Source organism: Oryctolagus cuniculus, chromosome 12, assembly GCF_964237555.1.
Source record: "Oryctolagus cuniculus chromosome 12, mOryCun1.1, whole genome shotgun sequence".
NCBI lineage: Eukaryota > Metazoa > Chordata > Mammalia > Lagomorpha > Leporidae > Oryctolagus > Oryctolagus cuniculus.
Genome location: NC_091443.1, coordinates 36,312,810 through 36,456,988, shown reverse-complemented (window position 1 = coordinate 36,456,988; position 144,179 = coordinate 36,312,810). Strand labels below are relative to the sequence as shown.

The window sequence follows — 144,179 nt, the reverse complement described above, 5'->3', positions numbered from 1 at the left end:
TAACACTGGCATGAATAACACCCAGGAAGTGGACAAAATAAACCTTTGCTGTGCCAATCTGTGTTTCCTCGTGCTGTCTTCTATCTGTCCTTGGAAAAACTGAGGCAATCCAGTCTCTTTTTCAACCTGTGTGAAATGTTTCGGAAACTGAAAAGCCCATGGTAAACATTTTCCACTTATCCCAGGTGTACCGTTAAAGCCATATGGAAAGTCACTTAATTCAGCTCTTTGGTATACATTTTACAACTCTTCTTATCCTGAAATGTTTACTAGGAAATTACATTGCTCAACTTAGATGCTCTGTGGGTCTTCAATGCTTGTAAGAACGAATAAATTAATGGTGCTAGGTTAACATAATTTTCAGTTAAAATGTTACTGCCATATTCTGTATCTGTGCTGTTCAATTTGATAACCACTAGCCACAGGCAGCTATAGAGCCTTTCAATTGTGGGTAGTTTGACCAAAGAATAGATTTTAAATTTTATTTAATTTAAAATCGCTTAAGTTTAAACAACTGTAAGGATAACACAAAGTTAATTTAAAAGTTCTATTAGATAGTACTGTTATACACAAAATGATCATTAACATTAGCTGCTATTATCTAGAACTGTGCTGCCCAATATGTAGCCCCTGGTTACTTTGACCATTGTATATTAAAATGTGGATAGTCTGAATAGAAATAGGCTGTCAGTGTAAAATACATATTAGGTTTCAAAGACTTAGCATGAGAGAAAGAAAATACGTAAAATATTATTAATGATTTTTATATTAATTATTATGGTAGGCAAATTAATGGCCCACCAAAGATCTCCAATCCTGAGAGCATGTGAGTATGTTATGTTTCTTCTGTGACAAAGGAATTAAGGCTGCAGATGGAATTAAAGTTGCCTTAAAATAGGGAGAATATCCTGGATTATCCAGGGAGGTGCAGTGTAATCACAAGGATCCTTCAAAGTGGAAAGGGAATCGTGGCTACAGAAAAAAAGATGCAGAGATCCAACCTTATTGGCTTTGAAGCTAGAGGAAGGAGGTCTCTTAGAAGCTGGAAAGACCAGGGAATGCATTCTTCCCTTAAGCCACCACAACAGAATGCAGCCATGCTGATTGTCTGATATTTGCCCAGTGAAACCTGTAGTGGAGTCTGACCTACATAAAAATGAATGAATGAATGAGTAGTTTTGTTTTAAGTCACTGTAATTTTTTAAAATTAATTAATTTGGGGGCTGGTGCTGTGGCACAGTAGGTTAATCCTCCGCCTGCAGCAACGGCATCCCATATGGGCGCCAGGTTCTGTCCCGGTTGCTCCTCTTCCAGTCCAGCTCTCTGCTGTGGCCTGGGAAGGCAGTGGAGGATGGCCCAAGTGCTTGGGCCCTGCACCCCATGGGAGACCAGGAGAAGCACCTGGCTCCTGGCTTCGGATCGGAGCAGCTCCAGCTGTTGTAGCCATTTGGAGAGTGATCCTACGGAAGGAAGACCTTTCTCTCTGTCTGTCTGTCTGTCTGTCTCTCTCTCTCACTGTCTATAACTCTACCTCTCAAATAAATAAATACAAATATTTTAAAAAATAATAAAATTAATTAATTTGAAATATAGAGTTACAGAGAGAGAGAGAGCTTCCAACCTATGGTTCACTCCCCAAATGGCTGCAATGGCCTGGACAGGATCAGGCAGAGCCAAGAATCTGTCTTTTCCTACAATTAAAAAAAAAAAAAAAGAAAGAAAAAGAGAAAGAAAGAAAAAAAATGTGCCCAGAAAGAGAAAATACTTGATGTTAAGCTGGCTAGCTTCTACCACAAAATCTGTGTAGTAAGGTTTTGTACAAATATCTATTGTGAAGCTTACAGAAAGATATGTAACACTCATTTTCTTCTCTAATTTCAGCACTAATAATGACTTCTTTTTTTAAAAAGTTTTTTTTTTTAATTTATTTGAAAGGCAGAGTTACAGAATGGCAGAGGCAGAGACAGAGAGGTCTTCCATCCACTGGTTCACTCCCCAGATGGCAGCAATGGCCAGAGCCAGGAGCCAGGAGCTTCTTCCAGCTCTCTCACGCAGGTGCAGGGGCCCAAGGACTTGGGCTATCTTCTACTGCTTCCCCAGGCCATAGCAGAGAGCTGGATGGGAAGTGCAGCTGCCGGGTCTCAAACCAAGGCCCATATGGGATGCTGACTTTGCAGGTAACAACTTTACCCGCTAGGCCACAGTGCTGCCCTCTCTACCCGCCCCCCCCCTTTTTTAAAGATTGATTTATTAATTTGAGAGGCTGAGTTACAGAGAGGTAGAGACGATATGCTTCCAGGCATGACCATAAAAGTTCATGCATGATTGCATGTTTTCTTTCACTTCTGTGGTGATCCCAGAGGCCACAGAGTCAAGATTCCAAAGGCCCAGGATAGAAGGATCCTAGATCCCTGAAAGAAAGTTGCGTCATCCATTTTGTGAAGGAGAAATAGGTATTATTGTTTGAAGTCAGAGATTTTGTGGTTTTTTGATGCTGCAGCATATCCTGGCTTACCCTATCTGTTACCAGTATGCTTCCATCTAATAATGGCTTTTTAGGAATTGTCAACTTTGAAAATCACATGAGTAAGTTTATTTCCAACTATGAATAATTGTTATAATTGACAACTATGTCCACCTCCAGTAGGAGAAACAGTTCTTTAAATACATCTAATGCAAAAATATGAAAATAGTGCACATACTCTTGAAAGAGCTGATGTGACAATTCATGAATTTGTATCAGAGGGGCATGATCAGTTTTGCTGAAGTTCTTTGAAGTTGTTCAGAAAGCTACTGGAAACTGGATGCTTATAAATTCCAAATGAACAAAAATAAGACACGTGGCTCTTTTGTTTCTACTCAGAATTTCAGGGTATTAGTGTTTTCTCAAATGAAAAATGCTGCTTCAACTAAAATTTGACTGTCTCAAACTGTGATTCCAGTTTCTTCTATGTAGTTAAATCAGAATATTTCTGGCCGGCGCCGTGGCTCAATAGGCTAATCCTCCACCTTGCGGCTCCGGCACACCGGGTTCTAGTCCCGGTTGGGGCGCCGGATTCTGTCCCGGTTGCCTCTCTTCCAGGCCAGCTCTCTGCTATGGCCAGGGAGTGCAGTGGAGGATGGCCCAAATGCTTGGGCCCTGCACCCCATGGGAGACCAGGAAAAGCACCTGGCTCCTGGCTCCTGCCATCGGATCAGCGCGGTGCGCCGGCTGCAGCGGCGGCCATTGGAGGGTGAACCAACGGCAAAGGAAGACCTTTCTCTCTCTGTCTCTCTCTCTCACTGTCCACTCTGCCTGTCAAAAATAAAAATAAAAAAAAATAAAAAAAATAAAAAAATCAGAATATTTCTACATATTTCAGAAATTTGAAGAATAAAGGCAAAGCTCTGCTTTTGTTTACTTGTTTTCATTATTCTACAATTTATTCTGTAATCATTAGGATTTTTAATTACAGATCAAAGCTAACTGTGTTTCTGAAGCTTTTAAAGTCAATATAGTATTTATATTTAGGACAAGCTGATGAGTTCATTTTTTTTAAAGATTTATTTTTATTTATTTGAAAGACAGAGTTACAGAGAGAGGTAGAGACAGAGAGAAAGGTCTTCCATCCGCTGGTTCACTCCCCAAATGGCCGCAACGGCCGGAGCTGCGCTGATCCAAAGCCAGGTGCCAGGAGCTTCTTCCAGGTATTCCACGCGGGTGCAGGGGCCCAAGGACTTGGGCCATCTTCTACTGCTTTCCCAGGTCATAGCAGAGAGCTGGATTGGAAGAGTAGCAGCTGGGACTAGGCTGCTAAAGGCCAGGGCTTTAACCTGCTGCGCCACAGTGATGGTCCCCGATGAGTTTATTCTTTAAAAATTCCTTTATAAATATACAAGTAACACCCATTTATGGGGCTGGCTCTGTGGTATAGTGGGCTAAGCCTCTGCCTGTGCCACTGGCATCCCATATGAGACCTGGTTCAAGTCCCAGCTGCTCCACTTCTGATCCAGCTATCTGTTATGGCCTGAGAAAGCAGAAGATGGCCCAAGTACTTGGCCCCAGAAGAAGCTCCTAGCTCTTCGCTTTGGATCTGCTCAGTTCCAGCCATTGCAGCCATTTGGGGAGTGAACCAGAGGATGGAAGACTTCTCTCTCTCTCTCTGCCTCTGCCTCTCTGTAACTCTGCCTTTCAAAATAAGTAAATAAATAAATAAATAAATATATTAAAAAAACATTTATATATTTTTATCAACCAACTACAGTGAGAAATAACATTTGGCCCAGAATCCTAGATTCATGTCAAGGCTACCAGTACTTCACAAAGTTATACTCTTTTGCAAAGGGGGAGGGATAGGGTACGGGGAGGAATAAAGGTCATGAAGAATGGTAATCAAATAGAACACATCTGTAGAGGAAGTCTTTCCTCTCTCAGACTTCAGAGAGACAGCTCTTATTGAGCTGAGACACAGAACCATAGCTATAAAATATTGGTGGTGATATCCTGATCTTCAGGTGTACTGTGTCTAATAATGCATAGTCCTAAGTGTTAAGCGATCTAATCATAAGATCATTTAATGCTGAAAGATATAAAATTTCTGCTCTATAGCCTTTGGCTCTGAACAGTTTGAGATGACATAGATATGAGATCTTAACATTAGAAGTTATAGTAGATTCAAGCTTGTACTTGATGTTGTAATATGAATTTTTTAAAAAAATATTTATTTATCTGAAAGAGTTACAGAGAGGGGTCTTTCATCTGCTGGTACATTCCCCCAGATGACCACAAGGGCCAACATTGGACCAAGCTGAAGCCAGGAGCCAGGAGCTCTTCCAGGTCTTGCACATCTGTGGTAGGGGCTTTCCCAGGCCATTAGCAGGGAGTTGGACTGTAAGTGGAGCAGCCGGGACATGAACTGGAGCCCATATGGGATGCTGGTGTTGCAAGCAGCAGTTTTACTCACTATGCCACAATGCTGGCCCCTGTAATAAGAATTTTGACTTCTGTGGTTATTTGCAGAAATTGTAAATCCCGGACAATTTCTCCTTGGCCTGAGAATAATTTCAAGTTGCTTCTTCTTCTTTTTTTTTTTTTTGACAGGCAGAGTGGACAGTGAGAGAGAGAGAGACAGAGAGAAAGGTCTTCCTTTGCTGTTGGTTTACCCTCCAATGGCCTCTGAGGCCGAAGGCGGGAGCCAAGTGCTTATCCTGGTCTCCCGTAGGGTGCAGGGCCCAAGCACTTGGGCCATCCTCCACTGCACTCCCTGGCCACAGCAGAGAGCTGGCCTGGAAGAGGGGCAACCGGGACAGAATCCGGCGCCCCGACCGGGACTGGAACCCGGTGTGCCGGCACCACAATAGGCGATTAGCCTATTGACCTGCGGTGCCGGCCATCAAGTTGGTTTTCAAATAAATTTTCAAATAAATAAAAATCCTTTAGATTTAAGCTTAAGCTTAAGAAAATTATTACTAGAAAAATAATGACAACTATTTCCCAGGATCTCATGTTCAAATCCAAATATCAATTACTCAGTCTTACTATTAATGAGGTTAGCTTGGGCCTGGCGCCATGGCTCACTTGGCTAATCCTCCACCTGCGGCGCCGGCATCCCATATGGGCGCCGGTTCTAGTCCCAGTTGCTTCTCTTCCAGTCCAGCTCTCTGCTGTGGCCCAGGAGGGCAGTTAAGGATGGCCCAGGTGCTTGGGCCCTGCACCTGCATGGGAGACCAGGAAGAAGCACCTGGCTCCTGGCTTTGGATTGGTGCGGTGCCGGCCATAGTGGCCATTTGGGGGGTGAACCAACGGAAAAAGGAAGACCTCTCTCTCTCCCTCTCTCTCTCTCTAATCTACCTGTCAAATAAATAATCTTTTAAAAAAAATGAAGTTAACTAAGAGTTAATCCTAGATGTTTCTCCAGTAAGAGAACATTGCTTAGTCCAAAGGGCAAAGTTAGGTAGAGAGCAAAAAGTATTCGGAATAATAAAGTATTGATACAATACTGGACAGTATTGCAGTCATTGAAGTGACTATCAATATTGAGGTGAAAATGACATAATTAACATGCAGGGCCAATGCTGTGGCATAGCAGGTAAAGCCACCACCTCAGTGCCAGTTCCTGTCCTAGCTGCTCCCCTGCTGATCCAGCTCTCTGCTGTGGCTCGGGAAAGCAGTAGAAGATGGCCCAAGTCCTTGGGACCCTGCACCAGCTTGGGAGACCAGGAGGAAGCTCCTGGTTTTGGATTAGCCCAGCTCTGGCCAGCCTTTGCAGTCATTTGGGGACTGGACCAGCTGATGGAAGACCGCTCTGTAACTCTGCCTTTTAAATGAATAAATAAATATTTAAAAAAAATTTTTAATTCAGCGGCCTGCATTTTGGTGTAGAGGTTAAGTTGCCACCTACAATGTCATATGAGTGTCATTTTGAGTTTGGGCTGCTCCATTTCCTATACAGGTTTCTGCTAAAGCACCTGGAAAAGCAGCAGAAGACGGCCCAATTACTTGGGCCTCTGCCACCTACCTGGGAGACCCAGAAGGAATTCCAGGTTCCTGCCCCAGCCGTCGTAGCTGTCAGAGTGAACTAGTAGATGGAAATCTCTTTCTGTCTCTGTCTCTCCCTCTATCTCTATAACTCTGCCTTTCAAACAAATAAAATAAATCTTTAAAAAATAATCAAATCAAATAAACGTGCAGGTTGGGAATTTGTCATTCGTAAACCAGCCTCAATAATCACAACATCAGAGAATTCTAGAAGTTCCCAAAATAGTGTGATTTGAAAAAATGATTTCTCAATATTTTTTTTCATCACACTGTAGGATATAAACAAACAAAATATAACCCCACAGGGTCCTGGAAGAAATCACAAGTTGTGATGAATGTCAGTTTCTCAACTGAATGGCTAGTATGACATTACGTCACTTCCTGATTGGGTCTCAACCAGCAGTCTCGCCCTGTGGAAATTTTTGAAGTCAGTAAAAATTTCCCTGGGTCCTGATGATGTGATATAAACTAAAATATTACTTGGCAGAGGAAACATCCTTAGGAAGGTTATTCAGTGAAATCGTGTAATGAAGATTATACATAATAATGGTGGACAGCATTGGGAGACATTTTGATTCTTTTTAAATTTATTTTTATTTAAAGATTTATTTATTTATTTGAAAGAGTTACACACAGAGAGAAGGAGAGGCAGAGAGAGAGAGGTCTTCCATTCGATGGTTCACTCCCCAATTGGCCGCAACGGCCAGAGCTGTGCTGATCCAAAGCCAGGAGCTTGGAGCTTCTTCCAGATCCCCTAGGTGGGTGCAGTGGCCCAAGGACTTGGGCCATCTTCCACTGCTTTCCCAGGCCACAGCAGAGAGCTGGACAGGAAGTGGAGCAGCCAGGTCTCGAACTGGCGCCCATATGGGATGCTGGCACTTCAGGCCAGGGCGTTAACCCTCTGCGCCACAGTGCTGGCCCTGACATTTTGATTCTTAAGAAAATATGAGATAAATTCCTAAGGTAATACTAATTTTGAAAACATTTGAGGCAATTATTATGTTATTGTCTTATTTGAAGCTACTGTAAGCTCAAATTTTGGTTAGTTCTGAAGCTAAAAAGATGAATGTATGAGTCATTTAGTAGTATTAGTACAGTGAATTCAGTGGAGTAATTCTTGTTGGTGGGCAAAGACTTGAAGAGCACTTTTTTTTTTTAAAAGATTTATTTATTTATTTGAAAGGAAGAGTTACAGAGAGGCAGAGGCAGAGAGAGAGAAGTCTTCCATCTGCTGGTTCACTCCCACAGTGGCTGAAACGGCCAGAGCTAGGCCAATCTGAAGTCAAGAGCTTCCTCCAGTTTGCCCACGTGGGTGCAAGGGCCTAAGTCCTTGGGTCATCTTCCACTGCCTTCCCAGCCCATAGCAGAGAGCTGGATCGGAGGTGGAACAGCCAGGACTTGAACCGGCGCCCATACGGGGATACTGGCGCTGTAGCCAACAGCTTTAGACCACAGAGCTGGCTCTTTGAAAGGCAGTTTCTCAAACGACTGCTTACTGTCTTCATCATCAGTAGTACCTTGCTAATCATTAAGAATTTGATGAGTTAAAATGATAAATGCTGAGGCAGATGTTTGGTTTGATTAGGATGCCCTCATCCCATTTCAGCAGAGTGCCTAGGATCAAATCCCAGCTCAGCTCCCAATTAAAGGTTCATGCACTCTGGGAGGCAGCAGGTATTGGTTCAAGTACTTGAGTCCCTGCCAATCTTAGGGGGAGACCTGAATTGACTTCCTGGCTCATCGTTTTAACCTTGTTCAGCCTGAGTCATTCTGGGCATTTGGAAACTGAATCAGGAGTTGTGAGCTTTCTCCCTAATACACAAATAAATAAATAAATAAATGTTTAAAAAATAGTATACTCTTGAAAAATTATTTATTTATTTGAAAGAGTTACAGAGAGAAAGAGACAGGAAGTGAATTTTTTCTTTTAAAAAAGATTTATTTATTTGTTTGAAAGTCAGAGTTACAGAGAGAGGGAATCTTCCATCTACTGGTTCACTCCCCCATATGACTGCAATGGCCAGGACTGGGCCAGGCTGAAGCCACGAGCCAGGAGCTTCTTCTGGGTCTCCCATCCAAGTACAGGGGCCATCTTCTGCTGCTTTCCCTGGTGCATTAGCAGGGAGCTGGATTGGAAGTAGAGCATCCAGGGCTCGAATTGGCACCCATAGGGGATGCTGGTTTCACAGGCAATGGCTTTACCCGCTAAGCCACAGTGCCAGCCCCAAAAATAGTATACTCTTTTTTTTTTTTTTTTTCAAAATATACTCATTATTTAAGACTAAATAGCAGGCATGTGTGGTACAGGTTTAGGGGAAGAATAGAGGCCGCACTTGCGTAAGGGCACCACCTGCTGGATCCATTCCATCTCCAGTCCTTCTGCTCTATGAGGCAACAGAGACGGGAGGCCAGCATTCATATTCCAGAGCCCCCCTGCTGCACTCCACCTCATTCAGCCCTTGCCTGATGCTACAGAGACTGAGAGTCATTGCTCGGCCCTTTCTAGCCTTCCTGCTTTTCTCTCTTCCCTGTGCACTGCCACTACCTGCCACTACTTCATTAGGAGCCAAGCCTTGTTGGAGAGTTATGTAAAAGCAGAATAAGTACCTGGTGATTTTTGGGGACCAGAAAGGGTCATGGAACTTATTTTTGTAAGGAATAATATTTTAGAAACCAGTTAATATGTTTCCAAATGTACTTTAAGTTTGATAAGTCTAATAAGTGACTTTTATTTTGCATTTCTTTTTGTTTGCTCAATGTCAGATTTGTGTTATTTATCTTATTCCTCAGTAATGACAAAAAAAGCTCAAAAGGTAAGTTTATCTGTTTAAGCATTCTCAACTTTGGACAGATGGAAAGGTTCAAAGGTAACCTTTATTGGAGTTTTTATCTTGCAGAGATTAAAAGACAAAGATACGTTTATTTTGCTTTCAGTGATCTCATATATTAAGCATTTTTCTATTTTATGGAAGGGGTATAAACATGAAAAGAACCAGCAGAGTTAAGAATACTCACATAATTAAAATAAGTTTTCAGCTTAAATGTTAACCTTAAATGAGTTAGTACTGTTCTAAATGGTACAATGATAGTACATGGATGACTATGCATTTGCTAAAAGCTATAGCACTATACCACAAAGAGATAATTTTATTGTATGCAATACAAAAAAATCAACTGGGGGTGCTGGTGCTATGGCTTAGTGGGTAAAGCTGCCGCCTGCTGTGCTGGCAACCCATGTGGGTGCCGTTTCGAGTGCTAGCTTCTCCACTTCTGATCCAGCTCTCTACTATGGCCCAGGAAAGCAGAAGACAGCCCAAGTCCTTGGGCTTCTGCACCCGTGTGGGAGACCCACAAGAAGCTTCTGGCTCCTGGCTTTAGATTGGCACAGCTCTGGCCATTTTGGCCATTTGTGGAATGAACAAGCAGATGGAAGACTTCTCTCTCTCTCTCTGCCTCTGCCTCTCTGTAACTCTGCCTTTCAAATCAATAAATAAATCTTATAAACAATCAACTAGGATGGCATGGGAATCCAAGATGGAATGTAGGCTATGACAAATATATCTAAATATATTATAGATAAAACCACACTGAAAGGAATGGGGAAGAGAGGAGCTGACCCAAATAGCTGTTTTTAAGAAAGTGTTTTTTAAAAAAAACTATTTATTTATTTGAAAGGGAGAGAGAAGTAGAGACAGAGTTCTACTGGCTTACTCCCCAGATGGCCACAATGGCCAGGGCTGGGCCAGGCAGAAGCCAGGAGCCTGGAGCTTCTTCTGGTTCTCCCATGTGGGTGCAGGGGTTGAGGGCCTAGAGCCATCTTCTGCTGTTTTCCCAGGTGCATTAGCAGGGAGCTGGATCAGAAGTGTAATAGCCAGGACTTGAATTGGTGCCCATATGGGATGCTGGCACTGCAGGCTACAACTTAACCCACTGCACCATAGCACCAGCCCCAAAAAGAGTTTTGATGAGCTACTGTAAGGCTAATTTAGACAAGCAAAATTATACACAATCTAACTCCAGTACATTTATTTATCACAGGGTGTTTGTTTTCAATTTTGAAACTACTTTATATGTACATCAGGGTTGAACAGATAAGTGAATATGTTGTAGATAATGGCTAGGTTTCTTACTGTTGGAGAACTTACCTTTGAGTTACTTTGTACTCTTTCCTCTAGGAGGTAGAGCTAAATTTTCCTCTTGAAACTGGGTAGGATTTAGTAACTCCTTTCAAATGAATATGGAAGGAACAACAATTACTTTATATTAGGGACACCTAGAAGAGAGTAACTCAACCAAGTAATCAGGGTTAACAATATTACCACTGAGATTTTGGCACGGTATTCTGTGGTATTCATCTCCAAAAATCTCAACGTATTCATCTCCAAAAATCTCAACGTCGGCCTAATCGTGAGAAAGCATCAAACAGCCTCAAATTGAGGGACATTCAAAAGTTTCAAGGTAATGAAAGACAAACACTAAGAGACTGTCACAGATTATAGAAGATTGAGGAGACGTAACTAGTAACACAATGTGGATCTTGGATTAGATTTTTCAAGAACAATTTATTTACTTGAAAGGCGGAGAGAGAGAGACAGAGACAGAGAGAGATTGATTTTCCACCTGCTGTTTCACACTCCAAATGGCCACAACATTATTTCTGGCCAAAGCCAGAAACCAGGAACTCCATCTGGTTGGCAGGAGCCTGAGGACTTTGGCCAATTTCCTCTGCTTTCCCAGGCACATTAGCAGGGGGATGGATTGGAAGCAGAGTAGCCTGTTCTAGAACGGCTCCCTGATACGCTGGTATCACAAGTAGCAGCTTAACCTGCTGGGCCAGCCCCTTAGATAGATTTTTTAAGAAATGACATTAGTTGGAAAACTAGGATAATTACAATAAAGCCTATAGTTTAGTTATGTATTACACTAACTTCTTATTTTTTATAATTATACAATGGTTATAGTAAATGTTAACATTGGAGGAAGCTAGATGAAAGTTAACAGGAACTCAATATTTGAAGCTTTTTTGACAATACAATTAATTCTAAAATTAAAAATTTTAAATCCTTTCTTTTTTTAAGATTTATTTATTTATTTGAAAGGCAGAGTCACAGAGAGGCAGAGAGAGAGAGAGAAAGAGAAGTCTTCCATCTACTGGTTCACTCCTCAAATGGCTGCAATGGCCGGAGCTGGACCCATCCAAAGCCAGGAGCCAGGAGCTTCTTCCAGGTCTCCATGTGGGTGCAGGGGCCAAAGGACTTGGGCCATCTTCTACTGCTTTCCCAGGCCATAGCAGAGAGCTGGACTGGAAGTGGAGCAGCTGGGACTCAAACTGGAGCCCATATAGGATGCCAGCACTGCAAGTGGTGGCCTTACCTACTATGCCACAGCACTGGTCCCTAAATACTTTCTTAAAAACAGGCTTACAGTAATTTCCCAAAAATCATTACACTTTGATTTTTTTTCTGTAGGTAAATCGCTTTATCTATATTTACTCAGCATGTCTTAAACCAACATGGTCTCTCTCTTCCAAATCCACTCCTCTCTTGTGTTCCTGTCTCAGTAAATGACACTACTGCAGTCACAGTCCAGCTGGAAAGGTGGGTCATCCTCAACTTATCCCTCTCTTGCTTCACAACAAATCACCACTCCTGCATCCTGAATATCTCCTTCATGGTCTTTTACTTAGTCTATTTGTCTTCCTTCATCGATTATAAATTCTCTGGGGACAAGATATTGCCTGCTTTTTTCCTCCTATGTGTTCCATGATTGAGCACAATGCCTGGTGCAGAGTAGGCACTCAAAAGTTATTTGTTAAGTAAGATATCAATCCATATTAATTACATATATGTTACTACTTAATGACACTCTGATATGGGATGCCAGCCTTGCAGGAGGCAGCTTAACCTGCTGCTCCATGCCGGACCCTCTTGGATTTCATTATGAAATAAGAAAGAATAGTTGAGCTCCATAGCTGAATACTGAATTTCATTTAGTCTGAGGCATGATTGCTCTTGAAATCAGTTTACTTTTTCATTTCTGCAGGAAAAATTTATTTTAAAAACGATTTATTTTGTTTATTTGAGAGGCAGAGAGATACAAAGAGAGTGCTCGTCTGCTGGCTCGCTCTCCAAACACCCACAGCAATGGAAGCTGGGCTAGACCAAAGCTGAGAGCCAAGGGAAATCAACAGTTTTCTGATGGCGGCACCACCAGGAGATCAGAAGGTGCAAGCAGAATGAGGTTCTTTCTTCTTTCTTTATTTTTTTATGATTTATTTATTTAAAAGGCAGAGTTACAAAGGAAGAGAGGGAGAGACAGAGAGAGAGGTCTTCCTTCTCTGGTTCACTGCCCAAACGGCCATTAGCAGGAAACTGGAATTGGGAGTAGAGCTGAGACTTGAACACAAGTACCCCAATGTGGGATACGGGCGAATCAAATAGCATCTTCACCAGTAGGCTGAACACCTGCCCCTCAGTAAAAGGTTGAGTGATACATTTATTAGGTGATTCCAACTATGAGACGTGAAGAATAAGCATGAGTTAACAAAGCAAATAGTGAAATTACACAATACACACACACATTAAATCACTCACCTCCTTAAAACTTTCTATGGCTTCCTATTGCACTTAGAATAAAACACACTCCATACTTCCACAGCCCACAGTCTGCGTGACTGGGTTACTGTTTGCTTCCCTGCTGTATCTCCTAGTAAGTCTCCACATGCTTTAGTGTTTCTTGAATATACACAGGCTCTTTAAGGTATTGTTTCTGATATACTGGAGTGTACCCGTAAACCTCCTTTGTTTTGACTTTGAATCTGCTGTAATGAAACTTCAGGTAATGATGGATGGCCTCCTCATTATGTCTTCACCCGGCACAGAATGTTCTGCGTCCCCACTCCTCCACCTGCAGAGGCGCCTTCCATGACAACCTTATTTAAATAGACAGTTTTTTTTTTTTTTTGGCAAACTGAGATAGGGTTTTTTTTTTTTTTTTTAATGGAACTCTGACAACAAAGACTGACAAACCACACAGCATTTAGATGTGAGCAGATGGCAGACATTGTCTCAAAAGTGAATGCGTAGGCCGGCGCTGTGGCGTAGTGGGTAAAGCAGCCGCCTGCAGTGCCAGCATCCCATATGGGCTTTGGTTCGAGTCCCAGCTTCTCCTCTTCTGACCTAGCTCCCTGCTATGGCCTGGGAAAGCAGCAGAAGATGGTCCAAGTGCTTGGGCCCCTGCACCCATGGGGAAGATCTGTTAGAACCTCCTGGCTCCTGGTTTCAAACTGGCACAGCCCCAGCCATTTTGGCCACCTGGGGAGTGAACCAGTAGATGGAAGACCCCCCCCCCCCCACCTCTTTGTAACTGTCTTACAAATAAAATGAATAAATCTTTAAAAAAAGTGAATGGGATGGGGGCTGGCACTGTGGCATAGTAGGTTAAGCCTCCACCTGCAATGCTGGCATCCCAAATGGGCACCAGTTCGAGTTCCGACTACTCTACTTCCAATCCAGCTCCCTGCTGATGGCCTGGGAAAGCAGTGGAGAATGGCCCAAGTGCTTGGACCCCTGCACCCATTTGGGACACCCGTTAGAAGCGCCTGGCTCCTGGCTTTGGATCATCTCAGCTCCAGCCATTGCGGCCATTTGGGGAGTGAACTGGTGGACAGAACTCTCTGACTCTGCCTCTCCAATAAATAAATAGTGTTTTTTTTTTTTAAGTGAATGGTGGATGAACCACTATAATGATGAAAATTGAAGAAGTAGTAAAAGGATGAATTATCTGGAAAAATCCCATGCTGAAGCAGATTTTTGCAAGTCCATTGCCAGTTCCTTTCTTCCTTCCTTCCTTCCTTCCTTCCTTCCTTCCTTCCTTCCTTCCTTCCTTCCTTCCTTCCTCTCTCTCTCTTTCTTTCTTTCTTTCTTTCTTTCTTTCTTTCTTTCTTTCTTTCTTTCTTTCTTTCTTCCATTATTATTATTATTTATTGGAGAGGTAGAGTTACAGACAGTGAGAGGCAGAGAGACCTAAAGGTCTTTCATCTGCTGGTTCACTCCACAAAGGGCCACAATGACCTGAGCTGTGCCTATATGAAGCCAGGAGCCAGTAGCTTCCTCCAGGCCTCCCATGCGGGTGCCATCTTATACTCGGGCCATCTTATACTGTTTTCCTAGGCCATAGAGAGCTGGATCAGAAGAGGAGCAGCCAGGACCAGAACTGGTGCCCATATGGGATGCTGGCACCGCAGGTGGATGATTAACCTACTGTGCCACAGTGTTGGCCCCACCATTGAAAGTTCTATGTCACAAGATCCATGCCAGGACCATGGAACTGACACATTCCCCACAGCCAGAAGAATCAGGCTTTGGAGGAGCTGGCTTCAGACCTGAGCCCTCAAGGGTCACTCCTCTGATCAAGTAGACATTTTTCTCTGTAATAACTTATCACCTCTTGGATTTATATTGTTCATTTATTTGCTTGTTCTTCTCTGTCTCCTTCATTAGCATGCAAGGTCCATGGCAGCAGGAACTTTGTCCTGTGCACTTCTTTTTTTAAAAATTTATTTATTTTAAATATTTATTTATTTATTTGAAAGGCAGTTAGAGAGAGAGACAGACACAGACACAGACACAGACACACACACACACGCACACACACACACAGATCTTCCATCTGCTAGTTCAGTCCCCAAAATGCCACAATGGGTAGGGCTGGGCCAGGCTGAAGTCAGGAGTCAGCAGCTTCTTCTAGGTTTCCCACATGGGTGCAGGGGCCCAACACTTGGGCCGTCTTCTACTGCTTTCCCAGGATCATTAGAGGGAGCTGATCAGAAGTAGATCAGCCAGGACTCAAGCTGACACCCATGAGGAATGCTGGCACCCAGCCGGTTTCTCTACCCTCTATGCCACAGTGCCTGTCGCTGTTCACTTCTGTATCTTCAGTTGCTAAGTGCCTGATGCTTTGTGTTCATTTAGCAAATACTTATCTTGAAATATGAGGCTTGTATTTGAAATAGTTAGCTCATTGGTTCAAAGTTGGTGCTTATAAACTCACTTGACAGGACTCATCAGCTGGTTCCCTGAGTCAGCAGTGTCATATGTATTTTGTCAAATGTAAAGGATGTTGCATACTATTATTTTAAAACACATGGTAAAGGACTAATGGCAGTGTGTGAGATGATTTGTTTTTATGCTTCCCAATCCACTCTTCACTCTTAGCCACTTTGCTCTGTGTCTTGGAACACAGACCTCTGGGACTGCTTCAAAAGTTTTCCTTACTTGTTACCACCTGGCTGGGTGCACTGATGGCAGGCACCATCAGATCAGAAGGTGGGAACAGAGTGAGGCTTTTTGTTTTTTCTTTTTAAAGATTTATTTTATTTATTTGGCAGAGTTATAGAGAGAGAAGAGAGAGAGAGCGAGAGAGAGAGCGAGAGAGAGAGAGAGTTCAGGAATGTCTTCCATACGCTGGTTCACTACCCAAATGGCTGCAACAGTTAGAGTTGCGCCAGGCCAAAGCCAGGAGCTTCAGGTGGGTCCTACCATGTGGATGCAGGGGTCCAAGCACTTGAGCCACCCTCAGCTGCTTTCCCCGGCACAGTAGCAAGGGGCTAGATCAGAAGTGGAGCACCCCGGATTCGAACCAGTGCCAATATGGGATGCTAGCATCACAGGCAGCAGCTTTACCTGCTATGCCACAACCACTGCCCTGTGCTGTTCCCTTGATTGAGATTCTTTATTGAAAGCTTCAAGTTCTGTTAGAGAGCCCTCTGCTGGTGTTCTTTCCATGCAGTGGCCACCATTTCTTCATGTGCCGAGATGTTTTATCCCTAATTCTGCTCACAGTAATGCAAATGGTCCTTTCATTAAATTCTCTCCTCAAGCATTGATGAGTGCTACCCCTCCCCGCCGCCCCAGAACTGAATGTACTGTTTCCTGGTAGAACTGTGACCTAATATAGACAGAGAAAAAGCAAGTAGAATGACAGTGTGGCTTTTACGACAAATTTGAGAAGAGCCACAGAGTGGCTAGCACAAATGATACCAGCACGTGCATGTATTAGAGCTTCCGAAGTTGGCTCTCCTAGGAGTAGATGTTAGGATGGAGTTTGGGGTTCAGGTAATTAACACTCATGAGAGAGAGAGGGAGACAGCAGGGCTGGGTGAGGGGAAGTCCAGCTGCGATGCAGTTGGTGATCTTGTGTAAGGCAGCTCTTTGCAGCTGAGGCAGAACCTAACACGTAGGGGCGGAGCTGTGGTGTAACAACTAAAGCCGCTGCCTGCAGTGCCAGCATCAGCTGGTGCCTGCGGATGCCAGTTCCAGTCCCACTTCCAGTCAAGCTCAGCTAATGTGCCTGGGAAAGCAGCTGAAGACGGCCCAAGTGCCTGGGCCCCTGCACCCGCTTGGGAGATCTGAAAGAAGCTCTGGCTCCTGGCTTCACACAGGCCCAGCTATGGCAGCTGTGGCCATTTAGGGAGTGAACCAACAGACAGAAGATGTCTCTCTCTCTTTCCCTCTTGTCCCTCTCCTCTCCCCCTCTCCCCCTCTCCCCCCTCTCCCACCGTAACTCTGCTTTTCAAGTAAATAAATAAATCAAGAAAGAAAAAAAGGACCTGATACACCTGGGAGAGGCTTTCTGCTACACGGGCTCCCTGTCTGTTGGCAGAAAGCCCTGCCTTGAAGTGGAGATGTGAGGTGTCACCCCCAGGCTCCCACACTGGTTTCATTCTCGGTCTCTTCTGGGCCTTAGCTGTCAGTGCACACCTGTCTACCATGGAGAACTGTTTCCAAAGACTTTGTTCTCATTTCTCCTCCCTGGGAAAATGCCCTAGCTTAATCAATTCTGTTTATCACAAGTAATTTCTTGGTACATTGTTCTGTGCACTTCTTTTTTAAAAAATTTATTTATTTTAAATATTTATTTATTTATTTGAAAGGCAGTTAGAGAGAGAGACAGACAGACAGACACACACACACACACACACACAGATCTTCCACCTGCTGGTTCAGTCCCCAAAATGCCACAATGGCTAGGGCTGGGCCAGGCTGAAGTCATTCTTGGTACATTATCTTATAAATTACCAGAGTATCAGGAAAATGGTTGAAGGAAACATGGTCTTACTTTAGGTAATCTGAGGTACTGAGAAGATATAGCATCAGAAATAACCTTACCAAGCAGAAGTGCGGCGTTCATGTTTATGTCTTCATGTTCTCATAGAAAGACTTGACATGTGATCTTATCTCTGAGATATTGACTACATGCAGCTTTGATGATTCATTCTTCAGCTTTGTGCTGTAAGTACTCTGACCTCTTGTGTGGTTTGTTTCCAGATCAGTATTCAAGGCTGAGTTGTTACCATTTGTTATATTTGAATGTTGGCACATGTAAGTTGAAAAATGTACCAGCAGTTAGATAAGAGCTAAGTTAAGGTGACTGTAAAAATCACCCCTGGTTTCTTTAAACTGAGTGCTCTGTCCCTTTCATGTACTACCTCTTCATCTTAGAGACAGTTAATCCATGTGGTGCTACCACATTTTCAGATACATTGTTAAAATATATAAATAATGAGGGCTGGCTCTGTAGTGTAGTGGGTAAAGCTGCCACCAGAGTGCTGGCATCCCATATGGGTGCCGGTTCGAGTCCCAGCTGCTCCACTTCTAATCAAGCTCTCTGCTATGGCCTGGGAAAGCAGTAGAAGATGGCCCAAGTCCTTGGGCCCCTGCACCTGTGTGGGAGACCTGAAAGAAGCTCCTGGCTCCTGGCTTTGGAGTGGCTCAGCTCTGGCCATTGCAGCCATTTGGGGAGTGAACCAGCGGATGGAAGACCTCTCTCTCTCTCTCTCTCTCTCTCTCTCTGCCTCTCCTTCTCTGTGTAACTCAAGTAAATAAATCTTTTAAAATATATGTATACATAAATAAATAATGATTTTTAGCACAAATGAGATCATCTGAGCACACTAAGTAGCAAGAGTGGGGGAGCATTTTTAGTCAGAGAAAATCTCTCCAGACTGGCATCCTAGGTAAGAATTTTCCTCCAGTTAAATCTCCTTCAGGCTAATCAGGAAACAAATTTAAATTTTGATGGATTCTTACTGCTCTTAACTTACACCATAATTCACATAGTTTTGAATTTAGCCATATATCTTTAATATGGAATACAAAGCAAGAATAAAAAACTTTCATTACTAACTATGCTTGATTTCACATTGGATTTGTAATAGAAATTATGTATCAAAATTTGAAGCTCAAGAACTGATCCTTCTCAAAAGGGCTGGCATTGTGGTGCAGTGAGTTAAGCTCACCCTCTCTCTCTCTCTCTTACCTGGGTTTCCACATGAGTACTTGGGCCACCATCTTACCAGGGAGCTGGATGGGAATTGGAGCAGCCGGGACTTGCAGCACTGCTCTGATATAGCATGTGGGTATTGCAAGCAGCAGCTTAACCAGCTATGCCACAGGCTGGCTCCTAAAATAAATAAATAAATGTTTCAGAGTTATTTTGTAAATATCTAGATATTGAAGGCATTTAAGAAACTCACCTACAATTTTTGTGTATGTGTGTGTATGAATGAGCAGTGCTCTGTAGCAAGCCAAATTGACCCTCAAATGCATGATCTATCAGGTTCTTAAGACAGAAGATGTGAAAACCTTAGCTCTGGGAGAGTAGGCTTCCTACTGGTCATTGTTTTTGAGAAACAAGCAAACAAATCACTTCCCTCCTTAGGGCCTTGAAATCAGGAGTCCTTCACTTTAACTTGTTTGGGTGCTGGGTATTTGTCTTATTTGTGTCAGGCACTAGAGGGGAGTGTGGTGTTGTATAAGAGCCGAGTTCTAACCTGAGGGCATTGCCCCATGCACACAGGCAGTGCAAAGTGAAAACATACAACAAAGAAGAGCTTGGGAAAATATTCCCCCAAGATTGAAATGGGATAGTTGTGGCCCCTAAAAATTTACTAAGATCCAGTTTTATTTATTTATTAAAATTTTTAAAAGGATGTATTTATTTACTTGAGAGGCAGAGTTACAGACAAAGAGAGGGAGAGACAAAGAAGTCTTCTACCTGCTGGTTCACTCCCCAAATGGCTGTAACAGCCAGAGCTGAGCTGATCCGAAGCCAGGAGCCAGGAGCCTCTTCCAGGTCTCCCATGCAGGCGCAGAAGATCAAGTGTTTTACTGAACAATTCCCAATACCAGGTTTTGATTCTTTTAAAGCAACAGTAACATTAAAACAATTTGATTTTCATAGCTTTCTTGGTATTTTAAAATGATACATGTGCACTGATTTTTTTTGTGTGAAGAAAGCCAAACAATATAGAAAAATAAGGAGAAAGTTAATACTTCTTGGAATCATACTATATACTCCCAATGAATGGGGCAACAGTTTTTCAGACACCTCTTCCTCTCTCCATGCATTAACAGATAGAAATATGCATGCAATTTTTTAAAAAGATTTTTTAAAAGATTTATTTATTTGAAAGGCAGAATTACAGAGAGGCAGAGCAGAGGCAGAGCAGAGGCAGAGAGAGAGAGAGAGAGAGAGAGAGGTCTTCCATCTGCTGGTTTACTTCCCAAATGGTCACAATGGCTGGACCTGAGCCAATCCAAAGCCAGGAGCCAGGAGCTTCTTCCAGGTCTCCCAAACTGGTGCAGGGGACCAAGGACTTGGGCCATCTTCTACTGCTTTCCCAGGCCACAGCAGAGAGCTGAATTGGAAGTGGAGCAGCCAAGACTGGAACCAGCGCCCATATGGGATGCTGGCACCACAGGCCAGGAGCCAGGTGCCTCTGCTGGTCTCCTATGCGGGTGCAGGGCCCAAGAACTTGGGCCATCCTCCACTGCACTCCCAGGCCACAGCAGAGAGCTGGCCTGGAAGAGGGGCAACCTGGACAGAATCCGGCGCCCCAACTGGGACTAGAACCTGGTGTGCCGGCGCCACAGGCGGAGGATTAGCCTATTGAGTCGCGGCACCGGCCTTTTGTTTGTTTTAAAGATTCGTTTATTTGAAAGGCAGTTACAGAGAGAGAGGGAGAAAGACATAGAGATCTTCCATCTGCTAGTTCACTCCCCAAATGGCCACAATGGCCATAGCTGGGCTGATCTGAAGCCAGGAGCCAGAAACTTCTTCCGGGTTTTCCACGTGGGTGCAGGGGTCCAAGCACTTGGGCCGTCTTCAGCTACTTTCCCAGATGCATTAGCAGAGAGCTGGATTGTAAGTGGAGCAGCCGGGACTCAAACTGGCATCCCTATGGGATGCAGGCATCGCAGATGGCTGCTTTACCGGCTATGTCACAATGCCAGCTCATTTACTATGTTTTAACTATTATTCTTAACTAATTTTTTTTTTACTTTGACCGATCCTTTATTAGATTTGAAGTGCTAAAGTGATGTTTATGGATAGCAAACATAAAACCCAATTTATGTCCCAATACCAGGTATTTTATGTCCCAAAACCTGGTATTGAGACATAAAACCAGCTGAGTGGGTTAACTAAGAAAACAAAAAACATCTGCTTGTGCTCTGGGTAATTCAGTTTACATAATATTTTTGTGAGACTCCTAAGGATTTGTTTACTGGGTCATAAAATATTCTCACTGTGGTTCTTAACCTGAAATCCACTAGGCTTGTGAGTCAACTTGAACCCCACACTTTTATTTGTGCGTCAACATTTAAATCGAGGACACGTGCACTACATAGGAAATCCTCTGAGAAATGCTCTTAGAGGCTACGCATCTGTTTCCCCCTAGTCTCTCCCAACAGAGTGTATGTATGTATGTATGTCACTACGTCACTTAATTTCAATTTGCCATCTTTTCAGTCCTGCTGTCACATGAGATTATACCCACATGACCTAAACTGGAGTTTTGAATGCATTTAGTTAAGACTCTGATTTCATTAACTGCCAAAAGTTTTCTGGAAAATCTCGGTCATTCAAAGTCCTTGGCTACTTTTGAAGATGAAGCCCACGGAGCTCTTCAAATCATTCTCTTTTTGAGAGCTGGTCAGTTGGCAGAGGCAGGGCTGTGTCGATCCCATGTGACATCACTGGAGATAACCTCAGGCAGAGCAGTTCAGGTACGCCACACACTACAGACACAGGCAGAAGATGTTCTGCTGTGAGTCTGGGCCCCAAGCAGCTGCCAGCAGGTCCCTTGTCAGCCTCAAAAACTGAGACTGAGACTGCAGCTTTTAAAAGAAATGTCGGCCGGCGCCGCGGCTCACTAGGCTAATCCTCCGCCTTGCGGCGCTGGCACACCGGGTTCTAGTCCCGGTCAGGGCGCCGGATTCTGTCCCGGTTGCCCCTCTTCCAGGCCAGCTCTCTGCGGTGGCCAGGGAGTGCAGTGGAGGATGGCCCAAGTCCTTGGGCCCTGCACCCCATGGGAGACCAGGATAAGTACCTGGCTCCTGCCATCGGATCAGCGTGGTGCACCGGCCGCAGCGCGCCGGCCGAGGCGGCCATTGGAGGGTGAACCAACGGCAAAGGAAGACCTTTCTCTCTGTCTCTCTCTCTCACTGTTCACTCTGCCTGTCAAAAAAATGTCATCACAAAGCTCCTTGTACTCAGCATCCCCAGGTGATGTGTTTGTACCAGCTACTCTAATCATCATTAATATTAAAGGCCTGGGGAGGGTCACCTGGTTTGGCACCACTGTGACTTCCAGCCGTGCAGCAGACCTTGAAAAGCTAACTACAGTATGTTTTAAGTTCCTAATGACACTTAGAACTGTGAAAGTGGAATTGTTTTTTCAAGTAGTTTTCTTCTTCTCCCCCCTCTTTTTTTTTTTTTTTTTAAGGATTTATTTATGCATTTGAAAGTAGGAGTTACAGAGAGAGAGAGAGGGAGAGGCAGAAACATAGAGAGATTTTCCATCTGTTTGTTGACTCCCCCAAATGGCAGTAATAGCCAGGGCTGGGCCAGGCCAAAGCAGGGAGCCAGGAGCTTCATCCAGGTCTCCCATGTGAGTGCAAGGGCCCAAGCACTTGGGTCATTCTCTGATGCTATTCCCAGGCCATTAGCAGGGAGTTGGATCAGAAGTGGAGCAGCCAAAACTGGAATCAGTGCCCATATGGGATGCTACTGCTGCAGAGAGCTTAACTAGCTGTGCCACAGTGCTGACCCCTCAAATTATTTCTTTTTTAAGATTTATTTATTTACTTGAAAGGCATATTTACAGAGAGGCAGAGGCAGAGAGAGAGAGAATCGGTCTTCCATCTGCTGTTCTCTCCACAATGGCCGTAATGGCTGGAGCTAGGCAGATTCAAAGCCAGGAGCCAGGAGCTTCCTCCAGGTCTCCCACGTGGGTGCAGGGGTCCAAGGACTTGGGCCATTTTCCACAGCTTTCCCAGGTCATAACAGAGAGCTGGAATCGGAAGTGGAGCAGCTGGGACTCGAACCAATGCTCATATGGGGTGCCTGTATTACAGGCGGTGGCCTTACCCCACTACTATGCCGCAGTGTCGGTCCCCCAATTTTTTTTTTTTTTTTTTTGACAGGTAGAGATAGACAGTGAGAGAGAGAGAAAAAGGTCTTCCTTCCGTTGCTTCACTCCCTAAATGGCCACTACAGCCAGCGCTGCACCGATCTGAAGCCAGGAGCCAGGCACTTCCTCCTGATCTCCCACGTGGGTGCAGGGCCCAAGGACCTGGGCCATCCTTCACTGCTCTCTTGGACCACAGCAGAGAGCTGGACTGGAAGAGGAGCAACCGGGGCTAGAACCCAGTGCCCATATGTAATGCCGGTGCCGCAGGCGGAGGATTAGCCAAGTGAACCACGGCGCTAGCCCCCCCCCCAAATAATTTTTAAAACCGCACTTTTAACATAAATTATTACTATTTTTACAGAGAACTTTTTACTTTCTCCATTGAAGCTGGAATAGGAAACTAGCAAATATTCCATTTGTACTTGTTGACTGACTAAGCTGAAAACTACAATAGAGGTTAACTACCTGTTTTTGGAGGCATGTTTAACAACTGTCCTGTTGAACGCAAGTTGCCTTTAAGTGAGACAGTTGTACGTGAGCTGCCTTTATAAGACATTAGTCCAACTAAAAATCCCTGTTAATTATTAAACTCTTATGTATTATCTCAATACCTGACACTGCAGATTGAGAACAGAGAGTGTTTGTCCCTGCAGTTAAGCCTACACAGCGATGGAACAATGTAGTTATCAAGGGATTAAAATAAATCAAACAACCAAACTCTTTTTCTTATATTTAGTGAAGAGAGTAGGACATTTCCTGTTTGGCTGGCATGTCTACAACTTAAACTATTGATTGAACCTCGCTTGGAATTCCTGGCTGCGTGTTTTAGCATGGCGGAACTTGGAGTTCACAGAATCCTTCTTTTGGTTGTTTCTCTGACAAAGTGTCTGGAGGGCACAAAACTGCTGTCAAACCTTAAAAAATGTGGTGACCTGGAATGTGAAAGTAAGTTTCCTTTTTTTCCCACTTCTCTTAAATTCAGGTTCTGAAATCACATAAAATGTTATTGTAGACAAGTATGAAAAAGATGAGCATTAATATCATTGAGAAATGCTTGAATTATAAAGTATAGCTTGGTATTTAAAAAATTCTGAAAGCTAAGAATTTTGTATTGATATTTAACATAAATACACAAGTGTAGGCAAAATCAGCCTTATATTGAAACATATCAAAAGTTATGATGATGTTAATCCCTATCTCAAAACAAAATCATTAGCTCTTTTACTACTTCTAGAAGGTAACCATAATTGATTCATATAAAAAGATATAAGACCATTTGATAGTTCCTTTTTTATAGTAAAAGTAGCATATATTATTTATTTGAAATTTTTGATTAAATTTAATAGTTCTTTATGAAGCCCTTCTACTTTTAGTTTCTATTTCATGGTCAAAACTTTCTGATTCTCATGAGTTTTCTAAAAAATGTTTTTATTTCAAACCATTACAATTTATTCTGTCTAAATTTACAAACTGTTAATCATTTCTGTGTTCATTTATTATGTAAAAATACTAAAATCACTCAGGGTATAGATATAATTTTATTTTTATCATTGAATATTAAATTTATCTACCAATTATAGAGAGAAACTAATTTCAATTCTTTTTTTAAGAACTTGTTTGATTTTCTATTGTTAGCATTGTGGAACAAAATAAATTATATCACAACATATTGGAGTTACTTTAAATTCTGTCTTTCCATAATAAGAGTTCTTCCTAATCTGCAACATACAAAATAAAACTACAAAATATTGTTAGGATAAGAATGAATAATTTATAAGTAACATTTTAATAAGTAAGCATATTCCTTAAACTGTTGGATATGCAATTTAATGTAGAGAGACGTTTACTGGATGATGTTTTATAATAGTAATCTTTCTTTCCCTCTTAATATTATAGCTTCATTTTAGTATCCTTATGGCTAGGCACAGAATATGAAAAGAATATATTTAAATTGATATGAATTTATAATGTTATTTTAACTTTAATTGGAAGACTTAATCAAAATGTTTCTCTTACAAATGTTACTATGTAAATATAATATGTTTATTACTTTGTGTGCTGAAAGGCTGAATCTAGCATATGTGGTTGTGATTAATTTATAATTATTTTATTTTTTAAAGTTTATTTACTTATTTTTATTTACTTGAAAGAACAACAGAGAGAGAAAGAGAGAGAGAGAGAGAGAGAGAGCACGATATCTTTTATCTGCTGGTCTATTCCCCATGCCCACAACAGCTAGGGCTGGACCAGGAGGAAGCTGGGAACCAGGAACTCTATCCAGATCTCCTGTGTGAGTGGTAGCAGAGATCCAAGTACTTGAGCCATCATCTGCTGCCTCCCAGGGTGTGCATTGGTGGGACTCTAAATCAGAAGTGGAGGTAGGGGGCTGCTATCGTGGTATCACAGGTTAAGATTCCCCCTGAATGGCATCCCATGTGGGCACCAGTTTGAGTACTGGCTGCTCCACTTCTCACCCAACTCACTGCTAATGTGCCCGGGAAAGCAGCAGAAGATGGCCCAAGTCCTTTGGCCACTGCCACCCCTGTGGGAGACCTGGATGGAGTTCTGTGTTCCTTGTTTGGCCTGGAGCAGCCTGGCTGTTGCTGCCATTTGGAGAGTGAACTAGCAGATAGAATGCCTTTCTTTCTGTAACTCTTTCAAATAAATAAATCTTTAACAAAATAAGTGGAGGTGGGACTTGATTTCAGGTACTCCTGTATGGGATGCAAGCACCCTGGTATCCACTGGCTCCAACTCCAGTCCCCATTAATTGTTATTGAGGGGCGGCTCTGAACTGGGTCTGGGGGTGTGCATTTCTGTATCTAAGAGGAATAAAGTGACCTGTAAAATGAGTGTCTTGGCCTCCAGGATTTTTCTTTTTAGTGAGTGGTGACAAGATAGGTCAAAATGAAACTGTAAATAGGGATTCCACAGAGTAAGGGTAATAGACAATGTTGAAATTCAGAGACAAGGAAATAAGAGTAGGCTGGGAAGATTCAAGACACCTCATTGAAGAAGTAAGATATGGGTGAAGCAAGAAGGGAAGGGAAAGGGTTTCTAGGCTGAGAGAAGAACAGAAAGAAAAGTTCAGAACAAGGATGTTTCACTGAAAAGAATTGGCCAATTCTGGCCCCACCAGAGCTGTGTGACGAATTCTCTGATGAGCTAATGGGTCATTTGCTATATTGAGATGAGATTATTTACCTCATAGATCTGTTTTGAGGATTTGATTTTTTTTTTTTTTTTTTTTTGGACAGGCAGAGTTAGACAGTGAGAGAGAGAGAGAGAGAGAGAGAGAGAGAAAGGTCTTCCTTCCGTTGGTTCACCCCCCCAAATGGCCGCTACGGCCGGCACACTGCGCAGATCCAAAGCCAGAAGCCAGGTGCTTCCTCCTGGTTTCCCATGCGGGTGCAGGGCCCAAGGACCTGGGCCGTCCTCCACTGCCCTCCTGGGCCACAGCAGAGAGCTGGACTGGAAGAGGAGCAACCAGGACAGAACTGGTGCCCCAACCGGGACTAGAACCGAGGTGCCAGCACCGCAAGTGGAGGATTAGCCTAGTGAGCCATGGCACCGGCCTTGAGGATTTGATTTTAAAAAAGTAAAAGCCCTTATCAAAATGCCTGAAAGTAGTAGGTGCCACAGAGCACATCAATTATCTTTTTCTTCCCTGCAGACTGGAGAATGATAATGATGCATTCCAACATTCTAACTAACAACACGTAGACAAGCCTGGCAGTAGCCCTGGATCTGGGTAAAGGAATAGAGGAAGGTTCTTTTAAGTAAGGAAGGGGGTCCCAGTTACAATGCCGAGTCATGAAGCCTAGGTTTGATTCTAGATGCAGTGGGAAGTATATGTAGGTTTTTGAGGCCATAAATGATACAAAGGAATTATACTTGGAAATGTATAGGATGGATTAGAGGAAGGTAAAATGGAAGGATGAGAAATGATGTTTTAATTTAAAGTGCTTTTTATATGTTTACATAGCTTTAATAAGCAGAGTCCTTGCCATGAGTGATTACAGAGGACCTGACTGTCTTTACCTGAACTTCACCAAGGGAGAAGAGATATCTGTTTATGTTAAACTCGCAGGAGAAAGAGAAGATTTGTGGGCAGGAAGTGTAAGTATCGACTCCTGAAAACTTGCACAAGGATATCTATTTTTCATCTTTTTTGAAAAGATTATTTTCATTTTAATTTAGTAATTAATTTATTCATTTGAAAGGCAGAGAGGAGAGCTTCATCCAAATCTCCCATGTGAGTGGCAGGGACACAGGTACTTGGGTCACTCCACTGCTTTTCTAGGTGCGTTTCTAGGAGCTGGATTGGAAGCAGAGCAGCTGGGACTCAAACCAGCAGTCATATAGGCTGTTAGTGTTGCAGGCTGCAGCTTAACATGCTGTACTGCATATGCATCGTTTTTAAAGTAAGAGTTTATATTTATTTGAAGAAACCTTAGGGGTGCTGATGGAGATTATGGGATGGCTAGGCAACCCCAGCCAAATCTTGGTGCCACTAATGATTAAATTTTGGAGAGACTGGTAAGTTTTAGTTGACTAGATGAAAAGGCATGTCTGTCTGAGCAAATAAAGGGCTAAGTTGTTATTGAAGAAAGGTTGTTATCTACAGAAGCTAAGTGTGTGAATTTTTCATGGGAAAAAATAACAACTGGAAAGCCCATTATTTGGCCCCAAGTCTGACATTCCTAGAAGCTGGAATCATCTTTCTGAATATGTAACAGAGGAAAATTAGTGAGTGAGATTTTTGGCTGAACAAGCTTGATATCTTTGCTTATACTATTATGCTTTATGAAAGAAAGATGCTATGATATGTGATTTTACTCCCATCCTGAACAAACGCTGATACTTCACTTCCATATTGCATATGCATCAGATTTCTCCCTTGGGTAGCCTCTGCGGTAACAGTCTGAAGGAAAGATTCTGTTTGAAATCATGCTTTTTCCTATAAAGGGCTGCATGATTGAACGTCTGACAGACACTGGTCAGAATTGTTTGCCTGGCTGCTGTAGTTCCCATGATTCCTTGCTGCTTAGGGTATCTTAAAAATGTCAGTGCTTTGGTGCCAGCGCTGTGGTGTAATGGGTTAAGCTACTATGGGCACCAGTTTGAGTCTCAGCTGCTCCACTTTGGATCCAGCTCCCTGCTAATGTGCTTGGGAAAGCAATGGAGGATGGCCCAAGTGCTTGGGTTCCTGCACTCATGTGGGAGACCTACATGAAGCTCCTGGCTCCTGGCTTTGGCCTGGCCAAGTCCTGGCTGTTTTTACTATTTGGGGAATGAGCCAGCAGGTGGAAGACCTCTCTCTCTCTCTCTAACTCTGCCTTTTAAATAAATAAAATATTTTTTTTAAAAAGTGCCTGTCTATGTCTTTAATGCATTGGGTATTCAAAGCAGCTGTAAGGAAAATGACACAGTAGATATTATAAGAGGCTAAGAAAGCATTTTTTTTCCCCAAAGATTGATTTATTTGTTTGAAAGGCGAGTTACAGAGAGAGGGGGAAAGATAGAGAGGTCCTCCATCTGCTGATTCACTACCCAAATGGCCACAATGGCTGGGGCTGGGCTGATCCAGAGCTAGGAGCCAGGAGCTTCTTCTGGGTCTCCCATGTGGGAGCAGGAGCCCAAGCACTTGGGCCATCTTCAGCTGCTTTTCCAGGCCATTAGCAAGGAGCTGAATTGGAAGTGGAACACCTGGGGCTCAAACAGGCACCATATGGGATGACAGCACCACAGGCAGAGCTTAAAATTCTATGCCACAGCACTGGCACCTAAGAAAGCATTCTTTCCTGTTACTGTATGTGAAAATAATAGTTCCACACAAATGCAGTGTTAAATGTGTAGGACCAGGGTGAAGTTTCAGGCACACTTAGCTTTGTGCGTTAGATGTTTAATCCTTGCAGACAGCTGTTTAAGGAAATCATACTGTGGATCCAGAAGTAGTCAGTTTCCAAATGGTTGTAGCAACTGGGGAGCTGGAAGAATCACAACTGAGATGTAAGAGACGGATCAGAGAACTAGAAGTTCGCTGTTTAAACTTTAACAGGAAGAGGCCAAATGGGCTGAGAGTAGTTCTGTGAGACTTCACTCTCAGAGGACATCCTGTATGTGCTTGAACTGGGTTAAGGGACTTTTTGGTTCCAAGTTAGTCCCAAAAAAGCCAAACCAGATTCTTCCTGGAGAACTCATGGACCTTTACCATCCCGACAAATCCATCTTTGGCTCTTAAACTTGTGCCCGATTTTGACGCTCTGAAAACAAGGAGTGTGTTGCAGCTCCACATGCCTTAGCTGTTGCTACCATTACCTTCCATTTTGATATCCTTGGTTTACTATCATAAATCTGTGGTCCTTCTGGTCTGGGAAGGTCATTAAAGAACAGAAAGCCGGCGCCGTGGCTCACTAGGCTAATCCTCCACCTTGAGGCGCCGGCGCACCAGGTTCTAGTCCCGGTCGGGGTGCCGGATTCTGTCCCGGTTGCCCCTCTTGCAGGCCAGCCCTTCGCTGTGGCCAGGGAGTGCAGTAGAGGATGGCCCAGGTGCTTGGGCCCTGCACCCCATGGGAGACCAGGATAAATACCTGGCTCCTGCCATCAGATCAGCACGGTGCGCCGGCCGCAGCGCGTCGGCCTTGGCGGCCATTGGAGGGTGAACCAACGGCAAAGGAAGACCTTTCTCTCTGTCTCTCTCTCTCACTGTCCCCTCTGCCTGTCAAAAAAAAAAAAAAAAAAATTGGCTATGGGGCTGCTTTTCCTTCTGATATTTAAAACATTGACATTTTACAGTTCAGCCCTCTTTTCTCTTAATTCTCTTTATTTTCTTTGAATAAAAAATGTGGTTTCACTCACTTTCTTTTAGATGGCAATTGACTGCTTGTTAATGTTTTGTGATGTGAAGCAGATGAAAGCCAAGGACGAGGGGCAAAATCAGTCTCAATAGTTATCATTGCTTTGATCTCTCTTCCTTGATAACCTTTATTCATCATTTTGATAGAAAGGAAAGGACTTTGGATATTTTCCCAGAGATGCAGTCCAGATTGAAGAGGTGTTCATATCTGAGGAAGTTGAAATACCAACTAAAGTAAGTAAACTCATTTTTCACTGTTAATTTGATTTAAAATGTTTTGGCTAAAATAGTTTTCCTTAGTACAAATGCCCGGGATTATGTATCTTGTAGCGTGAATGCATAAAATGGTTGGTCTGAGGACTTACTCTAGGATTAGTTTGAGTACACAAATAGAATTATGTAATACAATTCACAGGCAGTAGAGAGTGGTGGTTAAGAGCATGAATTCTGGACATGGACTGTGGTCAAAGCCTGTCTCAGCCCCTTATGAACTAAATGACCTTGTGTGTCTACATTTCCACATCTGTCAAATAAGGGTAATGTATCATGTAGTGCTACCACAAATTTGCTGAGGAGTCAATGAGTGTATGTTGAGTACATAAAATAGCACTTGGCAAATTTTGTGTGTTACATGTCATTACACATGCTACTGTTCTACTAGACCAGTGTACTTCCCACCATGCTCCCAAGGTCTCATATCTGTACAACCTTTTTTGCTGTTAGAGACTAATCGACTTGAAAATTTTCACTTGATGAGAAAGGGAATCAGAAGGTGGCTTTTCAATATATGAACTTGATTAATCCATTGAATTCAGTTTCCAGGTTAAGCCACTTTAGCTTAAATGAGGTCAACGTGAAGTGAGTCTGTCTAGTTCAGCAAACAGTCTATCACCTGGCTCTTTTCCAATACAAACCCTAGGATTAACTGTCCATTTACTGAATAGTAATTAACCCCGTCAGCTAGATTTCTGAAACATACCTGTACTGTATTGTCCTCTTCACTTCCACTCTGACTATGGCTCTAATTCAAGGCACCATCACCTCTTAATTGTAATGCCACAGTAGCCTTCTGACTGTTCTCCTTGCTTCTACCTCAGCTTTCTTCCAATTCATTTTCCAAAGATACATGGATCTTTAAAAAAATCAGGTTATATCACATTGTTGGTGAAAGCACTTTTATGGTTCTTCAGTGGACCTGGCATAATGCTCACTCCTGTAAACGGCCTTGCAGGCCCATATGACCTGCTGCTGTCCCTGTCTTGTGCCACTCCCTCCTCAGTCACAGTGCCTCTGGTCAAACTGCCCTTTGGACTGTTCTTAGAACATGCTGACCTCTTCCCAGCCCAGGGATCCTGGCAGGTTATTTCTTCTGATTGGGATGCTTTCCCCAAGTTCTTCACTTAGCTAATTCCCCCTTATCCCCCCCCCCCCAACTTTTTTTTAAGATTTTATTTATTTATTTGACAGGTAGAGTTACAGAGAGAGAGAGAGAGAGAGAGAGAGAGAGAGAGGTCTTCCTTCCGTTGGTTCACTCTCCAAAATGGTCGCAATGGCTGGAGCTGCACCGATCTGAAGCCAGGAGCCAGGTGCTTCTTCCTGGTCTCCCATGCAGTGTAGGGGCCCAAGCATTTGGGCCATCTTCTACTGCTGTCCCAGCATAGCTGGACTGGAAGAGAAGCAACCGGGACTAGAATCGGCGCCCATATGGGATGCCCGTGCTGCAGGTGGAGGACTAACCTAGTGCACCACTGCGCTGGCCCTCCTCCTTATCCTTTATGTTGCATCAATGTCCCCAGGGAAACTTCTGTAGGTAATAGATATGTTTATTACTTGTATTGTAACAGTGGTAGCACCAGGGTATATACTTGTCTAAACTCACCAAATTTGGTATACCATGACTGTTGTAGCTACCTGGGGAGTGAACCAGCAGATGGAAGATCTTTCTCTGTCTCTCTCTGTAACTCTACCTTTTAAATAAACAAATATATACATACATAAATAAGTACATAAATAAATCTTTAAAAAAGAAAGCAGAATTGGGCAGAGAAGTTGAACTGTGATATGCCACAGAGCTGTCCTGAGTAGAGGCAAGGGAGATGGGCCTTTTACCCCTGAATTACTGGCTGCATCTGGTGAGTTTACCTTTGGGCTTGGTTAGGCTAGTGTTTACTACAGACTATTACTATTCTAAGTATTTGACTCATTTAATTCTCACAACACTCTGCTGACCGAGGCATAGTTGGGTCATATAGTTTACCCAAGGTCAGAAAGCTAAAAGGCGGCAGGGTCAGAAGTTGATCCCAGAAGGTTTGACTCCAATATCTGATTTAATCACCTACCAAAGATATATGAGTACTGTAAAATTGCAATTCTGAAGTTTATTCTTCAAACATGTGAACTCTTCTTTTATTTCATATTGGTAATATTCAAACAGCACACACTACTATTTCTAACAGTCCAAGTTTTTTCTAAGAATTTTTTTGAATTTTCTTTATTTTTAAAATTCTAATTAGTTTTAAAATAAATTTTTGGTTTTTTATTATTTTTTTTAAAGATTTTATTATTTATTTTGAGAGGTAGAGTTACAGACAGAGAGAAGGAAAGAGAGAGAAAGATCTTCCATCTGCTTGTTCATTTCCCAAATGGCAGCAACTGCCAGATTTGGGTCAGACCAAAGCCAGCAGCCAGGAGCTTCTTCTGGGCCACATTCCACTGCTTTCCCAGGCCATTAGCAGAGAGTTGGATCAGAAGAGGAGCAGCTGGAACATAAACTGGTGCCCATATGGGATGCCAGCGCCACAGGTGGAGGCATAGCCTACTATGCCACAATGCCAGCCCCAATTTTTAATTAGTTTTTAACAGATTCAATAGAGTTCATAGATACAATTCTAAGAATATGTAATGTTTGCTTTCTCTTCTCCTTCCCTATCTTCCTCCTACACTCCCTCCTCGCCTCTTCTTTCTCTCTCTAGTTTTTTGAGATAACATATTTTTCTTTGGACCCTGAAATAAGTTGGAAAATTCACCATCTGTACTTAACACTTGGAAAAAAAGTAGTTTGTACATTAAAAGCATGTGGAGTGAAGATTTTCTTCTTTTGATTTCTGTATGAAAGTGAGGAACTCTACATAAGTTCTTTACGTTTTGGCAGATCTGTGCAGATAAAATAGGCTCCTTATATTACACATTTTCTCCTGACGGGTACTGTGGCTCTGTAGCGGTGATGCAGTCTTCCAAGAAGGACTGAATATACTCACATGTTGGTCTTTCATCAGAGTCCTTCTTCCAACACAGATTCATCAGTTCATGGGGGATCTGGACAGCCCCAGGGGCAAGGCATCCTGTATTCTCGTCTCACCTGCTCTGGCACTCCCCAGTTCACCACACCTGGATACGGACTCTGTCCTTTGTTACCAGTTCTATATTTAAAATTATGAATGACCATATGTCAGACTTTATTGTAAATTGGCTACAGAGTACTGCCTCAGGAGCTGTCCATTTTTTCCCCCCAGAAACCTTTTATTTAAGGAATACAAACTTCATGCATTTCATAAATACAACTTGAGGAACATAGTGATTCTTCACACCATACCTGCCCTCCAATCTGCACTCCCACCCTTCTTCCTCCTCTCTCTCCTAATTTTTACTTATTTACTTATTTTTTTTACTAAGACCTATTTTCAATTAACTTTATTTTTTATTTTATTTATTTATTTATTTTACAGATAGAGTTACACAGTGAGAGAGAGAGACAGAGAAAGGTCTTCCTTCTGTTGGCTCACCCTCCAAATGGCCGCTACGGCCGGCGCTGCACTGATCCGAAGCCAGGAGCCAGGTGCTTCCTCCTGGTCTCCCATGTGGGTGAAGGGGCCCAAACACCTGGGCCATCCTCCACTGCCTTCCTGGGCCACAGCAGAGAGCTGGACTGGAAGAGGAGCAACCGGGACTAGAACCCGGTGCCCATATGGGATGCCGGCGATGCAGGCGGAGGATTAACCAAGTGAGCCATGGCGCCGGCCCCTCAATTAACTTTATACACATAAGATTAACTCTGTATTAAGTAAAGTGTTCAACAAATAGTATGAAAAGAAAAACTGTTGCTCAACAGTCAAGCCAAGGGCTGTTCAAAGTCATCACATCTCAAAGTGTCAAGTTCACTTCTACAGATTACCTATTATGTAGGAGCTGTCCATTTGATGGAAAATTTTTCACCTTGTCCTGCTGTGTATTCATTGTCTTTAATTAATCTTGCTAAACCAAAATCTGCTATTTCGCAGTAAGATCTTCTACAAGAATATTAGCAGCTTGAAGATCTCAGTGAATATAGTTCATTCTTTCAATATATGCCATACCATCAGTGAACTGAGCAGCCATATTAAGCAGTTGTGGAAGATTCAAATACTTTCCATCACCTTCCTTAAGGAAATCTAATAAGCTCCTTTTTGGCATAAATTCAGTGACTGTGTAAATTGGTTCTTTAGAAGCAACTGCATGTAGCAGAACAAGTTTATCGTGTCTTAATGTTTTCATTATCTGAGCTTCTTGAGGGAAAGCTTCTGGCATCACTGTACCTGGTTTTAGTGTTTTGATTGCTGTCTTTGTGGTTCCGTTCCATGTTCTCATTGATACTTCACCAAAACATCTTTGTCCTAGTTTAACTTCTTGTCTCAATGATTCTCGAGGAATTTCCCAAGCATCTTTTGCTAGACTTTGAATCTGTGATTTCACAGTTGGACACACAGCTGTTAACTGGTGACATAAACCATCAGCATGTTCTGTGTAGTATTTCACCAACTTTTGAAAAGTATCAAATTTTGTCCTCTGGTTGTAATGTAGTATCAACCATTGTCAAGTTTCCTAATTTTGTAGTGTTTCACATTATCATTCTTTAACTCTCACCAGTCAGGAATAGAGAGGGAATGAGCACATTTAGTACTTTCACTTTCTCTTACTAAAAATATACCTTGTTGGTTCCCAGGATTCAAAAGTAATCTTTTCTCCCCTTTTTGCCAAAATACCATTCTTCTGCCTGAATGGAATCTGTAGGTGCTCTGTAGTTGCTGTGATATAGCCATTCTTTCTTGTAGCAATGGATCATTCTTCCCACCAGTCTCCTTCTGTTTTGTTAATTATTGGAAGTCTTTCACCATTTTTTAAAAGAGATTTATTTATTTATTTGAAAGTCATAGTTACACAGAGAGAGAAAGGGAGGCAGAGAGAGAGGTCTTCCATCCGCTGGTTCACTCCCCAAATGGCCACAATGGCCGGAGCTGCACCGATCCGAAGCCAGGAGCCAGGAGCTTCCTCTGGGTCTCCCACGTGGGTGCAAGGACCCAAAGACTTGGGCCGTCTTCTACTGCTTTCCCAGGTCATAGCAGAGAGCTGGATTGGAAGTGGAACAGCCAGGACTTGAACTAGTGTGCATGCGGGATGCCAGCACTGCAGGTGGCAGCTTTACTCACTATGCTACAGCACTGGCTCTTCACTTTTCTTTAATAAAGGTCTTCTGTAGCTCTAGTTTCACCATCAGATAAGGGCACAAATACAGTAACACCACCTGTTAAACCAGTAAGATATGAACCAGTAGGATTGGCACCACCAAGAATGAGGAAGAAGCTCCTCCAAAAAGAGTCGCCTCTGCGGACCCTCCCAGTGATATTATGGAGAGACTGTTGACTTTAACCAACGCTCCCTTTGCGGAAGATGATGGTGCACTTGTGGTGTGATCTGCTCCTTGATGGCTGGCACCCTACTGACAGGCTCTGGAGGGTTCTCGGTTTTGTATTTAATGTCTGGACTTTTGTTTTCTTTACTTCTAATACAGCCCATTATCAAATCCTCAGAGACTGCCCTCTGGCTGTGCTCTCACAAGGCGCTGCTGTGGCTGCCGTGCCAAAGATCCAGGTGGTGGCTACTGGGCTGCAGGTGGAGAAGAGGCCAGCGGGGCCCTCTAACTCCAAGTCCTGGGGCAACCTGAGGCAGCAACGGGGACAGAGTGGGCCTAGACTGGTTGCTTAGCTTGGTGCATTCTTAAGAAATTTGAGATTTTGGGCTGGCGCCGTGGCTCACTTGGTTAATCCTCCACCTGCGGCGTCAGCATCCCATATAGGTGCTGGGTTCTAGTCCTGGTTGCTCCTCTTCCGGTCCAGCTCTCTGCTATGGCCCAGGAGGGCAGTGGAGGATGGCCCAGGTGCTTGGGCTCCTGCACCCACATGGGAGACCAGGGGGAAGCACCTGGTTCCTGGCTTCGGATCAGCGCAGCGCCAGCCATAGTGGTCTTTTGGGGAGTGAACCAGCTGAAGGAAGACCTTTCTCTCTGTCTCTCTCACTGTCTATAACTCTACCTGTCAAATAAATAAAAAAAAAAAGAAATATGAGATTTTTTGGGAAATATGCAGGGCTTTTTATCATAGTTTATTTGTAGAATATTTCTCTGTTCTCAAATTTTATCAACTATTTAATAACAAGCCATAACATAAAGGGATTTTTATTTAAGTTTATATCATTAACCCTGGAAAGTAATTGTGTTACAAAGCCTTTGAGATGAGATCTGAGCTTTATTTTTTGCCATGTTGTTGAGCTGTTGTGTGTTCTTGGGACTATCACAGTCAACTATTTTAAATGATTATTGAAGAATTAAGGAGTACATTTGTGTCGATCACCCTTTTATTCTTTTTAGGAATCCGACTTTCTTTGTCTTCTTGGAGTAAGCTACATGTTTGAAAATGAAGATAATGAGTTAAGTGATAATAGTGAAAATATATATCCATATGAAGAAGATGATGAACAAAAATCTTATGTATATGAAAATGACTTCCACTTAGAACCTGGCTTTTATGCAACTTCCGAAAGTACTGTGTTTGAAGACCAATTTTCAGCATCAGAAGCTCCTGAAGATACCAGAAGCATGAGCAAATCCAAAGAGTGGGTAGAAGTAGAAGCCGAAAGTGTGGAACAGGATCATATTCCGGAAGTGGATCATGTCATCCTGCCCACAGCTGTGCCCGAAGGAAAGGGGTGGTTTGGGTTGGGAAAAGAACACACTGAAGAGATGTCTTTTGAATCAACTATTGAACCCACACAAGAAAGCTCATTTCTAGGTAGAAAAATAGCAATGGAAGATGAGAATGAGAGAGAAGAATTGAGTAATGGAGATCTCCAAACAGAACACGCGCAAGAACCTGAATCAGAATTTGATTCAGTGCCAAAGGAACAGTCTGAACTAGCATCTGAGTCAGAGCACATTCTTAAACCGCCAGATACTGGGTGGTTTGGTGGTGGATTTAAAAGTTACTTAGGTTTTGGAGATGAGGATACAGGGCTTGAAGTATTGCCCAAAGAAAGCAATCCACCACTACAGGATGTCCCCAGTTCCATATCATCCATTGAAGAATCCACAGTTCCATGTACAGAAATATTACCAGAAAAAGAAGATCCAGTGATTAATGATAGCTCCATTCTCCAATCAAGTTGGTTTGATTATGGTTTTGGTATGTTAGGCTTTGCATACGCCAGTGAAGATAAAATCAAATCAGATGGTGGACAGCATGAGGGAGATGCTGGGGGAGATGAACATGAACCTCCTCTAGCAAGTGACTTTGACCCTGATAAGGAACAAGAAATAAAAATGATAGACAGCATAGAAACGGAAGATCAGATAAACGAAAAAGTCTTAGAGGAAACAGATGATTCTGATACTTTGCCATATTTTAAAAAGTTCTTAAATAATTTTGGCAACCCTTGGAGCTCCCGGAAGATTCCAAAGGAAACAGAATTACAATCTCCACAACAGACACTGGATCAAAAGAATGCAGTTGCAAATGATGAAACAGAAGAATTTTCAGTTGAAAATTACCCCACAGGTAATATGCAAGTTATGTTGAAAAGCAAATACAGTCAATGAGGTTGGTATGAAAATATCCATAATACCTTTTATTTTAACATTCTTTATTTTTATAAGTACAAATCAGTTGAAAAAATTCAGCAATTCATGTTTTTTATTTTTTTTTCTAAAGATTATTTATTTGAAAGGCAGAATTACAGAGAGACTGTGAGAGAAGGAGAGAAGGAGAGAGCAAGATTGAGAGCGAGAGCGAGAGAGAGAGAGAGAGGTATCTTCTATCTGCTGGTTCATTATCCAAATGGCTGCAACAACCAGGGCTGGGCCAGGCAGAAGGTAGGAGCCAGGAACAACTTCTGCATATCTCACATAGGTGCAGGGGGCCCACATACTTGGGCCATCTTCCATGGCTTTCCCAGGCACATTAGCAGGGAGCCAAGTCAGAAGTGCAGCAACTGGGGACTCGAAGCAGCATCCATATGGGATGCTGGCATTGAAGGTGGTAGCTTAACCCTCTGTGCCACAATGCTGGTCTCTACCATGTTTTTCAAAATAACTCAATAATCAACAACTACCCTTTTGTCAATTTCTGCTTTACTCTGGAACTTAGAGCTTAATATTATAAAGTCAAACCCTGAGTGTGTGTGTGTGTGGGGGGGGGGTGTTTGGCCTAGTGGTTAAGTTGGGATGCCTGTATCCCATGTTGAGAATGTCTGAGTTCAAGTCCTGGCTATCCCACTTGTGATTTCAGCTTCCTGATGATGTGCACCCTGGGGAATAGCAGGTGATGGCTCCAGTAGCTGGGTCCCAATCACCCAGGTGGAAGAGCTAGGTTGAGTTCTAAGGCTCTTGGCTTCAGCCTAGCCCAGCCTCAGCTATTGCAGGCACTCGGGAAGTAAACCAGTGGGTGGGAGCTCTCTGACTCTGTTTCTCTTTGATTCTGTCCCTCTGTATCACTCTGCCTCACAAATAAACAAAACAAAATCCAAAATGAAAAGGAAAGGTTGGAGATGTATTTTTTAAGATTTATTTATTTTTTTTCAAAAGTTAGAGTTACACAGAGAGAGGGAGAGAAAAAGGGAGAGGGAGAGGGGGAGAGAGAGAGAGAAAGAGAGAGAGGTCTTCCATCTGATGGTTCACTTCCCAGTTGGCCGCAACAGCTGAGCTGTGCTGATCCAAAGCCAGGAGCTTCTTCTGGGTCTCCCATGTGGGTGTGGGGGCCCAAGTAAATCTTAAAAAAAAAAAAAAAAGAAAGGTATATCTATATCTAATATAAATCTTAAAGTTTAGGCATAGTTTATGTGTAAAAGTATCTCAAAGCTACAATCAAATATTATTCACTTAAAAATACATTAATTTTTCTCATAATGCAGTTTAAAACAGGATTCTAAGATAATAGATATAGTCACATATAAAACTGAATATTGTTATCAAATAGACCTATTATCCCCTAATGGTATTAAACATTCTCATAGATCACTATTTGAGTCCTGTATTTACAAAAATCCCATTGTAATCATATTCTGACTTGATTACTCTTTTTAAATATTAGTGTCTACAGGAAGTTTTATTAAATTACTAACATGTATTTGCTCAATTGGGTCTCCCATCTTTTAAACAATATTAGGTGAGTGACATCATTAAAGTGCTGTGTTAAGAATCATAAACTCAAAGAGTAAATTGAATAATTTAATTGCCACTTAATATTTTCAACATTAAACTGAGGGGCCAGTGCTGTGGGGTAGCAGGTAAAGCCACTGCCTGCAGTGCTGGCATCCCATATGGGTGCTGGTTCTAGTCCCAGCTGCTCCACTTCCGATCTAGCTCTCTGCTATGGCCTGGGAAAGCAGCAGAAGATGGCTCAAGTGTTTGGGCCCCTGAACCTGCGTGGAAGTTCTAGGCTCCTGGCTTCGGATTGGCCCAGTTCTGGCCATTGAGGCCATCTGAGGAGTGATCCAGTGGATGAAAGACCTCTCTCTGCCTCTGCTTCTACCTCTCTTTAACTTTGCATTTCAAATAAATAAAAAATAAACTGATTTTTTAAAATCCTTATTTCCAAAAGTAAGAGAAATATATCCCACAATTCACTTGAATAATGTACTTCAGGATAGGGCTATTTATTTTTTCATTAAATATGTATTTTATTTATTTGAAAGGCAGAGTTAGAGTGAGAGATAGAGTGATCTTTCATCTGTTGGTTCACTTCACAATAGACCACAACAGTCCTGAGCTGAGCCAGGCCGAAACCAGGAGCCAGGAGATTCTTCCAGGTCTCCCACATGGGCGCAGGGGCTCAAGTACTTTGGTCATCTCCTGATGCTTTTCCCAGGCCTTGAGCAGGGAGCTGGATCAGAAGTGGAGCAGTTGGGACTTAAACTGGCACCCATGGTGGCTTTACCTGCTGCACCACAATGTTAAAGAATTTTAAAAAATTCTTATTTATTTAAAAAGCACACACACACACACACACACACACACACACGGGGGTGGGGGCGGGTATCTCTCCCATCCACTGATAAACTCTGCAATAAGCCAGGGCTGTACCAGGCCAAAGCCAGGAGCTGGGAACTCAGTCTAGGTCTCCCACATGGGTGACAGGGACCCAATCAGTTGAACCATCACCTGCTTCCTTGTAGGGTGCACATTAGCAGGAAGCTAGAGTCAAGAGCAGAGCTGAGACATGAATCCAGGTGTTCTGATATGGGATATGGGCATTCCAAGTGGCATCTTAACTGCTAGGCAAAAGGCCTGCTCCAGAAAAGGACTAATTAAAACTTTTTTAAAAATTCTTTTGATTATTCAGTTCAATCAGATGATCAATTTAAAACTATGCTTGCAATTAATAGCTATTTTGACATGACGTGGACATAAGTATATGATGCAACATTACAAATGTGGCAAATTTTGACCTATAAATATTTTGAATTTTTACATTAATTTTAAATACTTTATTAAAAATGAAAAAAGATTTTACTTCATTTTTTAGAAAAGATGTATTTATTGTTTGAAAGGTAGAATGTCAGAGAGATATATACATACACACACACACACACACACACATACATAACTTCCATATGCTGCTTTAGTACCCAAATACTTGCAACCACAAAGGCTGGCCAGGCTAAAGCCAGGAGCCAGGAACTCTATCCAGATTTCCCACATGGATGGCAAAAACCCAAGCACTTGGGCCATCATCTGCTGCCTCCTAAGAACATTTAGCAGGAAGCTGGATTGCAAGTGGAGTCTGGACTTGATCTCAGACACTCTGAGAAGGGATGCAGATATCCCAAGGGGTGCCTTAACCTGCTGTGTCACAATGCCTGACTCTTGAGTAATCTTTTTATTTTTTTTAATAAAGATTTATTTATTTATTTATTTATTTATTTGACAGGTAGGGTTACAGACAGTGAGAGGGAGAGACAGAGAGGTCTTCTGTCTGCTGGTTCACTCCCCAAATGGCTGCAATGGCCAGAGATAGGCTAATCCGAAGCCAGGAGCCAGGAGCTTCTTCTGGGTCTTCCATGTGGGTGCAGGAGCCCAAGGACTTGGGCCATCTTCTGCTGCTTTCCCAGGCCACAGTAGAGAGCTGGATTGGAAGAGGAGCAGCCGCAACTAGAACTGCTGCTCATATGGGATGCCGGCACTGCAGGCGGAGGATTAACCTAGGCGCCAGCCCCCATTGAGTAATCTTTTTAAAATGAAGTTTGTGAAAAGGTTTTCAAAATGGACAGAGGTTGTGGAACAGTGGGTTAAGCTGCTGGTTAGGATGTCTGTATCAGAGTGCTGTTTCAAGTCCCAGCTACTCTGCTTCTGATCCAGCTCCTTGTTAATGCACCTGGGATGCAGCAGATTATGGCCCCAGTACTTTAGTTCCTGCCACCCACATGGGAGACCTGGATGGTGTGCCTGGCTCCTTGCTTTGGCATGGCCCTGGTTGTTTTTGCCAGTTAGGGAGTAAAACAGCTGAAGGAAAATCTCCCTGTCTCTGTCTCTCTACCTTTCAAATAAGTACATAAATATTTTTGAAAAAAAGAGATGTGCATACATTTTCATTCTAAATTTGAATTCAGGCACATTATAGTTTGTTTAAAGATTTAATATGTAGGGGCCAGCACTGTGGTTGTAGTAGGCTAAGCTTCTGCCTGGGGTGCTGGAAAACCATATAGACGCTGGTTCTAGTCCTGGCTGTTCCTCTTCTGATCTGGCTCTTTTCTACAGCCTGGAAAAGCAGTAGAAGATGGCCCAAATCCTTGGGCCACTGCACTCACATGGGAGATGTAGAAGAAGCTCCTGACTCCTGACTTTGGATTAGCCTATCTCTGGCCATTGCAGCCATTTGGGGAGCGAACTAGTGGATGGAAGACCTTTCTCTCTGCCTTCTCTCTGTAACTCTCTCTCTCAAATAAAAAGAAATAAAATCTTAAAAAAAGATTTAATATGTAGCATAAAAGTAGAACAATCAGGAACATTTGACTTAAACCTCTATCAGCATTATTCTATTGAAATACAAAAGAAAATTAACATTTTCCCTAGACTAATGATCATTTTATCAGTTGGATAATATGGATTTTTACCTAATAGAGTAGATTTATATGGTTTCTTTAAAAAGCAGAGAGATAAGATTTATAATTTCTTAAGTTCCCGTTCAGTAATTTATGATACTTTCATCTTATTGAAGCAGTTTATGAACTCAGGAGATCTCCAAACTAAGGAAACACTAATCTTATGTGAAGTTTTAGTTTTGACAGCCATGTCGATAGAGAAGAAATGACTCTAGATAAAATTTAGTGTTGATTTCAATTTGCTTTCTTAACACAGCCGTATGCTGTTTTAGGTCTGAAAGCGAAAATAATCATATAACTGTGTATACTCATAGCAACATGTATTTTACCAACAGTTAATGAGAATATCTTGTTGCTATTTTTATATTCTATTTATAATATCAGTATTTTCCCTCTACCAAGCCAACACAAACATTCTAAATGTCATTTTAATCTGGTGAACATTTAAAAAAATGATTTCTAAAATAAATTAACAATTACCAGAATATCTTAGGTAATAGTGTCAATATATTTTAGAATATATTTCCAAATTTGTTTTATACAATACATTCTAGTGGATTATTAAATAACACAATATACTCTAAAATGTGAAATGTCTTATAAATGCTAATAGGAATAACTTCCTCCAAGAATGTCTTCCTCCAAAATTTTAAATTGATATAAGGGTATATTTATTGTAGGACTTAAAAAAACTTCTGTTTATTTTTCTTTTAATACACTCCCTGAACAATATATGATACTATATATAATAATCACTGGACTCGGAATCAGGGGGAAACAAAGATTGGGATTTGGAATTAGAGAATCTTCAAAATAACAATGTATGAAATTTGATTGGCATCTTATCATTTTTGAAGTTGTTCCCATCCAAACAATAGGGATACCTTTTTGTGCAAATGGCTAACAGTTTCTCTCTCTCTTTTTTTTTTTTTTTTTGACAGGCAGAGTGGACAGTGAGAGAGAGAGACAGAGAGAAAGGTCTTCCTTTGCCGTTGGTTCACCCTCCAATGGCCGCCGCGGCTGGCGCACCGCGCTGATCCGATGGCAGGAGCCAGGAGCCAGGTGCTTTTCCTGGTCTCCCATGGGGTGCAGGGCCCAAGCACCTGGGCCATCCTCCACTGCACTCCCTGGCCACAGCAGAGGGCTGGCCTGGAAGAGGGGCAACCGGGACAGAATCCAGCGCCCCGACCGGGACTAGAACCCGGTGTGCCGGCGCCGCTAGGCGGAGGATTAGCCTAGTGAGCCGCGGCGCCGGCCTCTCTTTTTTTTTTTTTTTTTATAAATGATATACTATCAGTGTCTTTTTTTTAAAGATTTATTTATTTGTTTATTTGAGAGGTAGAGTTACAGACAGTGAGACGAGAGACAGAAAGAAAGTCTTACTTCCGTTGGTTCAGTCCCCAAATGGCCTCAACTGCTGGAGCTGAGCCAATCTGAAGCCAGGAGCCAGGAGCTTCTTTCTGGTCTCCCATGTGGGTGCAGGGGCCCAAGGACGTGGGCCATCTTCTACTGTTTTCCTAGGCCATATCAGAGAGCTAGATCAGAAACGGAGCAGCCGGGACTTGGAACTGGCGCCCATATTGGATGCTGGCACTGCAGGCAGCGGCTTTACCTGATAGGCCACAGCGTTGGCCCCGACAATGTCTTTCATATCTGTAGTGCACATTAGCAAACATTTGTTGTAGATGTTTGTAGCCCAGTAGACTAGATCTTGGAACTGGAAATTATTTGCTGTAAGTTCTATTACCTTTCTTTGTGAAAAAGCTTTTGTTCTATTTATTAAATAGAATTATCTGTCAATATCAAGTAACCTGTAGGTACTATAAATAATTTTGGCCTTTTCAGCTCTCTGGTTCTCTAACAGATAAGGTTAAAAAAATCTATTTTATTGATTTTCTTAAGAGACAGGGATATATATATATATATTTCCAGTTGTATTTAGCTATTATGCTTTCTTGGGTAAGCAAATGTAACTAACAGTAATGAAATTTTATTGTATTGCTTTTAGCCATAAGCTTATGTAGTATAACAGAGTTGGTAATGGCTGTGCTACTGTTCAGTTTTATTTATTTTTTAAATATAAAGAGACTTCAAAAAATGCATAGAAAACACACATTATCTTTTTTTTTTTTTTTTTTTTTTTTTTTTGATAGGCAGAGTGGATAGTGAGAGAGAGAGAGAGAGAGAAAGGTCTTCCTTTTGCCTTTGGTTCACCCTCCAATGGCCGCCACAGCTGGTGCGCTGCGGCCGGCCCATCGCGCTGATCCAAAGCCAGGAGCCAGGTACTTATCCTGGTCTCCCATGGGGTGCAGGGCCCAAGCACTTGGGCCATCCTCCACTGCCTTCCCGGGCCACAGCAGAGAGCTAGCTGGCCTGGAAGAGTGGCAACCGGGACAGAATCTGGCGCCCCGACCGGGACTGGAACCCGGTGTGCCGGCGCCACTAGGAGGAGGATTAGCCTATTGAGCCGCGGTGCCGCAGATTATCTTTTCATTCCATTTTCCACAAATGTTTTGAAGTTCTCTAGTTTTTTTTTTTTTTAATGAAAAGGCAATGTAGAAAATAGAATTGTTGACAGGTTTTGTAACTCTTCTCTGGCCAAAGCTTTGTGGTAGACTGAATAAAGTCCCTTCAAAGATGTTCATGTCTTAACTCTCAGACCACGTGACTATCTGAGAAACAACTATTGTTAATGTGCTTAAGGATCCTGAGGTGAAGATTATCCTTTTGGGCCCAATAAAATAAAACATTTCCTTCTAAGTGGATGGCAGGAGGGGAGGAGGAGACAGATGCTACACTGCTGGCTTTTAAAATGGATGATAGTGCCATGAACCAAGGATGGTAGGAGGCCCCAGAACAGAGAAAAGACAAAAAAATGGATTCTCCTCTAAGAGATACAAAAGAACCAGCCCTGCCAGTTTCTTGGTTTTAGGACTCCTAACTTCTAGAACTTTGAGAGAATAAATTTGTATTGTTTAAGACAGTAAGTTTGTGATAATTTATAAAATCAGTAGGTTACGATTTATGTTTCAGTAATTCTTTCTCTAATGAAGTGTCACAATGACCAAAACTGCAAAGATTGACCTGCCTGGAAAAACAAAAGGGGAGCCTACGACAAAGTGAATACTTAAACAAATTCTGTATTTCTTTGCAGATGTAGTCTCTAAAACAGAGCTGCCTATAGCAATTCATGAAGAAGCACATTTTAAAACTTCATCTTCTAATAATAATGATGAAACATCAAAACTATCAGTAGACACCGAAGTGATGGCTCACATGGAGACAGACAATTCTGTGGACGATACCCTGCTAAACAGTCAGATGGTTGCAACTGAAAACTCTTTGTTGGCTCAAAAATACTTTCCTCAAAAAGGTAAGAAACAGCTTATATATTCTCTAATGCATAAATTCTGGAATAAACTAGGTTTAGAAGTGGCATAATATCAAGTGTTAACATCTTTTTATTTATAAATTAGCAGAAGATGCTTCCAAGTTTCCTATGCTGAGATATTTATTTCAAGTTTTGTATGATTTCGTGAATTCTGCATTTTCATCTATTGTAACTCTAACTGAAATGGTAAGTTGGCCTTTTAAATATTTTGCAATAATGTATCTATTTTATTAAATATATGAGTGATTGCAAAATGTTGACTGAATCCTCTCAGTGTACACCTTATATAATGCTTCTGTTTCTGTGAAATCTTACACATTAGGATTTCTCTTTACAGGAATGTTTTGTTGCATGTGTATTATTAAGGAGATTTAAAAACATTTCCTTAAACTTTGTTGATCTTGAGCAAAGTTTTGCTTTTCTTCTGTTTGTTTTTTTCAAACTCGGTGAAATAATTACATTAACTCAGAAATAATATAGATGAAAAATTGGCCTTAAATTATTAATATCTGAATGACAGCTATAATTTCAAAATGGTGTAATGTGAAAGTACAAAACTAATACCTGAAAGTTTAACCAAACTTTTACTAAACTTCCAAATTTTGTTCACTTTTTAAACTTATTGTAAGTCTTAGTATATGTGCTGCCGGAGCGAGCACTGTAAGTCTTATTAAGTGAGATACTCACTTATTAAGTGAGATACTATATTTCAAAAGGACCCAGCTATTATACTTGGCACACAGGAAACCTCTTATAAATGTTAAGTTTTTTTTTTTAATTACCTACCGCTAAGACAGAAATGATTGAGGAAACATTTTTATCTTCTCATTTACATTGTAAGATGAAATTTAACTGTGGAAACCTTCAAGAAAATCAGGAAAGTAGTAATTATCACACAGCACTGTCAGTGCTGTCATACCCCAGGAAGCTGATGACGTTCAGGAGGAGCTGCCTACCTGATTGGAAGCGGAGGTAGGCAGGTGGGGAGAGGAAGCTGGGAAAATGTCCAGAGACATGCAGGGACTGATCTTGAAGGAAGAACAGGAGTTAGCGAGAGAAAGGACGAACGTTCTAGGTTGAGGAGTGATGTCTACCAGTACAGGAGTAGGAGAGAACATGATGTTTTTGGAGAACTATAAACAATTCAGTCTGAACATAGCATGAACCTAAGGATAATGGTATATACAGGGATCAAAGTAAGATGTTATAATAGGGAGTTTTGCATGTTATATTAGGGAATTCAACTCTCTCTTGCAGATGACAGGGAACTGTTGAAGAATGTAAAGCAGGTAGTAACATGAAAGTTTCATTTATAAATTCTGCTATGTTTCTATGTATCTGCCAAATAAGGATTGAAAGGGTAAAGACTAGAGGAAAGGAGCTGCCCAGTCATGAAGCTACAGCATTCATTTGGGAAGTGGTAAGGATCTGAATCAGGATTTACAAAGAAATGAAATAAGTGAAACATAGCAAAAGGTTAGAACTGTGGCCAACTGGGGATTGTGTATGCCTTGAGGATCCTACTGCTACTGATCTTCAGTCTGGTTTTGCCAGATATTATGATTTCAAGAAAAACTGGAAATCTGAATTTTTTTTTCCTCACCTAAAATCTCTCAATTTTAAATGGAAAACATTCAGGGGAAAATATATATATATAGCTCAGAATTGGTCCAGTTGCCACTTTTTAAAAATATTTATTTATTTATTTATTTGAAAGTCACAGAGTTACAGAGAGAGGGAGAGGCAGATTGAGAAAGAGAGAGAGAGAGAGAGAGAGAGAGAGATCGGTCTTCCATCTGCTGGTTCACTAAACAAATGGCCGCAATGGCCAGGGCTGGGCCAGGCTGAAGCCAGGAGCTAGTAGCTTTATCCTGGTCTCCCATGTGGATGCAGGGGCCCAAGGTGCACTAGCAGGGAGCTGGATTGGAAGTGGAAAAGCTGGGATTAGAACTAGTGCCCAGTTGCCACTTTTTTTTTTTTTTTTGACAGGCAGAGTTAGACAGTGTGTGTGTGAGAGAGAGAGAGAGAGAGAGAGAGAGAGAGAAAGGTCTTCCTTTGCCGTTGGTTCACCACCCAAGTGGCTGCTATGGCTGGCACGCTGTGCCGATCCAAAGCCAGGAGCCAGGTGCTTCCTCCTGGTCTCCCATGTGGATGCAGAGCCCAAGCACTTGGGCCATCCTCCACTGCCTTCCCGGGCCACAGCAGAGAGCTGGCCTGGAAGAGGGGCAACCGGGACAGAATCCGGCACCCCGACCGGGACTAGAACCTGGGGTGCCGGCGCCACAGGTGGAGGATTAGCTATTGAGCCGCGGCGCCGGCCCATTTGCCACATTTTTAAAACCTCTGTCCTGGGGTTGGCATTGTGTCATAGCAGGTTAAGCCTTTGCCAACGACACCAGCATTGAATATGAGAATTAGAAAAATAGTCATAATAAAACTTTCATAAGACCATGAAATTAATTTTACTTATTGGTCTGTATTGCAAGCATGTTCCCTTCTCTTCACTCCCTCTACCACAAATTATTCCAGTGAATTTAGGGAATTGAAAAATTTACCAATCAGGAACATGATATTTGCCTCTTTAGAATATACTATTTAATAAAGTATAAAGTATGTTAATGTTTGTGGTTTTAGTAAATATAGTGAAATGCATTTTACTTGAATCATTTTGGTTGAAATTCTGTAGACATAAAATATTGTATTTAATTTTCTTGTGATCCTGGAAAGTTACTTACTCTCTGAAGAGTCTCAGTTTTAAAACTTTCATAACAGAAGCTGAGACTAAATCACAGCCGCTAATCAAAGTGGGTTTGTGCATTACTTAATAGAATTATGTGTAAATTACCAACATTTAAAAGGTGAGTTCAAATAAAAATCAGGATTTTGGATTCTTTTAAAAATTAGAAGACAAAAATGCTTCAAAACCTTTTCAGAAAATTCATGTTATTGAATACATAATATGCATGGGGGCTCTGCCATACAACCCCAGCAATAGGTGCATAATGATTCTCAAGGTAGGACATTGTAGTCTTACCATTAAATTAGCCTTTATCTTTATGCACCAAAGTAAACTGATCTATAATTCATTCTCATGAACTTTTTAAAGTCTCTTCATAGAGTCCCTCTTTCTTAAATAACAACATTAGATATGCACTCTTCAATTTTCTACACTTACCCTTGGCCACTTGGCCACTCTAGGGCTTTATGTTCATAACCCTTGGACTAAATGTTTTCAAGAGCTCTGTCAGATTTAGAATTTTAGCAACTTGAGTAAATCTAGCAAGCATATTATAGATTGGAATAGCTGAGTAAATGGAAAATTTGAGGTTAGATTTAAGGGAAAGGATTTCATTTTCTTACCTAAATGTTTCAGGTAATTGTTTCAACTTACTGATAATTTTAGGTAGATTTCATATAGAACATATTTTCTTTGTTCAAGAAGAGAAATAAACACGTTTTATCTATTTTACAACTGATAAACTACTTTGAGTTGTAACACTTACGTATCTTTTAAAAATATTTTTATGATATGCTTTATTTTTATTTATTTATTTATTTAAGATTTATTTATTTGAAAGTCAGAGTTACACAGAGAGAGAGAGAGAGAGAGAGAGAGAGAGAGAGAGGTCTTCCATCCAATGATTGACGCCCCATTTGGCTGCAATGGCTGGAGCCGCACTGATCTGAAGCCAGTAGCTTCTTCCTGGTCTCCCACACGGGTGCAGGGGCCCAAGGACCTGGGCCTTCTTCCTCTCCCCTCCCAGGCCATAGCAAAGAGCTCGGTTGGAAGTGGAGCAGCTGGGACCCGAGCCCGTCTGGGATGCTGACACTGCAGGCCGCAGCTTTACCCGCTAAGCCACAGCGCCGACCCCCAACACTTACATATCTTAACTAGAACGCTTCATTCACACAGGGAATAAGCCATGGAAATTACCCAGATCTTGTTCAACAGGTAGTTCTTGATTTCAATATGTTCTGAGAAAAACTCTTACATCACCAGCACACAGAATGACAATCTGGCTCAACAGTTTTGTTTGATTTTCTTCCAAAGAGCTAGATCTTATAACCTGTGATACTACCTGTTTAATTAAACAGGAGCAACTAGTACTTATAGCTTTTCAATGGGGCCCTTCATAAGGAAAATCAGTTTCTAGGTTGTGGACAAGGTTTACCAGTTAGCATGTTTCCTGTGTTCTTGGATATTTTCTAGTACCTATCACGAACACTAACAGCATTCATTCTCATTTCCTTGAAAATAGGTTCTATATAAGACAGTAGAATCCCATGTCTTGCTTTAGAGAACAATCTTTGAATATCTTTTCCATGGTGGAAATCATGTACTTTGTATGAATGGACTCTGGTATAAAACACTTTTTTTTTATTAGTTATCAAATTCATTGTTTTTCTTTTCAGTTTGTAGATTTTAAGTGGATAGTGGTATATGTATATATATAGTATTTAAGAAAACACATACATGCTTATGTATATAACTATGTACCTACATATGTAACTGTATTTCATAGGGAGTGAGGTCCATGAAATTGGATAATTGGTTGGTTGTCACGACTCCACCTGTAGCACCCCTTTACCACACAAGTGTCAAAAACAGGATCACAAGTCAGTGTGGAAACAGGAGTGCAGGATGTATTAGAATCTGAAATCTTTCTCAAGGATATGAGGTGCTTAGCAGTTTATTGACCTGTTAGGATATTTTAACATGAGGTTTTTAAGAAATGGAATTGAATGATCTGGAGGAACAGGTAAGTTTCTATGTGATTATTAAGCATACAGAAAGAAATCATCAGGGTTTGGGATTTTGCACTGAGTTTGTTAAACTTTACTGTGTTTTTGCTATGGGGGAAACTTAGATTTTAAAATTTATTTGTTTTTGGCTCCTACTATGTATTCTTAGTATTGGGAATGGCATATTGAAAATTGGAAAGGGGCACAAGACAGACTTAGGGGAGGCAAAAGCTAAATATGATTCTGGAGTCCTCTGAAAGTGTTCAGACTCACTGAAGAATTTTTATGGAGTAATACAGTGTTCTAATTGAAGCACACATTGTTCTGAGTCTTTCGAAATCCTAATATTTTGGTTATGCTTGTTTTTACTTTGTTATCCATGTAACAATTTCATTAGCCATGCAATCTAACACACATGAAAGCTGTGTAACGTCTTAAACATGGAGAATTATCAAGCAGCTCCTGCTCCTGACACCGGCAGTTCATTAAACTCCTTGGGCTGATGTGGCAAAGGAAATTTGAATTCTCAAAAACTAGGCCGCATTTTGATCCGGAAAATCACTACCGTGAACTTGGGCTGGTGTTTGATTTTGTTGTATTTTATTTTTCTTCTTATGGCCTAACAGTTCTGTGTTGCAGGGAGAATTTCCTAAGGGTTTGAGGTTTTGTTCATCTATCGAGTTCTTTTGGGTGATTTGTTTAGGAAGAAATATTTGCTTTTTTTTTGAGTTGCTTCAGCGAAGACGATGTTAGAGGGCAGAGTTTGATGAAAATTCTTATGCTGGAAGACGTGTGGATGTCAGAGAGGGGTTATCCTTTACACCTGAGTCAGCTAAAACCTTCTCTGACAAACAGATCCAGCCCTGGCTATTCTACTCAACAGCCCTAAAAATAAATAGGGTCCTAATTTTAGAGAGCAAGTTGCTACATATAGCGTCGTTTCTCAGAGAACAGCCCAAACCGGGCCAAGGTCCAAGGCGGCTTGATTTCGCCTGTAGGTAACCAGGAGCTAATGGAGTTAGTTCTGCTTGAGCAAGTGCCCAGGTAACTCAGGTAGGCGAGTAGACCCTGGAATCTCTGCCCCGATCGATCGTCTCTTGCGTGAGAAGATTACACTTTGTCCAGGTCGCAGCTGACCCGGTCCGCAGTACAAAGTCCGGGTAAGGTTGCAGCAAGGCACAGGCGTGTGCCCCGCTGGCCAATTTCTGACGCGAAAGGAAGCGATTGCCGGCGTCCCTGGGCGGGCTGCGTACCCCGGGTACGAAACCTTCGGCTTCCGTGGGGTACACAAGGCAGGCTGTAGCGGAGATGCGGGGTAAAATAACGCGCCAGGTCTTGGGCCCGGGCTGGCGCGGGCTCCGAGGGCGAGGGGGCGCGCCCGGCTCACCCCGCGGAGCTGCGCCACCCGGGCCACCGAGAGGAGCCTGGCCGCCGCCGCAGCTACCCAAGGCCGGGGTTTCTGAGCCACAGCCCTAATTTTCCGGGCTATGCGGCCCACACTACAGCGCAGGGCCTGTGGCCCAACTCCATTCTCCAGCCCCGAACCTCCAGACTTCCTGGGTTCGGTGGCCTCCCCAGGTAGAGCACCGGCCCCTTTAAGAGCGAACAACCAGGACACGTCTGCGAACCTCGCGCTAAGGCCCGCGCCTCCCCGCCTCCAGCAGCAGCTTGGACGATACCAACTAATCGGAGGGATGGGGTGGCGTGGAGGGGGTGCGTCGCAGGCTCGGGTGGAACGGGCTCGGACCTGCACTTCCCCGGGATGTAAAGCGTCACAAGCGGGCTGCGCTGTCCTGTTTGGCGGCGTGGGCGCCGCAGGCTCGTCGGCGCCGGTGCTTCCTGGCTCCCCCCCAGAGCCGGCTTCGCAGTGGTGTGCTCGGGTTGCCGGGTTCGGGTTCCGCACCGAACGCCGACTGTTCGCCGCCGCTGGTTGTGGCCCGGCCAGGCCGTGGCTGCGGCGGCGACCGCTGAAGCAGCCTTGGCGCGATGGAGGAGCCCAGGGCTACCCCTCAGCCGTACTTGGGGTTGTTCCTGGAAGAGCTGCGCAGGGTGAGTCCGGGCGCGATCAGGGTTACGTGGCCCAGGGGTCTCCGGAGCCGCGGGGGAAGGAAGCCGTCAGCTTCGGGGTCTAGCCGCTCCGGCCGCAGTGCCGAAGGCAGCCTTCACCTGCGCCGGGCCCCGTGGCCAGGCTTATCGGGGACCTGGGTGGCTCTTCGTGCGGCAGAAGGGGACCTGGGCTTCAGGACCGTGAAGAAAGCACTTGCTGTGCTGCACTTTGCAAAGGTGTGGTAAATGGTTCCTCGCTGCCGGGTGAATTAGTCTTTCCGTTATTTTTTAATTTTTAATTTTGAGCAGGGGTCAGTGACACGTGGTTCTTGCGACTGTGACAAACTTGAGAACCGATCTTCTGAAATGAGTTCGATTTAGTGATGAAACTTCTTGTCTCGAAAGGATACCTAAGCTTGGTTGAGAGTTTGGGATTCTAACTCATTGTCTTGCAATAAAGAGTGCTTTTTTGAGATGCTCTTCAGTGAGGTGGTTCTTCCGCTTCCGTCTGTGTCTTGTTACTGTAGAAGATCTTGTTAAAGCTTAGAGATGGTAAACTCCCAGAGTTAAAATGTTTTTTTTTTTTTTTTTCAGGTTCAGTTTATAATTAGGTAGTAGAGATTTTTTTTCTACACTGTTTATAGTTGTCTTTGTTGGCATGTGTAGGGACATTTCTCTTGCCGTAATTTTGAGAAACCACTTTACGTTTTTTAAGACCGGTTAAATATTGAGGCAGTTGCGGTTATGTTTTCTTGTCCTGTAAATTAAAAAGTTATGTTTTGCCATGCTGTTCATTCATTTATTGCACTGTAGCGTGGCCTGTTTGTGGGAGGTGTGTGTGTGTTTATCTGTCCATCTGAAAGAGACAGTTTTATGGAGATTCTCAATGGACTAAGACACAGTGTTGGCCACTAGCATCGTGCTGTCAAGCAGACAAAAAAACTATAGTACAAATCAGTAGTAGAAACGGATCACATGCCTACTGGAGCATACACACAACATGGTAGGGAAGTTAAGAGGTGAGAGGTTACATTTTCTTGATTAGGGCAGTCTTTAGGCTGAGAAAAGCAGTAGAGGCATGAGGCAACATCATGTGTGCAGGTGAATAGCAGCTGTGTGGGCTCAGGAATTGGTGTGTGGTATGCTAGGTCCCAAGTGCTATAGGTGCTGGAGAGCTGTTGGAAGCCTTTCCAGGGGTTAGACTTTTGGTTTAGAGAAATCTCCCTGAGCCTAGAGACGCATGTAGGTTAGAGGTCAGAGAAGCAAAACCCAAGATAGGGCTTAAGGGAGATTACAGAGTAGTGGGGATAGAGAAGGAGGTACTGAATGAGGAAGTATTTAGGCCTTAAGAACTAAAATGAGTATAACTTTCTTAATTAGATGTGAGGGGTGAGAGAGGAGAAATCTGGAATGACTACCAGCTTTCTAGCTATGGCAACTTAGGCATTCATTGCAATAGGGTTTATAGGAAGCGAAGCACATTCAGGGGGGATGAGAGATAACTTTCAGTTTTAATTAATTCACAAAAATACTAATTTTAACTTTTTATTTTGGTACATGCACATAATATAAATGTCATCCTTTTATATGTTCAGTGCTTGATCTTTTGTGTATTCACTGTGTATTCCACAATTACAGAGCATTTTTTTTTTTTATCACTGCCAAGGAGAAACCTTAGTTTCCAATTTCCTTCTCTCTACCTCCCATCCCTTGAAAACCACTACTTTTTGTCTGTGTGAATACATTTATTTTGGACATTTTATATAGAGTCATCAATGTGTGGTCTTTTGTGTGTGGCTGCTTCCACTTTGCGTGGCTTCAAGGTTATTCCATGTAATGGGATATAGCAGTGCTTCATCCCTTTTTATGGCTGCAAAATCTTCTGTTGTGTGGGTCTGTCACATCTGAGTCTTAGCTGATGGACATTTAGGTTGTTAATACTTTGTAGCTGTGAAGAATAGTGCTGCCATGTGTCCAAGTTTTTATGTGAGTGTATATTTTATAGATTCTCTTGGGTATATCCTTGGGAATAGAACTGCTGGGTTCTTCTTTGCTCTAGTATAATTTTTGCTTGTCTGATATTAATATGGCCACCCCAGTTATTCTTTGGTTGTGGTTTGCAGAGAATGCTTTTTTCATCCTTTTACTTTATTTATTTTTAAAAATTTTTTATGTTATTTATTTGAAAGACAGTTACAGAGAGAGGTAGAGACAGAGAGAGAGGTCTTCCATCCGCTGGTTCACTCCCCAGATGACCGCCAATGGCTGGAGCTGCGCTGATCCAAAACCCAGAGCCAGGAGCCTCCTCCGGGTTTCCTATGTGGGTGCCGGAGCCCAAGGACTTGGGCCATCTTCCACTGCTTTCCCAGGCCATAGCAGAGAGCTGGATTGGAAGTGGAGCAGCTGGGACTAAAACTGGTGTCTGTATGGGATGCTGGCACTTCAGGCCAGGGCTTTAACCCTCTGTGCCATAGTGTCGGCTCCTATTTATTTATTTTTTAAAGATTTATTTATTTATTTGAAAGGCAGAGTTACAGAGAGGCAGAGAGAGAGAGAGAGAGAGAGAGAAAGAGAGATGTCTTCCATCCTCTGGTTCACTCCCCAGATGGCTGCAACGGCCAGAACTGAGCTGATCTGAGGCCAGGAGCCAGGAGCTTCTTCCGGGTCTCCCATGTGGGTACAGTGGCCCAAGGACTTGGGCCACCATCTGCTGCTTTCCCAGGCCATAGCAGAGAGCTGGATTGGAAGTGGAGCAGCCAGGACTCCAAGTGGTGCCCATATGGGATGCTGGCACTGCAGGCGGTGGCTTTACCTGCTATGCCACAGTGCAAGGCTCCATTCTTTCACTTTAAACCATGTATGTATTTAAATATGAGTGTATCTCTCTCTATTTTTTAAGATTTATTTTTTTCTTTTAAAGGCAGAGTTCGAGGAGAAAAAGAGATCTTCCATCTGCTGGTTCACTCCCCAAATGGCTGCAATGGTGAAAGCTTTAGCTGGGTCTCCCATGTGGGTGCAGGGGCCCAAGCACTTGCGCCATCTTCTGCTGCTTTCCAAGGCACATGAGCAGGGAGCTGGATTGGAAGTGGAGCAGCTGAGACTTGAACTGGTGCCCGTATGGGATACAAGTCCTGCAGGCAGTGACTTAAGCTGCTGTGTCACAACAGCCCCGAAGTGTATCTCTTATAGAAGGCATATCATTGGGTCCCTTTTTGGTTCATTCTGCTAATCTCTCGCACTTAATTGGAACATTTCATTTACTTGTATTTACTCTAATTACTGATACTTTTGCCATTGATTTTTTTTTTTTTAATTAGAGAGATTGTGCTCCCATTTGATGGTTCACTCCTCAAATGGCTACAACAGCTGGGACTAAGCTGGACGAGGCTGAAGACAGGACCTGGGAACTCAAACCTGATCTCCCAATGGGTGACAGGGACCCAACTACTTGAGCCATCACTTGCTGCCTCCCTTCCTGGTTAGCAGGAAGCTGAAATCAGGAGCTGAGCTAAAGTTTGAATCCAGACACTCTGATAAGGCATGTAGATGTCCCATGCAGCTTCTTAAGCATTGCACCAGAGGCAGAGTTGGGCCAGAGGAGGGTTATTTTCTGTCCTTTGATCACTCCCCAAATGCCTACAACAGCAGAGTCTGAACTAGGCCAGAGCCAGGAACCCCAAATTCAGTCTGGGTCTCCCAAATGGGTGGCGGGGACCCAGGTTCTTGAGCCTTCCTCTTTTGCTCCAGAGTGCACGTTAGCAGGAAGTTACATCAGAACCAGAGGTGGGACTCTATACCAGGCTGTCTCCAAGAGGAGGCTTACTCTGCTGCACCACAGTGTCTGTTTCTTAATTGTTTTTTTTTATATCACATATTTTCTACTGTGTCATTTTATTTTTTACATTCCACAAAGGGTTCATACATTTTTTGATTAATGTGTAATATTTGTACATATTTATTGGGTACAGTGTGACATTGCAAGATGTTCATAAAGTATGTACTAATCAAGTTACAGTAGTTAGTATTTCCATCTTTTTATTATTTCTTTATATTTGGAACTTTCACATATCTCTTCTAATTCTTCATAAAATATAGGTTATTGTGAACTCTGGTCACCCCACTTTGCTGTGGAGCACTAGAACATATTCCTTCTATTTGTGTTTTGCTATGCATTATCCAAACTCCCTCTCCCTCAATCTCTCCACTACTGTACTATTTTAATTCTCTTCTTATTACTTTATTTTACTGTATGTCTTTAACTTTTTTTTTTTTTTTTTGGAGAGGCAGAGTTAGACAGAGAGAGACAGAGAGAAAGGTCTTCCTTTTCCGTTGGTTCACCCCCCAAATGGCTGCTACGGCCTGCGCGCTGCACCAATCTGAAGCCAGGAGCCAGGTGCTTTCTCCTGGTCTCCCATGCGGGTGCAGGGCACAAGCACTTGGGCCATCCTCCACTGCCTTCCCAGGCCACAGCAGAGAGCTGGACTGGAAGAGGAGCAACCAGGACAGAATCTGGCACCCCAACCGGGACTAGAACCTGGGGTGCCGGCGCCGCAAGCAGAGGATTAGCCTAGTGAGCTGTGGCGCCGGCCACCTACATGTCTTTAACTTATAAAACTTAAGGTTAATATAACCTGGGGCCCGCGCTGTGGCACAGTGGGTTAATGCCCTGGCTTGAAGCGCCGGCAACCCATATGGGTGCTGGTTCAAGACACAGCTGCTCTACTTCTGATCCAGCTCTCTGCTATGGCCTGGGAAAGCAGTAGAAGATGGCCCTGGCTGGCGCGGCGGCTCACTTGGCTAATCCTCCACTTGCAGCACCAGCACCCCGGGTTCTAGTCCCGGTTGGGGAGCCGGGTTCTGTCCCGGTTGCTCCTCTTCCAGTCCAGCTCTCTGCTGTGGCCCTGGAAGGCAGTGGAGGGTGGCCCAAGTGCTTGGGCCCTGCACCCACATGGGAGACCAGGAGGAAGCATCTGGCTCTTGGCTTCAGATCGGTGCAGCGCGCCAGCCGTAGTGGCCATTTGGGGAGTGAACCAACGGAAGGGAGACCTTTGTCTAACTCTGCCTGTAAAAGCAAAAAAAGAAGAAGAAGAAGATGGCCCAAGTTCTTGAGCCCCTATACTCACATGGGAGACCTGGAAGAAGCTCCTGGCTCCTGGCTTCAGATCGGCACAGCTCCGGCCATTGAGTGAATGGAGAGTGAACCAGCGGATGGAAGACCTCTCTCTCTTTCTCTCTCTGTGTAACTCTGATTTTCAAATAAATGATCTTTAAAAAAAGATTAATATAACCTATTTTTTAAATAAAAATTTATTTTATTTGAAAGGCAGAGTGTACAGAGAGGCAGAGGCAGAGAGAGAGAGAGGTCTTCCATTCGCTGGTTTACTCCCTAAACTGCCATAATGTCCAGAGCTACTCCGATCTGAAGCCAGGACCCAGGAGCTTCTTCTGGGTCTCCAATGTGGCTTTCCCAGGCCAGAGCAGAGAGCTGGATCGGAAGTGGAGCAGCTGTGACTCAAACCAGTGCTCATATGGGATGCTGATGCTGCAGGTAGTGGCTTTACCTGCTATGCTACAGCACTGGCCCCAATACAACATATTTTTAAAAATATTTATTTATTTGAGAGGTAGAGTTACAGATAGAACGAGGGAGAGACAGAGAAAGGTCATCCATCTGCTGGTTCACTCTCCAAATGGCCTCAACAGCCGGTGCTGCACTGATCTGAAGCCAGGAGCTTCTTCCAGGTCTTCCATGCCAGTGCAGGGGCCCAATAACTTGGGCCATTTTCTATTGCTTTCCCATGCCATAGCAGAGAGCTGGATCAAAAGAGGAGCAGCCGGACTGGAACCGGCACCCATATGGGATGCTGGCACTGCAGGAGGGGGCTTAGCCTACTGTACCACAGCATTGGCCCACAGCCTATATTTTTTAAAATGTTTATTTTCATCTACTTGAAAGACAGAGCAACAAAGAAAGAGATAGAGATATTTTATCCATTGATTCACTACGCAAATGCCCTCAGCAGCTGGAGCTGGGCCAGACTGAAACTGTTCCAGGAGCCTGGAATACCATCTGAGTCTCCTGCATGGGTGGCAAGAACCCAATCACTGGGCCGTATCTGGTGCTTCTCATGATGCATTAGCAGGGAGCTAGATCAGAAGTGGAGCAGTCAGGACTTGACTTGGCACTCCAGTAAAAGATGTTAGTGTCCCAAGAGGGCACTGCAACGCCTGCTCAATGCAACCTATTTCAAAATCTTTGCTCTTGTGTAACTTAGTCCTCTCCCTTTATACTGTTATTATAGTAATTTACATCTTTATATATTATGTGCTCATCAACATAGATTTATAAATATTGCTTTATTCAACTGTCTTTTAAATCATATTAAAAAATGAGTTACAAACAAAAAGTATCTTTATAACCCTGTTCTGCTTTTTTTAGCACTGTAGGGTATGCCTTGTTCTTATTCTTCTTTTTTTTAAAGATTTATTTATTTATTTATTTTTGACAGGCAGAGTTAGACAGTGAGAGTGAGAGAGAGAGAGAGAGAGACAGAGAGAAAGGTCTTCCTTTTTCCATTGGTTCACCCCTGAAGTGGCTACTACGGCCAACGCATTGCTGCTGGCGCACTGTGCTGATCTGAAGCCAGGAGCCAGGTGCTTCCTCCTGGTCTCCCATGCGGGTGCAGGGCCCAAGCACTTGGGCCATCCTCCACTGCCTTCCCAGGCCACAGCAGAGAGCTGGACTGGAAGAGGAGCAACCGGGACAGAATCCGGCACCCCAACCGGGACTAGAACCCGGGGTGCTGGTGCCGCAAGTGGAGAATTAGCCAAACGAGCCATGGCACTGGCTTATTTATTTATTTGAAGGGCTGAGTTATAGAGAAAAAGAAACAGAATGAGATCTTCAGTCTGCTGGTTCACTCCCCAGATGGCTGCAACAGCTGGAGCTGGACTGATCCGAAGCCAGGAGCTTCTTCTGGGTCTCCAATGTGAGAACAGGGCCCCAAGGACTTGGTCCATCCTCTGTTTCTTTCCCAGGTCATCAGCAGGGAGCTGGATCAGAAGTGGAGCAGCTGGGACTTGAACCAGCAGCCATATGGGATGCCAGCACTGAAGACGATGGCCCTTGCCTAGTTCTTCTACTAAGCTGAAGCAAGGCATTTAAGTAAAGCTTTGCTAAATGTTTCTATGCTGAAGGTAGAAACCACAAAGAATCAGATAGACAGATAATTTGGTCTTACAAGATATGCTTTGCTCTGCAGACCTAATGGGATTCGCTGCTCCTACTTTCCTGCCCGCCCCCTGGCAAAGTTTTAAAGGACCTCTTCCTGAACACGTGGCTCTTTCTCTCTGTCTCCTGATCTCTCTCACTCTCTTGATCTCTTCCTCTTTCTGTCTCTTGATCTTTCTCTTACACTCTCCTTTTCTCTCTTTCCCTTCTTCACCCCTTCCCTCTAGTCTGTCAGGTTTCCCCCAATAAACCCTTTCCCTTAAAAAAAAAAAAAAGAGTATTTGAAAGGCAGAGTTGCAGAGAAAGAGGGAGAGACAGAGAGAGAGAGGTCTTGGATCTGCTGATTTGCTTCCAAAATGGCTGCACTGACTTGGGCTGGACCAGGCTGAAGCCAGGGACCTGGAACTCCGTCTAGGTCTCCCATGTGGTTGTCTGGAGTCCAAGCACTTGGACCGTCTTTTACTGCTTACCCAGGTGTAATAGCAGGGAGCTGGATTGTAAGTGGAGCAGCTCAGATTTGAACTGGTGCTCATATTGGGAGGCTGGCTTCGTAGGCGGTGGATTAATCCACTGCGCCACAGTGCCCACCTGCTTCCAGGGTTTCTCAGTTGATTGTCCAGTAGACCAATATCATAAAACTCAGAGTTGGAATTGCCCAGATTTAAGAGTTATCGTTATGGTGGCAATTAAAACATGAAAATTGATAAAATGTGGGGCCGGCACTTTGGTGTGTCTGGTTAAGCTGCTGCCTGCAGTGCCAGCATCCCATAAAACGGGCATCATTTTGATTTCTGGCTGTTCCACTTCTGATCCAGCTCCCTGCTAATGTGCCTAGGAAAGCAACAGAAGATAAGCAAGTGCCTGGGCCCCTGCCATCTGCGTGGGAGACCTCAAAGAAGCTCCTGGCTCCTGGTTTCAGTCTGGCCCAGCTCTGTCCATTGTGGCTGTTTGGGAAATGAATCAGCAGGTAGAAGATCTCTCTCTTTCTCTCTTTCCCTTTCTCTTTCTGTAACTCTGCCTTTGAAATAAAATAAATAAATCTTTAAAAAAATTGGTATAATGAAAAAGAAAATGCCAAAAGAGTGTCTGGAACATAATTTATTAGTAAATACAGAGTCAGTAAATAGATAATGAATATTAAAAAGCTCCTTATAAGATAGTTATTCATTTTGCATATCATATTTTATTTTATTTAGACTGAATTCTAATTATGCTTTGGATCCTTCTAGGCCATTTGCATCCAAAGCTCTTTTGATCTCTTTTTAAAGGAATAATTTTTTTAAAATTGTTGACCGGTTTACAATTATGTAAAATAAAAAGACCTAAGAAAATTATGAAGCACACTAAAAATAATTTTCATCAACTTGCTTTTTTTAAATTATTTATTTATTTGAAAGAGTTGGGGCTGGTGCTGTGGCATAGTGGGTAAAGCCGCTGCCTGCAGTGCCGGCATCCCATATGGGTGCTGGTTCAAGTCCTGGCTGTTCCACTTCTGATCCAGCTCTCTGCTGTGGCCTGGAAAAGCAGTAGAAGATGGCCCAAGTCCTTGGGCCCCTGCACCCATGTGGGAAGACCCAGAGGAAGTTCCAGGCTCCTGGCTTCTGATTGGCCCAGCTCTGGCTGTTGCAACTGTTTGGGGAGTGAATCAGTGGATAGAAGACTTCTCTCTCTTTCTCTCTCTCTCTCTCTCTCTCTCTGCCTCTGCATCTCTGTAACTCTGCCTTTCAAATAAATAAATCTTAAAAAAAAAAAGACTAGGCATCTTATCAATTTGACAAAATACACTGATATTAAATGGTTTTTACTCTAGCCTTGAATAAACATAATGCATATTAATAATGAAAGCATAATACAGGGCAGGTGTTATGCTGCAGCAGGTACCCTCTGTAACTTTTTTTTTTAAGATTTATTTATTTATTTGAAAGTCTCCCATGTGGGTGCAGGGGCCAAAGGACTGCTTTCCTAGGCCATAGCAGAGAGCTGGATTGGAAGTGGAGCAGCTGGATTTTGAACCAGCGCCCATATGGGATGCCGACACTTCAGACCAGGGTGTTAACCCACTGTGCCACAATGCCGGCCCCGATTTTTAGATTCTTGAGATGGTTTTACTTTACATTTTGAATAAATGAATCGAAAATAAGGTTCTTTGAGAATATGTAAACTGAAAAAAAAACTTGTTTCTTTTTTTAAGATTTATTTTTATTTAATTTTTAAAAAAGATTTATTTATTTATTTGAAAGTCAGAGTTACACAGAGAGAGGAGAGGCAGAGAGAGAGAGAGAGAGAGGTCTTCTGTCTGATGGTTCGCTCCTCAGTTGGCTTCAATGGCCGGAGCTGTGCCGATCTGAAGCCAGGAGCCAGGAGCTTCTTCCAGGTCTCCCATGTGGGTGCAAGGCCCAAGGACTTGGGCCATCTTCTACTGCTTTCCCAGGCCATTGGAGAGAGCTGGATTGGAAGTGGAGCAACCGGCACTAGAACCTGCTCCCATATGGGATGCTGGCACTTCAGGCCAGGGTGTTAACCTGCTGTGCCACAGTGCCGTCCCTATTTTTTTTATTTATTTGAAGAGCAGAGTTACAGAGAGGGAGGAGAAAGAGAGAGAGAGAGAGAGAGAGAGAGAGAGAGAGATCTTCCATCTGCTGGTTCACTCTGCAAATGGTCACATTGGCCGGAGGTGGGCCAAGTTGAAGCCAGGAGGCTGGAGCTTCTTCCTGGTCTCCCAGGTGGGTGAAGTTGCCCAAAGACTTGGGCCATCTTCTGCTTTTCCAGGTGCATTAGCAGGGAGCTGGGTTGAAAGTGGACCAGCAAGGTCTTGAATTAGAATGAATATGGGATGCCAGTGTCACAGGTGGAGGCTTAACCTACTAGGCCACAGGGCCAGCCCTGAAAGCTTCTTTTTTTCCAGTGTTGTGTATTGAGTGCCTCTTTTGTGGACAAAAATAACTAATCACTGACTGTAGTGATGTCACATGTCTATAAATTGGTAACTGAGTTCAGGTGGGAATAAGTGGAAGAAGAGGGAAAAGGGATTTTTTAAAAAAAGTTTTATTTATTTATTTGAGAGGTAGAGTTACAGACAGAGAGAAAGGTCTTTCATCTGTTGGTTTACTCGTCAAATGGCCGCAATGGCCGGAATTGTGCCAATTCAAAGCCAGGAGCCAGGTGCTTCTTCCTGGTCTCCCATGCAGGTACAGGGGCCCAAGCACTTGGGCCATCTACTACTTTTACAGGCCATAGCAGAGAGCTGGATTGAAAGAAGAGCAGGTGGGATTTGAACTGGTGTCCATATGGGATGCCGGCACCGCAAGTGGAGGCTTTACCTGCTATGCCACAGAACTGGCCCCAGGGAATTTTTTTTTTTTTTTTTTTTTTTTTTAGTATAATCAGTGTTGTGGACATTCGGTGTAACAGTTAAGACACTGACATACCCACATCCTGTAATGGAGTGCCTGAGTTCGATTCCTGGCTCTGCTCATGGTTCTACCTTCCTGCTAATACATACCCTCGGAGGAGGCAGTAGGTGCCACCCATGTGGGAGACCTGAATTGAGTTCTTGGCTCCAGGCTTTGGCCTGGCTCAGCTTTGACTTTGCCCAGCCCCTGCGATTGCAGGAATTTGTGAGTGAACTAGTGGATGGGAGCTAGTTCTGACAGTTCTCTCTCTGGCCCCCTCCTCGCAAAAAAAGTATTATCAGGTTTTTGTTGGTACAGGTTAATGAACTCCGGACAGCCACCTGGAAGGAGTACATTTAGGAATTAGTTACAGAAAAGATTTTGGAGGGGAGAATAATTAGTAAAGAGTGTTTTCTAGCAAGACAAGAGCCTAACAAGGGAAGATTTGCTATAGATATTTTAGATTGAAACTTGGAAAGAATCAAACCTGAACATACTTCAGGTTGTTCTTAAAAAGGGTATTTTTTTATTTCCTTCCTCCTTTCCCCTATCCTTCTTCTTTCTTTGTGATCCAGTAACATCTGGGGCTTGGTAACAAAGAACAGAATAACCCTGTTGAGTTACGGTGAGTGATGAGTTGACCCAGAGAAAATTGAAATACAGAAGCAACGTTAAAGTCTTGGTCTGTGTTATTGGGGGAAGAAGTAATGTGGAAAGATTACAGTTAGGGCATCATGGTCTTTTAAGGAGAAATGATAGAGTTATCCTTTCTTTTACCTGGGTGTTCAAATAGTACCATTCCCATTGTAGATAAGAGAAGAAACCCACAGAGGTAGGGTGGAGGGATTCAAAATCTAAACGCAGGGGCTTGGGGCCGTTGCTGTGGCATGGTAGGTAAAGCTGTTATCTGCAGTACTGGCATCCCATATTGGCACTGGTTCATGTCCTGGCTGCTCTACTTCCAATCCAGCTCTTTTCTAATGGCCTGGGAAAGCAGTGGAAGATGGTCCAACTGCTTGGGTCCCTGCACCTGCATGAGAGACCTGGAAGAAGCTCTTGGTTCCTGGCTTCAGATTGGCTCAGCTCCAGCTGTTTTGGCCATTTGGGGCATGAACCAGCGGATGGAAGAAATTTCTGCATCTTTCCCTTTCTCTGTTTGTAACTCTGCTTCTCAAGTAAATAAATAAAATCTTAAAACAAAAAAACAAATGCAAAGGCAGGCATTGTGGCATAGTAGCTTAAGCTGCCACCTGTGATGCTGGTATCCCTTATTGGAACGCTGATTTGAATCCTGCCTGCCCAACTTCTGATCCAGCTCCCTGCTAATACACCTGGAAAAGCAGCAGAAGATGGCCCAAGTGCTTGGGCGCCATGCTTACCCTTTGGGTGACTGGGTGGAGTTCCAGGCTTCTGGCTTTGGCCTGGTCCAGACCCATCTGTTGTGGCCATTTAGGGAACAGATGGAGGATCTCTTTTTTTGTGTCTCCTTCTCTGTCACTCTGCCTTTCAAGGAAATAGAATCTTTTTTAAAAAGAAGTTTAACCCAAATTTCTGTCAGTGGTTTTCAAGCTTTTTTATTTAAGTGTTTTTGTTTATTTATTTGAGAGGCAGAGAGAACGAGAGAAGGAACCTGTGAGAGCACTCTCCTCTGCTTGTTCACTCCCCAAATGCCTGCTGTGTCTGAGGTTGAAGCCAGGAGCCAGGCATAAAAATCCAAGTTTTCTGTGTGTGGGCGGGAACTGTTACTTGAGTCATCACTGCCTAGAGTGTGCATTGGCAGCCAGCTGGAGTTAGGAGCTACAGCTGGGAACTGAACACAGGTAATGCTTGTGGGTTGCGGGTGTCTTAATCCCCAAACCATTTAAAAGCTTCAGATACGGTTTATGTAGGATAATCTTATGTGGAACCCAGTATACTCTACATATAAAACTCAAACTAGTGGAAAAAAAAAAGCACCTGAACCCAGGTCACTCAGCTTCTTTCTTTGGCCTTTGTTCCTGTTCTCATCCTTGGAAGCTTTAGGGGCACCCCTTGAGGTTTCCAGTTTGAAAAAATCACCGCATTTCACTATATTGCACTTCTTCATCACTTGGTGATGAGTGCTTGAAAGTTTCCAGAAAAATATCCTGTGGTGCCTTCTGTTTGGTGTTATCTGTAGCCCCTTTCGTGAAAAGGAGAGTAACAGAGTTGACCACATGAATTTGTATCTTTGTTTGTAGTCAATACTTTTTGTCAAAGTGCATTTTAAGAACTTAATTTCCTTTGTCTTGAAGGTTGTGGCAACATTGCCTGAAGATATGAGACCTGGCCCTAATCCCTATGGGTTTCGATGGGAATTGGTGATATGTGCAACTGTTGTTGGAATTTTTGCTGTTCTCTTGTTTTTGTGGAGAAGTTTTCGATCAGTAAGTAAACCATGCTGTGCTAAAAAATCTTCATTCTGTCTTTAGGCTGAACAAGTAATATAAAAAACATATTTGTTGTTTTAAGTTGTAGTTATCTGAGTACTTATGTTAACATGTGCTGTTAGAAACTGTGGATTAAGAGGAATTTTTTTAAGCTTAAAAATGTGAAAGGATTTTTTTGTAGAAGTTTTCTATACTACTAATACTAAAATCTTACTTTTCCTTTCTTCTTTTTCTCTCTTTTTAAAAATTTATTTGAAAGGCAGAGGGGCCAGTGCTGTGTGGATAGTAAGTAAAGCCACCAACCTACGGTGCTGGCATCCTATGTGGATACCGGCTCAAGTCCTGGCTGCTCCACTTCTGATCCAGCTCCCTGCTAGTGTGCCTGGGAAAGCAGCGGAAAATGACCCAAATGCTTGGGCCCCTGCACCCACGTGGGAGACCTGGAAGAAGCTCTTGGCTCCTGGCTTTGGCCTGGCTGCACTCCTGCCATTGCAGCCATCTGGGGAGTGAACCAGCAGATGGAAGATTTTCCTCTCTGCCTCTCCCTTTCTCTTTCTCTAACTCTGCCTTTCAAAGAAAAAAAAAAATCTTAAAAAAAAAAAAAAAGAGAGAGAGAGAAAGTCAGAGAAAAAGAGATCTCTAATCTATTGTTTCACTCCCCAAATGTGTGCAACAGCCAGGGCCAGGCCAGGCTGTGGTTGGGAGCTAGGAAGTTAACTGGGTTTCCTACATGAGTGACAGGGACCCAAGTACTTGAGTCATCACTTTTGTCCTCAAGGGTGCACCTTAGCAGGAAGCTGGAGTCAGGAGGGGAGCTAGGACTTGAACATCAGCCCTTTGATATGGGATGTGGTTATACCAAGTGGCACCTTAACTTGCACCAATTCCTCCTCCCTGCCCCCATGCCGCACCCCTCCCCCCAATGTTTGTTTTGAACAGTATGATAAACATCTTGGTATCAAAATCATTGGCTACCACATTTAGGTGATTCCTCCCTCAGTTCATCCCCCTGCCTCCCTCTATTAGAGTTAATCCTGTTCTGGATCCAGTGTTAATTTCTTCTATGCCTTTAATGAAACAATTGTTGGGGAGTCATATAAATTTGTCTTTTAAAAGTCTAGAATATAATTTTTAAAAAGATTCATTTATTTATTTGAAAGTCAGAAAGACAGAGGGAGAGAAACAGCGCTTTCACCTGTGGTTCACTGCCCAAATGCCTACAACAGCTGGGGCTGGGCCAAGCTAAAGCCAGAGCCAGGAATTTGATCTGGGTCTCCCACAGGAGTGGTAGGAACCCAGGCACTTGGGCCATCATCCATTGCCCTTTTAGGCACATTAGCAAGAAACTGGGTTGAGGGGTTGGTGCTGTGGCATAGCAGGTTAAGCTGCCATCTATGATGCTGGCCCAGGTGCTGGTTGAAGTTCTGGCCACTCCACTTTGGATCCAGCTCCCTGCTAGTATGTCTGGGAAAGCAAAAGAAGATGGCCCAAGTCTTTGGGCCCCTGTACCCACATGGGAAACCTGGAAGAAGCATCTGGGGAGTAAACCAGCAGATGGAAGATAGCTCTCTCTGTCTCTGTCTCTCTCTCTGTAACTCTACCTTTCAAATAAATAAATACATCTTAAAAAAAAAAAAAACTGTATTGAAAGCAGAGCAATCAGCACTGGAACTGGCACTCTGATTTGAAATGTCAGCTTAACCCCCTAGCTCATTCTTCTAGTATTTAATTTTACTTGGTAAGCTTTATGGTATCTTTTGAAAGTTTTTTTTTAAGATTTATTTATTTGAAAGAGTTACACATAGAGAGAAGGAGAGGCAGAGAGAGAGAGAGAGAGAGAGAGAGAGAGAGAGAGAGAGGTCTTTCATCTGCTAATTTACTCCCCAATTGGCCACAACAACCGGAGCTGCACCAATCCGAAGCCAGGAGCTTCTTCTGGATCTCTCACATGGTGCAGGGGCCCAACAACTTGGACCATCTTCTACTGCTTTCCTAGGCCGTAGCAGAGAGCTGGATTGGAAGTGGAGCAGAGAGCTGGATTGGAAGTGGAGCAGCCCGGACATGAACCAGTGGTTGTATGGGATGCTGGCACTGTAAGCAGTGGCTTTATCTGCTACGCCACAGTGCCGGCCCCCTTTTTGAAAGTTTTTTTTTTTTTTTTTTTTTTTGATAGGCAGAGTGAACAGTGAGAGAGAGAGACAGAGAGAAAGGTCTTCCTTTGCCGCTGGTTCACCCTCCAATGGCCGCCGCGGCCGGCGCGCTGTGGCTGGCGCACCGTACTGATCCGATGGCAGGAGCCAAGTGCTTTTCCTGGTCTCCCATGGGGTGCAGGGCCCAAGCACCTGGGCCATTCTCCACTGCACTCCCTGGCCACAGCAGAGAGCTGGCCTGGAAGAGGGGCAACTGGGACAGAATCCGGCGCCCCGACCGGGACTAGAACCTGGTGTGCCAGCACCGCAGGCGGAGGATTAGCCTGGTGAGCCGCGGCGCTGGCCCCCTTTTGAAAGGTTTTACTCAATCCTTTATTGTTAAGATTCATCCATATTTTTGAATGAGGCTATAATTTTCTTCATTTTGACTGCTCTAGAATACTACATTATAATATTTATATTCCAGTTTATACATTTTATGGTTTTGGGCATTTGGGTTGTTTTAGACTTTTTATTTTCTCTTTTTTATTTAAAACGTTTATCTGAGAGGCAGAGTGACAGAGATAGGGGGAAAGAGAATGAGCAAGTAAGTTCCCATCTGCTGATTCACTTGCCAAATGCCCACAGTGGTGGGAGGTTGGAATGAGCAGTAGCTGGGAACTGGGAACTCAATCTGAATTGTCCACGTGAGTGGCAGGGCCCGATTAATTGAACCATCATTGCTGCCTCCCAGAGTCTGTATTAATAGGACAGTGGAGGCAGGAGCTGGAGCTGGAGATTGAACCTAGGTCCTCTAATATGTGGCCAGTCCAAAGCACTGTCCTTATTTTAAAAACCTTACTCTCTTGGGGCCGGTGCTGTGGCATAGCGGGTTAAGCCACTGCCTGCAGTGCCGGCATCCCTTATGGGCGCTGGTTCTAGTCCCTGCTGCTCCACTTCCAGTCCAGCTCTCTGCTGTGGCCTGGGAAAGCAGTGGAAGGTGGCCCAAGCCCTTGGGCCCCTGCATCCATGTGAGAGACCCTGAAGAAGCTCCTGGCTTCAGATCAGCACAGCTCTGACCATTGCAGCCAATTGGGGAATGAACCAGCAGATGGAAGACCTCTCTCAAAAAGAAACTTACTCTCGTCTTTTTCATATCTAGTGTTCCTTAAAAGTCTCATATCAATATGATTCTTACTCATTTGTATGTGATTATTCTCTGGAGACTTTAGAGTTCTTTTTTTTTTTTTTTTTAAGATTTATTTATTTGAAAGGCAGAGTTACAGGGGAGAGAGAGAAAGAAGGAGATAGGGAGGGAAGGAGAGAGAGAGGTATTTTCCATTCCCGGCTTGCTCCCCAAATGGCTTTAACTGCTGAGGCTGCACCATGTTAAAGCCAGGAGCCAGGAGCTTCATCTGGGTCTCCTACATGGGTGGCAGGGGCCCAGGCACTTGTATCATCTTCTGCTGCTTTCCCAGGCGCATTAACAGGAAGCTGGGTCTGAAGTAGAGCATCTGGTGCCCCTATGGGATGCTGGTGTCACAGGCGGCAGCTTAACCTGCTACACCACAAAGCTGGCCCCTTGAGAGTCTTTTAATTTGATACTCTGCTTTCAATATCATGTGTCTAGGTATGAAATTTTTTCTTTATCCATTAGACTTCTGTAGACTCTTAGTGTGAGAATTGTCTTTTTGTACCTTATGGGAAATTCTCCATTTAAAAATTATTTTCTCTTTTTGGAACTACTGTTTTTCAGATGTTGGTCCTTCTACTTCTGACTTCCTTATCTTTTATTTTTCAGTTTCTTTTTTTTTATTTTTTTATTTTTTTTATTTTTTGACAGGCAGAGTGGACAGTGAGAGAGAGAGACAGAGAGAAAGGTCTTCCTTTGCCGTTGGTTCACCCTCCAATGGCCGCCGCGGCCAGCGGCCGGTGCACTGCGCTGATCCGATGGCAGGAGTCAGGAGCCAGGTGCTTTTCCTGGTCTCCCATGGGGTGCAGGGCCCAAGCACTTGGGCCATCCTCCACTGCACTCCCGGGCCACAGCAGAGAGCTGGCCTGGAAGAGGGGCAACTGGGACAGAATCCGGCACCCCAACCGGGACTAGAACCCGGTGTTCCGGCGCCGCAAGGCGGAGGATTAGCCTAGTGAGCCGCGGCGCCGGCCTATTTTTCAGTTTCTTTAGTTTTCTGTTATCTTTTGAGAGAGTTTCTCAAAGTAATGTTTCAGTTCACTCACTCACTTTTCATCTGTACCCATTCTATTATACCTTATTCTTCTTGTTTAGTTTTATCTAAATACATTTCTGTATGTGGATTAAGTTCCCTTGTATCTTTTCTGCTGGGTTTTGTTATCTCAGCCCTAATGGTGCTCTTACAATTTTTTTTTTCCTTTTTCATTATTTGAGAAAGAGAAAGATGAAAGAAGAATAAGGTCTGTTTCCCAGTTTTCTTTATAGTCAGTTCAGGTTTATGTTCTTATGGTAACTTTTCTCAGACTTTTATTTTGGATATTAGATAATTAGAGGCTTCTGAGAATAATTTTTTGGAGGGCCAATGTATTTAGGGAACAATGGGCTGAGTGAAATGAAGCAGGAATCTTTACAGTAAAGCCGTTTCAGAGCTGTTAATATGATAGTGCACAATGTGACTCTTCAATAGGGAGACTTTAATATGTAGAGTTTTTCTCATTAGAAATAGAACACTTGGCTAAGTTATATTCCTACTAAGGCAACAGAAACCACCTGTTATTTTTTAATTGGCAGAAGTTAAATAAATTAGATTTACTTTATTGTATATTTGCTTTAATGCAATTTTTGTTAAAAATCTATTTCAGGTTAGAAGCCGGCTTTATGTGGGTAAGCTCTATTTTTTATATTTTAGATCTCATCATTTTTGTGTATAATTTAAAAACTTATAACTTATGATAATGTTTATTTTTTAGGAAGAGAGAAAAAGCTTGCTGTAAAACTTTCTGAACTAATTGAAGAAAAATGTAAACTACTTGAAAAATTTAGCCTTGCTGAGAAAGAGGTAAGATAGTTATGAAAATAGCATTTCTGTTAGAGTCAGGAAACTATATTTCTCCATGTAGGTAGTTCTGGGTGAATAGTTATTTGCAGTGTATGGGCTTTCTGTTGCTCCTCATCTTCAATGCTGAACAAATCTTAGATAGCCGTTGTGGTAGGGGTGATATCTCATTGTGGTTTCATTTTGTGTTGTCCTGACTAATGAGTATCTTTTTTTTTAACTTTTATTTAATGAATATAAATTTCTGAAGTACAGCTTATGGATTACAATGGCTTTTCCCCCCCATAACTTCCCTCCCACCTGCAACCCTCCCCTTTCCCGCTCCCTCTCCCCTTCCATTCAGATCAAGATTCATTTTCAATTCTCTTTATATACAGAAGATCAATTTAGCATATATTAAGTAAAGATTTCAAGAGTTTGCACCCACACAGAAACACAAAGTGAAAAATACTGTTTGAGTACTAGTTATAGCATTAAATCTCAATGTACAGCACGCTAAGGACAGATCCCACATGAGGAGTAAGTGCACAGTGACTCCTGTTGTTGACTTAACAAATTGGCACTCTTGTTTATGGCATCAGTAATCTCCCTGTGCTCCAGTCATGAGTTGCCAAAGCTATGGAGGCCTTATGAGTTTGCCGACTCTGATCTTATTTAGACAAGGTCATAGTCAAAGTGGAAGTTCTCTCCTCCCTTCAGAAAAAGGTACCTCCTTCTTTGATGACCTGTTCTTTCCACGGAAGTGACATCTTAACCACTATGCCAAAAACCTGCCCTTGCCATGCTGATTTTGTGTCATGCAACTTCACTCAGTTTATTAGTCCCAACAGTTTTTCGATGGTGTCTTTGGGGTTTTCTATATAGAGGATCATGCTATCTGTAAATAAACATAATTTTGCTCCTTTCTTCCTGACTTGAATAAATTTTACTTTTCTTGTTTGATTTCTCTTGATAGTAATTCTGTGTTAGCTGGAAGTGATGAGAGTGAGTGAGCATCCTTGCCTTTTACCAGTTTCTCCCCACTGATTATGCTGTTAGCTGTGGAGTTTTCCTAAGTAGTCTCTGTTGTGTTGAGAAACTTTCCATAGTGAAGCTGTTAAAAGAGCTTTTGTCCAGAAAGGATGTTGAACTTTTTGAGCATCAACTGACATGGAGATATGGTTTTCATTTTTCATTTTGTTAAAGTGGTGCATTCCATTGATTGATTTGCATGTGTTAAACTAGCTTTGCATGTTAGGTGTAAGTCTCTCTTGATCATGACGTTTAACCTTTTTGATGTGTTGTTGAATTCAATTTGCTGATATTTTGAGGATTTTTTCACTGGTGTCTATCAGATATACTGATTTTTCTTTTGGTGTCTTTTTTTTTTGCCTTGATATCAAGAACATTTTGACCTCATAAAATGTTAAGAAATGTTTCCTCTAGCTCTGTTATTGGGGAAAATTCAAGGAAGTATTGGTATTAATTCTTTGAATTCAGTTGTGAAGACTTGTAGGCTTTTCTTTTTTGGAGATCAGAGTACCTTAATGAGAGGTTGAATTGTTAAGCCTCAGTTCAAAAGATTTGTCTGTTTCTGGTTTAGACTTTTTATTTATATATTTTTGTAATTTTGGTTGGTATTAGTTTCATATTGCTCTGTAACAGAATGCTACAAACTTATGCATCTGGGAAAGCAGCAAAAGGTGGCCCACCTGCTTGTGCCCTTGTACCTATGTGGGAGACCCTGGATGAAACTCCTGGCTCTTGGCTTCGCCTGTTCTATCCACTGTGGTCATTTGGAGGAGTGAACCACTGGATGGAAGATTTCACCCTTTCTTTTCTGTCTCTGTAACTCTTTCAAATAAGTAAATAAATTTTTAAAGGTCTGGCGCTGTTGCACATCAGGTTAAAGCCTTGGCCTGTAGCACAGCATCCCGTATGGGTGATGGTTCCAGTCCCAGCTGCTCCACTTTGATCCAGCTCCCTGCTAATACTCCTGGGAAAGCAGCAGAGGATCGCCTGTCATTTGGCCCCTGCACCAGTGTGGCAGACCTAAAAGCTCCAGTCATTGCAGCCATTTGGGGAGTGAATCAGTGGATGGAAGACCTCTCTCTCTCTAACTCTTTCAAATAAATAAGATAAATATTTAAAAAAAATCCTAAAAAAAGAGAAAGAAATGAAAAATGGAGGTCGGAAATCAATGGGCTTAAATTAAGTCATCAGCCAGTCTGTTTATGCTTGCTCCTAGAGAGAATCTGTTCTTCATTTAGGTTCTAGAGATTGAAAACATACCTTGACCCATAGCTGCATCCTTAATCTCTGGTTCCATTTTCACATGACTCTGTTTCCTAGTTTTGATTCTCTTACGTATCTCTTGTAAGGGTCACTAGCATTAAATTGGACATACCAGAATAGCCTGGATACTCTTGCCATCTCAAGATCCTTAACTTAAGCACTCCTGGAAATTTTGGGTAGTAGGACATAGACACTTTTGGAAGAGTCAGCCATTTAACAGGGTCCCATCCTAACGTGTGAGCTACTTTGGCACATTTTGGAATTTATTTCCTTTTTTTATTTTTTAAAAAAGATTTATTCATTTATTTGAAAGAGGGAGAGAGAGGGAGGTCTTCCATCTGCTGGTTCAATCCCCAGATGGCTGCAACAGCCAGGGATGAGCCAGGCTGAAGCCAGCAGCCAGGAGCTTCATCCACGTCTCCCATGTGAGTGCAGGGGCTCAAGCATTTGAGCTATCCCCCACTGTTCTCCTAGGCCACTAGCAGGGAGCTAGATCGGGAGTGGAGCAGCCGGGACTCCAGACTGCTGTATCTGCTATGCCACAATGTTAGCCCTCTATTTTTTTTTAAGGCCCTCATAATCCACTGGTCTTTTAAAAAAAATGTTTTTTTTTTTTTTTTAATTTTTATTTGAGAGACAGAGACACACAGACACAGACAGACAGATCTTCCATTCATTGCTTTACTCTCCAAATGCCCACAATAGCTGGCACTGACCAGTCTGAAGCCAGGACACCAGGACTCAGTCTGGTTCTCCCAGTGAGGTCCCTAGTACTTGAGCCATCACTTGCTGCCTGCCATGGTGCACATTAGCAGGAAGCTAGAATCGGAGCAAGGACTCCAGTGCCAGGCAATACCTTAACTGATGCTTAAATCCTAGACTTACCTTTCTAAGGATTCCCTCTTTTTTTTTTTTTTTTCTTCTAAATTATTACTGTTTCAGTAGCTCTGCAGAGGTCTTCAGGCAGATCCTGGTTTTGTGGTAATTTGTCAGTCTCTTTTTGTTATTAGTAGGAAGCCTGATCCAAAAACTAACCTCTTCTTCAATTTAATCACATAAAAAAGACTTATTCATTCATTCATTCATTCATTTGAAAAGCAGAGAGAAGGAAAGACACTGATGTTTTTAATAAAAGATTTATTTATTGGTGCTGGTGCTGTGGTGTAGAAGGTTAAGTATCTGCCTGCAGTGCTAGCATTCCATGTGGGCACTGGTTTGAGTCCAGCTGCTCCACTTCTGATCCAGCTCCCTGCTGATGGCCTGGGAAAGAAGCAGAAGGTGACCCAACTGCTTGGACCCCAGCACCCATGTGGCAAACCTGGAAGAAGCTCCTGGCTCCTGGCCTTGACTTATCCCAGCCCTGGACATTGTAGCCATTTGGGAGTGAACCAGTGGGTGGACGATGTCTCTCTTTCTGACTCTGCCTCTCCTTCTTTAAGATTTATTTATTTATTTTAAAAAATTTATTTATTTATTTGAAAGAGTTACACAGAGAGAGGTCTCTCATCCACTGATCATTCCCCAATTTTCCACAATGGGTGGAGCTGCACCGATCTGAAACCAGGAGCCGGGAGCCTCCTCTGGGTCTTCTGATGTGAGTGCAGGGGCCCAAGGACTTGGGCCGTCTTCTACTGCTTTCCCAGGCCGTAGCAGGGAGCTGGATCAGAAGTGGAGCAGCTGGAACTTGAATCGGCATCCATATGGGATGCTGGCACTGCAGGTGGCAGCTTTATCTGCTATGCCACAGTGCCAGCCCAAGCTTTATTTATTTATTTGAAAGTCAGTTACAGACAGCGACTGAGAGAGAGAGAGAAAGAGAGAGAGCGAGCTTCCATTTGCCAGTTCACTCCCTAAGTGGTCACAATGGCCAGAGCTGAGCCTATCCAAACTGGTACTTGAACTGCTGCTCATGTGGGATCCTGGCACCACAGGTGGTGATTTAACCAGTTGCTCCACAATACTAGCCCCATTTTTAAAAATTAAGTATCGGAGTAAGTGCATTTTGCCAAATCTTACAGCATTGTATATTTTATTACACTTATTTCTTCTTCTTCTTCTTCTTCTTTTTTTTTTTTTTTTAAGATTTATTTATTTATTTGAAAGGTAGAGTTAGAGAGAGAGGGAGGGAGGGAGGGAGGTTGGTTTTCCGTCTGCTGGTTCATTCCCCAAATAGCCACAATGGCCGGAGTGGGGCTGTTCTGAAGCCAGGAGCTTGGAGCTTCTTCTGGGTTTCCCACATAAGTTCAGGGGCCCAAGGGCTTGGGCCATCTTCTACTGCTATCCCAGGCCATAGCAGGGAGCTAGATTGGAAGTGGAGCAGCAAGAACTTGGAACTGGTACCTGTATGGGATGCCAGCACTGCAGGCGGAGGCTTTACCTGCTATGCCACAGCGCTGGCCCCTATACTTATTTTTTACTTGGTGATGATTTATCTCTATCTTTTAAGGATTTTATTTTTTATTTTTCCCTACTTTGTTATTTTTTGTGTGCTATTAATTATAAGTGAAAGTTTCTGATGACTAGTCATAGATTTCTGTTTAGTGAACAGGCTCAAAGAAGAGATTTTCTTATTAGGATAACAGACAGATTACATGTGAATATACTTTTTTGGACAAACCTTTGAAAAATACTTTATACATTAGGATTTTTGCCATCAGAAAATTTAGTAAAGAATGCTAATAGCAATTGTAAACCTGTGTTCTCTTAAGAAGCAGATTTTGGACAACTTTTTTAGTCTTACTGTGAAGTTCTGCCATTAATTGCCTGAGCTTGTGGTTTACGATGGTTAGCAGCACTGGGGCTTGGTTTGTAATAGTGATCAGATTTGAAGACCTTAAAGCCAAATAATCCAAGTAAATTTAACATATGTGTGGAAGTAGATTTTGTCTGCTTCACATGCATCTGTCGGTTGTACCTGAGCAAGTACAAACAGAGGAGCACCACATGTTGATAAGATTTGATGATCCTTTATTGCCAGCAGTGGAGAGCTGGCTCATGCCCTAAAGAACTCTTGACCCTGAAGCTCAAAGCAACAGAGTTTATGAAGGCAAAAACCAAAACGAGGTGTGTGTGTGTGTGTGTGAGGGGGGGGGGGGGAGAATACATGGTTGCTAGGATCAGGGAGGAATACGTGGTTATTAGGGTCAAGCTGACCTAAGGCCTAATATCAGTTACAATCTTGACAATAGACAAATTACAATCTTAACATTAATCCAGGTGTAGCCTATCTGTTTTACGTTTGAAGGCATTTCTATGCTCTGCCAAGTGGGTTGCAGTGTACTGTTATTGTATGAGTACTGTTACTGTCTGAGTTTTAATCATAGTTTCAGACCAGAGTCTCATGGTGGGGGGTGCTTTTTCAAGGTATAGTCTCTAGTGCTCTAAAATAGAGTCCCTACTGTCAAGTATTACCTCATATCCAGATAAAAGTTGGGATAAAAGTATAGTTTGGGGCTGGTGTTGTAGCGCAGCAGATTAAACTGCCACCTGTGACGCTGGCATTCCATATGGGTGTCTGTTTGAGATTTGGCTATTCTACTTTTGATCCAGCTCCCTGCTAATGTACCTGTGATAGTAGCCAAAGATGACCCAAGTGTTTGGGCCCCTGCAGCTGGTGGGAGACTGTGATGGAATTCCTAGCTCCAGGCTTTGGCCTGGTCATTGCACCCATTTGGGGAGTGAACCAACGGATGGAAAACCTCTCTGTTTCTCTCTTTATCTCTCTGTAATTGTACCTTTCAAATAAATTAAATAAATAAATAAATAGATCTTTATTAAAATGATTTATACTTTGTACTCACAGTGTTGATTTGTTTCAGTATGAAGGCGTAGAGACACATTTGAAGGATGCCAGCTTTGAAGAGTCAACAGAAGTACAAAGTTTGGAGGTAAAAAATACAAATGGCATAATCTTAAAAGCTGGGACAAGGATTGTCGCTGAATAATATAAACTCTAACAATAATATGTTATCTCAAAACTAAGTATTTCAAAGAAATGTGAAAAAATATCTCTAGATGTTAAAACTTAAAAATAATTAAACATTGGAAATAGATCATTAGGTAGCATAAAATATTGTGAAAATTTGAGCGCTTATTAAGCTGCATATTTTGAGTGATGCATATTCCAGTGAGGCATATTCCAGTGAGTTCACTGGAATTTTATTACTCGGTAGAAGCTCTTTGTACTTCCTGTGAATTTCTTGAAGGTGACCTTTCCTTTTTTTGGCTAAATTTACTCCAGAAAGAGACATGGGATTCATGTTAACAAGTTTAGGATTAGTGGCAACAATAAATTACCTAAATTGTGACAGTATTTGCCTTTACCTAATCTCCAGAATATTAGGAGTTATTTAAAATTAGATCAAAAGTTTACATTATTTAGTAATGGTATGCTGCTAAGCGTTTCACAACTGGCTCTCTAAAAAAACATTTGCCAAGTTTTGTGGTGTAAATGCTCCCACCATACCCAATCTCAAGCTACCAACATGAGGGTCCTGAGTGAGGAGTTTCCTTGTTAGTCGACTTTCCTGAGCCTGGTGTGATTCAACTCTTTGTAAGGAAGGAAAACATTACTTTTAGCTAAATTAAGACAGATCAGGGTAAGTGATGGGAGTATCTTGCTACTGTTTAAAGGTGGAAGTGTGAAAAACAGTAGTGACAAAAGACAGAAGGAGCCTACTTAATGCAAAATTAAATTAGAGAATGGTAGACATTTTACTTTGTTGTATAGTTCAGTTCCATTTAGCAGTTTTTAATCACTGATGTCTGTAGTCATCAGACTGTCTATTTGTCATGATTTAGAATTTCCTTGTGGAGTCTAAATTTATTATTCTCTTTTTTCTTCATTTGCTACCTAATATCTTCAAGAATTTGTTGAACATCTTCTGTTTCATTTGATGACACTCTTTACATTTGATCTTAGCCAAAAGGCTGAGAAGCAGTGTTGATACTTTTAAAATTACTGTCCTAGTAGTAATTGATTAGTAGTTTGATAAATAAAAAAGAATTTTAGAAGGCATTTGGAATGCTAACAGAGGAGGAAAAACTGGGTAGCAAATATACTTACTTAACCTTGTTGGTATTGTAGATAAAATGTTACCAAGGCAGTACATTTATATAACCTAGGAGTAAAATTAACTAACTGAATATTTGGGAAAATTTTCTTTAATTTTAGTAATTTAAAAAACATAGTATTTATTTTCAAGAATAGTAATCATAATTGAATACAAAATATGTGATAAAAGTTTTAAAAATTTAGTACTTGAATCTGTAGGTAAAATCAAACCAATAGAGTAATTCTTATTCAGATCTATATAAATAGCCACATTTGGGGAAATATGTAAAAAGAAGTATATTTTAAACCACTGTATTATATTTATTTTGCTTTTGTTTTTGCTTATATTACATTCTTTGAATCTTTTAATTTTTTTTGTTTTAAACAAGTTTGTTGAAGGATCACAAATATCAGAGGTATGTTTATTATAGTATTTAAATCCAGTTGGAATAATCCAATAATCACTTTAAATTAAAAAATTACACAAAATATGTCCTAATTCAATATCAAATATTATGAAGCAATCTTGATTGATTTTTTAGTTTATTCTTGATGTTATTATGTTATTAATTATATTGATTAGTCATTTTCCTATTTTTTCCTTTATAATACTGTAGAGGAGAGGTTGGCAAACTGTACTCAATGGGTTCTCAACCTATTTTCATTAAAAAAAAATTGTATTGGAGTACAGCCATGCTCATTCATTTAGTATTACCTGTTTCTCTTTACTACATCATGGGTGAGTAGTTGTGACAAAGACTGTGTTATCTGCAAACCTGAAATGTCCACTTTCTGACTCTGAAGAAGTTTGCTGGACACTGCTAGAATGCTGATATTTTAATGTTATAAAAATAAGCAAAATCTATAAGCTAAACTTACAGTACATTTGTTTGATTGTACTCATCTGGACCCTAACTAAAAATTCCTATGTCTGTGTTACAAATTTGGCTTTTTTTATTTTTTCAGACAACCCATGAAAAGCTGGACAGCTTCAAATCTAAGCTTGAGGATGAAGTATTCTTTTTAGAAAAACAGTTAGAAGAGGAGAAATCTAAACATTCCGAACAAGATAAATTGGTAAGGTTTTTGTACTTGAGGAGAGTATAACCAAAAGTATGTTAAAGAGGTTTTAAAAAGTAATGATATTGGCTAAAGTATTATATGCACTATACAAAAAGATAAAGAATACAGGAGGCTGTAAAATGAGGGGACATTTTCCAGACGCATTCTTTTCTCTTCCTAGATGTCACCATGTACAGTTTTTTTTTGTTGCAAATTTTGTCACAAAAATTTTCTATGTGCATTATCAAAGTAGCTCATATAAGTAATTTAAGTTGCATAATCACATATAGAGTGAATAGTTTCTGTTATTAAAAAGGTATGCTGTGCTCGCTTCAGCAGCACATATACTAAAAAGGTATGATAACAACATGATTTTGTCTGTTTTAAAGTCCAGTTTAAGGAACATCTTGATGTGTATGAGGTTACTTACTAAGATATGATGTTGGGGCTGGCGCCGCGGCTCAATAGGCTAATCCTCCACCTAGTGGCGGCGGCACACTGGGTTCTAGTCCTGGTTGGGGCGCCGGATTCTGTCCCGGTTGCCCCTCTTCCAGGCCAGCTCTCTGCTGTGGCCAGGGAGTACAGTGGAGGATGGCCCGAGTGCTTGGGCCCTGCACCCGCATGGGAGACCAGGAGAAGCACCTGGCTCCTGGCTTCGGATCAGTGTGATGCACTGGCCGGCCGCAGTGTGCTGGCCGCGGCGGCCATTGGAGGATGTACCAATGGCAAAGGAAGACCTTTCTCTCTGTCTCTTTCTCTCTCACTGTCCACTCTGCCTGTCAAAAAAAAAAAAAAAAAAAAAAGAGATATGATGTTGGTGGACTTATCTTGAGCCTGTGTAACTTAAATGTTATGAAATATCAAAGTTGAGAGGAGAAACTGTGGTTAAGTAGCTTTCAAATAAAATCACTTCTAACATAAGGCTAAATAGGCCGGCGCCGCGGCTCACTAGGCTAATCCTCCGCCTAGCGGCGCCGGCATACCGGGTTCTAGTCCCGGTCGGGGCGCCGGATTCTGTCCCGGTTGCCCCTCTTCCAGGCCAGCTCTCTGCTGTGGCCTGGGAGTGCAGTGGAGGATGGCCCAGGTGCTTGGGCCCTGCACCCCATGGGAGACCAGGAAAAGCACCTGGCTCCTGGCTCCTGCCATCGGATCAGCGCGGTGCGCCGGCCGCAGCGCGCCGGCCGCGGCGGCCATTGGAGGGTGAACCAACGGCAAAGGAAGACCTTTCTCTCTGTCTCTCTCTCTCACTGTCCACTCTGCCTGTCAAAAAAAAAAAAAAAAAAAAAAATAAGGCTAAATAAATGAGGTTTCTTAAGTTGAGCCCTCACTTAAGCAACAAGTCTAAAGTTAACAATATATCTAACATATATGACATCTTGGAAACTGGAGGGATTTAGTAAATACTTACTTATTGACTGATATTGTCTTTCCAGATGGCAGATATTTCAAAAAGGGTACAGTCCCTAGAAGATGAATCAAAAACCCTCAAATCACAAGTAGCTGAAGTAAGTTGAATTTGTTTAATACTTGTGGGTCTGTTGCTTTTGAAAATAATAAAATTTTGTTTTTATTATTAAGGAATAATACATAATGTTAGGATCTGAGATATAGAGGATCTTAAATTTGTATTTTTTTCATGAGGTATTTCAGAAAAGTTTATTGTAATACTAGATAGATATTTGCTGAGCTATTGCTATATATTGAGCACCATGGAAGGTGCTTTGCACTTAATATATTAAGATAAGAAAATGCTCATGGAGTTTAAATTTTAGTAGAGGAGATGCAGAATAAATAGCAAAATCTGCTGTATAGTACATAGACATCGACAACAGGTTAATCGTTTGTCTCAGGTCACATGGCAAGTTCGTGGCGGAGCCAGGTGCATACCCTGACTCTAGGCTGCCCTTGTTCCTGCTGTTCTGTGATGGCTCTGCTGGAATATCACTGCTATGTTGGCAAATTGTGCATGCTTTTGCTTTTGTCTAGTTCTGTGCTCTAGGGAGTCTGTGAAGATGAGCTACTGTATTAAATTGTTACAAACTTACTATTTTTTTACTTAGGCCAAAACAACTTTCAAAATATTTCAAATGAATGAAGAACGACTTAAGATAGCAATAAAAGATGCTTTGAATGAAAATTCCCAGCTTCAGGAAAGCCAGAAACAGGTTTGTACTCTATAGGGACTCTAACCTGTGAATATGTAATTAGAAGTGTTCTGGGCATTCTCATGACTGACCCATGTTAGGAGCAAGAGTAGATTTTTCCTGGTTAGCTTCAGAGCAGGGCAGTTCTGTTGCATAATTACAGGTGTCTGTTTTGTATAGGATACACAAGTGTATTCTTCTGGTACTCTCTTCCTCCAGGAGTGAAAGTAAGCCAGGATGTTTTGCACTTAGACAATCATTGGCAGATAGCATTTAACGCTCACTCCTTATCTGGGCTCTAAAGACAGAAGTAGTTCTAGAGGTGATCAAATGAGAATTTAACTTTTATCATTTTCCTCCCTCACAAATATGGGCAACTCCCACTCATCCACATATATTTCCTTTCATTCTGTTCGCCCAGCAAAGTTACAGTTTTTCAGTGGGAAAAATTTTCAATGATTGCATTGTTATGACGCTCTAAATATTGTATCTGGTTCACAGGATATGTTCTGATTACATGATCTGTGATACCTGGCATTTTATTTTCTCTGATGTTAATAATTGTTTTGTTTCCTGTGTACCTATCCATGATTCGTCTGTATACTGTCTTCCAGAGATGCAAATCTTTTGTAAAAGTGTATTTATTAGAGAGAGAGGGTTCTTACCTGCTAGTTCACTTCCCAAATATTTGGAATGATCAGGGTGGAGCCAGACCTAAGCTGGGTGAGGGAACTTTTTTTTTTTTTGACAAGCAGAGTGGACAGTGAGAGACGGAGAGAAAGATCTTCCTTTGCCGTTGGTTCACCTTCCAATGGCTGCTGTGGCCGGCGCACCGCGCTGATCCGATGGCAGGAGCCAGGTACTTCTCCTGGTCTCCCATGGGGTGCAGGGTCCAAGTACTTGGGCCATCCTCCACTGCACTCCCTGGCCACAGCAGAGAGCTGGCCTGGAAGAGGGGCAACCAGGACAGAATCTGGTGCCCCGACCGGGACTAGAACCTGGTGTGCTGGCGCCGCAAGGCAGAGGATTAGCCTAGTGAGCCACGGCGCCGGCTTGGATGAGGGAACTTAATCTTGGTCTGCCATGTGGGTGGCAGGGATCCAGCTGCTTGAACCATCACCTACTGACCGCCAAAGTGCACATTATTGGGAAGCAGGAATCTGGGTGGGTCTGGGACTTGAATTTGTCTACTCCAATAAGGGATGTGAATGTCGGAAGTTGTGCCTTTACCTGCTGTGCCAAATACTCATGGCAGTTCTCCTTTTTTTCAGTCCTTGAGTATATAAGGTATCTGTGTCTTCAGGTCATGGGCTTTTTTTGGGTGTTATCGAATCAACCTGCTTTTGAGCTTTCTCATCTTCTGGCTCAGATTTTAGCTCTCTGTTGTCTCCTGAGTCTATTAGCATTTCCATCACTTTCTATTTTCTGTTTTTACAGTCATCTTTGCCTCATCTCCTGTTCTCTCTTTCCTTGTGAGTTTATGTCTTTAAAAAAAAAAAAAACAATAATAATACTTTTTTGTCATCTTCGTGTCAGGAGAAAGTGATGTTAAACCCAGTGTTAAATTTGCTGTGGTATAGTCAAAGGAAGCCTTTTCTAGTTTGAAAAAAAATTTCACCTAGATCACCTTGCTTGTTACAGCTGCTTTTATGTGACTTCTTTCTGATCATCAAAGTTCCTGAAACAAAATATTCTGTATTCACTGTTTTCATGTTCTGGTGCACTCCTTTGTTAACCTTTGAAAACTTAATCAACAGATCCAAGTGTTTTTCTTTAGTCCTCATTTGCTTTTACCTGCTAGTCATCATCTGATCCTTTTGTATATGCATGGAAAAGGATTTTTTTTGCGGGGTTGGGTGTGTGGTAGGAAATGTGCTAATGAAGGCCTGGTTTTACAGAGAAGTCCAGTACTTATTATTCAATAGAATAGAGTTATGAAGACTGAATAATTTTTTTATTTGACAGAGTTATAGTCAGTGGGAGAGAGAGACAGAGAGAAAGGTCTTCCTTCCGTTGGATCACTCCCCAAATGGCTGCTATGGCTGGTGCTGTGCTGATCCGAAGCCATGAACCAGGTGCTTCTTCCTGGTTTCCTATGTGGGTGCAGGAGCCCAAACACTTGGGCCATCCTCCACTGCCCTCCCAGGCCACAGAGAGCTGGACTGGACGAGGAGCAACTGGGAATAGAACCCAGCGCCCATATGGGATGCTGGCGCCACAGGCAGAGGATTAACCAAGTGAGACATGGTGCCAGCCCCAAAGACTAAATAATTTTTTTTAAAAAGACTATTTGAAAGGCAGGGCTAGAAGGAGACAGAGAGAGCATGTATCATCTGGTTCATTCCCCAAATGGCCGCAATGACCAGGGCTGGGCCAGGAGGAAACTAGTAGCTAAGAGCTTCCTCTGGGTCTTTCACATGAGTGGCAGGGTCACAGGGGCTTGGGCCGTCTTCTGCTATTTTCCCAGGCACATTAGTGGGGAGCTGAATCGGAGGTGGAGCAGCTGGTACTTGAACCAGCACCCGTATGGGATGCCAGTGCTGCAGCTGATATCTTAAACTGCTGTGCCACTGTGCTGGCCCTGAAGACTAAATAAATTTAGGCTTTTCTTTCATACATATGGGTCATTTCTTTTGTGGATTATCTGTGTAGTTATTTTTTGGCCTACTTTTCTTATTGCCTTTTTTTCAAAGATTCTTTTGATGGGCAGAGTAGCAGATAAAGGGAAAAAGAGAGAGAGAGAGAAAGAAATGAGGGATTTTCAGACCATTCATGAAAAAATGTGTATTATGAAAAAACTGTGCATGGATTTCAAAGGATTCTTATTTTTGCAACAAGATAAACTCATCTTTTAGTTGTTTTCCACAAACTTTTTGAAGTACCTGTGTATATGTCTCAGAAAACCTTTTATTGGATGTACATTTATTATGTAAATCAGTTGAAGAATATTTAAGTTTCTATTATTTTATGCTACCTGTTTGGAAAGGTCTTTGAAACAGGAGCCATGTCTTTCTTTTTTTTAAGTAGCAGAATGTAATGCCTGTTAATGATATACCCTGCTGTGTCAATATACTCGTGTATGTATAAGTATGATAAGATGAATTGCATTTTTTTGTTTCAAATTCAGCTTTCACAAGAAGCTGAAATATGGAAAGAAAAAGTGAATGAACTTAATAAACAGAAAGTAACATTTGAAGACACTAAAGTACAGGCAGAACAAGTTCTAAATGATAAAGAAGATCACATCAAGGTAAGTGACTGCTGGTTTGTGTGATTGAGTTGGCTAGAATTTCTGAAACAAAAAAAAAAGATTTCCAAACAAATCTTTGTTATGCCAAATTAAGAATAAAATTCATAGACTGGAATCTTGAAAACATTATTAGTGGCATATAGCTGGTCCTCTGCACCCTCAGGTTCCATATCTGTGGATTCAACCAACTATGGATTAGAAATACTTGAAAAAAAGTGTTGTGTCTGAACATGTATAGATTCTTTTTCTTGTCATTATTCCCTAATCAGTATAGTATAGCAACTATTTTTTCTTGTCATTATTCTCTAAAATACAGTGTAACTATTTCCATGACATTTACAATTATTATATATTATTATAAGTATAGAGCTGATTTAAAGTATTTGGGAAGATATGTGTAAATTGTATGTAAATACTGCACCACTGTATTTAAGAGACTTGAGCTTCTGTGGACTTTGGCATGTATGGGTGGGATGGGTTGTTCTTGGAACCTGTCCCTGGCAGATACCAAGTGACAAGGGTATTGTTTGATTTCTTCCCTAATCTTAATGATCAAAAGAGCTAGGGATGCTTCCTAAATAGAACAAGAATGAGACACTAAACCTTGCACTCTGCTCAAAGCTGTAGACCCTGTTATTTGTGCCTGGAATTCTAAAAAGAGTGAGGAGATTGTAAGGGAATAGTTGTAGAATAGGATATATTTTTAGTCTCACCAGAGCAATAAATGGCACAGTCATTTAAATTTTTTTATAGTGTTAGGAAATCTTTCTTTATCCAAGGAAATTAAAAAAAAACCCACTATTGGAAAACCTCGAATGTTTTACTTTAGATTCTTTCTTTCCTTTTTTTTTTAAGATTTATGTATTTATTTGAAAGTCAGAGTTACATAGAGAAGTTACATAGAGGCAGAGAGAGAGGGAGAGAGAGAGTAGCCACTTGGGGATTGAACCAGTGGATGGATGACTACCTCTCTTTCTGTCTCTCCCTCTTTCTTTGTCTCTTTGCTTTTCAAATAAATAAGTAAATAAGTAAGTCAATAAATCTTAAGATAAAAGAAACCGTAAAGCTATTAGTGTAAGTCATTGCCCTCTCTTTTTGTTTTATTTCTTTGCTAAACATCAAGTCTCTGACTGAACGCTTGCTAAAGATGAAGGATTGGGCTGCCATTCTTGGAGAAGACATAACAGATGATGACAATGTGGAACTGGAAATGAAGAGTGAATCAGAAAATGGTGCTCATTTAGGTATTAAGTTGTGATTGATCCTCTTTTGATAAAATTGTGATAGCTCATCTGTTTCTTTTTTACTTGTATGGACCATGTTCTTGATATGCTTTGGAACATTTTTTTTTTCCCCAAAGAAACCTTTTACTTAATGAGTACAAATTTCATAAGTATGACTTTAGATAGTGATTCTTCCAGCCATACCCACCTTCCCACCCCCACTCTCTCATCCCACCTTCTCCTTCCTCTCCCATTCCCATTCTCCATTAAGATTTCATTTTCAATTAACTTTATACAAAGAGGACCAACTCTATACTAAGTAAAGATTTCAGTGGTTTGCATACACATACACACCAACACAAAACTGTTTAGGAACAAGTTTTACAGTTAATTCTCATAGTACAAACTTACTGAGGATAGAAATCCTCCATGGGAAGTAAGTACACAGTAACTCCTGTTGTTAATTTAACAATTAGCACTCTTATGTATGACATCAGTGATCACCTGAGGCTCTGGAAAGGAGCTGTCATGGCTATGGAAGCCTTTTGAATCCACAGGCTCTGTCAGTATTTAGACAAGGTCATAAGTAAAGTAGAAGTTCTCTCCTCCCTTCAGAGAAAAGTACCTCCTTATTTGATGACCTGTTCTTTCCACCGGGATCTCTCTCACAGAGATCCTTCATGTAGGACATTCTTTTTACCACAGTATCTTGGCTTTCCATGTCTGAAATGCTCTCATGGGCTTTTCAGCCAGACCAGAATGCCTTAAGGGCTGATTTTGAGGTCAGAGTACTATTTAAAGCATTTGTCATTCTATGGGTCTGCTGTGTGGATTGCTTCCCATGTTGGAACATTCTCTCTTTTTTTAATTCTATCTATTATTAGTACCAGACATTGATCTTATTTATATGATCCCTTTAACACTTAATCCTATCTATACGATCACTTTAACACTTAATATGGTCTTTTTTTTTTTTTTTTTTTTTTTTGACAGGCAGAGTTAGACAGTGAGAGAGAGAGAGACAGAGAGAAAGGTCTTCCTTTCCATTGGTTCACCCCCCAAATGGCCACTATGGCCGGCGCACTACACTGATCCGAAGCCAGGAGCCAGGTGCTTCTCCTGGTCTCCCATGCGGGTGCAGGACCCAAGCATTTGGGTCATCCTCCACTGCCTTCCCGGGCCACAGCAGAGAACTGGACTGGAAGAGGAGCAGCCGGGATAGAATCTGGCACCCCAACCGGGACTAGAACCTGGGGTGCCGGTGCTGCAGGCGGAGGATTAGCCAAGTGAGCTGCGGCGCCAGCCAATATGGTCATTTTAAAACTTAAGGTGACAGCTGGCTCCGCAGCTCAGTAGGCTAATCCTCCGCCTTGCGGCGCTGGCACACCGGGTTCTGTCCCGGTTGCCCCTCTTCCAGGCCAGCTCTCTGCTGTGGTCAGGGAGTGCAGTGGAGGATGGCCCAAGTGCTCGGGCCCTGCACCCCATGGGAGACCAGGAGAAGTACCTGGCTCCTGCCATCGGATCAGTGCGGTGCGCCGGCCACAGCGCACCGGCCATGGCAGCCATTGGAGGGTGAACCAACGGCAAAGGAAGACCTTTCTCTCTGTCTCTCTCACTGTCCCCTCTGCCTGTCAAAAAAGAAAAAAAAAACCAAAAAACTTAAGGTGGCATTTTTACCATGCAGCTTAAGGGGATATGGGGTCAGCTTTGGCACATTAGTAACACTGTCACTGTCTCACCACCCCATTATCTTCAGCTGGAATACCACCAGTAAATCACTTCAGCTCCTCAGATAGACCTCAAGCCTCGTTTTCTTCTGTTCTCTTAGATGACATGTATTACTTTGCCCAACTCATAAAATAAACTTTATTATAGGTATCCAAGTATAGGATCCTGCAGCAGGTATAGAAATCCTCCTTCAACACCCTTGGATTGTGTTGTAATCATTTCAGTGCTGTGTAAGCTAATCAAATGGCTAGGTGACCAGTTTGAAAAATGAGTGTTATGTAAATCAGTAATTCATAGATCAAGATGCTTTTTTTTTTTTGCTTTAATCAGATGTTTGTACTAATTTTTGGCCATCACAAATGATTCTTGTCATTGCTGGTTGTGGTCTGGACTTGCCAAAAGTTAGATTAACTGAAGCTACTCACTATGTTCTCAAGTCAATTCTGTTGACCTTTTAAAAAAAGACTTTTTTGGGGGCTGGCCTTGTGGCACAGAGTTTTTGGCTGCTTCCTATGATGCTGGTATCCAATGTGAGTTGTTGAGTGCTGGCTACCCCACTTCCTATACAGCTTCCTGCTAATGCACCTGGGAAGGCAGTGGAAGGTGGAAGAACTTGATTATTTTTATTATTATTTTAAGTTTTTATTTATTTATTTGAAATGCAGAGTGATAGAAAGAGAGGGACAGAGATAGAGAGATCACTCCCCAAATGCCAGTATCAGCTGGGGCTGGGTCAGGCTGAAGCCTAGAGCCAGGAACTCCATCCAGGTCTCCCAAGTGGTTAGCAGGAACACAAGTACTTGAACCATTGATGCCTACCCGGTGCATTAGCAGGAACCTGAATGGGAAGTGGAGGCAGAACTTGATTCCAGGAACTCTGATATAGGATTTGAGTATCCCAAGTGGTGACTTAACCTGTTAGGTTGTAGTGCTTGTCCCAAGATGTGTGCTTTTGAAAATTTTTTTCATGATAGTATTAATATGTTGAGAGAAAACTACTTCTCATGGTAAATATATACAGTAAATCCCCCTAATGGGAAGGGGGTATGTTTGAATTCCTCAAACCTGAAACTGTGACTTGTACCAAGCCCTCATTTATTCTATTTCTTTTCCTATACTTGGATACCTATAATAAAGTTTATTTTATGAGTTGGGCACAGTAAGAGATTAATAATAAATGATACTAAAACAGAATGATTATAATATTTTATAATGAAACTTATGTGACGTTGATCTCTCTTGCGTAGTATAACAGTCAATCTCATAAATGAGATAGTTACTAAACAATTAATGGATGAATAGCATATATACTGAATTCATTGGACAAAGAAATGATTTGCATCTTGCACAGAAAGGAGCAGTATAGCATGAAGTTTCATTTAAGCAGTAAGAGCAGCACATAATTTAAGACTCACAAATTGTTTAATTCTGGGATTTTTCCAATTAATATTTTTGGACTGTGGTTGACAACAGGCAACTGAAAGCACAGAAAATGAAACTGTGGATCTGGAGAGACTTGTAAAGTTTCATTTGTACTTTTTCACTTCTACTTTATCATGTAAGAAATAATTCTTTTTCTTTTTTTGAATATTTATTTATTTTGAAAGAGTTACAGAGAGAGGAAGAGACAGAGAAATGTCTTCCATCCATTGGTTCATTCCCCAGATGGCCACAGTGGCTAGCACTGGGCCAGGCCAAAGACAGGAGCTTCATCCATGTCTCCCCTGTGAGTGGCAGGGGCCCAAACACTTGGGCCACCCTACACTGTTTTTCCCAGGCTCGTTAGCAGGGAGCTGGATCAGAAGTGGAGCAGCCAGGACATGAACCAGTGTGCATTTGGAATGCCTGGTATTGCAGGCAGTGGCTTTACCTGCTATGCCACATTGCTGGCCACAGAAGTAGTTGTTTTTCTAATAGAACTTAAGCTTGTTTAATATTATGTTACTTTAGGTTGCAATTCCTCTCATATTTTAGATGCTATGAGAATTCAAGAATAGTTAAAAGTTTTTGTCTATATTTAGATGAATACTGAATCCTTGTTATAACTCTGTTCTTGGAGTTAGTGCTGAAGAATCTTGTTAAATGATTTGATACTCCCAATGCTTTTATTGTTTAGCTTCCTGGGAGCAGGTCAGGGCCATTCTGCCTTATTCCAAATCTTTATCATAGTAAGAAGAGGGATTATAATGCTGTAGTTGAGTGAACTAATAAAATTGTTTGGATATCTCTTGTAGTATTGTACTGTTTTCCCAAATGATTACTTTTTGTTTGTTTGTTTTTCACTATAGATAATCATCCAAAAGGAGCTTTGAAGAAATTGATTCATGCTGCTAAGGTTTGCATTATTATGTAAATATAAAGAATGTGGAAGAAGAAATAGAATGTGGGTGAAACCTTTATGTCCTTAGTAACTATTTTAAAAGTTCATTCTGTTGTTTCTATGTAAGTTTAGTTCAGAGGTGATCAAAATTTTGTTCATTATTTTTTACTTTTTCATATTAACTTTAGAAATTCATAAAATCAGTTTTAGAATTTATCAGAATAAAAGTTTTTAGAGTTGTGTTTTATTTCATATGTCCCATGGTGCATTCTTCTTCTTCTAGTCTTGGTATATTCTTTTTTTTTTTTTTTTAAGATTTATTTATTTTATTTGAAAGTCAGAGTTACACACAGAGAGAGAAGGAGAGGCAGAAAGAGAGAGAGAGAGGTCTTCCATCCACCAGCCCACTCTCCAATTGGCCACAACGGCCAGAGCTGCACCAATCTGAAGCCTGGAGCCATGAGTTTCCTCAGGGTCTCCCACATGGGTGCAGGGGCCCAAGGACTTGGGCCATCTTCCACTGCTTTCCCAGGCAACAGCAGAGAGCTGGTTTGTAAGTGGAGCAGCCGAGACTTGAACTGGCGCCCACATGGGATGCCAGCACTACAGGCGGCGGTTTTATCCGCTACGCCACAGCACGGTCCCATCTTGGTATATTCTTGTTCTTAAAGTTCCATATTCTATTTGAGAAGTGAATACTAGGTTCATTTTCTTCCAATATATTCCCTCTGTTTTCTACCCTGTTATTGGGAACCTGAGCCTTGCTGATCCATGTAAAGTATTGATAATGTAGTTTGAAGGCTGCTTTCAAAACTTGGGCTGAAAGTGAATACAATGAAAATAGCTATTGATGAAGCTTCCAACTAAAAACATTTCTCTGCTTCTTTTTTTTCTGGTTTTTTTGTTTTTGTTTTTTTTTTTTTTTTTTTTTTTTTTCCCCCTTAAAGTTTTATTTATTTTAAAGGTTGGGGAGGTGGGAAGAGAAAGAAACAAATCTCACTTTGAATGATTCACTCTTTAAATGCTTGTAACAGCCGGCTGAGCCAGGCTGAAGTTAGGAGCGAGGAACCCAGTCCAGGTCTCCCAGATGGGCCACAAGGACTCAAGTACTTGATCCATTGCTGCCTCCCAGGGTATACATTAGCAGGAAGCTGGATCAGAAGAAGAGCCAGGACTTGCACCTAGGCTTACGAACATGGGATGTGGTCATTCCAAGTAGTGTGTTAACTGCTGTACCAAGCCCTTGATTCTTATTCCTGTTTTAAGACTTAATTGTTGATGACTTTGGTAGCTCTTAAAGATGGAAACTGCGTTGTTGCATTGTTAGCTTCTGCATTCTAGGTGACAGTTTCATCGAAGTGATAAAATAGCTTCAAAAGGGTTGTGTGTGTGTATGTGTGTGTGTGTTTGTATAACTGATTAATGTTATACTGTTTTTATTTTTCTATTCTTTAAAGTTAAATGCTTCTTTAAAAACCCTAGAAGGAGAACGAAACCAAATTTACACTCAACTATCTGAAGTAGATAAAACAAAGGAAGACCTTACAGGTAGGCAATTTATTTAAATTATTACATCTCCTTATGGAGAATGGTGCCATTAATTGAACTAATTTTGGGAAGATTGTTTAATTTTTTAAAATTTTTGTTTTTGTTGGCTATTTGTGAAAAATTAGTCCTGATTTTTTTCTGTTGTTGATGAAGTTATAGCAGTTTCCTCCAAATTTAAGTTTAATTAAGACAGTGGAATTATATTTGAAAACATGTAAAACCAAATTTATCTTTGAGTTTTAGTGTTATATGAAGTATAGTGTTAGATTTTAAGAGTGATAAATTGAAGTTTTAAAATATCTTTATCAGTTGCAAGTTGATCTTTAGCAATGTGGTTTTGCCATATGATTTGCCTCTTTAATATCCTTGCATAGTATGTTAGCACATAAAAGAAAACATTTCTATTTATTTTGCTGCTAGTGTTTGTATTTAAGAAGTAATCGAATCAGTTGTAATTGAAGTTTATGTTGGTAAAATAACATCTCATTTAAAAATAATTTAAAAATGTACAATATACATTTATATCAATAAAGACTAGAAATTATATTCAAATATTAGTCATTTTTTTAATTTAAGATTTTATTTATTTGTTTGAGAGGAAGAGTTACAGACAGAGAGAAAGGTCTTCCATCTGTTGGTTCACTCCCCAAATGACCACAACAGCCAGAGCTCAGCCAATCTGAAAGCAGGAACCAGGAGTTTCTTCCAGGTCTCCCATGTGGGTGTGTGGGCTTAGGCACTTGGACCATCTTCTGCTTTCTCAGGCCATAAGCAAGGAGCTGGATCAGAAGAAGAGTAGCTGGGACATGTACTGGTCCCCGTATGGGATGCTGGTGCTGTAGACTGAGGCTTAGCCTTACTATTCTACAGCACTGGACCCAATACTGGTCATTTTTGAGTGTGGGATTATGGGAAGATTTTATTGTATTTTATTTTCTTATATCTGTATTTTCAAAAACTTCTAAAATAAATGAACCATATTTACAATAAAACGTTTTACACTACATACCAAACATTAATTTCTTTTTTTTTTTTCTTGTGTGGGGGTGATTGAGTTTATTGTAGATAAAGGTAAGAGAAAATGGGGTTTGAGAAAGGTGAGATGTGGAGGCACAAATTGCATGAAGGGTTCATCCTGGGCCTTCTGGCCACAAGCCTCAGCAGCCCTGCCATGGATCTGCTCGATTCTTTCGCATCAAGAAGTTGATCTTTCGAGTCATTTCCATGTTATAGATGCGCCTGCAGGTTTCATAACTTTCCCGCTGTCGCCGGCGGCAAGGCTTCTCATAGTATCACCGTCGCTTAATGTCCTCAATGAGCCCGTCCATAGTGAGGATCCTGTTTAGGGTCCTGTATGCACCTTCCACATTTCCATCCTGCACCATCACAGTCCTGGCGATGAACTTCAGATGTTTTGCCATGACCTTAAATTTAACTCCTCGCTTTGCTGGACCCAGCGCCCTCGGACCCCGCCGATCCGCAGCCGGCCCCAACATTAATTTCTTTATTAAATGATTATTCTTAGCAGTTTCTTAAAGCCTAGCTTAACAATGTTTATTCTGAAGTGGATTGAAAACTTCTTGTGAAAAGACAGATATGTGCAATTTATTGTACATTTAATAATTTAATATTAACATATTTATTTAAACAGCCCTTGGTATGTACATTTAATTAATGAATGTTTTAGAATAATTATATACCATTAATGTAATTAATGTAATTACTGATTTTATAGCTACCTTCTGTAGATAAAGTGAGTTTTTCCTTTCATTAAGATTTGTAGTAGTAGGCCGGCGCTGCGGCTCAATAGGCTAATCCTCCGCCTTGTGGCGCCGGCACACCATATTTTAGTCCCCGTTGGGGCGCCGGATTCTGTCCCGGTTGCCCCTCTTCTAGTTCAGCTCTCTGCTGTGGCCCGGGAGTGTAGAGGAGGATGGCCCAAGCCCTTGGGCCCTGCACCCGCATAGGAGACCAGGAGAAGCACCTGGCTCCTGGCTTCGGATCAGTGTGCCGCGCCAGCCGCAGCGCGCTGTCTGCAGCAGCCATTAGAGGGTGAACCAGCGGTAAAGGAAGACCTTTCTCTCTGTCTCTCTCTCTCTCTGTCCACTCTGCCTGTCAAAAAAAAAAGGTTTGTAGTAGTGATTCATAAACATTTTGGAAAGTATACCTTTCATTCAGTCTACCATCAACTAAGTGATGCACTAATTTTATAAATCATTATAAAGCATTCATACTTATTTAGAATTATTAATTGTCATTCTTATAGGTGATTATTTTAGGTGGTTAGCAGTTTAAGCTAGGTTAAAGTCAATATTTTTTTCTCCAGTCTTAGTTCGGTTTAAGCTTGGAGGACATTTGAGTGTTTGTAACCAAAAGATACAGATTTCTGGCTTGATCTATAACTATAAAAATTTTGGCCTCAAAGGGAGTGTTGGGTAGAACTTAAGTATTATTGAGAAGTCAAATTTTTACAGGGTAAAAAGACTTTATTGATTCATATGGAAATAGTTTAAAGGAATGTTGAACTAAAATGTCTGCCTTTTAAGAAACTTTTCTTAGTGCCTTTTAACTCTTTGGTTGAAAACTAGGTGCTAAATTAGAATGAAAGGTTGAGAATCCTATAAGCAATAATATAAGAAATATTTAGAATAGTACATATAAGTCTTTTAAGTATTGAAAAGTGTTTAGATTTTCTGTTATTGGAGAGAGTTTGACTTGTTATTAATTTATAATTTTTGGTATATTTTATCCTTCTCAACTGTTATTGTATAACTCAAAATATTTACCCTTTATTATGATCTAAAATTTTCTGTAGAGCATATTAAAAATCTCCAGACTGAACAAGCATCTTTGCAGACAGAAAATGCACAGTTTGAAAGTGAAATTCAGAAGCTTCAGCAGAAACTTACAGTAATGACTGAACTGTACCAAGAAAATGAAATGAAACTCCACAGGTAATCAAAATTAAACTGATAACTCCATTGGATGGCAAGTAAAATAGTTTTAAAACCATAGGCATATATTGCACATTTAGTTTCTGTGATTACTAAAAGTTCACAATTTGTGATTGGATTTGTTAATTTTTTTTTTTTAAGATTTATTTTACTTATTTGAAAGAGTTACAGAGAGAGGTAGAGACAGAGAGGTCTTCCATCTGCTAGTTCACTCCCCAGATGGCTGCAATGACCAGGTCTGGGCCGGGGCAAAGCCAGGAGCTTCTTCTGGGTCTCCCACATGGCTGCAGGGGCCCAAGCACCTGGGCCAGCCTCTGCTGCTTTCCCAGGTGCATTAGCAGGGAGCTGGATTGGAAGTGGAACAGCCAGGAATTGAACTGGTGCCCATATGGGATGTTGGTGCTACAGGCCGGGACTTTAACCTGCTATGCCACAGCCCAAGCCCTGTTAATTCATTTTTAAGAAATTATTTGATCTTGAAATGCTTTTTTCTTGAAAGAAAATGTTGATATTTGAATTTCTAAGCTAGTTCACAAAATCCTGTTTAACTTCTAGTAAATGAATATTCAGTAAATTATTGTCTTAAACTAAATGATACTGGCAGGTGAGGTCAGGGAATCTGAGTGGAGAACACACTTGATCGCATTATCCTTTAAATTCCATCTCTGATAAATGTAAAACTGATTCCTCTCTCCGTGCAAATTGCTCCTGCCCAAGTGTTCCTTGTCTTGCTAAAGGACAGGATCATTTGCCTGATTCATCAGGGTGACTGCTCAAGCCATCCTTGACTTCTCTTTCTCTTCTGTATCCTGTATTTTAAATAAGCTTTTAGGCCGGCGCCGTGGCTCACTAGGTTAATCCTTCATCTGCGGCACCGGCACCCCAGATTCTAGTCCTGGTTGCTCCTCTTCCAGTCCAGCTCTCTGCTGTGGCCTGGGAGTGCAGTGGAGGATGGTCCAGGTCCTTGGGCCCTGCACCCACATGGGAGACCAGGAAGAAGCACCTGGCTCCTGGCTTTGGATTGGCGCAGTGCACCGGCCACAACGCACCAGCTGTAGCGGCCACTTGGGGGGTGAACCAACGGAAAAAGGAAGACCTTTCTCTGTCTTTCTGTCTCTCATTGTCTAACTCTGCCTGTCCAAAAAAAAGCTTTTAATAACTTTGTTTAAAGTAATCAAGAGGAGCTTCTCAGAAGGACGATTTATTTTGGCTAATGAGTTGGAGGTTCACCATCCGAAATTAGGTGGTCTCATTGATTCAGTCATCTGGTGAGTGTGAACAGTGGAGGGACCATTACACAGTGAACCAGGAAGCAGAGAAATGGGAATCATGCTTTATTTATACAACCAACCCTCTGTAGAACTGCCTTCCCAGGGCAACCCTCTAGTGACCTAAGACATTCTGTTAGGCTCACCTCCTAGACGTCATAATTAGATCAAGTCTCCAACCTTAAGCTACTAACATTAACCATTAACATAAGACTTTGGGGTTTAAATGCATGATTTCAGGGACCCAAATTGTAATATCCTATATTCCTTCTATAATCATATCTTGCCAGTTTTGCTATGGTTTTACTCAGACTGCTTTTTCCTATCCTGCATACTACTACTCTGGTACAGCCATCACCATTCACTACTTGGTTTATTCTGGTAGCTTCTTGAGATCTTCCTCTTTCCACCCTTAGCCTCAAAGAATCCTTCCCTGACTACCTACGTAAAACAGTATTTCCCACTCATTAACCCTTTATATTTCTTTTTCTTTTTTTATTTTTTGACAAGCAGAGTTAGACAGTGAGAGAGAGAGACAGAGTTATAGACTATGAGAGAGAGAGACAGAAAGAAAGGTCTTCCTTCCGTTGGTTCACTCCCCTAATGGCCACCAGGGCCGGCGCTGCACCGATCCGATGCCAGGAGCTGGGTGCTTCCTCCCAGTCTCCCATGCGGGTGCAGGGACCCAAGCACTTGGGCCATCCTCCACTGCCTTCCCGGGCCACAGCAGAGAGCTGGACTGGAAGAGGAGCAACCGGGACTAGAACCTGGGGTGCTGGCACAGCAGGCGGAGGATTAGCCTAGTGAGCCATGGCGCCGGCCTAGCCCCTTTATCTTTCATCTTATGGCTTTATTTTCCTTCATAGCCCCTATTGTCCTTTAATGATTGCTTTTTTTCATGTTTCCAGCATTAAAGGCAAGCTTCATGACAGAATCATTTGATTTTCTTCTCGTCTGTATTCTGAATGTCTAAAAACTATATGAGCTACATGATAGCTGTCAATAAATATTTGTTGAATATATGAATAAATATGTTTAGTGAATTTTATATGTTGGAAATAATAGTGTGTGCATGTGTCTGCTGATGCCTGAATGTACAGGTACAGAGAAGACCTTTGAGATACCTATTTGGAGACTCCGATTTTCAAATATCACTGTAGCATATATTTTTCATCATAAAGGGCAGTAAAATGTAACAGTTTCAGCTCCCTTTAGGAGCTTGATGAAAGTCATTCTGATCTATCCTAATTATTTATAGATTCTGTTTGCAAATTTGCTTATTTGCTAAGATTTATTTGTAATCCAACATCAATACTTACCTTTCTTTACCATTTCATGTGCATGCTCAGGACTACAGGAAATTTGAGCTGCTCAGTGTATATATTTTTCCAGCCGAGTTTGAGCAAGGCAACACTTGTTTCAGTTCTCATTCTATAAATGTCTTTTTCAGAGTGTATATATAGTGCCACATTTTGGTGCTTTTTGTTAGTAATTTAACTATTTAAATGGTCTCCATGCATAGTGTTGAAGTGCCACCTAGTGTTCCTAAGCACAGGAAGGCTATGATGTTTTTACAGAGGAAGTAGGTGTGTCAGATAAATTTTGTTTAGGCACCAGGTATGTATTAAATGTCTTGAAAGAAGCACACATAAAACAAGGTTATATATTGGTTGGCTAATTAAAATGTGTGACCAGAGGCCAGCAGGAACCAAGCCTTGTATTATCCCTAGGAGCAATGATACAATGTTTGCTTATTCAGAATTAAAAAAAGAACATTTAAAAGAGGCAGAGATCTTCCATCGACTAGTTTACTCCCCAGATAGCTGCAACAGACGGGGCTGGTACAGGCCAAAGCAGGGGGCTTCATCCAGGTCTCAGGGGTCTAAACACTTGGGCCATCTTCCTATACTTTTCCCAGGCCGTAGATAGGGAGCTGGATTGGAAATGGAGTAGCTGGAACATGAACCGGCATCCATATGGGATGCTGGAATCACAGGTGGCAGCTTTACCTCCTACACCACAGTGCTGGCCCCTTAATTCAGGATTTATGGTGACTTTATAGAATGAAACCAGCACAAAAATGAGAATATATTTGGAAACTGGTAGAGAATATTAATGCTCCATTAAGAAAAGGATGCTGGTTGGTTAGTTAGATTCATTCACTGCCAAGCTACATACCTCAACTCATGCTTTGGGTTCAATTCAGAATTGAAAAACTTGATGTTCATCATGGACCTCTGGCCATTTGGGATTGCTCAGGATGTGAAAGAAAAATGAACTTGATTAAATGGAAGAGTAGTATTATGGCCTCAGCATTTCAGTCAGTAAAGCTAGAAATGGGCTCGTCTTTTGAAGTCAGGATGAAAGATATTCTAAGTAAAATTTGTACATAACAGGGATTATGTGAGGTGAAAGAAATACTTTTTTTTTTTTTTTTGACAGGCAGAGTGGACAGTGAGAGAGAGAGACAGAGAGAAAGGTCTTCCTTTGCCGTTGGTTCACCCTCCAATGGCCGCCGCGGCCGGCGCGCTGCGGCCAGCGCACCGCGCTGATCCGATGGCAGGAGCCAGGAGCCAGGTGCTTTTCCTGGTCTCCCATGGGGTGCAGGGCCCAAGCACCTGGGCCATCCTCCACTGCACTCCCGGGCCACAGCAGAGAGCTGGCCTGGAAGAGGGGCAACCGGGACAGAATCTGGTGCCCCGACCGGGACTAGAACCCGGTGTGCCGGCGCCGCTAGGCGGAGGATTAGCCTAGTGAGCCGCGGCGCCGGCCAAGAAATACTTTTGAATGTGTCTTTGGAACAACAAAAAAGTATGTGGTTAATTACAGAATTTTAAAGAGTAGTGTTTTAAAATTTCAAAGAGAAAATGTTTTTTTTCTGTAGCTTCTAAAAGTGTATTCTAGCTGTGTGTATTCTTTACATTGTGATTTCATTTATTAGTTTGGAATGTTTTGAATCCCCAAAATATTATATATGTCATTCTTGCCCTTAAACTATTTACTAATTAAATTCAATAAATGATGCTACTGGTTATTCTTTGGAGTAGAATATAAAAAGTTGATAGTACTGGTAAAATGTTAAATTTAAATTCTTGCTTGTGTACAGTATACTTCAGCTTCAGTCATTCTCTGAATGGTGGCTTGCTGTTTCTCATAACTGGTGTGGTGCACTACTAGCATGTCTCCAAATTTAATACTGGAGAGAAGTGAAATGGTAGAACCTAGAAGTTTGCTGTGTCGCTTTAATATTTGAAGTAAGGTTTGACTGCTTTTTAGTCATCAGGTTTTCTTTCACAGTGTCACTTTTAATAGACCTGTTCAAATTCGTGCAGAGGATTCATAGACTTCATCTCTCAGCTGGAGGGGTGTCAAAAAATTTCTGGCCATCTGCAGTTTATACAATCTGTAAAAACACCCTTCTCTTCCTTATCTGTGCTTATTATAGTTTCATGAGTTTCCTAAGGAGATGACTTTATTTCTTATAATACCTGTGGAATGACTGACCTAGGGGGAATGCTTTCTAAGCAATAGGTGTGTAGAATATAAAACATTTACTAAGGCCCTGAAGGATTTCTGTAGTGGTTGCTCCCCAGAGTTCATAAAGGGTCAGAGACATCCACTTAGGATTCCAAATATTTTTTCTTGTGTGTTGTTCAGTAAATATTTCTTGAGAAGCTAGTGAATGAATCAACATGGGTCGTGTAGTGTCAAAGAACCACTCTTGTGAGCTCTGTGCCTGGTTCCAATCACAGTCATGTATTGCATACTGGTATTTTGGTTAGCTGTGGATTGTATATACAATGGTGTTCCCATAAGGTTATCTCACTTCATGAACATGGTAGCCGTCTTAGTGTAAGTATACTCTGATATTCACACAATGATAAAATTGCATAATGATGCAATGTTCAGAATTTATTCCCATTGTTTATTTTTTAAGATTTATTTATTTGAAAGGCAGAGTTACAGAAAGGCAGAAAGAGATAGAGTTTTATATATATATAAAGAGAGGAATTATATATATATAATACATATATTATTTATATATAGATAATATATATAAATATTATATATATATCAAAAGAGAGAGAGAGAAAGAGAAAGAAAAAAAAAATAAAGTCTTTAATCTGCTGGTTCACTCCCTAAATGGTTGCAGTGGCTGGAGCTGGGCTGATCTGAAGCCTGGAGCTTCTGGGTCTCCCATGTGGGTGCAGGGGCCCAAGGACTTGGGCCATCTTCTACTGCTTTTCCAGGCCATAGCAGAGAGCTGGATCGGAAGTGGAACAGCTGGGACTTGAACTGGCTCCCATATTGGATGCTGGGACTGCAGGCAGCATCTTTACGCTGTCCCCTGTCCCCACCATTAAGTGACACGTGACTTGACTTAATTTCTCTGTTGTATTTTCATTTTTTTTCGCTGGGAATAGTAGTACCCTTGTAGAACTATTGTAGTCATTAAGTAAGATAGTACATGCAAAGGCCTAAGAACAATCTCTGTTACAATCTAATGACTCAATAGGTTACTTATTAAAAGTATTATTAAAAACTAGGAGAAATGGGCAGTACTAATACTACTGCTAATAACATTTTTTTTTTTTTAATTTATTTGACAGGTAGAGTTATAGACAGTGAGAGAGAGAGAGACAGAGAGAAAGGTCTTTCCGCTGGTTCACTCCCCAAATGGCTGCTACGGCTGGCGCTGTGCCGATCTGAAGCCAGGAGCCAGGTGCTTCTTCCTGGTCTCCCATGTGGGTGCAGGGGCCCAAGCACTTGGGCCATCCTCCACTGCACTCCCGGGCCATAGCAGAGAGCTGGATTGGAAGAGGAGCAACCGGGCCTAGAACCCGGTGCCCATATGGGATGCCGCTGCTGCAGGAGGAGGATTAACCAAGTGAGCCATGGCACTGGCCCAACATTTGCTTTTATGATTTTGTTTCTTGGTGAACTGGCCTGGAAGCCTAATCATTGCTTCAATCACTAATTTTGTTTTTTAGATTTATTTATTTCTTTGAATGAGTTACAGAGAGAGGTTTGACTCCCTAGATGGCTGCAACGGCCAGGGCTGGGCAAGGCTTAAGCTAGAGACAGGGGCTTCATCTGGGTCTCCCACGTGCTTAACCACCAGTTTAAAAATTACTGAAACACAGTTATTAGTGGGTGACTTCTTGTCTAACTAATGTAATGCTTTTATATAGGAAGGCTTGATAAATGTTATATATTCATATGGATTTTATTATTTACCTTTGATATTATCTTTATGATAAATTCACATAGAAAACCCTTGAGACTGTTGTGTTAGCAATATTATGTTAGACACAATACTTTACAATTTGAGTTTATAATGTTAAATCCCACACTAGTAATATTTATGTAGTACCTTTTTTTTTCTTGCATGTGGTGTTTGTAGTGGTAATTATGGGAAGCACCAGTTTTGATACAATTATAAATATATAATTGATTATTTTATGACATGCATTAAAAGAAATATAACACTTTTGTTTTAAGGAAATTAACAGTAGAAGAAAATCATCGGCTAGAGAAGGAGGAGAAACTTTCCAAAGTGGATGAAAAGATCAGCTATGCAGCTGAAGAGCTGGAGACCTATCGGTATCATCTTTTGGGGGTGGGATGGTATCTAAAAACTCATTATTGGAAAAATAATAAAGCAACCAAAAATAAATAGCATGCTTTGTACTACATTTTTTTAATTAATTAATTTATTTGAAAGAGTTACACAGAGAGAGGAGAAGCAGAGAGAGAGAGAGAGAGAGGTCTTCCATCCGACAGTTCACTCCCCAATTGGCTGCAACAGCCAGAGCTGTGCCAATCCGAAGCCAGGAGCTTTCTCCGGGTCTCCCACGTGGGTGCAGGGGCCCAAGGACTTGGGCCATCTTCTACTGCTTTCTCAGGCTATAGCAGAGAGCTGGACTGGAAGTGGAGCAGCCGGGTCTCGAACCGGCGCCCATATGAGATGCCGATGCTTCAGGCCAGGGCGTTAACGTGCTGCGCCACAGCAACGCACCTTTACTACTTTTTAAATTCAAAGTTCTTGCTATTATGTAGTTATATAGAAAATACAAAAAGGAAGAAAATGATTCCCTTTCAGGATTGTGATTTTTAACCATCTCATATTTGAATATTGATCTCTATTATTATTACCAAGAAATTTATGAATAGACACTTATTTCAAGGTCTTTAGTTTTGGGTTCAAATGGGGAAGAATGTGTATAATATTAATTAATTTAGCAAGTGTGCAAAAAAAGAAATATGTTGCATAATTAACATTTTTCAGAAGTGTTTATAAGACTGTAAGTCTAGTTTTCATCTTGGATCACTCCTCAGTTGGTTCAAAGAAATAATAGAAAACCTAGAGAGAAAAAGGGTTAGAGTCAGCTGTATCTAAATAGTTGTGATACTTTATCTTAGGAAGAGTAAGCTTGGGTTTTATCTAAAAGAAGAAATTATCTTGTTAGTCTTATAAAGGGGATGAGTAACTTCTTCTTCTTTTTTTTTTTTTTTTTTGAAAGGTCATTAGTTTCCTATGGTCATATTAAGATTACAGATATCTGAATAAGTCTGCTAGGATCATAGTCCTTAAAATACACACACATGCAGTATAAATCTTTACATGACCTTTGTTTTCGATAAGCCTAAAGAGTAGTACTCTTAAAGTGCAATTAATATTAAAATTAGATCAGGAAGAAATAGATTTGAGAACCTCTCATGTTAACTTCTCAGTATGTGTAGTTCTGGAGTTATTTTATACATGAAGTAGAAAATTCTGGGTGTTTTTAATTAATATTACAATAGTAGAGAGTATAGTCTATTATTGTGATTATATATTAACAGTACAATAATTATTTGCTCTTCATAGAAAGCGAGCCAAAGATCTTGAAGAAGAATTGGAGAGAACCATTCATTCTTACCAAGGGCAGGTATGTGTGTATGTGCTCATAATGCTTATATTTGGATTGATAGAGAATATGACTACTTGATCAGTTGTACACTTCTCTTAAGCTGTTACATGTGGCTGTGAGATGTTTCCACATTTTCAGGTATTCAAAGAATCTTGGATAAAAAATCTTAAAGTTACCATGTCTCCTGCTTTATTGGAAAAGTGGCTTACAATTGACAAAAACAGATCTTAAATCACCATTGGGGTCTCATACTCAGGCTAGTTATCTGTTAATTGATAACTCCTATTGTGGTTGATTATTGAAAAAGAACATAGAGTGGAAGTTTACTAACTAAAAATTTTAATTGCCTTTACATATACATACATAATAGATCATATGTACACGAAAGTTTGCATTAAAATGGTGTTTACTGATGCTTGGAGTATTTTTGAATTTGTGAGTTATGTCCTAAGTCACACATAGATGTGCTTTTTATTTAATAAAAACAGTATTTAATTGATTTTGTTTTTTTCAGATTATGTCCCATGAAAAAAAAGCACATGATAACTGGGTAAGTTTTAAATTCCCTTAATATTTTTTATTTTATTTATTTTTGTTAAATGTGCTTTTTCTTCCAGAAGAAAGAAAAACACTGCACATTTAAGTTAGATGAAAAAAGGTAGTATTTAAAAAATTCACTTAATTTTAACTTCATGAATAGTGAAATTATGTTCCTTGTGCGATAAATACAATGTTATATAACAGTTATTCACAAAATCTCATTTTTCTTTCTTTGCTTTCAGCACATTGTTTCTTTTTTAAAATTTTTTTTTATTTTTTTATTTTTTTGACAGGCAGAGGGGACAGTGAGAGAGAGACAGAGAGAAAGGTCTTCCTTTGCCGTTGGTTCACCCTCCAATGGCCGACACAGCCAGCGCGCTGCGGCTGGCGCACTGCGCTGATCCGATGGCAGGAGCCAGGTATTTATCCTGGTCTCCCATGGGGTGCAGGGACCACGTACTTGGGCCATCCTCCACTGCACTCCTGGGCCACAGCAGAGAGCTGGCCTGGAAGAGGGGCAACCGGGACAGAATCCGGCGCCCTGACTGGAACTAGAACCTGGTGTGCCGGTGCCGCAAGGTGGAGGATTAGCCTAGTGAGCCGCGGCGCCGGCAGGCGATAGCAGCACATTGTTTCTTAAAAAGAGCCTATACTCTCCTAGAGTGATGGAAAGATGTGTTATAGTCATGTTCATGGATTTACATTCTTTTTTTTTTTTTTTTGACAGAGTTAGAGAGAGAGAGACAGAGAGAAAGGTCTTCTTTCATTGGTTCACCCCCTAAATGGCCGCTGTGGCTGGCGCTGCGCCAATCCGAAGCCAGGAGCCAGGTGCTTCCTCCTGGTCTCCCATGAGGGTGTAGGGCCCAAGCATTTGGGCCATCCTCCACTGCCTTCCCGGGCCACAGCACAGAGCTGGACTGGAAGAGGAGCAACTGGGACTAGAACCAGTGCCCATATGGGATGCTGGCGCCGCAGGCAGAGGATTAACTAAGTGAGCCATGGTGCCAGCTCCGGATTGACATTCTTGAGCATTGGATTACCCCTTATTGTAGACCAACTAAAAATTCTCTGGGTCTTTTAACTATTTGTAAAACAATGGGATTGGAGTAAGTGTTAACTAAAATCCTTCTAGTTCTAAAACTCATAGAGCTCTGTTACGTGCTTCTTAGTGTTGAATAACTTGGTGTACATTATAAAAAGGACCATCATGAGAAATAGTTATCTGTGCCCCAGAGGAGCTGTATAAGGAAGTGATGAGGGTGTAGATTCTGACTAATTAGAAGAAGGAGCACTAAGATGTAGGACTGTTGGCAGTAGCTGTCTTTGGAATACCTGTCCCTGGGAGGCTTCAAGGGGAGGCAGTTTGCACAGAAGATTTGCACAGTTTGCACAGTTTGCACATGGGATCTGGAATCAGCCTGACTTGATTGGTGTTCTGGCTTTTTCACCTTTCACTATTTTCCTTATGTATAAGATAGCAGTCTCAATAGTACCTATTTCATTGGTTATTGTGATGATTAATTAAGGCAATATATAGTGGTTTGTCAAGTGCCTAATACATGGTAAACATTAAGTGAATTTTTTTAAAATTATTTTTTTTTTTAAAGGAAGAATTGCAGAGAGAGAGAGAGAGAGATCTTTTTTCTTATTTTTAAGGATTTATTATTTATATGAAAGAGTTACACAGAGAGAGAAGGAGAGGCAGAGAGAGAGAGAGAAAGGTCTTCCATCCACTAGTTCACTCCCCAGTGGTTCACTCTGCAATGGCTGGAGCTGTGCTGATCTGAAGGCAGGAACCAGGAGCTTCTTTTGGGTCTCCCACATGGGTGCAGGGGCCCAAGGATTTGGGCCATCTTCTACTGCTTTCCCAGGCTATAGCAGAGAGCTGGATTGGAAGTGGAGCAGCCGGGACTTGAATTGGTACCCACAGGGGATGCCAGCACCACAGGTAGCGGCTTTACCTGCTGTGTCACAGTGCCGGCCCCATCATGAAGTGAATGTTAACTGCTGTTCATCATTATTGTTGTACAGAAGATTGGTAAATGCTTCTTAGGTATGTTGGAGTGGATCATAGGGTGTGAGAGTAGGTTTATTCAATGTTAAGATCGTTCCCAATTCTAAGAGATATTTTATTTAATTTATTTATTTTTAAATTTTTTATTTAGTAAATATAAATTTTCAAAGTACAGTTAATGGATTACAATGGCTCCCCCCCATAATTTCCCTCCCACTCTCACCCCTCCCATCTCCCGCTCCCTCTCCCATTCCATTCACATCAAGATTCATTTTCAATTATCTTTATATACAGAAGATCAGTTCAGTATATATTAAGTAAAGATTTCATCAGTTTGCACCCACACAGAAACACAAAGTGTAAAATACTGTTTCAGTACTTGTTATAGCATTACTTCACATTGGACAACACACTAAGGACAGATCCCACATGAGAAGTAAGTACACAGTGACTCCTGTTGTTGACTTAACAATTTGACACTCTTGTTCATGCGTCAGTAATCTCCCTAGGTTCTAGTCGTGAGTTACAAGGCAATGGAAGCCTTTTGAGTTTGCCGACTTTGATCTTATTCCGACAGGGTCATAGTCCAAGTGGAAGTTCTCTCCTCCCTTCAGAGAAAGGTACCTCCTTCTTTGATGGCCCCATTCTTCCCACTGGGATCTCACTCGCAAAGATCTTCCATTTAGGTATTCCTTTTTTTTTTTTTTTCCAGGGTGTCTTGGCTTTCCATGCCTAAAATACTCTCATGGGCTCTTCAGCCAGATCCGAATGCCTTAAGGGCTGATTCTGAGGCCAGAGTGCTATTTAGGACATCTGCCATTCTATGAGTTTACTGTGTATCCCGCTTCCCATGATGGATTGTTCTCTCCCTTTTTGATTCTATCAGCTAGTATTAGCAGACTCTAGACTTGTTTGTGTGATCCCTTTGACTCTTAGACCTATCAGTGTGATCAATTGTGAACTGAAATTGATCACTTGGACTAGTGAGATGGCATTGGTACATGCCACCTTGATGGGATTGTATTGGGATTCCCTGGCATGATTCTAACTCCACCATTTGGGGCAAGTCCAATTGAGCATGTCCCAAATTGTACATCTCCTCCCTCTCTTATTCCCACTCTTACATTTAACAGGGATCACTTTTCAGTTAAAATTTAAACACCTAAGAATAATTGTGTGTTAATCACAGAGTTCAACCAATAGTACTAGAACAAAACAAAGAGAAAATACTAAAATGGATAAAGTATTACCTTGTACATCAACAGTCAGGACAAGAGCTGATCAATTCACTGTTTCTCATAGTGTCCATTTCACTTCAACAGGTTTCCCCTTTGGTGCTCAGTTAGTTGTCGCCGATCAGGGAGAACATACGATATTTGTCCCTTTGGGACTGGCTTAATTCACTCAGCATAATGTTTTCCAGATTCCTCCATCTTGTTGCAAATGACCGGATTTCATTTTTTTTGACTGCTGTATAGTATTCTGTAGAGTACATGTCCCATAATTTCTTTATCCAGTCTACTGTTGATGGGCATTTGGGTTGGTTCCAGGTCTTAGCTATTGTGAATTGAGCTGCAATAAACATTAAGGTGCAGACAGCTTTTTTGTTTGCCAATTTAATTTCCTTTGGGTAAATTCCAAGGAGTGGTAAGGCTGGGTTGAATGGTAGGGTTATATTCAGGTTTCTGAGGAATCTCCAGACTGCCTTCCATAGTGGTTTAACCAGTTTGCATTCCCACCAACAGTGGGTTAGTGTCCCTTTTTCCCCTCGTCCTCTCCAGTATCTGTTGTTGCTAGATTTCTGAATGTGAGCCATTCTCACCGGGGTGAGGTGAAACCTCATTGTGGTTTTGATTTGCATTTCCCTGATTGCTAGTGATCTTGAACATTTTTTCATGTGTCTGTTGGCCATTTGGATTTCCTCTTTTGAAAAACGTCTATTGAGTTCCTTGGCCCATCTCTTAAGGAGGTTGTTTGTTTTGATGTTGTGGAGTTTCTTGATTTCTTTGTAGATTCTGGTTATCAACCCTTTATCTGTTGCATAGTTTGTGAATATTTTTTCCCATTCTGTCGGTTGCCTCTTCACTCTCCTGACTGTTTCTTTTGAAGTACAGAAATTTCTCAATTTGATGCAATCCCAGATGTTAATTTTGGCTTTGACTGCCTGTGATTCTGGGGTATTTTCCAAGAAGTCTTTGCCAGTACCTATATCTTGCAGAGTTTCTCCAATCTCTCTAATAATTTTTTTAAAAAATATATATGTTTATTTGAGAGTGGAGAGACAGACAGTGGGAGAGACAGAGAGGTTTTCCATCCCCAAATGGCCCCAATGGCCAGAGCTGAGCTGAATCCAGGAGCCAAGAGCTTCTTTTGGGTCTCCCATGCAAGTGCAGGGGCCCAAGCACTTTGGCCATCTTCTACTGCTTTCCTAGGCCATAGACAGAGAGCTGGATTGGAAGAGGAGCAGCCAAGACACCAACTGGTGCCCATATGAGATGCGGGCTCTGCAGGTGGAGGCATAGTCCAGTACGCCACAGTGCTGGCCCCATGCTTTGGTTTTGAGAGTTTGAGTGCAGATTTGTGAGTGAATTAGCTGGGGTTGCTGATGGATTTAGTTTTCTTCACCACTTCTCACCATTTTCTAAATACTTATGTAGATTATTTTTTAAAGATGGAGATTCATTAAATTCTTAGGTGTTCTAGGCACTGTATTTAAAAATATTGTACATAAATTACTCATTTAATCCAGTTAATAATTGTAGATATAATTGCAGATTTTATAGATGAGAAAACAGCTCAAGGTCACATGATCAGAGAGTGAAGGGTGGAGATTGAATTTCTAATCTTTCAGATTCTAAGTCTTGTACATTTTCTGTTACTGTACTTGAATTTGTTGTTCAGTAAATATGACATTAAATTTAAAGACACTGAAGATGTGTCCCTTACATCTCCATGAAAAGATAGTTTTCTGATTTTATAAAAACAATATTTGCTTATTAAAAGTTCAAATCAGAGCAGTTGTTTGGCTTCGTAGTTAGGATGACAGGATGCCTCCATCACATACAGCAGTGTCTTGGTTCAACTCCTAGCTCTAGCTCTTGACTCCAGCCTTTTGCTAATGTAGACCCTGGCAGGCAGTGGTGATGGTTTAAGCGATTGGGTTCCTGCCACCCACGTGGGAGATCTGGATTGATTTCCTGGCTTCCAACTTTGTCCTGACCCAGTTCTAGCTGTTGTGGGATTCGGGAAGTGAAACAGTTGTTGAGAGCTCATTGTGTCTGTCTGTCTGTCTCTCTGTCTTCTCTTTCCTCAAGGAAGTACAAAATGACAACAATAAAAGTTCAGATCATGAAGAAAGGCACAAAAAAGTAATATTGATTACTTTATTGAGCACTTTTAGACTGTAACTCCATCCAGGTCTCCCATGTGGGTGGCAAGGATCTATCACTTCCTGCCTCTGAGATACATTAGCAGGCCTCTTTTACCTGAAGCTCAAACTAGGCACTCTGATATGGGCCATGGGTATCCCAAGTGGTGGATTAGTCTGCTGTGCCACAATACCTACCACAAGCATATATATATTTATACTTAAAAAAAGGACTGTCATTATATTTTACCATTTATTGCCTGCTTTCTTTACTTAATATATTACAGATACTTTTCTGAGACCTTTCACATTTATTAAACCTTTAGTTTGTTTCTACTTTCTTACCCTTATAATTTCAGATGTTACTTTCTTCATTGACCATTTCTTTGCTCCACCTTGCTAGATTTAATCCTTTCTTCCTTTGAACTTACATAGTGCTTTGTTACATGTCCTGTAATGAATATATTGTTATTTACTGTGGTCATTTAAAATGTTTTAAAATTTTTTTATTTATATAAAGGGAGCACATTTTATGTATTTTTAAAAGACATTTATTTATTTGAAAGTCAGAGTTACACAGAGAGAGAAGGAGAGGCAGAGACAGAAAGAGAGGTCTTCCATCCACTGGTTCACTCCCCAATTGGCTGCAATGGCTGGTGCTGCACCGCTCTGAAGCCAGGAGCTTCTTTTGGGTCTTTCCACACTGGTACAGGAGCCCAAGGACTTGGGCCATCCTCTACTGCTTTCCTAGGCTATAGAAGAGAGCTGGATCAGAAGTGGAGCAGCCAGGTCTCGAACTGACACCCAAATGGGATGCTGGCTCTGCAGGCAGTGGCTTTACCTGTTACGCCACAGTGCTGGCCCCATATATACAGTTTTAAGAGCGTGATACTTCTTATCCTATCTTCCCTCCCTTCCTCCCTCGCTTTCACCCTTTCTCCTTCCTTTCTATTTTACATTTATTTTTTACATGACATACTTTCAATTTACTTTATAATCACAAACATAGTCTTCTACTAAACAGACAATTCAACTGGTAGTAAGTAGAAAAACCACTGTTCCTCAGGAGTATAGACAAGGGTTATAAACCATAATCAAATCTTAAAATGTCAGTTTCACACATATACTTTTTTTTGTATTCTGTATATTATTACAAATCAGAGAAAACATGATATTTGTCTTTTTGGAACTGGCTTATTTAAGCATAATGGCCTCCAATTGCATACATTTTGTTCTGAAAGAAAAGATTCCATTCTTTTTTATGCCTGACTGGTATTCCATTGTGTATATATATAAAAATGTGTTTTAAAAATTTATTAGAGAGAGAGAAATGTGTTCATACATGAGTGTGCCTATCTGCTGGTTCAGTCCTCACATACCTACAGTAATCAGGGCTGGGCTGGGTTGACACTGAGAGCTGGGAACTCAATCTAGTCCTCCCATGTGGGTGGCAGGAAACCAAGTGCTTATGCCATTATTGCTGCCTCTTAGGGTTTGAATTGGAATTAGGAGGTGGAGCCAGGAGTTGAACCCAAGTACTCTGATGTGGGACAAGGTTTCTTTTTTTTTTTTTTTTAAAGACAGTCTTTTTTTTTTTTTTTTTTTTAATTTATTTGACAGGTAGAGTTATAGACAGTGAGATATAGAGAAAGGTCTGCCTTCTGTTGGTTCACTCCCCAAATGGCTGCTATGACTTGTGCTGCGCCAGTCCGAAGCCAGGAGCCAGGTGCCTCCTCCTGGTCTCCCATGCGGGTGCAGGCGCCCAAGCACTTGGGCCATCCTCCACTGCCTTCCCGGGCCACAGCAGAAAGATGGACTGGAAGAGAAGCAACTGGGACTAGAACCTGGTGCCTATATGGGATGCCGCTGCTGCAGGCAGAGGATTAACCAAGTGAGCCACGGCGCCGGCCCTGGAACAAGGTTTCTTAACTGGCAGCATAACTGCAAGGCCAAATGCCAGCCCTTACTCTGTGATCATCTTTATTTGTCCTTACTACGAGATTTTTAAGTTCTGTCAGACAGAGACTGTTTCTTTCATTTCTTTACAGAATGCTTTGTGTATTGTGAATTGCTTTGCTATTATGAGTGTTCAATATTTTTATACAGCATTTTAGAGTATAGTATAGTCATTGACTGAAATCACAGTTTGACTTAAGCTTTGGGAACAAGCCAACGTCTCTAAATTGGGGTGGACAGTTTAGAGCAGTAGCAGTAAAGATGCTATTTGGGATACTTGGTCCTATATTAGGGCCCCTGGTTTGAGTTCCAGCTCCTCTGCTTCTCATTTAGCTTCCTGCTAATGTGTACCCTGCGAGACAGGAGATGATGGCTCAAGTGCTTGGGTCCTTGCCACCAGGTAGGTGACCTAGATCGAATCCTGGGCTCCTCTTTGGCCTGGTTTTGCTCTGGCTGTTTTGGCGTTTGAGGAGTGACTAGTGGGTAGAAGATCTCTCTCTGTCTCTTTGTCTTTCAAATAAAATGAATAAAAAAAAGTTAAGTATTTGTCATCAGTTTTGTATATATTTATTTTTGGTAGTATATATTTGATATCTTTAAGTAATAACTTATTACCTGTGATATTTTTGTGCCTTACACTTAACAAACAAATGTGTTACATTAATTGTAGAAAACATTGAGAGGGCCTGGCGCAATGGCTCACTTGGTTAATCCTCTGCCTGCGGTGCTGGCATCCCATATGGACACCGGGTTCTAGTCTTGTTTGCTCCTCTTCCAGTCCAGCTGTCTGCTGTGGTCCAGGAAGGCAGTGGAGGATGGCCCTAGTGCTTGAGCCCCTATACCTGCATGGGAGACCAGGAGGAAGCACCTGGCTCCTGGCTTTGGATCGGCGCAGTGCTGGCTGTAGCGGCTATTTGGGGAGTGAACCAATGGAAGGAAGACCTTTCTCTCTCTCTCATTGTCTATAACTCTACCTCTCAAATAAAAAAAAATATATATATATATATAAAAGAAAACATTGAGAAATAATTCTGGTACTGCATTGTTAATAGTTAAATAATTGGTTTATTTTACTAACAAATTGCTTTTGGTAATTTTTTTTTAGTAAAAAATTGATTACATGATTATACACTGGAAGAAGATTTATACATATAGTCTTTTTTGATAGCAAGGGCTAAAATTTAGGCTATGCTTTTCATGAATATTTATGTAATTCTTTGGCCAAGCACCTTTCTACCTTGTAGTTCAGTTTTAGGTGAATGTAATTTGATAGTATAATTCCTTTGATTTGTAAAAAGTTATATACTAAGCAGAGTTCCTTATACTTGTAAAACATTAAAGACTAAGCGACTTTACCTTCCTTTGTATGCTAGACCTAGTGGATTGTGTTAATTTGGCCAGTCTGATGTGCCATAAAACTGCTGCATCTATTCTGCAGAGTCCACAGAATGCGTTTAACCTTTCCACTTGACTGTTTGAGGTGATTGCATTTCTTGATATTTATCATGTTGTATAAACTTTGTTCTCTATAACATATACTCTGATTTTCAGTCTTTTATTAAATAAAAATATCAGACAAGTGTGATGATTTATATAATGCTGTATACTTAATGGAAATGCAACATGCACTGATTATATGCTGTTATTTTAAAAAATGGTTTTTCCTGGCATGCTGTGAAACTATTTTCAACTTTTATGGTTTCTCAGAATTATAGTGATTTTTCTCCAGAGATGATTGCCTTGTTGAAAATAGCCTAAGTTGCCATGCATAACTCTGAGTCTATTTTCATTGGCTTATGCTTACATCCTCTTACATAGCTCTTAGAATATTGGATATTCAAGTAATCCTTTATTTCACATCTAGATAGCAGCATTCATTTGCAAATACACAGTTGAACTCCAGTCTTACAAACTTATGTCATCTGCTTACCTGAAACTCATTTCCTTTTTCAATAATTCCTTAAATTTAAAAGGTTTTACTTAGATTTTATTAAAATGGATACTTAAGTGACTGTGATACTTGTATACTATCACTGTGATGTTTATGCTTATTTTTCATTTAAATTTTATATAAATATTTAAAAAATATGTTATTATCTTTAAGTTGGCAGCTCGAACTGCTGAAAGAAACCTCAATGATTTAAGGAAAGAAAATGCTTATAATAGGCAAAAGTAAGTATCTTTAACTTTAAAAACTTGATGTTAGTTATTTTTATTTTATTAATTAGGTAATAATTTTGAAAGGATAAATAAGGAAGCTCACAGTGAATTTAGCATATTTCATTGTGAAATATTTATTACTTTTTTTTGTTGATTTGAAGTACCTAGGTCACTGACTTATTACTTTGAGGAAAATTTCACAGATTTTTCTGTAGAATTTTAAGTTTTTCAAACCAGAGTAGGTGAAGGGTGGAAAAAGGGATAGAAAGGAAAGGGATAAACTTCTGACATAGTCATGCTCTTAGGAACTCAGGTTGATGATCCATCTCCCAGTTTTGTTGTACTGATGCCATTGTTTAATAGCAACAAAGTGAAAGGGAGAATAGAAGTCTGCAGTGTACAGTAGAAGGGGACAGTAATTGTGAGAATGGGCGTAGTCTTGCCAGATTGCTTTGATTTCTTGCCAGAATGTGCTGTTGGCATTATTCAATATTAGTTTAAGTCCTCTTGCTAGTCTTTTTTACTCTAAGAAATCAAAATCAGCTGATTAAATGTTCTATTTCAGGTCAGATGATCAAGAACTAGAAATAAGATTCTTTTACAATGTCACATTTTAAAGATAAGTTTAGTAGTAAAATAGTAGGATGAGTTAATATAATTTCTGCTTTTATATTGTAATTGAAATCAGTTGGGTCTCATTATGATGAAAAGCCTACATTTCTCAGAACCATGAACCTTGTGTTTTGATCTTGGCACTTGTCATTTTTTAACAAATCATTTAAACCCGATGTCAAGATGAGGGACTTGAACAGGTTGACACTGCCGTGCTCTTCCATTTCAATGATTAGGCTTTTGTGGTTTAGGACTCAAGGTAGTTTCGGTTTGAAGAAGAAACATAGCAATTCCAGCTTCAAGAGAACATCACTCTCCCTAGGCAGCAAGAAATTGGCAACCCCAGAATAAGTAGTGGGAGATACAGAAAGGTGTTTTGATCAGAGTACTTCTAGATCTGTTTCTTCCATGAAGATGTTGAGATAGTGAGAGTAGCTTGTTTATACCAGTGGCATTTTTCTTGAAATGTGGGTGGTTTCTCTTGGACAAGTAACTTAGAGATGTTTGTTCTTTATTTGCAGATTAACTGACACAGAGTTTAAATTTGAACTTTTAGAAAAAGATCCTTATGCACTTGATGTTCCAAATACAGCCTTTGGCAGAGGTAGTCTGTTTTTCTTAACCCCTCATTTAAAATACATATTATAACTTTATCTATATATACTGCACATACAATTTATATTAGTATAAATTAACACAGTTATTTAGAAATATTTTAGATTTTGCAGCCAAGAAAGATTCTGTTCTCAGCTCTCCTACAAAGTCCTTTGGGTTTTGTTTCCTTAGCAATAATGAAAATTATTGCTGCCTTCCTTTCTCAGTGGGATTTTGTAAGGTAATAAATGTTTAGTATCTTGACTTCCTTTAAAAGCCAAGCACTTGGCATATTAGTAAAGGACTAATTATTTTTTTTTGAGAAAATGAATGAACAAGGAGTACTTAAATGAAATAGCATTAGATTGTTTATTAACTATATTTTGAAATTTGCTTGAATTATAAAAATGAGAATTAAAACAGTTGGTTTTTAATTATTTAAAAGGTGACAAAAAAATCTGAGTTTTGATTGCTTTAATTACATCCAAGGGAATAACATTCTTATAAGATATATTTTATATTTCTTGTCCATTCATTATTGAGTTAGCATCTTTAATGATCTCAAACTTTTTAAAAAATAAATTTTTTCCAAATAATTTTGGGTTGAAATAGAGCTGCATTTCCGAGGCAGTGAAAATAAATTGATATTTAGGTAGAATCCCATTTTAATAACCTTTTAAGAAACTTATAATAAAAACCACTTTTGGGAGTTAAGATTCATTAAAATTAGTATGTGTCTACATTTTAAAATCATCAGATTACTACAAATTTGAAGTAGTAACAAAGTTGAAATGGGAAACTGTACAATAAGAAATTTTTATCTGAACCTATTGCAAAAGTCATAGGGAGGATAAACAATATTTTGATTTTCTGTTGTAACAGATTTGGATATTATATCAGCCACATACAGTAAAATTTAATATGTTTAAACTGTTATTTTGGTGGTATTTAAGTTTGTTTGATTTTTGTTGTTAGTTTTTGAACTTTAGAAGGATAACCATTGTTTGGGAGTAATTTGTAAAATGATAGAGCTCTTGGTTGTATTGCAGATAAATTGATGAATTAGTATATATGAACTGACTATTCACTCATGAATCAAAAGTAATTTCTGATGCTTTAGAATATTTTTTGCATTTTTCTAGTATTCAAAATCTGAGTTTTACTCAAATAACACAGTATATCTGACCCATGTTGCAACCCTCATCAGCTGAAATATCTGGAAGCATATTGCCATTAAAAACAAAACAAAACCAAACAAACTTCATGCCTTCTGAATCTTTCTGTAACTCCAAAATATATCAAGAATATCTTTGCTTAATCTGTCTGATTACTTAAATATACTAATTACTAAGATTAAGCAAATAAAGTTTTTATTAACCAAAATTTCTATTTGGTAGACACACGTTAAAAACACCAGGCTCAGGAAAATGTGGTTGTCTTCTTGAAACTGTACCTATGGAATACATAAAATCTTTTCTCTTTATATTATTAAAAAATTAAAAAGAAAACAAAAAATCCACCAGGCTCCATATTTACTTCTATAATAGCAAAAATAGCAAAACAAAGATATAATTAGTGGTCAGAGCCTGGATTGAACTTATTTAAGTCAGCAGGATGACCTGATGGTAATTGTTGAAATGGGATTCTAACTTTCTAGTGTAGCTAAATGGAACTATGAAATTAAATATGCTGTTTTAATTATTCCAGAGCATTCCCCTTATGGTCCCTCACCATTGGGTCGGCCTTCATCCGAAACGAGAGCTTTTCTCTCCCCTCCAACTTTGTTGGAGGGTCCACTCAGACTCTCACCTTTGCTTCCAGGGGGAGGAGGAAGAGGTATATTGTTTAAACATCTTTATTATTCTAAATTTCTTCCTTTATCTTTTCATCTCAACTTTAAAATGATCTATAAAATAAACATTTGGAAAATACAGGCATTCCTTGTACTTATTGCAAGTTACTTGTGGAAAAGGAGCTCTATGACATCAAGTGTATATATATTTCTCTTAGAGATTATACTACATTACATTTTGATCAAAGACTTAATGTATATATTTTTGGACCAATTTTTTGCTTTTTAAAAGCATTGTATTACACTACATAATATAAAACGTTAGAAGAATACATAACATATGATAACAGAATAATCTAGCAAAATTGTTTTTTGATGAGCCATTATTAGGATATAGAATTTTAAAAATCTTTGTTCACATTGCAGTTATGACTTTTTGTAGAAAAGCAGAAAGTGAAAGAACTTTTTTAAGAGTAAAGGAATTAAGGAGGCAGAGTTTTGGGACCTAAATCATTTAATACTTTGAAAACCAACCCATAATTGTTTGCTCAAATTTCTATAACTACCTGAAGCTTAAGCAGTAGATTTTGTTTTTCTGCATTTCCTTTGCAGCATCATGCTGTTGTTACATAGGCTCTACTGCCTTTGAAAACTTTGTGCCTGGAGTTTTCTTCTTTTGATTTTGTACCATACTTTCTTCACTTGTTCAGTGGCTGTAAAGTTTTTCTTTGATATGTGAGAAAATGCAAAGTTGCAGATTTATTTCGAAATCTAAGTCTTAGATTTTCAGACCCAAGTCTATGTTATACAAGAAGTGATGGCATTCTTCACCATTGAAATGTCTCCACTCTTTTATTCAGTGCTTTTAGCAGATTAAATCTGAGGTAGGAACATGAAGTAATGGGAGAAAATAAAAGCACCAAGCTAAATCCATCATACCAAAACTCATACACTCAAATTGATGTTACTCGTCTTAAGATTCTTCTTGGGAGTCTTTGAATGTACCTGTTGAAGCTGCCATTCTAAATATTTTTGCATCTCCTCCTTTGGAACTGCTTTATAAGAATATGTGAAAATCAGTTTTGTACTTTATGGTCTTGAGATGTTCTCCCTTTTCCCATTTTCTGTTTATATCATCTTTATCCGTCCTCAGTTTGCTCCACATAGAACCGGTCCTTCCCACCTTGCAGTCTGCCTGCACGTAGGGTCCATAGTCCAAGACCATTTCACTTAAAAAAGAATGCTGATGAATACTATGTTAACTTCATATAGCACAAATGGTAGCAACTAGCAGTCTTGAAAAATAGTGCCCTTTACATTAGGATATAATTGGCTAAACTGCAAATATGAATCATTGGAAGTTGAATTATATAAGTCAAGGATTGCTTGTAGTCAATTCAATATTTGGAATAAGAGTAAAAATTACCTTTGATTTCTCCTCTCCTATTTAAATTTTTAACTTTCTTCTCCTATTTAATTGCTTTCAAGACAAAGTGTGTTTAGATTATTTGCAAAGGTGTTTTACTATTTGATAAAACATTACAGAAGTTCTAGGTAAGTTTTCAGTAGGTCTTAAAAGGGTTGTTTTAGCTTTTGAAAGTTTGTATGATCTGCCAAAGAAGGATGAAGAATGCTCTTCCTTTTGCTTCTTTTTATTATTTTTAAATATGAAAGTTTATATGAGATCCTCAGAGTCTTCAAAATGTTAACGGGACATACATGTTACGAAGAAATCATGCATTTAAAATTTTTTCATTTTTCCATGAAATGTTTGAAATACCATCATAGGTTAAGATTGAGTATAAGGAAAGCAATTTCTTTTTAGAGTAAACTGTGTGTAACTTTTGATTTGAATGAAAAATGTTAACTGTTAGCATCTTCAGGCTTGCAATTTTCACCTTGTAGTCAGTTGGTGCTCTGAGTAAGCGATCAGGAGAAATCCTTTGAGTCTCTCCTTTAAAACTCTGTGCTTCACTCCAGGTGAACTCAGAATAATGGACTCTTGCACATTTTCAGCTTTCCCAGTTTTGTTCTTCTAATGAGCTAATTAGAAAAATGAACAATTTAGGAAGAGATATTTGGGCAATTTAATAGAGAATACTGCCATAGGACAAGGTTGACATCCCTGACTTTATGAAAGGGAGTATATGGAAATTTCTTTAAAAAGATTACCACATGTTAAAAAAAAAAAAGGATGCTTATACTGTTTTGTACAAGTTAACCAAGAAAAGGGCAAATTAATTTGATCTCTTAGGTGCTGAAATAGAGGAAACAATGTGAGACTTCCGTTGAAAAAAATTTTAAAGCTGTTCATTGAAAAGAATAAAACTTGTTTTTTGGGTATTAAAATGTTTTTAAAAGATTTATTTACTTATTTAAAAGGCAGAAAGAGAGAGAGCGAGAGAGCGAGCTCTTTCATCTACTGTTTTTTTTTTTTTTTTTTTTTTGACAGGCAGAGTGGACAGTGAGAGAGAGAGACAGAGAGAAAGGTCTTCCTTTGCCGTTGGTTCACCCTCCAATGGCCGCTGCAGCTGGCGCACCGCGCTGATCCGATGGCAGGAGCCAGGTGCTTCTCCTGGTCTCCCATGGGGTGCAGGGCTCCTCCACTGCACTCCCTGGCCACAGCAGAGAGCTGGCCTGGAAGAGGGGCAACCGGGACAGAATCTGGCGCCCCGACCGGGACTAGAACCCGGTGTGCCAGCGCCGCAAGGCAGAGGATTAGCCTAGTGAGCCACGGCGCCGGCCTCATCTACTGTTTCACTCCCCAAATGGCCGCAGTGGCTGGCAGCGGGCCCATCCAAAGCCAGGAGCCAGGAGCTTCTTCCAGGTCTCCCATGTGGGTGCTGGGGCCCAATCACTTGGGTTATCTTATGCTGCTTTCCCAGGCACATTAGCAGGGAGCTGGATCGAAGTAGAACAGCCAAGACTCAAACTGGCACCCATGTAGGATGCCAGTGGCGGCTTTCTTTACCTGTTATGCCAGAGGGTTGGCCTGGGCTATATAATTTTGAGGACAATATAATTTGACAGACAAATGAAGTTTAATATATTCTGCTATTGAATTATAGAAAATATTTTTATATTCTTTACATTTTACTTGAATATGGATTTATTTTACTGTTATTTTTATTTTTTAATATGTACTTTAAATTTAAATGCTGTCCTTTCTATGATCTTAAGAAGGGAAGTTTAAAATGATTCCCCCAATTGTAAATGTAATCATACCAGATTTTTTTTTTACCCAAATGAATGTTATCTTTAAAGTGTTTATTTCAACCGTGCTATTGTTTTTGAAGTTCTTATTTAAGAACTTGTGAGTTCTCTTTTTGAATGTGAATTTGATATTTAGAAATTACTAAAAACTATTCAAAGCCATATTTATCTGATAGGTATAGTTTCTAGCCAGCCTGCTTAAAATCATTTTTTGGGCAGAAGTAGTGAGTCATGTTACAAATTTAAGATGGAATTTTTTGCAAACTGTTAATCTGAATACATTCCAAAAGAGTTGTTCTAAATGGTACTTTGAGTAGTAGTGTAGTTATTAAAATAGATAGATTGCTCCTAAGATGATTATTTTAAAGGAATCATGCTCATCTTGAAGACTGATACATTAGTTAAAGCAGTGAAACCCTCATTTTATAATTACCTTGTTACATCTTTACTTTGCATTTTACTTCCTACACCCGTATTTTTCAGATGTGGTATTTATAATGAATGATTTTTCCACTGACTTTATGTGTGAAATGATGATGAAATGATGTGAAATTCATTTCTAAAATGAATTTTAAAAGGCCAGGGTTTATATACATGGCAATGTTATTTTTCTCTTGTCCTAGAAATGGCTGTGGTAGGGTTGAATTATAGTCTGTGTTTTAACTGGAAACTTTATTGGAATCCATTTGGTTTCACTCTTTAAATAGTGTCTAGATTTTATTTGATGACAGGCCTTATAAAATTTTTTGAGATTAAACAAATTGTGTGTTTTCCCTTTATTTAGGCTCAAGAGGCCCAGAGAATCCTCTGGACCCTCTGGTTACCAATGAGAGAGGAGAATCAAGCTGTGACAGGTTCCCTGATCCTCACAGAGCACCTTCTGACACTGGGTCTCTGTCACCTCCCTGGGAACAGGACCGGAGGATGATGATCCCTCCACCAGGTATGTAGTTTTAGAATCACAATAATAAATTAGTCTGTCATTACAGTTACTTTTGGGTGCTTACTTTGAGCCAGAAACTATGTTAAGTACCTTTTTTTAATACTCCTAACCTGTTAAGAATGCTATTTTGTTACTCCCATTTTATAGATGATGTAACAAAAGCAAGGTGAAGGTCAGATAACTTGCTGGGGGTCACAAAGTGAGAAGATGTAATAAAATCCTGTACATCATCTCTGAGAATTTACATGTAATATTTGATTCAGGTGTGTGTATGTGTGTAAAGCATGAAAAGAAACAGCATGTCCTATAGATGAGTTGAAGTCACTGCATTTGTTTTCCCAGGCTCATTACTTCCTTTCCTGGAGGTGACTACTCTTGAGTTTAGTGTGTGTAAAATGATGGGCAATATATGATTTTTTAAAAAGTGTCTTTGATCAACTTCCTTTATCAGGATTATGTTCTTGAATTCTTTGCATGTTAATATATATAAGCTTATTGCTTTAATTGTTGTATAGTATTTTAGTGTACAGATTAAACCACAGTGTATTTATCCAGTCCCTATTGGTGGACATTTCGAGTGTTTCACCATCAGTAACAATGCTGCAGTCAACACTGTTTTTGCACTGTTTTGTTACTTAGAGAAGAGTCCTGGAAATGGAATCATTGAGTGATAGGATATCCATTGTTTTTTGTTATTTTATTTATTTGAAAGGCAAAGTTAACAGAGACAGAAAGGGAGAGAGAGAGAGATCTTCCATCTGCTGGTTAACTCTCCAAATGGCCACAATGGCCAGGAGCTTTTTCTGGGTCTCCCACATGGGTGGCAGGGGCCCAAGCACTTGGGCCATCTTCTGCTGCTTTTCCAGACTCATTAGCACGACCTAGATTGGAAGTGGAGCAGCCATGATTCCAGCTGGCTTCTATATGGGATGCCAGCTTTGGAAGCAGCAGCTTAACCTGCTGTGCCACAACACCAGCTCTCATATTTTTATTTTTAAACTCTGTTACCCTGTTGTTTTTAAGAGAAGTTATTGTAACTAGCTGTTTATCCAGTACAATTCTAATTTTATGAAATTGCTTCATAAAATATTCCTATTCCTATTATTCCTATTGCTCACTCATTTTTTTCTCCAATTCTTTTCCTCCTCCTTTCTTTCTTAATAATCTCTTCTCCTATGAGGGTGGTGGAAAACAAAAGTAGGAAAGGAACAAAGAGGAACCATCCATGCCTTTATTTTCTATATTTCAGTCTTTAATTTGATAAATGCCTTCCATACAGCTTTACCTTATTTTGTGTTCTTGTGCATGTATGTCTATCCATGTGTATGTTTATATATATGTGTGTGTGTATGTTTATAATATATGTGTGTATATATATGTGTTTGACTAGAATGCCCTTGTATATTAATTGGTCATTGTTACTTAACTTTTTCAGGATAAACTTTGCTGCCTCTGTGACACCATTTCTGACTCTCCCAATCAGAATTTTTAAAAAATTTTTTTTTTTTTTTTTTTTTTTTTTTTTTTTGACAGGCAGAGTGGACAGTGAGAGAGAGAGACAGAGAGAAAGGTCTTCCTTTGCCGTTGGTTCACCCTCCAATGGCCGCCACGGCTGGCGCGCTGCGGCCGGCGCACCGCGCTGATCCGATGGCAGGAGCCAGGATCCAGGTGCTTTTCCTGGTCTCCCATGGGGTGCAGGGCCCAAGCACCTGGGCCATCCTCCACTGCACTCCCTGGCCACAGCAGAGGGCTGGCCTGGAAGAGGGGCAACCGGGACAGAATCCGGCGCCCCGACCGGGACTAGAACCCGGTGTGCCGGCGCCGCTAGGCGGAGGATTAGCCTAGTGAGCCGCGGCGCCGGCCTAAAAAATTTTTAAATTTAATAAATATAAATTTACAAAGTACAACTTTTGGATTATAGTGGCTTTTCCCCCCATAACCTCCCTCCCACCTGCAACCATCCCATCTCCCACTCCCTCTCCCATCCCACTCTTCATCAAGATTCATTTTCAATTATCTTTATATACAAATGATCAACTTAGTATATACTAAGTAAAGATTTCAACAGACTGCACCCACACAATGCACAAGATATAGAGTACTGTTCGACTAGTAGTTTTACCATTAATTCTCATAGTACAACACAGAGATCCTATGTGGGGAGCAGGTGCACAGTGACTCCCATTGTTGATTTAACAATTGACACTCTTATTTATGATGTCAGTAATCACTTGAGGCTCTTGCCCTGAGCTATCAAGGCTATGGAAGCCTCCTGAGTTCACCAACTCTGATCTTATTTAGTCAAGGCCATATCACAGCGGAGGTTCCTTCCTCCCTTCAGAGAAAGGTGCCTCCTTGTTTGATGGCCCGTTCTTTCTGCTGGGATCTCATTCAGGTCATTTTTGCCACAGTGTCTTGGCTTTCCATGTCTGTGAGACTATCATGGGCCTTTTAATCAAATCTGAATGCTCCAAGGGTTGATTCTGAGGCCCGAGTGCTGTTTAGGGCATTTGCTATTCTATGAGTCTGCTGTGTATCCTGCTTACCCCATAGGATCACTCTCTCCCTTTTAATTCTATCCTTCATTATTTGCAGACACTGGTCTTATTTGTGAAATCTCTTTGACACTTAACCTATCTTTTTGATCAGTTATGTACTTAAACTGATCACTTTAACAAGTGAGATGGCATTGGTACATGCCTCCTTGATGGGATTGAATTGGAATCCCCGGGCACATTTCTAGTTCTACTATTGGAGGTAAGTCCGAGTGAGCATGTGCCAAACTGTATATCTCCTCCCTCTCTCATTCCCACTCTTATATTTAACAAAGATCACTTTTCAGTTAATTTTAAATGCCTAAGAATATTTGTGTATTAATTACAGAGTTCAACCAATGGTATTAAGTAGAACAAAACAACAACAACAACAACAAAATACTAAAAGGAATAAAATAGTAAGTTGTTCCTCAACAGTCAGGACAAGTGCTGATCTACTCATTGTTTCCCACAGTGTCCATTTCACTTCAACGGGTTTCATTTTAGGTGCTCAGTTAGTTGTCATTGATCAGGGAGAACATATAATATTTGTCCCTTTTGGACTGCCTTAATTCACTCAGTATGATATTTTCCAGATTCCTCCATTTTGTTGCAAATGACCAGATTTCATTTTTTTTTACTGCTGTATAGTATTCTATCGAGTACATATCCCATAATTTTTTTATCCAGTCATCTGTTGATAGGCATTTAGGTTGATTCCGTGTCTTAGCTATTGTGAATTGAGCTGCAATAAACATTGAGGTGCAGACAGCCCTTTTTTTTTTCCAGTTTAATTCCCTTTGGGTAAATTCCAAGGAGTGGATGGCTGGGTCATGTGTTAGGGCTATATTCAGGTTTCTGAGGACTCTCCAAACTGTCTTCCATAGTGGCTTTACCAGTTTGCATTCCCACCAACAGTGGATTAGTGAGCCTTTTTCCCCACATCCTCGCCAGCATCTGTTGTTAGTTGATTTCTGTATGTAAGTCATTCTAACTGGGGTGAGGTGAAACCTCATTGTGGTTTTGATTTGCATTTCCCTGATGGCTAGGGATCCTGAGCAGTTTTTCATGTTGGCCCTTTGGATTTCCTCTTTTGAAAAATGCCTGTTAAGGTCCTTTGCCCATCTTTTTATTGGTTGTTTGTTTTGTTGCTGTGGAGTGTCTTGATCATTTTATAGATTCTAGTTGTTAATCATTTATCAGTTGTGTAGTTTGCAAATAGTTTCTCCCATTCTGTTGGTTGCCTCTTCAGTTTCCTGACTATTTCTTTTGCTGTAAAGAAACTTCTCAATTTAGGCAATCCCATTTGTTTATTTTAGCTTGACTACCCATGCCTCTAGGATCTTCTCCAGGAATTCTTTGCCTGTTCCAATGTCTTGAAGGGTTTTCCCTATGCTCTCAATTAATTTTATGGTGTTGTGGCGTATATCTAGATCTTTGATCCATGTTGAGTGGATTTTTGTATATGGTGTAAGATAGGGGTCTTGTTTCATACTTTGACGTGTGGAATCCAGTTTTCCCAGCACCATTTGTTGAAGAGGCTGTCCCTGTTCCAGGGGTTGGTTTTAGCTCTTTTGTCAAAGATGAGTTGGCTGTAGATCTTTGGATTGATTTCTGGTTTCTGTTCTGTTCCATTGTTCTATCCATCTGTTTTTGTACCAGTACCAGGCTGTTTTAATTATAACTGCCCTGTAGTGTATCTTGAAGTCTGGAATTGTGATGCCTCCGGTTTTGTTTTTATTGTAAAGGATTGCTTTAGCTATTCGCGGTCTCCTGTTTCTCCATATGAATTTCAGCATCATTTTTTCTAGGTCTGTGAAGAATGACTTTGGTATTTTGATTGGTATTGCATTGAACCTGTAAATTGCTTTTGGGAGAATGGACATTTTGATGAACAATGGTTCATAGAAGAAATCAAAAGATTTCTAGAAACAAATGAAAATGACAACACAACCTATCAAAACTTGTGGGATACAGCAAAAGCAGTGCTAAGAGGAAAGTTTATAGCAGTTGGTGGCTACATCAAGAAACTGGAAAAGAATCAAACAAATGACCTCTCCATGCACCTAAAGGATTTAGAAAAACAGCAGCAAATCAAATTCAAACCCAGCAGAAGAAAAGAAATGCTAAAGATTAGAGAAGAAATAAACAGAATTGAAACCAAAATAACAATACAAAAGATCAATAAAACCAAGAGCTGGTCTTTGAAAAAATGAACAAAATAGACACACCATTGGCCCAACTAACCAAAAAAAGGAGAGAGAAGACCCAAATCTGTAAAATTAAAGATGGTAATGGAAATGTAACAACAGACACCTCAGAAATAAAAAGAATCATCAGAAACCATTACAAAGAGATGTATGCTAACAAATTGGGGAACCTGGAAGAAATGGATAGATTCCTAGACACATACAACCTTCCTAAACTGAGCCGTGAAGATATAGAAAACCTAAGCAGACCCATAACCATGGAAGAAATTGAGTCAGTAATAGACGCACTACAGAAAAAGAAGATCCCAGGACCAGATGGCTTCACTGCTGAATTCTACCAGACATTTAAAGAACAACTAACCCCAGTTCTTCTTAGATTATTCAAAACAATTGAAAGGGAGGGAATCCTCCCAAACTCTCTACGAAGCCAATATCACCTTAATTCCTAAGCCTGGAAAAGACACAACAGAGAAAGAAAACTATAGACCTATCTCCCTGATGAACATAGATGCAAAAATACTCAACAAAATCCTGGCAAACCGAATCCAACTACACATCAAAAAGATCATTCACCCAGACCAAGTGGGATTTATCCCTGGTATGCAGGGATGGTTCAGTATTTGAAAATCAATCAATGTGATACACCACATTAACAAATTGAGAAACAAAAACTATATGATTATCTCAATAGATGCAGAGAAAGCGTTTGACAAAATACAACACCCTTTCATGATGAAAACTCTAAGCAAATTGGGGTTAGAAGGAACATTCCTCAACACAATTAAGGCAATTTTTGATAAACCCATGGCCAGCATCATACTGAATGGGGAAAAGTTGGAGGCATTTCCATTGAAAACTGGCACCAGACAGGGATGCCCACTCTCACCATTGCTATTCAATATAGTCCTAGAAGTTTTAGCCAGAGCCATCAGAAAAAGAAATTAAAAAGAAAAAGAAATTAAAGGGATACAAATGGGAAGGGAGGAAGTCAATCTGTCCCTATTTGCAGATGACATGATCCTGTATATAGGGGATCCAAAACATTCCTCCAAGAGACTATTGGAACTCACAGAAGAGTTTGATAAAGTAGCAGGATACAAAGTCAGTGCTCAGAAATCAACAGCCTTTGTATACACAGACAATGCCATGGCTGAGGAAGAACTTCTAAGATCTAACCCATTCACAATAGCCACAAAAGCAATCAAGTACGTTGGGATAAATTTAACCAAGGATGTCAAAGATCTCTATGATGAAAATTACAAAACATTAAAGAAAGAAATAGAAGAAGACACACACAAAAAAATGGAAAAATCTGCCATGTTCATGGATTGGAAGAATCAATATCATCAAAATGCCCAATCAGAATTAGATAGACTGTCATTTATATTATTTGTCTTGTATTTTATTAAGACATTAATCCCATTGTATTTCTTTAACTGTTAGACTATAAGGGCATAGATTATATGGAGACTAACGTTGTTATTGCTAGTTCCTGGCAAACAGTAGGCCCTGATATATCTAAGGAGTAAATTACTTTTACCAGTGGAGGACAATATGGGCACATGATTCTTGAAACAGTGGGCTTCTAATAAGTAGATTTATTTCTGAGATTGCTGATGTTGTGGCAATGTATTTTAGAAGCAAAATGATGATATGATATCTTAAGATTTGATTAAGAAAGAATTGGAAATTTTTCAGGTTTCCTCAATTCATCCACTTCCACGACTGTTTAAATTTTTTGAAATATTTTTATTATTATTTTTTAAGGTAAACAAATGTCATATATTTCATATATACAGATTTATGAGTATAGTGATACTTCCCACCCTCCATTCTACTTCCTTTTTTCTTTTTTTTTTCTTTTTTTTTTTTTGACACAGAGTGGACAGTGAGAGAGAGAGAGAGACAGAAAGGTCTTCCTTTTCCAAGTTGGTTCACCCCCCAATGGCTGCTGCAGCCGGTGTACCATGCTGATCCAAAGCCAGAAGCCAGGTGCTTCTCCTGGTCTCCCATGCGGGTGCAGGGCCCAAGGACTTGGGCCATCCTCCACTGCCCTCCCGGGCCACAGCAGAGAGCTGGACTGGAAGAGGAGCAACCCGGACAGAATCCGGCGCCCCAACCGGGACTAGAACCGGTGTGCTGGCGCTGCAGACGGAGGATTAGTCTATTGAGCCGTGGCGCCGGCCCCTTTCTTATTTTTTCTTTTAATTTTTACAGTGATCTACCTTCAGTTTATATTATATCAGATTAACCTTACACTAAGTAAATAATTTGACAAATAGTAAGAAGAAAAAAACACTGTTCCTTAAGAGTTCCTTAAGAAAAAAACACTGTTCCCGATTCAAAAGTCTGTTTTGTTTATAAACATTAGATTTTTTGGTACTCTATTAGTTACCACAGATCAGAGAAAACATATGATATTTGTCTTTTTGGGACTAGTTTATTTCACTAATAAGTATAATGGTTTCTGATTGCTTCCATTTTCTTGCGAAATACAGGATTTCATTATTTTTTACAGCTGGGTGGTAGTCCATAGTGTATATATATAACATTTTCTTATCCATTCATAGGTTGATGGACATCTGGGTTGATTCCATATCTTAGCTATTGTGAATTGAGCTACAACACGGGGTACAGATAACTTTCATATGCTGATTTTATTTTGTTTGGGTAAATTCCCAGGAGTGTGATTGTTGGGTCATATGGTAGATCTTCTTTAAGATTTCTGAGGAATTTTCATACTATCTTCCACCGAGGCTGTACTAGTTTACATTGCTATCAACAGTGGATTAGGGTACTTTTTTTCCTCTATACCTCGCCAGCATTTATTGTTTGTTGATTTCTGTATGAGAGCATTTTAACTGGGATAAGGGGAAACCTCATTGTGATTTTGATTTGCATTTCCCTGATGGCTAGTGATCCTGAGATTTTTCATGTGTCTGTTGGCCATTCGAATTTTCCTCTTTTGAAAAATGCCTATTGGGGCTGGCGCTGTGGCTCACTAGGTTAATCCTCCACCTGCAGCCCTGGCATCCCATATGGGAGCCGATTCTAGTCCTGGTTGCTCCTGTTCCAGTCCAGCTCTCTGCTGTGGCCTGGGAGGGCAGTGGAGGATGGCCCAGGTGCTTGGGCCCTGCACCCGCATGGGAGACCAGGAGGAAGCACCTGGCTCCTGGCTTTGGATGAGCGCAGTTCTGGCCTTTGTGAACCAATGGAAAAGGAAGACCTCTCTCTCTGTCTCTCTCTCTCCCTCTCTCTCTCTCTCATTGTCTGCAACTCTACCTGTCAAATAAATAAATAAAAAAATATAAAAGTCTTAAAAAAAAGAAGAAAAATGCCTGTTGAAGTCCTTTGCTGATTTCTTGTTTTGTTGTTGTTGGGTGTCTTGAACTTTTTAGGTTCTGGATATTAATCCTTTCTCAGTTGCTTAGTTGCAAATATTTTTTCCCATCCTGTTGGTTGCCTCTTCACTTTTCTGAGTGTTTCCTTTGCAATGAAGTAGCTTCTTAGCTTGATGTAATCCCATTTGTCAATTTTGACTTTGATTGCTTGTGCTTCTGGGGTCTTTTCCAAGAAGTCTCACCTATGCTATTGTCCTGCAGAGTTTCCCCAATTTTCTCTTCTTTTAATTGATGTTATCAGTTTGTAGATTGAGATACTTAATCCATTTTGGGTGGATTTTTGTATATGGTGTCAGGTAGGGGTCTTGTTTCATACTTCTGCATGTGGAGATCCAGTTTTCCAACCACTTTTTGTTGAAGAGACTCAACACGGATTGTCAAAGATTAATTGGTTATAGATGCTTGGATTGATTTCTGGAGTTTCTATTCTGTTCCATAAGTCTACATGTCTATTTTTATGCCTGTACCAAGTTAGTTTGATTATAACTACCCTGTCTTTTTATTTTCTTTAAAGATTTATTTATTTGAAAGGCAGAGTTAGAGAGCAGAGGTAGAGAGAGAGAGAAAGAGAGAGAGAGGTCTTCTGCTGGTTCACTCCCCAGATGGTCACAATGACTGGAGCTATGCCCATTTGAAGCCAGGAGCCAGGAGCTTCCTCTGGGTCTCCCATGTGAGTGCAGAGGTCCAAGGACTTGGGCCATCTTCTACTGCTTGCCCAGGCCATAGCAGAAAGCTGGGTTGGAAGTGGTGCAGCTGGGACTTGAACTGGTGCCCATATGGGATGCCAGTGCTGCAGGCAGCAGCTTTACCCACTAGGCCACAGCGCTGGCCCCATGTATTAGGTCTTAAAATCTGGTATTGTGATGCGTCTGGCTTTGTTTTTGTTGTTTAAGGTTGCTTTAGCTATTCAGAGTCTCTTGTGTTTCCATATGAATTTCAGCATTATTTTTTTCATATTTGAGAAGAATGTCCTTGGTATTTGATTGGGATCACAGTGAATCTATAAATTGCTTTTGGTAATATGGACATTTTAATATTAATTCTTCCATGAACATGGAATAATGTGGTGTCTTCTATTTCTTTCTTTAGTGTTTTGTAATTTTCATTACAGAGATCTTTCACCTCCTTGGTTAAATTTACTCCAAGGTTTTTAATTTTTTTGTAGGTATTATAAATGGAACTGATGCTACAAGTTCTTTCTCAGCCATGGCATTATCTGTGTATACAAAGGCTAATGATTTTTGTGTGTTAATTTTATAACCTTCTAGTTTACCAAACTCTCTTATGAGTTCCAATAGTCTCTTGGTTCCCCTGTATATAGAATCATGTCATCTGCAAACAGGGATAATTTGACTTCCTCCTTTCCAATTTGTTTAGCTCTGGCTAAAACTTCCATGACTATATTGAATAACAACAGTGAAAGTGAGCATCTTTGTCTGATTCTGGATCTTAGTGGAAATGCTTCCAACTTTCCCCCATTCAATAGGATGCTGGCTATGGGTTTGTCATCTATTGCCTTGATCATGTTGAGGAATGTTCCTTCTATACCCAGTTTGCTTAAGATTTTTATCATGAAAGGATGTTGTACTTTATGAGATGCTTTCACTGCATCTATTGAGATAATCATAGTTTTTATTCTTCAGTTTGTTAACATGATGTATTACATTTATTGATTTGCAAATGTTGAACCATCCCTGCATACCACAGATAAATCCTATTTGGTCTGGATGAATGATCTTCCTGATGTGCTATTAGACTAATTTAGCAAGTGTTTTGTTGAGGATTTTTGTATTTATGCTCATCAGAGATACTGGTCTATAGTTCTCTTTCTCTGTTGTATCTTCTGGTTTTAGAATTAAGGTGATGCTGGCCTCATAGAAGGAGTTTGGAGGATTCCTTCTCTTTCAGTTGCTTTGAATAGTTTGAGAAGTATTGAGATTGGTTCTTAAAAGTCTGGTAGAATTCAGTGAAGCATCTAGTCCTGGGCCTTTCTTTGTTGGGAAGATCTTTATTACTGATTCAATCTCTGGCTTGGTTTTTGGTCTGTTTAGGTTTTCTGTGTCTTCATAGCTCAATTTTGGTAGGTTGTGTATGTCCAGGAATCTATCCATTTCTTCTGGATTTTTTTCAATTTGTTGGCATATTACTGTAGTAATTTGTTTATTTGAAAGGCAGAATTATAGAGAGACAGAGAGAGATCTTCCATCTGCTGGTTCACTCCCCAAATGACTGCAATGGCTAGAGCTGAGCTGATCCGAAGCCAGGAGCCTGGAGCTTCTTCTGCGTCTCCCACGCAGGTGCAGGGGCCCAAGGACTTGGGCCATCTTCCACTGCTTTCCCAGGTCATAGCAGAGAGCTGAATCGGAAGTGAAGCAGCCGGGATTTGAACCAGCACCCATATGGGATGCTGGTGCTGCAAATCGCAGCTTTAACCCACTGTGCCACAGCGCCGGCCCCTAAATAGTTGTTGTTAATCTTGGCAGTGTGAACCACATGAGTGCCAAATCTCAAAATAATGAAGTGAGTCAAAGTTTGACCACCGATGACCTCTGAATAATACATGTTTTACTTCAGTGACAGATTGTCATCTGTTTTGCTAAATTTCTTGCTCAGCTTACATTTTCTGTCTTTCTCCTGTGCTAGTCGCTATTGCCTCAGCTTTTTGATATATTAATATATCCACTTCCACTTGCTATTATTGCAGTTGAAAGTTAAATGAATTTACATACATATATACATATAAATGTATAGCTAAATTCAATTTTCACATATTCTAATTTCATTTTTTACTTCCATATTTTTGTTTTGAAACTTTCTAAATCCATATTTGGGTTTATACAAAGTTGCCACCTATAAAAAGTATGCCATTTTCTTAAATTGTGTACTATTGTCTATTGATAACATGAATCTGACTTTTTCAGGAATTATGAGAAATGTCATCTTCAATATATTAAACTTAAGTAAGTTTGTCTTAGGTTTATATTAATGAGAATATTTTAAAAACTTGTTTTCTAGGCCAACCATATTCTGACCCAGCTCTTCCTCCACAAAGGCAAGAGAGATTTTATTCTAATTCGGGTAGATTATCTGGACCAGCAGAACTGAGAAGTTTTAATATGCCTTCTTTGGATAAAGTGGGTAAGGAAAAAAAGTTTTAGCAGTTGTGGCATTATAAAGAACTGATGGTTGAATACAGAACTAATAATGAGTATAATTCCTATCTCTGCTGTCTCGTAAGGCTAATATAATATCTATTTCCTGAAGCTTCCTGATTTTATGGTTCTGGTTATTTTATATTTATTTATTTTTAAAGATTTATTTATTTATTTGAAAGGCAGAGTTTTAGAGAGGCAGAAGCAGAGAGAGAGAGAGAGAAGTCCTCCATCTACTGGTTCACTCCCCAGATGGCCACAGTGGCTGGAGCTGAGCCAATGTGAAGCCAGGATCTAGGAGCTTCTTTGGGTTTCCCACGTAGGTGCAGGGGCCACTGCTTTCCCAGGTCACAGCAGAGAGCTGGATAAGAAGAGGAGCAGCCGGGACTCGAACTGGCACCCAATGGGATGCCAGCACTGTAGGCAGCGGCTTTACCTGCTATGTCCCAGTACCGGCCTTGGAATATTTGTTTTAGAAAATGACTATTTTTGGAATAAAAGAAGAAGCAGATTTCCAGTCTGCTTGGCTTTTGAAATTATTTGGCTTTTGAAATTGTTTTTCCCTCTGTTAATTCAAGTTTAAGGGAATGAAAGTATGTGTGTTATTAGACACCCATTTGTGAACTAACACCATTTAAAAAGTTTTACCTGGGGCTGGTGCTGTGGCACAGTGGGTTAAAGCCCCCTTTTACCCTTTTTGCTAGCACTTTTTGTCTTTTTTGATGGTAGCCAATCTAACTGGAGTGAGGTCATGTCTCATTGTGTTTTTAAAAGTTTTTATTTATGAACGTTTTATTTGAAAGGCATAGGTACAGAGAGAGTGTGAGGGAGAAAGAGAGAGAGACTTCTCCCATCTGCTGGTTTGCTCCCCAGATGCCTGCAATAGTTAAGGCTGGGCCAGGCCAGAGCAGATCTGGAAACTCAATTTGAGTCTCCCTTGTGGGCAGCAGGCTCCAACTTCAATAGGAAGCTGGGACTAGGAGTGGAGCTGAGACCCAAATCCAGGCACTCCAATATGGGGTGTGGGCATTCCAGGGGGTGTTTTAAACACTAAACCAAACAGCTGCTCCTTATTGTAGTTTTGATTTGCATAGTTATGTTGAGTACTTTTCTTGTATGTGTTATCCAGTCGTATGTCTTTAAGAAATGTCTGTTTAGATCTGCCCATTTTTAAATTGGATTATTATTAATTTGCTTTTGCTGTTCAGTTGTGTTTTGTGTAGTCTGGTTATTAACTCTTTGTCAGGTGAATCATTTACAAATATTTCCTCCCATTCTGTATAGATTATATAGATATTTTAATTTAAAAACTTCTTAAAATTTTGTTTAAGTTATACAAGTTTCATGTATTTCATATATACAGATCTAGGAACATAGTGCTACTTCCCATCCTGCCCTTGCTCCCACCCACGCTCCAACCTTTCTTCCTCTTCTCTTTCCCATTCCCACTCTTAATTTTTTAAAAAAATTATTTATTTAAAAATTATTTATTTGGAAGTCAGAGTTACACAGAGAGAGAGGAGAGGCAGAGAGAGAGAGAGACAGAAAGAAGGAGAGAGGGAGAGAGAGAGGTCTTCCATCTGCTGGTTCACTCCCCAGTTGGCTGCAATGGCTGGAGCTGAGCTGATCCGAAGCCAGGATCCAGGAATTTCTTCTGGGTCTCCCATGTGCATGCAGGGGCCCAAGGAATTGGGCCATCTTCTGCTTCTCCAAATTTGGGATGTTTTCTGTAATTATTTCGCTAAATAGGCCTTGTAGTCGATTTTTTCTTTCTACACCTTTAGGAACTCTTAAGACTTATATATTTGGTCATTTAATAGTATTCCATAATTCTTTAAACATGGTTTTTAAGTTTTTGAATTTCTTCTTATACTTTTTTGGTCTGACTGAAAGATTTCCTGCAATTTGTCTTCTAAGTTGGATATTCTTTGTTCTGCCTTACCAAGTCTATTGTTAAGTATTTCTACTGCATTTTTATTTGATCTGTTGAATTCTTCATTTCTTTTTTTTTTTTTTTTTTTGACAGGCAGAGTGGACAGTGAGAGAGAGAGACAGAGATAAAGGTCTTCCTTTGCCGTTGGTTCACCCTCCAATGGCCGCCGCGGCCGGCGCACCGCGCTGATCTGATGGCAGGAGCCAGGTGCTTCTCCTGGTCTCCCATGGGGTGCAGGGCCCAAGCACCTGGGCCATCCTCCACTGCACTCCCTGGCCACAGCAGAGGGCTGGCCTGGAAGAGGGGCAACCGGGACAGAATCCGGCGCCCTGACCGGGACTAGAACCCTGTGTGCCGGCTCCGCTAGGCGGAGGATTAGGCTAGTGAGCCGCGGCGCCGGCCCGAATTCTTCATTTCTAATAGTTCATTTGATTTCTCTTTAAAATCTCAACTTCATGGGAAAATTTTCATTCATGGCATGTATGTTTTTCTTTAGTTTGTGGCTTGTTTCTGATTGCTTTTGAGTAATCCTATGATTAATCTTTGGAATTCTATTTCTGGCATTTTTTCAATCCTTTCATCTTCACACTGCAATATTGAAATGCTGTGTTCCTTTGGAGGAATTCATGGTGTCTTCCTTATTCTTGAATTTCTGGGTTTATTTTTAAACATTTGTGGAGTTTCTTGTTGGTTTTTCACTCTGATGGCTTTTATCTTTGAACAATGCCTCTGTGGCTTACTGCACTCTCAGTGCCTACCAAGAGGTATGTGGTGGGTGTGGTCAGGGAGCTCTAGTCGGTGCTTCAGGTGGGACGAGTATCCAGGGTGACACCCAAGTTGAGTGTGATAGATCTCCTCTTGTTAACAGAAAGGGGGGAAATGGTCACATCTGTTGGTGTGATCACCCCCTCTCCTCCAGGCTGAGCAATGCCCTTGTGTTAGCCCCCAATGAGTTCAGCACTCATCTGCGTTTCTGTATGTCTGTACAAATGATCTGTGCAGTCCTCACCCTGAGCACAGTTCCTGCTGCAGTGACCCATCCCAGGCAACCAAGAAGCTCCAAGCATGTGGAGCTACCTTCAGTGATTCCCCAGGGACCCAGCTATCCCCTGCACACCCTCTCATGTAGACACCGAATCTCCACGGTCTCAGCACTGAGGTTCCTACAGTTGCTGGGTGCAGAGGTTCCGCTCTGCGCTGCCAGCCTGACCAGTCAGCAGAGAGGCAGCTGTTCCCTGAGCCAGCTCTGCCTAGGCAGATTGAGCTCCAGAGCCTGTGGTGTATTGGGAGGCTGGGGGCACCTCACAGTCCTACGTGGGTGCCCAGCCACCTGTCAGTCCTCCAGCCAGGCTCAAAGTCGGTGGGGACTGTGGATCTTTCTCTCTGCTAGAACCTCTGGATCACATGTGTATCTAAGAGCCACTAGCTAAATGCAGCCCTCTCCCCTCCAGTACTGCCAAGAAGATGGTGTTCTGTCTCAGCCAGTTGCAGCGCATTCACAAAGGCTTCCGCAGTGCCCTTTCTCAGCAGGGCAGCAGACGCCATTGTGGGGAGGATGGGGCGAGATAAATGTGCGCCTTTTACTTCCACTGGGTCCATGGGTAATCACTAGTAAGTGCTAGCCCCTAGGGCTCCAGTCCAGACTTTCACCCAGGCTCTCCCTCTGGCTGTATCACCACGAGTTACTGTAGTCTGGTCTTAACCTCATCTCTAAGCTGCCGCCTGCTCTGGCTCTTGGCTGTTGCAGTTTGTGTTGTGTCTGTGTTCATCCTGTGTGTCTGCAGTTTCCACACAGGTGCACAGCATTCCTCTTCTTTTGTAGAACTTCCAATGTAGACTATTTCCTCTACTTTTTTTTTTTTTTTTTTTTTTTTTTTACTGTTTATCCCTTGCCTAGCACAGTACATCATTCCCTAATCCACCATCTTAGAATCCTCAAAGTTTTGTATCTATAGACTTTTAAAAAAGATTATTTATTTATTTGAGAGACAGAAAGGTCTTCCATCCTCTGGTTTACTCTTGAAATGTTTGCAACAGCCAGAACTGTGCCGATCCGAAGCCAGGAGCCAGAAGCTTCTTCCGGGTCTCCCATACTGGTGCAGGGGCCCAAGCACTTGGGCCATCTTCCATTGCTTTCCCAGGCCATAGCAGAGAGCTGGATCAGAAGTGGAGCAGCCGGGACTTGAACTGGCATTCATATGGGATGCTGGCACTGCGTGCAGAGTCTTAGCCTACTGTACCACAGCACTTGCCCTGATTATATAGATTTTTACAAGGGCTTCTGAATCATGTTCAGAAATGCGGAACTTGTTATCAGGATAATGGGAATACACAAAAGATTAGTGGAGATATAGTAAGATCTGCATTTTTAGATACATTTCTGTGGTTACATTATGGAGATTAGAATAGAGGACATGAGGCAGTATAACTTTTTAGGAAATTATGGCAGGAATCTCGATGAGTGATATGGTGACAGTGAATAGGGTGGATGTTAATAGACATAGAAAATAGAGAATTTAGAGGATTCAGGATTGAAGGGATATGGGATATGGGTAGGGGTATTGTCTGTTGCCAAGGTTCTTGGCTGTCACAACCTGGGTAAATACAGATGCCATTCACTGCTCTGAGATAAGGAACATGGAGCAAGTTCACCAGGAAGATTTTAAGTTTTATTTTGAATGGATAAAATTAGTGGCAGATGTGATACACCTGCATGAATATTCAAGGAGGCAAGGTCAAGCCACAAGGTCTTGGTAGTCATATCTGGGTCTGAATTAAAGGGGTAGGAATCATTAGCAGTATAAATCTAACAAAAGTTATAGGCGTAGATAAGATTTTTGAAGGAGGTGAGTTGAGATTAGGGCCAAGTGCAGAATTCGGGGGATGTTATCAGTTGCAGTCACCATGGAGGTTGAGAAGCAACAGAAAGGAAGGGTAGAGAGAAGGAAGCGTCCTTCCATGGAAGCTGAAGGCCAGGAATATTTGAAAATGAAGGGGGTGGTCAGCAGTGGTGGGAAGTACTGTAGTTCTCTCATATCCAGGGGGAAATGTTCCGGGAGCCCTTATGGATGCCTGCAACCATAGGTAGTACTGAACCTTATAACATATCCCCCAGTACACCATGCAGCATTACCTCACGGTACCAGAGTTAATCTGTCTCCTTCCATGTTTTATGGATTGATGCTGCCTTGCATCAGTTATTTGAACACAAACACTGTGACACTGTGACAGCTGATGGTTACTAAGTAGTTACTGGTGCGGTATCAGATGCAGCATGGATACGCTGAATAGAGGGCTGATACACTCCCAGTGGGACTGAGGAGGATGGTGAGGTTTTATCGTGCTACTCGGAACAGTGTGCAACTTAGCATTTGTCAGTTGTTTATTTCTGGCGTTTTCCATTTAATAGATTCTGACCAAGGTTGTCAGTGGATAACTAAAGCCAATGAGTAACGGAAACTCGAAAGTAAAACCACAAAGAAGGGATCACTGTAATGTAAAATACGAACTGGAAGTGCCTATTGTAATTGAGTACACATAGAGACATTTTCATCTTGGGGGAAGATAATTTCAGTGAAGCAGTGGATGTTGCAAATAGATTGCAAATGAGGACAGAATGGGAGACCACCGTGTGTGTGTGTGTGTGTGTGTGTGTGTGTGTGTGTGTCAGTTCTTGATGGTGGATCAGAGAGTAGCTGGAGGCAGAGTTTCATTTTTTAACCAAGTAACAGCTTTTCAATTCTGAGAATTTTATTTCACTGACAAAGTATTTATTTCAGAGTTACCATAAGCAGTATATTTATTGCTCAATTAAGTTTTATAGGCATCCTGTATATAGGATGATGTGACATAATGGATAAATAATCAGGAAACATTTGGATCTAGCAGAAAGAGAGGAGGGAACCTACAGGGAGAGAGGAAAGTCCTTGAGGAAGCTGAGTCCAGGATTCTGAGTACAAATCATTGGTTGTCTAAAGGATCCTTTTCCATAATAATAGCAGGAAAGGTCATAGGAATATAGTTGCAGTACCTTTGTGTGCTTGTTAACAAAAAGTTAGTTACTCTTTAAATGTTTTGTAGAATCTAGTAGTAAAGCCATCAAATCCTGGACTATTCCTTGATGGGAGACTATTAGTTACTGCTTCAATGTCTTTGCTTGTCATGGGCCTGTTCATATTTTCTATGTCTTCTTGATTTAATCTTGGTAGGTTATTTGTGTCCAGGAATTTATCCATTTCTTTGAGAGTTTCCAATTTGTTAGCATGTAGTTGTTCATAGTAGTTTCTTTGTTGAATTAGTGAACATTAAGCCTTTGACTATAATGTAAATTAAAAATGTTAAAAATAGTATTCAGTTAAAAAAGGGAGTTTCTTTTTTTGTTATTGTTAAGATTTATTTATTTATTTGAAAGGTAGAGTTAGAGAGAGAAGGAGAGACAGAGAAAGAAATCTTCCATCTGCTAGTTCACTCCCCAAATGGCCACAACAGCCAGGACTGGGCCAGAAGACAGGAGCTTCTTCCGGGTCTCCTACATGAGTGCAGGGGCCCAAGCACTTGGGCCATCCTCCATTGCTTTCCCAGGTGCATTAGCAGGGACCTGGATTGGAAGTGGAGCAGCTGGGATTCGAACCAGGGTCAATATGGGATGTTGATGCTGCAGGCCGTGCCTTTAACCTGCTGAGCCATAGTCCCAGCCCCCCAAAAAAGGGAGTTTCTAAGTGATGAGTGTAGTAGGGTTTAAGGAGAATGAATGTTTGACATTGCTGAAGAGGAAGCCAGCTTACAAGGCAGAGATGAAGAGAAGGTGTTGTGCATTTGGAAGTATAGTATGGTGGTGTCTGTTAGTTTGAATGCTGCCAATCTTCATGGATTTTTTTTTTTTTAAACCTCTATAGCAGGGCCAAGTGTCTCAGGTACAGGTAAAGTTGAAGCAGAGATTTAGATTAATCTAGGCTTGGGATGTTGTCAAGTACAAATGAAAAATGACCCATAGAGCAAGGATGTGGATTGGCTGGACTGATGAATTTGGTAGAGAAGTGAAGAAAGGCCCCATTGACATCCAAGAACAGGTGTAGTGAGAGTGATTACATGAGAAAGCTAAGAGACGACGGATAGTTGTGGTGAGAGAGAAGAAGGTTGTCTGAATTTATGTCCTCAGGGACTGAGCAGTTTCTGATAATACAGTCTGGGAACATTTATCTATAAACAATGGCTAAAGGTTAGTCTGTATTAACTGATGGAAGAATAAAGAAGGAAGAGGGGGAGAAAGGGAGAGAAGATTGGAAGGAAGGAGAGGAGTGCTACCTTCTAGACAGCTCTTTCTGATGCTGGAGCCGGACTGATAGGGACGAACTGGAGAAACAAAGCACTGCTTCATCCTGTCGTAGAACTGAGTTTAACAGAATTTCCAGGTGCCTTCAGATGTTCATAAGAACAAGACCTAATATAGGATGCTGGGGTCAAGGTGGTTTATGTGCCAACAGAAGGTGGGAAAATACCAGTGTCCCTTGTGATCTAGAAATATTCTAGCAATGAAATGATAAAACACATTTTTCATGGTTCAACTTTTATGTCTATCTAGATGGGACAGTGTCTTCAGAAATGGAATCTAGTAGAAATGATACCAAAGACAATCTTGGCGTAAGTATTCAAAGTGGAAGTTTTCCTGTGTACTCAGGAGCTTTCTCATCTCTTGTTTACTAGAATAGAAATGTGGCTAATAATTAGTTTTCTGTTTAAATCTGTTTCTTTTCTGAATTATAACCTGTGGTGGTAAAGTACAACTCGCATAATGGTGGTTTAAGTTAGTGTGTTAGTTTAGCAAGATTTTTTATATTCCCCCTTGGATTATTTTTGAATATTTTAAAGTATATTTTTGATATTATACCTTTACAATTTTAACTTAGGTCACCTGGAAAATGTAAACTAAACTGTTTTGCTTTTTTTTAGTATATGCTTGAAAAATGTACATTTTGCTACTCTTAGACTGTTTGTGTTTATCTTTACCCAGACTGTTGCTTTGTTGATTAAAACTGTTTTCTGTTGATTTTATAAAATATTAGTGGTAGCTGATATGTTTACCTGGAAAGCTCTGTCAAGGACTGCTTCTGGCTAGGTGCCTAGGTGCTTTCTTCTGAGCCTAAGATTTTCAGGAAAACTGTTGCAAATTTTGTAGTTGTGTTGGTGACTGCCATATGTCACTTTGTTACAGAAGCTAAATGTGCCTGATTCATCTGCTCCTGCTGAAGGTGAAGCAGCTCGCCCTGGCTTTTTCCCTCCCCCTCCTCCTCCGATCAGAGGGCCATTGTTACCAGTGGATCCGTTCATGAGAAGAGGACCTCCTTTCCCGCCCCGTCCTCCAGGAAGTGTGTATGGCGTTCCCAGAGATTTTTTTCCACCAAGGGATTTCCCTGTTCCTGGCCCACCACCTCCTCCATTTGCAAGTATGCTTTTTTTTTTCCTTTAAACCTTAGTGTTTCATACAGTAAATCAGAGATGCTGATTTTACTATTGATTCATATAGTAATACAGTGAAAGAAAAAAATTTTTTCTAATGGTCTGTGAGTATACCATTACTTTTCCAAATTGGGAAGGTAGCCAGCCATCAGTAGACTGTACTGGGCTGTCAACATGAGTTATCTTAGTAGTAAAGAAACTCACTGGCTTTTTGTTGCAGCCTTATATTAAGACTAAAATTATTTGTGTATCATTTGATAGAAACAGGTTATTGTGGCTGTTACTTAAAATTATCATAGTTTATATTAGCAATAAAATTATTGGTTAAAGTATTTTTAAGAGTATTTTACAAGTAGTTTCCCTTGTAGTCCTACTTATTTAAAACCTAAGATGTATTTATCATGTTTTGTCTGTTTGATGAATATATTGAACTACTTTAATAGCTTCACATAAGAAAAATATATAATTTATTGCTTTTATGTCCATATTTTACCATTGAGAAATACAGGTTCCTGCATAATAAATATTTAACAAATATTGGGCAAAAGCCTATTAATTGTCTTATAGGATGCCATTTCTCACCTCATTCTTCCTCTGCTTTTGAAGTTTAAGGTGAATTAAAATGAATTTTGTTTGGGACATTTTAAGATACAATTTTTGATATAATTGAAAGTGTTTTAGCATAATTTTAATTCTGGTGAGAATTATGTTACATGAAGTTTTTTTAAGGTAAGTTCTGTATATTTTTGATATAATCCTCTTTGTTTTAAAAAGTAATATGGAAAAAAATCATGTCTAAAATTAATGATGTTTCCTTTAATTATATGTAAGAGGATACATTTTTCTTAGTATTATACAAATTAGTTTGTTATATTAAGGTATTATTCTGGTCCATTTTTGAATGTAAAAATAAGTGTTGGGAGTGAATTGTTGGGGCTGCGATATACAGGTTCTTTAAGTTAAAAAATCTCTTTTACCACTTTCTTTGAACAGTGAGAAATGTGTATTCTCCGAGGGGTTATCCTTATTACCTTCCCCCAAGAGCTGGGTTTCTCCCCCCACCCCCACATCCTGAAAACAGAAGTGAGTTCCCCGCAGGGCCGATTCCTCCTTCAGACGAGCCTGCTGCTGAACACCCAGAGCCACAGCAAGAAACCTGATGCTATTTCTGATCTCTCCAGAAGCGATCTTGACCTATCTCACCTTTTCAGTTTAAGTAACCGCTGTTACTTAAGTGATTGTACTTCCGCTCAAATTGAAGCCTAATGGAATTATAATTCTCAGGATAGCATTTTGTAAATAAAGATGATTTAAATATGAATCTTATGAGTAAATTATTTTCATTTTATTTTGCTCTAGATAGTATAATTATTTTAATTTGACTAATCCACTATTACATAAACAGTGGGAGTTTTATATATGTAATATTGCGGTTGGGGATGTTTTAAATTCCAAAGGCTATATCTTTAGGCCAAGAACTGTGTTTACTATGGTTGTAGAGAAATGTGAACGTAACTTTATGCTTAATCAAATAAATTTTAACTGATTTAAAGACTTGTTGGGCATCCATAATAATAATAAAATTAGTTAGTTTTCCCATAAATACAATTCCATTATTTGTTTTTTTTCTTGTGTCAGTACATTTGAAGTTCAAAACTAAAGCTTTATTTGGGTCTTTCTGATTTCAGTTATGTTACAAAATATGTGTCTTGCTTCTTGAAAATAGACATGAGTGGTATAAAGGCACACCTTAATACACTTTTCAGAGTCAAAAATGAGGGATGGATGCTTGCCCTAATGGGTAAAACGGTGGTTGAGACTCCTGCATCAGGGTCAGTGTTGCAGCGTAGTGGGTAAACCTGCTGGCTGCGATGCCAGTATCCCATATGGGCTGTCGGTTCATGTCCTAGCTGCTCCACTTCTGATCTAGCTGTCTGCTAATGTGCCTGGGAAAGCAGCAGAAGATGGCCCAGTGCTTGGTCCCCGGCCACCCACGTGGGAAACCCAAATGAAGCTTCTGGTTTCAGCCTGGCTCAGCCCTGGCCATTGCGGCCATTTGGGAGTGAACCAGCAGATGGAAGACCTCATTGCTTTTCCTTCTCTCTCTGTGTAACTCTTTCAAATAAATGAATAAATCATAAACACACACACACACACACTCCTCTGTCTCATATTGGAATACCTAGCTTTTTTTTTAAGATTCATTTTATTTAAAAGAGAGAGAGAGAGCGAGAGGTAGGTAGGTAGGTAGGTAGGTCAGTCTTCCATCTGCTGGTTCACTGCTCAAGTGGCTGCAATGGCTGGAGTTGAGCCTATCAGGCCAGGAGTTTGTTCTGGGTCTCCCGTGTGTGTTCAGAGGTCCAAGGGCTTGGGCCATTTTCTGCTGCTTTCCCAGGCATATTAGCAGGGAACGGGATTGGAAGTGGAGCAGCTAGGACTTGAACTGGTACCCATATGGGATGCCAGCGCTGCAGGCTAGGGCTTTAACACACTGTGCCCTGGCGTTGGCCCCCAAGTACCTGGGTTTTGATACCTAGCTCCAACTCCGGACTCCAGCTTGCTGCTAATGCAGACTCTAGAGGCAGTGGTGATGGCTCAAACGTGAGTTTCTGCTAGCCATGTGGGAGACCTGGATTGAATTCTGGCTTCTTGCTGTAGCCCTGTCCCAGTCCTAGCATTTGTGGGCATTTGGGGAATGAACCAGAAAATGGGGCTCTGTTGTCTGTTAGTTTTTGTCTGCCTCTCTCTCCCTGTATCTGTGCTTCTCAAATAAACATAAATTTTTGAAAGTAAAAGACAAATTGATCATAATTTGAAGAAAACAAAGATATTATGTAGTGTTGAATTTTAGAATTTTAATCATAGTTAACTCAATGGTTGACTTGTATAGTTTTGTTTTTCCTCTCCATTTGTAAGATACATTTTTGTGGGAATTTTGAGATTTACAATAACTGTGCTGAGGCAGTGTGTTATCATTTTGAGCTCTGGATTCAATCAGTATTTTTATGGAGTGTTTTATAGAGTGTTCCCCTAAATCAGGTTTGTATTTTTTTTTTTTAATTATTTGAAAGGCAGAGTTAGAGAGAGAGGGAGAGACAGAGGTATTCCATCTGCTGGTTCACTCCCCAAATGGCTGCAATGGTAGGCTGAGCTGATCTGAAGCCAGGAACCAGGAGCTTTTTCCAGGCCTTCCATGCGGGTGCAGGGTCCCAAGCACTTGGGCCATCTTCTGCTGCTCTCCCAGGCCATAGCAGAGAGCTGGATTGGAAGAGGAGCAGCCAGGAGTAGAACTGATGTCCATATGGGATGCTGGCAACACACACAGAGGCTTAGCTTAATACACTAAGAGAGAGGTAGAGAGAGAGAGTCTTCTACCCGCTGATTCACTTCCCAAATGGATGCAACGGTCGGAGCTGGGCCGATCCAAAGCCAGAAGCCTGGAGCTTTTTCCAGGTCTCTGATGCAGGTGCAGGGGCCCAAGAACTTGGGCCATATTCTACTGCTTCCCCAGCCATAGCAGAGAACTGGATTGGAAGTGGAGCAGCCAGGACTTGAATTGGAGCCCTTATGAGATGCCAGCACTGCAGACTGGGGCTTTAACCTGCTGAGCCACAGCACCAGCCCCTCAAATTCACTTTTAAATTATTATTATTATTTTTTAAAGCAGAGTTAGAGGGAGACACACAGATCTTCCATCTGCTGGTTTACTCCCCAAATGGCCACAACAGCTCTGGCTGGGCCGGGCCTAAACCAGGAGCCTGGAAGTCCATCTGCATCTTCAACATTGGTGGAAGGGGCCCAAGCACTTGGGCCATCTTCTGCTGCTTTCTAAGGCACATGAGCAGGGAGCTGGATTGGAAGCAGGGCAGCTGGGACTCAGACTGGTGCTCATATGGGATGCATGTGTTGCAGGAAGCAGCTTAACCTGCTGCACCAGAATACTGGCCCCTCAAGTAATTTTTTTAAAAGATTTATTTATTTGAAAGGCAGAGCTACAGAGAGACAAAGGGAGAGAGGGGGAGAGAGAAGGGGAGAGGGAGGGAGAGAGAGAGGGGGAAAGAGAGTCAGTCTTCCATCCCCTGGTTCACTCCCCAAATGGCTGCAACAGCCAGAGCTGAGCTGATCCGACGTCAGGAGCCAGGAGCTGCTTCTGGGTCTCCCACCTGGGTGCAGGGGCCCAAGGACTTGGGCCATCTTCTACTGCTTTCTGAGACCATACATAGCAGAGAGCTGGAATGGAAGAGGAACAGCCGGGACTAGAACCACCATCCATATGGGATGCTGGCGCTTCAGGCCAGGGCTTTAACTTGCTGTGCCACAGCACCAGCCCTTCAAGTAATTTTTTAAAAATGTACGTGTGAAATGTAAAATTTATGAATCCTTTGATGTCTGATAGTTTCATTCCCTCAAATTTTTTGTTATGTTTTTTCTGGATATAGAATTCTAGGTCAGCATTTGGAACATATTAATATTAATTAACATGTATTTTTATGATTTTATTTATTTGAGAGGTACACTTATTGACAGAGAGAGGGAGAGAGAGAGAAAGGTCTTCCATCTGTTGGCTCACTCTCCAAATGGCCACAATGGCTGGAGCTGAGCTGGTTTGAAGCCAGGAGCCAGGAGCCAGGAGCCAGGAGCTTCCTCCAGGTCTCCCCATGCAGGTGCAGGGACCCAAGCACTTGAAGCACTTGGGCTATCCTCTGCTGCTTTCCCAGGCCATAAGCAGAGAGCTGGATGGGAAGAGGAGCAGCAAGGATACAAATTGGCACCCAAATGGGATGCCAGCTTTGTAGGCGGAGACTTAGCTCACTATGCCACAGCGCCAGCCCTTAAATTATGTTTTAACATTTGTTTCTGATGAGAAGTATGTAGGGAATTTGATTATGTTACCATTGTTGGTAGGCTTTTTCCTATTGAAATGGTTAAAGATGGGACTGGTA

General features: G+C 41.1%; 1 protein-coding gene and 2 pseudogenes across 25 annotated transcripts; 1 reads left to right on the top strand and 2 right to left on the bottom strand.

The window, feature by feature from the left end:
* The first annotated feature begins 23,676 nt into the window (after window positions 1-23,676).
* Window positions 23,677-140,557, top strand: MIA2 (MIA SH3 domain ER export factor 2). Of its 25 annotated transcripts, none has more exons than XM_017348272.3 (30): window positions 23,677-23,936; window positions 26,977-27,110; window positions 29,998-30,084; window positions 36,530-37,712; window positions 45,407-45,625; window positions 45,732-45,829; window positions 65,329-65,460; window positions 70,428-70,449; window positions 70,536-70,624; window positions 76,714-76,782; window positions 78,338-78,364; window positions 78,915-79,025; window positions 80,444-80,515; window positions 81,071-81,175; window positions 84,282-84,404; window positions 85,528-85,648; window positions 89,644-89,690; window positions 91,133-91,223; window positions 94,039-94,177; window positions 100,948-101,049; window positions 102,317-102,377; window positions 102,874-102,909; window positions 112,341-112,408; window positions 113,530-113,612; window positions 115,310-115,438; window positions 119,392-119,550; window positions 130,711-130,833; window positions 138,362-138,420; window positions 138,992-139,223; window positions 140,230-140,557. In XM_017348272.3, the coding sequence occupies exons 1-30, from the start codon at window positions 23,822-23,824 to the stop codon at window positions 140,394-140,396; spliced, it is 4,203 nt and encodes a 1,400-aa protein (XP_017203761.1). In that variant the 5' UTR covers window positions 23,677-23,821; the 3' UTR covers window positions 140,397-140,557. The 25 variants fall into 25 exon arrangements, with proteins under 25 accessions (XP_017203761.1, XP_008267741.1, XP_051678134.1 ...); XM_008269519.4 differs by having other exon boundaries at window positions 45,729-45,829; XM_008269524.3 differs by having other exon boundaries at window positions 23,728-23,936; window positions 27,048-27,110; window positions 45,729-45,829.
* LOC100340521 (tyrosine-protein kinase Yes-like) lies at window positions 33,031-35,679 on the bottom strand (annotated as a pseudogene).
* LOC100340266 (small ribosomal subunit protein bS21m pseudogene) lies at window positions 92,243-92,732 on the bottom strand (annotated as a pseudogene).
* Window positions 140,558-144,179: the final 3,622 nt, after the last annotated feature.

Coding starts and splice junctions, on each gene's coding strand:
- MIA2 (XM_008269519.4), top strand. CDS start 23,822: ATGGCGGAACTTGGAGTTCACAGAATCCTTCTTTTGGTTGTTTCTCTG. Junction 119,551..130,710: donor GATGATGATCCCTCCACCAG/GTATGTAGTTTT, acceptor CTTGTTTTCTAG/GCCAACCATATTCTGACCCA. Junction 130,834..138,361: donor GCCTTCTTTGGATAAAGTGG/GTAAGGAAAAAA, acceptor ATGTCTATCTAG/ATGGGACAGTGTCTTCAGAA.